This window comes from Balaenoptera physalus, assembly GCF_965194825.1.
Source record: "Balaenoptera physalus genome assembly, chromosome: 4".
NCBI lineage: Eukaryota > Metazoa > Chordata > Mammalia > Artiodactyla > Balaenopteridae > Balaenoptera > Balaenoptera physalus.
This window is the reverse complement of record NC_138891.1, coordinates 80,094,397-80,238,575: the sequence shown is the minus strand read 5'-3', so window position 1 is coordinate 80,238,575 and position 144,179 is coordinate 80,094,397. Positions and strand designations below refer to the sequence as shown.

The 144,179-nt window shown below is 41.1% G+C and overlaps 1 protein-coding gene across 6 annotated transcripts; it reads right to left on the bottom strand.

Annotated features, from left to right (window-relative positions):
* Nucleotides 1-39,241: 39,241 nt before the first annotated feature.
* GPR156 (G protein-coupled receptor 156) lies at nt 39,242-131,891 on the bottom strand. Of its 6 annotated transcripts, none has more exons than XM_082460033.1 (10): nt 131,648-131,891; nt 103,172-103,648; nt 102,819-102,955; nt 67,983-68,118; nt 67,653-67,763; nt 62,686-62,811; nt 61,588-61,683; nt 58,010-58,246; nt 50,981-51,139; nt 39,242-46,697 (listed from the first exon to the last, which is right to left on the bottom strand). In XM_082460033.1, exons 2-10 carry the CDS (start codon nt 103,265-103,267, stop codon nt 45,348-45,350), a joined length of 2,448 nt encoding a protein of 815 aa, XP_082316159.1. In that variant the 5' UTR covers nt 103,268-103,648; nt 131,648-131,891; the 3' UTR covers nt 39,242-45,347. The 6 variants fall into 6 exon arrangements, with proteins under 6 accessions (XP_082316159.1, XP_082316161.1, XP_082316160.1 ...); XM_082460035.1 differs by having other exon boundaries at nt 62,698-62,811; XM_082460034.1 differs by lacking the exon at nt 131,648-131,891 and adding an exon at nt 131,482-131,638.
* Between the last annotated feature and the right edge of the window lie 12,288 nt (nt 131,892-144,179).

Sequence of the window (144,179 nt, the reverse complement as noted above, 5' to 3'; positions counted from 1 at the left end):
TACAGAGTGATTGCAGCATGGTCTTTAGAGTTAGAACTGGAAATTAATCCTGGATTCATTATTACCTAATTGCATGGCATTAAACTAGTCTCCATCTCCTGAGCCTCGGTTTTCCCACTTAAAAATGGGGCTTGCGGCTTCCCTGGCAGTGCAGTGGTTAAGAATCTGCCTGCCAATGCAGGGGACACAGTTTCGATCCCTGGTCCGAGAAGATACCACATGCTGTGGAGCAACTAAGCCCATGTGCCACAACTACTGAGCCTGCGCTCCAGAGCCCACAAGCCACAACTACTGAGCCCGTGTGCTGCAACTACTGAAGCCTGCTTGCCTAAAGCCCGTGCTCTGCAACAACAGAAGCCACCACAATGAGAAGCCTGCACACTGCAACAAAGAGTAGCCCCCGCACGCAGCAACTAGAGAAAGCCCACGCACAGCAACGAAGACCCAATGCAGCCATAAATAAATACATAAGTAAATAAATAAATTTATTTATTTTAAAAAATGGGGCTAATGATCATCACACCTACCTCACATATTTGCTGTGTGTACTGAATGAATAACATGTGAAGCATCTTGTCAGTGCCTGGCACATGGCAGAAACTCAAAAAATGTGGATTCCCTCCTCTTTTACATCAGATTCCATAGGTAATGTGACAGAAACAAAACTCAAAATAAACCCGTCTTCTGACTTCCAGGCAAGAATCCTCTTCATACACAGGGGTCTTCAAACTGAGGTACCCCTGGAGGTATGTGGAGACCTTCCAAGGGGTTTTAAAGGAATTGACTTTCAGATCCTCAAGTTCCATGTGAACTTTTTCCTAAAATTGATCTGAGTATGCACCTGCATTTCAGAGGTCCTTTTCCTCATTATCACATGATTTTTCTACTTTGTAAAAGAAAGACATTTCAAATCTTACAGTTGTACATCACCCTGAAGTGTTAAACATCCAAAGCAACAAACAAAAGGACACTGTGACAATTTCTTTAATCAAGATACTATAAACTGCGTCTCAATCAATCTCATTAAGAGAGGGACTTCCAGCAAAGTTTTACTTTTTTTTCAATTCATCATCTCCTAACTTTTTATTTTGAAAATTTCCAAGCCTTCAGAAAAATTGGAAGACTGGTACATGAGCACCTAGATTCACCAGTGGTTAACATTTTGCCATATTTATGTTATCACTTTCTTTTTTTTTTTTTACTATTAATTAATTAACTATTTTTTGTGGCTGTGTTGGGTCTTTGTTGCTGTGCGCGGGCTTTCTCTAGCTGTGGCGAGTGGGAGCTACTCTTAGTTGCAGTACGCGAGCTTCTCATTGCGGTGGCTTCTCTTGTTGTGGAGCATGGGTTCTAGGCACGCGGGCTTCAGTAGTTGTGGCACGTGGGTTCTAGAGCACAGGCTCAGTAGTTGTGGCACACGGGCTTAGTTGCTCCGTGGCATGTGGGATCTTCCCAGACCAGGGCTTGAACCCGTGTCCCCTACATTGGCAGGCGGATTCTTAACCACTGTGCCAGCAGGGAAGTCCCTGTGTTATCACTTTCTATTTCTGTGTGCCTCTCTTCATCGTCATCTACTTCTTTTAAAAATATTTTTATTTTTATACAATTTTAAAGGTTACTTTCCATTAAAGTTTTACTTTTTAGGTTTAATAAGATTATTAAAATTTATAGGCTGTTCTGCTCAATTGTGCACTCCTAATAATTGTTTCAGTGTTCATTGCAAAAGAAACTTTTCAACACTTAGAGCTTTAGGATCACAGGACATGTTTTAATCTTGCAATTTATACATGTATATAGTTTTATTGAAGAATGATGGGGTGATCAATAAAAGACTTCCAAACACAGAAATATGTTACACAAAGTTAAAATCTGTGGAGGAAATGGAATGGAAATACAAGTTCAAGGAGGCCATGTAAAATGTGCAACTGTGAAAGAAGAGCTTGTTATAAACTTTCAAAATGGATGAGGTGGGTATCAAGATACCCTGGCATTTAGATATCATTGGTAAAACTTAAAAGCGATGAAATACATTTATAATATGCTGGAAACTATATCCTTTTGAGCACTTTCAACTTATTATGAAACATTTAAATGTCAACTTAAAAATATATTAGAAAGAACATAACTTTTCAAAAATGTTTAGAGGTTACTACCTACACTACCACTTCCTGAGGGAGACTGTTCTCTTTCTGGTTTTCAAAAAGTAGACACACACACACACACACACACACACACACACCCATATCCTCAGGGCTTTAGATCCTCTTCCTCTGACCTCACATCCTCTCCTTTGCCCTTTAGGATATATCTTTGGCTCTAAGCCCTGTAAGCTTGTACTTTACCTTTTTCAACCCCCTGTCCCCACCCCCCACACAGTTTCTTCTGAACTTTTCATTTTCTTTCAATATTCCTGAAGTGTTCCAGTCATTAGGATCAGTTGACATCTTCATCTTTTGCTCTTACATTAATTCTCAAACTTTAGCATGCATCAGAATTACCTGGAGGGCTTGTTAAAACACGGACTACTGGGTCCCACCTCAAGAACTTCTTATACAGTATGTCAGGAATAGGGCCTAAAAATTTGCATTTCTAATAAATTCCCACATGTTGTTGATGCTGCTGGGCTGAGGACCTCAGTTCGAGAACCACTACTCTAAGCTAATGTCTGGTCTCCTCACCAGAAGTCATGTGGCCTAAATGCAGGTATCATCATGTCTGAAGCTAAGAGTGGCATCAAAAGAGGTAGAAGCATATGAACTTTCTCAAATAGATTCCTCATAAAATCTAAAAATTATTCAGCATTAGATTGATTTAGAGCAGAAGTCAGACAAAAAGGACCACAAATAGGGAAATATTGGCAAAGTTTCACAGCATTCACCTCCCCCCACCCCAAAATAGAGGAAATCGCATTCATGGCGGATTTTCTACATGCCATGTATTCTGCTAGGCAGGTTCTCACATGCCAACTTATTTAATAATCACACAATTCTTATGATCTAAGTTTTATTATTTATTATTATTATTTGTTAATTATAATATATTATTATATATTATGTGTATTTATTATTTATTCTCTTTACCCATAAGAAAATTGAAGATAAGGAAGGTTAAATCAGAGGTGGAGTCAAGATGGCAGTGTGGGAAGACGTGGAGTTAGTGTCTCCCCACAACTAGTGTGCCTGCTGGGCGCTGGTGGGGGACTCTAACGCCCAAGGAGACAGGAGGAACCACAAAGTGAACCGGTAGGATGTAAGGGAACTGAGGGGGGAGGTGAAGTGGAGGCCAGACAGGATTGGTGCCCCTGAGTCGGGGGAGATCAGGAGAGGCATGCGGGAAGGCCTCTCTGGGAATAGGGGGAAGGGAGCAGAGGGTGATTGCCCTGCCCACTCAGGCCCGGGGAGGCTACTGAGCTCCCAGGTTGATCCCCTGCCCTCCAAAGCCCCCTCCAGGTCTCGTGGGTCCTTGGGGGCATAGGAAGGAGGCCAGGGAGATCAGAAGAGGCAGGCGGGAGGGGCCCTCCCAGACCAGAAGTGCAGTAGAGGAGAGGAGGGTGTTTCCCCCACCCATGAGCCCAGGAAGCCTGCTGGGCACCCAGGTGAGGTCCCCTGCCCTCTGAGACCAGGAGTGGGGGGCACACCTGGGCCCCTTCTGTTCCTTGAGCCTAAGTCCCACCCCCCACAGCCCCCAGGGCCTTTTCCAGCCCTGTGGGTCCTGAGCATTGGCCCTGCCCACCGCCCAAACCTCGCCCTTCCTTAGGCCCCACCCTCCACAGCCAAGGCCCCCCCCCTTTTTTCCCTCCTCCTCTTTTTTACTATTGTGGTACTGTTGTACCTTCCAGTTGTTGATTCATCTATATTTTTATTTTTATATTCTTCCTAATATATCTGTTAGTTTCCTAGTCTAATTTTATCTTTTACTTTGTTATTTTTTTATTTTTTTTGCCACCCCAGGCAGCTTGTGGGATCTTGGTTCATGAGCCCGGGGTCGGGCCAAAGCTCCTATGGTGGGAGCTTCAAGTCTGAACCACTGGACTAACAGAGAACCTCAGACCCTAGGGAATATTCATGAGAGTGAGATCTCACAGAGTTCCTCATCTCAGCACCAAGACTCAGCTCTACTCAATAGCCTACAAACCCCAGTGTTGGAAGCCTCAGGTCAAACAATCAGTAAGACAGGAGCACAATCCCACTTATTAAAAAAAAAAAAAAAAAAAAAAAAAGAGACAGCAAAAATTTATATCACACATGAAGGAGCAAGGTAAAAACCTACAAGACCAAATAAATGAAGAGGAAATAGGCAATCTACCTGAAAAGAATTCAGAGTAATGATAGTAAAGATGATCCAGAATCTCAGAAATAGAATGGAGGCACAGATTGAGAAAATACAAGAAATGTTGAACAAAGATCTAGAAGAACTAAAGAACAAACAAACAGAGTTGAACAACACAATAACTGAAATGAAAAATACACTAGAAGGAATCAGTAACAGAATAACTGAGGCAGAAGAACGAATAAGTGAGCTGGAAGACAAATTGGTGGAAATAGCTGCCGAAGAGCAGAATAAAGAAATAAGAATGAAAAGAATTGAACATAATCTCAGAGACCTCTGGGACAACACTAAATGCACAAACATTCAAATTATAGGGGTCCCAGAAGAAGAAGAGAAAAAGAAAGGGTCAGAAAATATTTGAAGACATTATACTTGAACACTCCCCTAACATGGGAAAGGAAATAGTCACCCAAGTCCAGGAAGCACAGAGAGTCCCATACAGGATAAACCCTACGAAAAACACACCAAGACACATATTAATCAAACTAACAACAATTAAATTCAAAGAAAAAATATTAAAAGCAGCAAGGGAAAAACAAAAAATAACATACAAAGAAATCCCCATAATGTTAACAGTTGATTTTTCAGCAGAAACTCTGCAGGCCAGAAGGGACTGGCAGGATATATTTAAAGTGAGGAAAAAGAAAAACCTACAACCAAGATTACTCTACCCAGCAAGGATCTCACTGAGATTCAGTGGAGAAGTCAAAAGCTTTTCAGACAAGCAAAAGCTAAGAGAATTCAGCACCACCTAACCAGCTCTACAACAAATGCTAAAGAAACTTCTCTAAGCAGGAAACACAAGAGAAGAAAAAGACTCACAAAAGAAAACCCAAAACAATTAAGAAAATGGGAGTAGGAACATACATATCAATAATACCCTTGAATGTAAATGCCCCAACCAAAAGACACAGACTGGCTGAATGGATACAAAAACAAGACCCATATATATGCTGTCTACAAGAGACCCACTTCACACCTAGGGACACATACAGACTGAAAGTGAAGGGATGGAAAAAGACATTCCATGCAAATGGAAATCAAAGAAAGCTGGAGTAGCAATACTCGTTTCAGATAAAATAGACTTTAAAATAAAGACTGTTACAAGAGATAAGGGGGGACACCACATAATGATCAAAGGATCAAGCCAAGAAGAAGATATAACAATTATGAATGTTTATGCACCCAACATAGGAGCACCTCAGTACATAAGGCAAATGCTAACAACCATGAAAGGAGAAATCAACAGTAACACAATAATAGTAGGGGACTTTAATACCCCACTTACACCCATGAACAGATCATCCAAACAGAAAATAAATAAGGAAACACAAGCTTTAAATGACACAATAGATCAGATAGATCTAATTGATATATATAGAACATTCCACCCAAAAGTGGCAGAATACACTTTCTTCTCAACTGCACATGGAACATTCTCCAGGATAGATCACATCTTGAGTCACAAATCAAGCCTCAGAAAATTTAAGAAAATTGAAATCGTATCAAGCATCTTTTCTGACCACAACGCTATGAGAATGGAAATCAACTGCAGGAAAAAAACTGTAAAAAACACAAATACATGGAGCTTAAACAGTGCACTACTAAATAACCAAGAGATCAGTGACAAAGTCAAAGAAGAAATAAAAAAATACATAGAAACAAATGACAATGAAAACACGATGACCCAAAACCTACAGGACACGGCAAAAGCAGTTCTAAGAGGGAAGTTTATAGCAATACAATCTCACCTCAAGGAACAAGAAAAAATTCAAATAAAAAATCTAACCCTACACTTAAAACAACTAGAGAAAGAAGAACAAAGAAAACCCAAAGTCAGTAGAAGGAAAGAAATCATAAAGATCAGAGCAGAAATAAATGAAATAGAAACGAAGAAAACAATAGCAAAGATCAATAAAACTAAAAGTTGGTTCTTTGAGAAGATAAACAAAATTGATAAACCCTTAGCCAGACTCATCAAGAAAAAAAGGGAAAGGACGCAAATCAATAAAATTAGAAATGAAAAAGGAGAAATCACACTGACACTGCAGAAATATAAAGGATTATAAGAGACTACTACAAACAACTATATGCCAATAAAATGGACAACCATGAAGAAATGGACGAATTCTTGGAAAGGAACAATTTTCCAAGACTGAACCAGGGAGAATTAGAAAATATAAACAGACCTATCACAAGTAATGAAATTGAAACTGTTATTAAAAATCTTCCAACAAACAAAAGTTCAGGACCAGATGACTTCACAGGTGAATTCTATCAAACATTTAGAGAAGAGCTAACACCTATCCTTCTCAAACTCTTCCAAAAAACTGCAGAGGGAGGAACACTCCCAAATTCATTCTACAAAGCCACCATCACCCTGATACCAAAACCAGAAAAATATATCACACAAAAAGAAAATTATAGACCAATATCACTGATGAACATAGATGCAAAAATCCTGAACAAAATACTAGCAAACAGAATCCAACAGCACATTAAAAGGATCATACACCATGATCAAGTGGGATTTATCCCAGGGATGCAAGGATTCTTCAATATACACAAATCAATCAACGTGATACACCACATTAACAAATTAAGGAGTAAAAACCATACAATCATCTCAATAGATGCAGAAAAAGCTTTTGACAAAATTCAACACCCATTTATGATAAAAACTCTCCAGAAAATGGGCATAGAGGGAAACTACCTCAACATAATAAAGGTCATATATGACAAACCCACAGCAAGCATCATACTCAATGATGAAAAAATGAAAGCATTTCCACTAAGATCAGGAGCAAGACAAGGATGTCCATGCTCTCCACTCTTGTTCAACATAGTTTTGGAAGTCCTAGCCATGGCAATCAGAGAAGAAAAAGAAATAAAAGCAATAGAAATTGGAAAAGAAGAAGTAAAACTGTCACTCTTTGCTGATGAAATATACTATACATAGAAAATCCTAAAGATGCCACCAGAAAACCAGTAGAACTAATCAGTGAATTTGGTAAGGTTGCAGGATACAAAATTAATGCACAGAAATCTCTGGCATTCCTATACACCAACAACGAAAAATCAGAAAGAGAAATTAAGGATACACTCCCATTTACCATTGCAACAAAAAGGATAAAATACCTAGGAATAAACCTTCCTAAGGAGGTGAAAGACTTGTACTCAGAAAACTATAAAACACTGATGAAAGAAATCAAAGATGACATAAGCAGATGGAGAAATATACCATGTTCTTGGATTGGAAGAATCAATATTGTGAAAATGACTGTACTACCCAAAGCAATCTACAGATTCAGTGCAATCCCTATCAAACTACCAATGGCATTCTTCACAGAATTAGAAGAAAAAATTTTACAATTCATATGGAAACACAAAAGATCCCGAATAGTCAAACAATCTTGAGAAAGAAAAACGGAGTTGGAGGAATCAGGCTCCCTGACTTCAAACTATACCACACAGCTACAGTAATCAAGAGAGTATGGTACTGGCACAAAAACAGAAATATAGCTCAATGGTACAAGATAGAATGCCCAGAGATAAACCCACGCACATATGGGTACCTAATTTATGACAAGGGAGGCAAAAACATACAATGGAGAAAAGACAGCCTCTTAATAAGTGTTGTTGGGAAAACTGGACAGCTACATGTAAAAGAATGAAATTAGAACACTCCCTAACACCACACACAAAAATAAACTCCAAATGGATTAAAGACTTAAATGTAAGACCAGACACTATAAAACTCTTAGAGGAAAACATAGGCAGAACACTCTATGACATAAATCACAGCAAGATCTCTTTTGACCCACCTCCTAGAGTAATGGAAATTAAAACAAAAATAAACAAATGGGACTTAATTAAACTTAAAAGCTTTTGCACATCAAAGGAAACCATAAACAAGACAAAAAGACAACTCTCAGAATGGGAGAAAATATTTGCAAATGAAACAACAGACAAAGGATTAATCTACAAATTATACAAACAGCTCATGGAGCTCAATATCTAAAAAACAAACAATTCAGTTAAAAAATGGGCAGAAGACCTAAACAGACATTTCACCAAGGAAGACATACAGATGGCCAAGAGGCACATGAAAAGATGCTCAACATCACTAATTATTAGAGAAATGCAAATCAAAACTACAATGAGGTATCACCTCATGCCGGTCAGAATGGCCATTATCAAAAAATCTAGAAACAATAAATGCTGGAAAGGGTTTGGTGAAAAGGGAACCCTCCTGCACTGTTACTGGGAATGTAAACTGATACAACCACTATGGAAAACAGTATGGAGGTTCCTTAAAAAACTAAAAATAGAACTACCATGTGACCCAGTGACCCAGCAATCTCACTAGTGGGCATATATCCTGAGAAAACCATAATTCAAAAAGAGACATGGGGGCTTCCCTGGTGGTGCAGTGGTTAAGAATCTGCCTGCCAATGCAGAGGACACAGGTTCAAGCCCTGATCCGGGAAGATCCCATATGCCGCGGAGCAACTAAGCCCGTGTGCCACAGCTACTGAGCCTGCGCTCTAGAGCCTGCGAGCCACTACTACTGAGCCCATGTGCCACAACTACTGAAGCCCACGTGCCTAGGGCCTGTGCTCTGCAACAAAAGAAGCCACTGCAATGAGAAGCCTGCGCACCACAATGAAGAGTGGCCCCCACTTGCTGCAACTAGAGAAAGCTGGTGCACAGCAACAAAGACCCAATGCAGCCAAAAATAAATAAATAAATTTATTTTTTTAAAAAAAGAGAGAGATGTACGACAATGTTCATTGCAGCACTATTTACAATAGCCAGGACATGGAACCAACCTAAATGTCCAACAACATATGAATGGATAAAGATGTGGCACATATGTACAATGGAATATTACTCAGCCACAAAAAGAAAAGAAATTGAGTTATTTATAGTGAGGTGGATGGACCTAGAGTCTGTCATACAGAGTGAAGTAAATCAGAAAGAGAAAAACAAATACCGTATGCTAACACATATATATGGAATGTTAAAAAAAAAAAAAACTGGTACTGATGAACCTAGTTGCAGGGCAAGAATAAAGAGATAGACATAGAAAATGGACTTGAGGACATGGGGTGGGAGGGCGAAGCTGGGGCAAAGTGAGAGTAGCATCGACATACATACACTACCGAATGTAAAATAGTTGGCTGGTGGGAAGCAGCAGCATAGCACAGGGAGATTGGCTCGGTGCTTTGCGATACCTAGAGGGGTGGGATAGGGAGGAGGGGAGGGAGGCTCAAGAGGGAGGGAATATGGGGACACGTGTATGCATATGGCTGATTTGCTTTGTTGTGCAACAGAAACTAACATGGTATTGTGAAGCAATTATACTCCAATACGGATCTATTAAATAAATAAATAAATAAACATATAAAATGGAAAAAAAAAAGAAAGGTTAAATCTATTGAAAATTGTTCTTTAAAGTATACTAATTCCAGGCGACCATACAGAAGGATGAAAAAAGTCATCAATTTGTCAACTTCCTACTACAGGCAAGTAAATACTTCAAGAAAATCCCAAGAAATCATTTAAAGAATCAATAAAATGAACCGGCAGTTTTCACTAATGGATAAACAGTTGATGCCATTCATCAACAGAAAAGAGAAGAGAATCTGGAATCTCATTCCACCCACTAATCTTTATTGATTTTTTAAAAAGGCACTTGATTCCATCAACCATAACTCAGTTCTTTCAGCATTACTGGAAAAAAGAACTGCTAATAGTAATGTATGACTTAGAAACTCAACATGTAAACCACAAAAGAACCCTAAATTACCGAATATTCTAGTATCCCAGAGAATGAGCTGATGAACAGTAATAATTAAGAAATATTTCCCATTGTATGCAGAAATTACATAGGTGTGTGTGTGTGTGTGTGTGTGTGTGTAGTGTGTTTTCACATCATTATTATTCTCAATGTCTGGAATCCAATAAAAATTACCAGGCATGAAAAAAAGCAGGCTATTTTCACCTATTGTGAAAAGATGTATCAATCAATCAAAACCAACCCAGGATTGACATATATTTTAGAATTATTGGATAAAGATATTAAAATGGTATTCAGTAGGTTCAAAACTTAAATTGAGACATGAAAGTTATTTTAAAAAGATTAAGTCAAACTTTTAAATATCAGAAGTACAATGTCTGAGATGAAAACTACCATGGATGTGACTAACAACTGATTAGACATTGCAAAAGAAAAGATAAGTAAACTTGAAGACAGCAATTGATGCTACCCAAAATAAAAAGCAAGAAGTGAATTGAAAAATAAATATGATGGAGCATCACTGAGCTGTAAGACAACTTAAGCAGTAATTGGACTTCCTGAAGGAGAGAAGGAGGGTGGACAGAAAAGTATTTGAAAAAACTATGGCCAATATTTTGATGAAAACCATAAACCACTGCTCCAAAAAGTGTGGCAAACCCTAAGCACAAGACACATGAAGAAAATGACATGAAGACACATAATAAGTTGTTCAAAACTAGTGGTAAAAAAAAAAAAAAAAAAACACTAGTGGTAAGGATAAAAGCTTAAAAGAAGTCAGACATGTTTTAAAGAGAGAAACAAAGATAAGAATGACAGGAAATTTCTGTTGGAAACAATATAAGTGAAAGGACAGTATAACAATATCTTTAAGATACTGAAAGGGAATAAATAACTGTCAACCTAGAATTCTATATCAGGGAAAACATCTTTCAAAAAACAAAGATGGAATAAAGAATTTTTCAAACATATAAAAGCTGAGAGTTGAAAGAATTCATCATCAGCACACATTCATTATAAGAAATAAGGAAATTTTTATTTCTACCTTTCCAATCCAAATGCTTTTATTTCTTTTTCTTGTCTTGTTGCACTGGCTAGAAGTGCTAATATAATGTTGAATACAGAATGGACATCCTTGTCTCATTCCTGATCCTAAAGGGAAAAAGCATCTTTGTAAATGGTCCTTTAATCAAACTCTCTTTAGTTATCGATTTTGAACATACCATCTATTTCCTATCAAGATCATATCAATTTTTTTTTTCTCTAGGTAGAAGGTAAGTAAGAATCACAGGGTAGAAATTACAGAAGACAGAAAGTGACTTGATGTTAAAAAAACAAAGCAAAACAAAAAACAAAACCCACTTTCTAATAGTGAGAACAATTAAGAAATGGAAATGGTTGCCTTGGGAGAGAAAGTATCTGTCTAGAAGTTCCAGAGGACCCCATGCTATGAATAGTGTGGCAGTGATTTTAATCCTTCACTGAAGAAGAAACTAGTTGACCTCTTCACTTTTCTTATGGCTGTGATGATTCTGTGATAATCTGAGGCTGTGAGATGTTTCTTCAAAAAAGGGAAATTATAAGCAAACTACATATTTAAATGCTTATGGATAGTGTTACATACAGGCAATCCAATATATCACTATTTTTCCAAGCTTTTTTATAGTTTATTAAACCCAAAATTTTCTGTAGTTCTGTTTCTTAACTTGTTAACTAGATTCTGTCTTTTTTTTTTTAAGAGTAGTTTTAGGTTCACGGCAAAATTGAGAGGAAGGTACAGAGATTTCCCATGTACTCCCTACTCCCCACAGGCATTGCCTCCACATTATCAACATCCCCTACAAGAGTAGTACATTTGTTACAATTGATGAACCTACACTGACACATCATAATAACCAAGGTCCATAGGTTACATTAGGGTTTACTCTTGACGTTTGCTGTACCTTCTATGAGCTTGGATATACCATTTTTCACAGATATATGTTATGTTCAAATTATGTTTTAAATGCCCTCTTGAAATCTTTTGCAGGGAATCTTTTGAAGTCAGTTCATTGTAAACCCCCAACACTTCATGGCTCAATAAAAAGTTCCATTGTTCCATTGCACAGAAGTATTTGTACCTGGTAGGATTCACGAAGCTTGCTAGAAGAAATTCTGGTTGTCAAAAGAAATTCCTGATTGGATGAGACCATAAGAAAAGATGGTGCTGAGTGTTCTGATGGTACTGGACTCTGGGGTGTGTTTGTTTGTTTGCTTTGATGGGTGTCTCTCTGACCTCATTAGGTCAGTGGAAAGAGAATAAAGGCCTCTTATCTTGCTGATTACACCACCAGGAAGCCCCAGGTAGTTGAAATGAGAATGCTTCAAAATACAGGAATAGATATATTCCCAGAGAGAAAATAGGACAAACAACTAATTAAGAGCTGAACACGGGAAGAAAGACCAACAGAACAGCCCTAGAAACCAAAGTGGTGACATGAAAGAGGCCTGCAAAAGATCTGTAGTTGAGTGCCAAACTTAGATCTGGGTTGACATCCCAGAAAATTTGGCAACAATTAACAATACATGAAGTTTAGGTAGATTGGGACTCCATTTGAACCTAATTAGTCCTATTTTATTATTTAAGAATTAATAAATGCAAGAGTGTATAAAGCAAAGTCAATCTACTCTTTTACCTAATCACTGTAACCTCAATCAACCAAGTCTGGTACCCAGAGGCAACTTCTGTTACCAGTTCGTGGTGTCTCCTTCCACAGATAATCTATGAACATATAAACTGGGGAAGTGGGGGAGGCATAACCCTAACACAATGGACACACTGTTCTGTATCTCACATTTATCTTTTAACAATATATCTTTGAAACATTTTCTATATGTACATAGAGTTCTGCTTCATATTTTTTAAACAGCAGCATAGTTTTCCATTGTGTGAAAGTACAATTATTTATTTGACCAGTCTGAAAATGATGAATATTTAGATTGTTTCTAGGCTTTTGCTAGCATTTTCTGCTGCTTTTTAAAAAGTATGCACCTTAATGGTGCCTTTTAATGAATATGCTCAGTAAACACATCAGCTAGGAAATAACACTTCATACTTAACAAATTAGCTAAAATAAAAGATTTTATTTTAGGGGTTATGGAAAACAGGCACACTGATTTTATATATATATATATATATATATATATATATATATATATATATATATATATATCAAGTATCATTGCAATTATTCTCAAACATAGCTGTTTATCAGAATTTTCTTAGAGTTTTTTCTCAAAATACAGATGAGGCTTGGGTCACTTTCATGGCGATTCTGATTTAGAAAGACTGAATTAAGTTTTCTACACCTAGGAGCAGGGTTGAAAGAGCCTCTCTACAATCCTAACCCCAAGCTTGGATGCGTAAATACATACTGGCAGGTACTCTAGAATTGGTTCTTAGGGGAAATGACCTTTATAGACCTTGCTTCATGAATTCAGCCCTTATTAAGGGATGATACACATCACTGTCCCTGTTACTACACATTTTAAAAAATTTTATGGAAATAAAGCACAAAGATTTTATTGTGCTAACAGAGCTAACTATTTATATAAATCTCTTGGTTCTTATTTGTCATCGCAAAAGTATAATATATAGTTTTAATGTCTGTGTACATATTAGTTTGGTTCTTTTTCCACTTAGGTTTATTTCATATGCACATTTAGATACACAAATATAGATCACCAAGTTATCATTTTAATAGTTATATGCTTACATTATTTTACTTTATATTTTGCAAAACCAGTCGTCAAATCAGGATATTTGCATTGTGCCATTTTTTCCTGTTGTTAATGGTGCAGGTATAAATAGCATTATTCAAACAACTTTTTTGTTTTAAATTATTTCCTCAAGCATTACTAAAAGAAGTTGTACATCAACAGACAAACAGTTTTAATACTTTTACCTGTATAGGCTGCTCTACAGAAAGATTCTAAGTCACTGTGTTCTGAGGAATGGACAGTGTGTCTGTTTCCCCGTTGCCTCTCCAGCAAAGGGTTTTATTGCTTTTATTTTAATCTGATAAATATTGTTTTATCTCATTCTTGATGAATTCCGTAAACATATTTATTAAAAGGCATTATAATGGTTTAAGTTGACTCTGGCAACAGACTGCCAGGGTTCAAATTCTTGCTCTGATATAGGACTTTCATTAAGTTACGTACTTTCTTTCTGCCTCGGTACCCTATGTTTAAAATGGCAACAATAATGGTACTTACCTCAAAAGTATATTGTGAGGATAAAATGAGTTAAGCCCTTAGAACTCTTCTTGGCATTTGGTAAACACCATGTAACAGAGGCCATTATGAGTGCCCATGAGTGCCAGGAACAGTGCTAGACTCCAGAGATAAAACTGTAAATACAACAAACACAGAAACAGTTTCTGCACTCACAAAGCTCACAGACTAGTTGAAGATACAGGCAATTCCAATCTGTATGGCAGGCATATGGCAAGGGAACGTGTTGGGAAGAATGTCTGATTCGAATATTTGATTTTTGTATTAGAGAAGCTACAGAAATGTTCTAAATGTTGGTTTGAGGTTCTATTTCTTCTCACATGAGTTCGTCATAGCCATTGTCTACTTGCCCATGGAGTCTAAGTATTTATTACATATGTGTATATCAATATTTTTTGATATATGAAAGCAATGCTTATTCTGTTACAGCCACACTGGCCTTTGCTGTTCCTTTAACAACCCATTCTCCTTCCTCAGAGCGATTGATTCGCTGTTCCCTCTGCCTGGAAAGCTCTTCTCCCAGTATTCACATGGCCTATTCCCTCTCCTCTTTCAGTCTCTCTCCTATTTAAAATTGCAAACTTCATTGCCCAAGACTCTCTACTCTCCTTCCCTGATTTATTTTTCTCCATTGTACATTTCACTTCTATACTAGGAAACATTTATTTTGCTTCAGTTTCTACCATTAGAGCTTAAGACCCATAGAATCAGGAGTTTTGTCAGTTTCATTCTTCGCTAGATCGCCAATAGTTAAAATAGTGTTCAGCACTTAGTAGCCGCTCAATAAATATTTGTTGAATAAATAAATTGTCACTCATACAAAATTGATATAACGTACATATTCTGGAATTTACTTTTTCATTGAAGGATACATCTTAGATATATTTTCATACTGGTACATATAGATCTCCCTCATTCTTTTTAACTATTATATAATTCTCCAAAGAGGTATGAACCCTAGTTTATTTAGTTTTTCGTTAACAGACATTTGAATCATTTCCAATTTGTTGCTGTCAGCAACAATAACATGTGACAGCATATCTATCTTCATGTAATTGTGGTTTTCTTATAGGACTTAAAATTTATTTTGAGTATTGAGATTTGTCCATTATATTTATTGCAAATATTTATTGCTTATACTTTCACTTTCTGAATGTTAAAACTTCAAACTGAAAATGAAAATACATCTCTCTCTCCATCTCCCACTGCCCCTTTACTTACATATCTCAGAGACAGTGCATATAAAGTTTATGTAACGGAAGCAAAAGTTTCATAAAACATCCCCTTTACTACATTCCATATACTTTGATACCTTCTGTTCTATTCTATCCTACGCATTTCATTTCATTAAAAAATGCTTGTAGAGACCCTCTAAATTGATATCAAATCACTAGTTCATTGAAACCCACAGTATGAAAAGCTCTGCCCTCTTCTCCACCACCGTGGGATGAACTAATCTATAGAAGCAGGCAAGCATTTGAGTTTCCCTGTCTGGCATGCTGGTAGCCTGTTAAAACTGGAGACCTACCATGTACCTCAGCCCAATTAAGTAAGGTCTAGCTCTTATCCATCTTTTTCCAAGAGTTGAGACCCAGCTACTATACCTGCCAAGAATGAACAGATGGTGTCAAACTAAACCACTGCTACAGATGGCAACCACCTGACTTGGAATGTCATTGTTTGCTGCCATACCTTACCTACCAGATTGGTATTAGCCCCACTCACACCCCATCTGCCTAGATAAACAGGGATATCATTTTAAGACTGTTTGCTCATTTCCATGTTGATACTTAAGGGAGGTCACTCTGTCAGATGGGAATTCTTTCCAGGCAATGCTAGCACTTAAAGTCAGGAAGGGACAGGATCATAACTTTCCAAGTTCAATTTATTCAAATCCCTGCCCAGCCTGAGTCTGGGAGTACAGGGGTGGGTATGGGAATGTGCTGCTGGGATCCAGGTAAAGAGTTGGGACTCTAGCCAAAGGGACCAGAATCCAGGGCAGAACTCTGGGCAAACAGGAGGAGGTCAAGTACAGACGACTAAGCATGGCATGTTGGGGTAGGCAGTAGCATAGTGACACTTGGGTTGCTAAGGCCTGCTTGAAACTCACAACAAATGACAAGATTGTGTCTAGGTCCCACCAGCTGATGGAGCTAGGCTCCTGCCTTGATCAAGATCAGCTCAGGAACAGGGTGACCCTCAGCATGTATATTAGGGCCATCCAGGCCTTGAACTGAGAGTGACAGGGCAGGCAGGGACTCATAGGAAATAATAAGAAAGATTCCTTGACTTCTACATTAAAGCTGGGAAAATAACTCCTCTCTTGGGCATTTGACTCAGGACCTGTGAGGTGATCATACTGGGTAAACAATTTAAATGCAAATTGATATGATCAGGATGGGAAGAGCAGATCAGATCAGCAGATTTTTCTCAATTAGGAAAAGAAGGAAAGAAACATGTTCTATTCTTGGAAAGAATTTTCTGACGGGTAAGTTTACTCATTCACTCACTCACCCACCCATTCATTCATTTATAATGTAGGACACACTTTGCTTTCATTCACTTTTGCACTGTCAGATGTGCACACTTTCATATTTTCTCAGTCTCTCTGGACTTTACGGGCAGATGGGCAGGTATAAGGTACTTGCCCAACTTAAATATGCAGATTTCTCAGGCAGCATTATTTGACTTTAGTGTCAGTGGGCCCCTGATGACAATTGAAAAGTGCTCAAAAGTCAGTTCTACATGAGAAGTAAATTTGTTTAATTGTGTTTTTCTCTGCTGGGTAGGTAAGTCCTTTTACGGCAGCAAGATACAGATAGCGATAAATGACAAGCTCCTGAAAGTAGATTGTAGGAGATGAAAATATTCAACACCTAAACCCAGATGTCAGCAGAGACGACTATGTCCTTCAATATTTAAGAAAGGGCCAGTCCCTTACTCCACTTCCTGCCTGCATTCTGAGGAGGCCGCACTGCACTCTGCCTTCCTCAGGTAGCAGGGGCAGGAAGCTCATATTGTCATGCTCATGGCTTCAGTTCTCGTTTTCAATGTGTTGTTTTCATCTCCCCTTTGGCAGCTCTTTCTTCCCTGTGTTGTTCTGTCCGACCCAATATGGAGCTCACTTCTCTTTCTCTCTCTCTCTCTCTCTCCTTCTCTTCCCCACCTCCCAAATCTCACAGGGGACATTTGAGTATGCAGTAGAGTCCACTGCAGACTTATCCTACATCCCTTCTTCCTCTACCTTTTGGCTCCCCAACTAAAACTCATGGACCTTCAGTCTGTGGGTGGGGGACATGTTGGTGTTTGCTTGGTCTCATTAAAGCTCCCTGAAAGCTAAAAGAGAGGGGCCCTTTCTGCAATTAACAGCACCCAATAACTGGTTCTTTCTTTCTATTCTTATATCAATTAGAACAATTCATGCCACCCCATAAAAGGGGAAAAAATGGTCAGTTGGGTTTAAAATATACTTTAAAAATCATTATGCTAATAATATGGACAAACCCTATTTAGCTGTCAATGGATTAGATGTGGTCATAGTTATAATACTGTTTAAAAATACATAAAATTTTAGTATAGACAACTGCAAAGAGGAAAACAAAAATTGGCGCATAAATTTCCCAGATTGCCTCTGTTGATATAATACCCAGATTTTGATGATTTTTCTGCTACTTTCCTGTTCCAAGCTTGCTGGAATTATAGGGTACTCATTGGTACAAGGGGAAATGATACTTTGACCAAGAACCCTGACCAGGATCTGTCAATGGGACCCAAAACACCAAATCACAAGTCAGGAGCTGGTTGAGGTAAGGCAACAGAATAATTGAAGGTAGAAAGTCTATGAGGAAAGAGTGAAATTAAAGGTGGTCCAGGGCCAGAATTCAAGACAACCATAGAAGATGCCAGGCCCAAGAAAGGACATGCATGGGAATCAAGATCCACTTGAAACTCTTAGATCTGAGCAGGAAGAGTTGCAAAGAGACTAGGGAGGAGAACCAGAGTGCGTGTTATAGATCCAGATGATGTGGCAGGAAGCAGTTGTCATGGCAGAGCTCTACTATAGGCCCTCAGGTTTCCCCTATGGGTGGGCCTCTGCTGGTCCACAAAGCCTGGGCCTTGGTAGGCAGCTTGCTGGTGCTATATTCAGTCAGGAGGCAGTCACTGTGGTTAGTGGAGTCCAGGATCTCCTGGCTCTATGAAATGATATTGGTAGATTTATAATAGGATCAGGCCAGCCTGGGTCATTAAGGGTGGCTAGGAGGTCAGTCTGTATTCTTCAGTCTGTGAGGCCTAGGTGAGGTTGAAGGTCAGGAAGCCAAGAATAGCAGCTGTTACAGGCAATTTGAGTTGAAGTTTCTGTTACTTGCATCTAAAAGCACCTTAAATAATCGTGTGTGTGTGCGCACACATGTGCATATGTGTATTTTAATGTATGTAGATGTATGAAACAAATTCTGAATGGCTTTAGAAGTAAAATGTTAAAGGATGTTATCATAAAGGAGATTATGAGTGATTTTATTTTTTGCCTTTTCTCTCTCTCTTCTCTTTTTCTTTTTAATCTTTTTAAACAATGAACTTATATATATCAGCCAGGGTTCCTACAAACAATAGAGGCTGACCGAGTCTGATGTAAGTGGAAAAGGAACTTATTTAAAGGATATTGAGAACTCACAGAACCACCTGGCAGTCTGTAAAACCAAGTTTAGGAGGAAGGCAATAACCAGGGACCCCAAACCGCACCTGGAACCACTCTGGTAAGGACACTGCTGTTGCTGCCACTAACTCCTGGCCACCAAAGCTCACAGTGCTGCCCAGCTTTAAATGCTGGATACCACTGCTGCTGACTAGAAGCTCTTCCGCCTTCACCTGTCACCAAAATGGACACATGCCTCTTTGTGACAATAACCCCTGCTTCAAAGTCCAGGAGTTCACATTTGTTTGACTGATCTTAGGGCACTCTCCCATGCTCAAGGACAAAGAAGCTGGAAAGTGAGAATATGCACTTCCACTTTCTATAGTGGAAGGCAAGATTTGCTCCATTCAAGACTCATAGGTAGGGAAAATATAGAAAGGCAAAAAGTAATAAAGCAAAACAAAGCAAAAAACCCAACCCATACCAAACCAAATCAAACCAAACCAAAATAAAAGTCCAACATCAATGTAAGCACTTTAAGAAATACCACTATTTTTGTAAATAGGAAAAATAGATGCACAACATATTTTACACATTTGAGGAAAAAAATGTATGAAGTCATCTGAATTTATGTACCTTTCATATATGAAACACATTTATCTCACATTTTCTGGTTTGCTAACCAAAAGTTCAATTCAGAATACCTGCCATTTTTACAATCTCTCTGATGAATTTATTGTTACTAGAAGCTATTTATTCTAATGTACCAATAGGTAAATTATATATAGTCTGATGTTTTAAGCAGCTGAGCTTCCTATAAGCATGGTTAAGGGAATCACAAAGAGTGCTTCTCTACTCAGTATTTTTTTTTTAACATCTTTATTGGAGTATAATTGCTTTACAATGGTGTGTTAGTTTCTGCCTTATAACAAAGTGAATCAGCTATGCATATACATATATCCCCATATCTCCTCCCTCTTGCGTCTCCCTCCCACCCTCCCTATCCCACCCCTCTAGGTGGTCACAAAGCACTGAGCTGATCTCCCTGTGCTATGTGGATGCTTCCCACTAGCTATCTATTTTACATTTGGTAGTGTATATATGTCCATGCCACTCTCTCACTTCGTCCAGGCTTACCCTACCCCCTCCGCTTGTCCTCAAGTCCCTTCTCTACGTCTGCGCCTTTATTCCTGTCCTGCCCCTAGGCTCTTCAGAATTTTTTTTTTTTTTTAGATTCCACATATATGTGTTAGCATATGGTATTTGTTTTTCTCTTTCTGACTTACTTCACTCTGTATGACAGAATCTAGGTCCATCACTCAGTATTTTTTTTTTTGCCATCAAAAATAGAAATTTTTAAATTGTCAAGAAAATATGTACTTGGTACATTCACTAGAATTAGCAATAACTATATTTAAACAAGCAGTTTAGAACAAGATTCAAATAAATCAAGTTGGATTTATTCCAGGGATGCAAGGGTGGTTCAACATTCGCAAATCAAGCAATGTGCAACACCACATTAACAAAAGGAAGGATAAAATTAACACGATCAATTCAATAGATGCAGAAAAAGCATTTGACAAAATTCAACATCCATTCATGATAAAAACTCTCATCAAAGTGTGTATAGAGGGAACATATCTCAACGTAATAAGGCCATTTATAACAAACCCACAGCCAACATCACACCCAATGGTGAAAAGCTGAAAGCCTTTCCTCTAAATTCAGGAACAAGACAAGGATGCCCACTCTTACCACTTCTATTTAACATAGTATTAGAAGTCCTAGCCACAGCAAGCAGACAAGAAAAAGAAATAAAAAGTGTACAAATTGGAAGCAAAGAACTAATTGTCACTATTTGCAGATGACCTGATACTTTATATAGAAAACCCTAAAGTCTCCACCCCAAAACTATTAGAACTAATAAACAAATTCAGTAAAGTTTCAGAATACAAGATTAATATAGAGAAATCTCTCACATTTCTATACACTAATAATGAATTATTAGAAAGAGAAAGTTAAGGGGAATTCCCTGGTGGTCCAGTGGTTAGGGCTCGGTGCTTTCACTGTCAGGGCCTGGGTTTAATCTCTGGTTGGGGAACTAAGATCCTGCAAGTCGCGTGGTGCAACCAAAAAAAAAGAAAAAGAAAAAGTTAAAAAAACCCGAAAAATTGAATTACCATATGATCCAGCAATTCCAATTCTGAGTAGATATCTAGAAAAAAATGAAAACACTATTTCAAAAAGATACATGCACCCCAATCTTCATAGCAGCACTATTTATAGTAGCCAAGATATGGAAGCAACCTAAATGCCCATTAACAGACTGAATGGATAAAGAAGATGTGTGTATACACACACACATACACACACTGGAATGTTAGCCATAAAAAAGAATGAAATAATGCCATTTGCAGCAACATGGATGGACCTAGAGAATATTATGCTTAGTGAAATAAGACAAAGAAAGACAAATATCATACAATGTCACTTATATGTGGAATCTAGAAAATAAAATAAACAAGCATAAATAACAAAACAGAAACAGCCTCACAGATATAGAAAACAAACCAGTGGTTACCAAAGGGGAGAGAGAAGGGGGAGGGGCAAATTAGGGGTGTGGGATCAAGAGATACAGACTACTCTGTGTAAAATAGATAAGTAACCAGGATATATTGTATAGCACAGGGAACTATAGCCATTATCTTATAATAACTTTTAATGGCATATAATCTGTAAAAATACTGAATCACTATGCTGTACACTTGAAACTAATATAATATTGTAAATCAGCTATACTTTAATAAATAGCATTTTAAAATTTATCAAGAACATTACAGGGGACTTCGCTGGTGGTCCTATGGTTAAGACTTAGCCTTCCAATGCAGGGGGTACAGGTTCAATCCCTGGTCGGGGAGCTAAGATCCCACACACCTCACCGCCAAAAAACCAAAACGTAAAACAGAAGCAATATTGTAGCAAATAAAATAAAGATTTAAAAAATGGTCCACATCAAAAAAAATCTTAAAAAATGTATTCAATATTCACTAAAATTAGCAATAACTATATTTAAACAAGCAATTTAAATCAAGATTCAAAGAAATCCAAAGACCTAGGTACAGTAAGTATATTTGTCTTTATCTCCTTCAGATTTTCTCTCCTATATTTTCTGAATACAAACACCAGAACAATTTTCTTTAAAATGCCAATTTCATCATGTCATTCATGTGCACAAAATCTTTCAATATCTTTCTGTGCCTTTAGGAAAAATCCAGACTCCTGAGTTGGCATTAAGACTTCTATTCAATGTGGCAGTCCCAATCTATCTTTCCAGCTGCATCTCCCACTCCCATAGTTAAAGCCAAACGAGACAATGAACAAGCCTTGGGCTTTCCTGCCTCCGGGCTCTGTTCATAGGGTCTTCTCCACACAATAAGCTTTCACCAGCTCTTCCTACCCATATCAATTTTACTTATCTCTAAAAACTGGGCTCATACCTCATGTTCTGTGCAGAGACTTCTCTGACTCTCAGCTTAGTTGAATCAATACTTTGAATTCCTATAGCAAAAACCATCCAACTTTCCAGTTTTTTAAAATAATTAATTAATTAATTTATGGCTGCATTGGGTCTTCGTTGCTGCACGCAGGCTTTCTCTAGTTGCAGCAAGTGGGGGCTACTCGTTGTTGAGGTGCACAGGCTTCTCATTGCAGTGGCTTCTCCTGTTGCGGAGCACAGGCTCTAGGTGTGCGGGCTTCAGTAGTTGTGGCTCATGGGCTCTAGAGCACAGGCTCAGTAGTTGTGGCGCACGGGCTTAGCTGCGCTGTGGCATGTGGGACCTTCCCAGACCAGGGCTCAAACCTGTGTCCTGTGCATTGGCAGGCAGATTCTTAACCACTGCGCCACCAGGGAAGTCCCAGCTTTCCAGTTCTTAATGGTGATGTCAGGTTGTGAGGTGTATCGCCATTTGTTACCACTAAGCATCAAAGCAGGAGATTTTAAATTTTAAAATAATTAATTAACTGAAGCAATTTTAAGATTATCTCCCACATTAACACCACCCTCCATCACTTGAGTCATGATAGGCTTTCTAGATGGGGAGCTACCTCTGCAGCACTGGTGATTACACATAACCATCTGCCCAGGAGTGTGTCTCACTGTATGATTCCAAGTGCAGCATCCCATCATTCACTAAGCCTGCCTTTTCACCTAGTACTCAGGGATCATGCTGGAGGCCCAGAGGCTTGTGAGACATTGAGAGCCCCATGCAGAGATAAAGGGATGGGGGGGGGGCCTTTGAGATGACTCTAAATCTATAATGGGCATAGTTACCTATGGGGTGGAGATATTGGGGAAGGAGTTACAGTTTGGATGTAGAGACATGCAGGAGGTAACACCAAAACTTTCAGAACAGAGAGGGGTAGAAGGATGGATGGGAAAGATCACTCTGTAACAGAAAAAACCTTGTTTGGGAAAACACAAGAGACCACCTCCACCCCCATCCTAGCTTAGGGACTCCCAGAAATATGTGGGTGGACTTTGAGAGTGGTCAGATTTCTCAAAATTGAAGGTGACAGGGCTTCCCTGGTGGCGCAGTGGTTAAGAATCCGCCTGCCAATGCAGGGGACACGGGTTCGAGCCCTGGTCTGGGAAGATCCCACATGCCGCGGAGCAACTAGGCCCGTGAGCCACAACTACTGAGCCTGCGCGTCTGGAGCCTGTGCTCCCAACAAGAGAGGCCACGATAGTGAGAGGCCCGCACACCGCAATGAAGAGTGGCCCCCCTTGCCGCAACTAGAGAAAGCCCTCGCACAGAAAGGAAGACCCAACACAGCCAAAAAAAAAAAAAAAAAAATTGAAGGTGACAGCAAAGCCTGAGAAATGCCACTTTTACCATTACTGTGACTCTATTTTATTTCAGACAGGTGTGGCCTGGGACAACATGGGTTATATTCAGATATGTTTATTTGCCATTTTAAGGCACACAGGAATGATAGATAAAAATACCTGTATTTAGGTGAAGGGGTTATGGGTAATTTTTGTGGTTTTACAACAAAGTTTAAATAAAGAATAAAAAGTTTAATAACAACTATATATAGTTATTATTAAGCTGTTACCACAAAATAAATATTAAAAATTAAAATGTTATTAAACTGTTACCATAAAATTTTACATATAAAATATATATATTCATATATATGTATGTATGTAAAATGTATACACATTGTTCACATTGGTCTGGGAACAGTTTCTGACAGGACACTTCATGGGTCAGTGACGGCTTCCACACGAGGGGCTGTTGGCAGATTCTGTCAGGAAAGCCAATGGGGTTGGAGACAGAGGAAGAAAGGGTTCTATTAGGATCTGAGTGGGAGAAAAGGGGCAAGGAGTCACTTCCTGCATACCAAGGGAAAGATAAAAAGGAGAAAGGAAACAATACAAGCTCTCTACACTCAAGGTCAGCTCAGGGTAAAATTGGGTTGAAAACAGAAAAGGTCTTCAGTTCCAATCCCATTCTATTTTTATCTCCTTGGATCTCATTTTCTTCCACTTCTACTTTGTATCTTTATGAAAACTTATGAAAGTATGCTTCCTTTCTTTGCCTCACTTAGTTCTGTTTCTTGGAACTTGCTTAGCACAACAGCTCATTCTCCGCCTGTCTCCTGAGGCCAGTTCTGGCTTTATTGTCAAGTCTGCACAATGCCTTGCAGGCCCTCAGGAGAGTCCTCACATTAAGCTGGCCATGAACACACTGGCTGCCTAACCCCCAGGCTGCCACCTGCTGTCTTGCCCTATAGATGTTCCTTTACCAGGGATGCACCCTGGCAATCTGTATACTTCCATGAATGGCATGGCCTCCTTTCCCAGGTGGACTCAATTCCTATCATCCCTGAGAACATGTTCTGCTCTGACCCCTTACTCATCTGACCTCCGGAAGGCCTGGGAACAGTGTGTTGCCCCAGTTACAGAAAGCAGAGTGTGGTTGAGGTCAGCCCCAGGCCATCCTTGCTGGGACTACTGCCCTGTGGAGGATTCCTGGGGTTGATCACAGTTTAGTTAGGGGCCTCTTCAGACTTCGTGAATATCACTCAAGTAAGCCCAGGCTGTAACTCTCCACAGGTCCCATGACTCCCTCACTCCCACCCCAAGTGGCCTGCTAATTCTCAGACTTGTCTGATGCAGTTACTAAGAAAACCTCACCTGGTCTGCAGTGGTTCTTCAATGCCTGTGAGAAAACCTTCATTTTGTCTTTACCTGGTCTATACGCTATGCCAGGTGATCACAGGTGTCATGGCCTGGTTAATGTTGAAGAATATTCTGAAAGCCTGACAGAGACCATGGTCTGGGGTACAGGTTGCCACCAATTGGGGCTTTATAGTTAACTCCTAATAAACTACAGAAGTGTCCCGGCTGTTTAATGTCCGAACATTGCCAAATAATGGGCTTTCTGTTAAACACCTACAGCGTACAGAATTTGACTAATCCCACTGTGACCTTGACTTTTTGCAATGAGACAGAGCACCCCAGAGTTTACAGAGACACCACGCCCACTATGAAATACTGTGGCCTCAAGGTATGCTGTAGATCAGTCTTCTTACACTTTATTGTGCACATAAATCACCTGGGGATTTTTGTAGACATGTAGATTCTGATCCAGCAGAACTGGGTGGGGCCTGAGAGTCTGCCTTTCTAGCAAGTTTCCAGGTGATATTAATACTGCTACTCTGAGGACCATACTTTGAGTAACAAGACTCTGAAGGAAGCAGAGCAGGTGGAAAATATTCTAGGACATAATTCCAAATTGTGTCCTTCTATGGACAATTTTCTTGCAGCTAGAAAGGAAGTCAGCTTTGAGACAGACGGAAATGGCCTTCATCCACTTGGCCACTTCTCCCAGACAGATGACATTTCCTTGTGAGCAAGCAGAGATAAGGGAACTGATTAGCGTCCAAAAGGAACCCAGCCATATGTCAGCATTTCCACACCACAGCGCATATACCTCCTCAAATCCTCACCTAAACGCACCCCATTCCTCACCCACCCACCTAGTGATTCAGCTCTTTAGGCCCTAGGACAGGGCAGGAGAGATGATGTGAAATTGCCCAGTGACTGGATAATGCTTAGTTCTGACAGCTGGGATTTTCAGAGAAGGTAACAGGGCTCTCTTCTCTGCAGTCTCCACTTGCTCTCCAGGTGGTGGTTGGCAGCTCGCTGGGCTGGGCACTATGAAAATCAGAAATGAATAAAACCTTGTCCCTGCTCTCTAGACACTTGCCATCGAATAAGGAAGACTCGTGGGCAAATAACGATGGAATGATGAGTGAACGCTTTATAAGTCTTATGACAAATAACTGTTTTGAACATATCTGGTGAGAGGGTGGGGCTAAGGTTTGGGAAAGGATGTAGAAAAGGCTTCACAGAAGAGGGGCATGGGAGCTAGGACTTTTCCAGGTGGAGAAGGAGGCACGGGAGGGTAGCCTAACCGGAGTATCCTAACAGGGCTCCTTGAGAGGAAGGCTGGGAAGAGAGGGCAGCTCCAAAGAGAAGTCCCTGGGACCAAGGTTTTCCAAAGCACACAACGTAAGGAAGGCTCTTGCTTACTTATCTCCTACTGAGGTATAAGGGTTTTCTCTTTTCATTTTTAATGTTTCTCTGATTTTAGAAGTATTTCTAGAAAAGTTAAAGGTAGATAAGAAAGAGTTGATTGCTGTAATGAAAGGGTGTTTATGAGCTTCTCAAAGACCTTTGTCCCAGAAAGACACACAAGTCAGACTGCAGTGCTCCAGGGACAGACAGGCCTGTTGTCCAGGGCTAGCTGCAACAGTGGAGAGGGGTGTAATTGCCATCTAGTGGCCCAAACCCACAAGTGTAAGCTCCATTCGAGGCATCTGTAGTCTCTTCAGGTGTGGAATCATTATGGCCTCTACAAGTCATTTAGCATAACTTCCTCTATCCTCTTCCAGGGCCTAGCCCCTTAGTTTGGTTACTGGAGAATATTGATTCAACTATGAAAATATCAAATGGGCAGTATACACAAGAAATTAATTCATACTAAAGCGTCAAGAATTACTGAAAAAATGTCAAGTGGCAGATGCTGCACCCATGCCTAATTTGATGGAGGAGAGGAATTGATGGCCAAACCGTGGAGGGTAGGAAAAGCGGGGGTGGGGGGGGGTGGGGGGCGGTGGGGGAATGGGTCCTCCCTGAGAGAAGAAACAAATACAGGAAGAGGCTGCTGGAGCAGCAGCTGCCTTTGATTTTACTTGTTTACCTTCTCCTGGGAAGGGGCAAACAGAAGCTACTCGGTATTATTTTTAGAGCTATTTTCAAACAGTGTGGCTAGAAAGGGCTGCTGTGCTGTTCGGCTATGAAGAATGTTTAGCACGCCTAATTTTCTTCCAGAAGGAAGAAAATTTGTCCCCAGGTGCACCAGCAATGTTAAACACTCTGAAGAAAGAATCCGTATCAGTGCCCCCGACTGATGTGGCGTGTCTCCTCTGGCACCACGAGGGGCCCTGGCATGGCCTTTTTCTGGCGCCAGCAGGGGGTGGTCTGATTTACTGTTTCCCCCAGACTCCACTTCTCCAGGGTCCCTTACTATCTGCCGAATCCTTACATTACTCAGAGAGAGCCCAAGGGCTCCTTTTAGCCTCCGAAGAAGGTCATTTCGGATGAGGAGGCTATAGCGAGGTAGAGCCATTACAGAGCAGGTGAAAGAGAGGCCAGGAAGGCTACGACAAGGAAGCAGAAGGGGCAGGGACCAGGGATTTGCCAGCCAGACATCCTGGCTTCTTAGGACCTGTGAGACCATTTAGGCAAGTTAGCTCATCTCTCCGGCCGACCTTAGTTTCCTCTTCTACAAAATGGAGGTTAAAAACAACTAGTGTTATTGTGAAGATTTAAAGGAGAAGAAGACAGTAAAGCACAGAGTCTGGCACCTAGTAGGTGCTCCATCATTTCCTTTCAATGCCTACCTTCAAATCTCCCTTCTAATCCCCGCATTTCCTCCGCCGCTTCTCTCTACTTCTTGTTGGAAGGGTACCTCAGTCTCCAGTGTTGAGCCAAGATCCCCGCCTTCTAGGAGTTCTCGTTTGGGGCGAAACGAAAGGATGCGCTACAGCTGAGACTTTGGCGCGCCGCCACGGGGCGGGGCCTTCTCCTTTCAGAATGTCCGGCTCCGCTTTGGAATCACTTCCTCCCTCCCAGGCTCCGGGGCTGTCAGGGGGTCCCTTACCAAAAGGGGTGGGTGGCTCAGTCTGAGCGAGAGATGCTCTTTCCTGGGGCACTGATTCTTTGGTGCCTTTTCCAAAGGGGCTCTTTTCACCTTCTGAGCGTTAAAACCTCGGAGGTCTAGGTTAAGCATCTAGGCTTGAGGGGAAGATCCCAGAGAGATACTCAGCTGCTTTTAGTTTGGGCTGGGATTTCTCATATTTAAGTAAGGTAGAGGCCTCTCTCTCTTTTTAATTTGGTAAAATAGAAATAACATAAAATCTACCATTTTAACCATTTTAAGTGTTAAATTCAGTGGCAGTAAGTGCATTCATATTGTTGGGTAACCATCATCACATCTCTCTCCAGAAATCTTTCATCATCCCAAACTGAAATTCCACACCCATTAAATAATAACTCCCCATTCCCCTTTCCCCACAACCCCTAGTAACACTATTCTACTTTCTGTCTCTATAAATTTGACTATTCTAGGTACCTCACATAAGTAGAATTATAAAATATTTGTCCTTTTGTATATGTACAGGCCTCTTTTAAAGGAAAAATTATACATTACAGATATACTCGGTCGCCTATTCTGATGTTGCACACACACACACACATACACATATGTATGTGTAAAAGTAGGTATAGAATCCTATGTGTACAGCTCTGTTTACAGGTTAGGCAATTAGAAAACCAAATCATCAAACTGAACCTAAAAATCCACAAAATTCTATATAATTAAATTTAATGTGAGAGATGATATTTTGTTTTAGCAAAACAAAAGTTTTAGACCCAAAGTTGTTTAAAAATAGAAAAAGTTTGGTCTGGGTCCATGTTTAATTTTTGTCTGCATTTTGACTTTATTTTAATGCAGAGAATAACTGTTTGCATAAGTATGTTATAGGGAATGTCATTAGTATCATCAAAGCTTGGTTTGATAGTTCAGAATAATCAGACTACACACTTAACCATAATGCCAGCAAGCAAGTCTTGAAGACCAATTTTAATGAAGTTTTACTGGATAATAATGTAAAATTATCTTTTCTTACAGATAAGATTAGCATTGTGATGTTATTGAAATCTGAATTAAAGGAGGCATCTAATCTAACTCTTATTATAGAGTTGGGAACGAAAAAAATCCTTTATTGTAATTACTTACTATACTTGCTGCTAATGAACTGTTGCAAGTTGGTACATACAAAGATAAACTCTGAGCAGTAGAATCTGAATATGAAATCATCTGCTATGGCAAGGACTTCTTGAATCCAGCATGCTTATAAAACTGTTTGAATCATCTATTGCTATGAAATAAGCCATCCCAAAATTAGTGGCTTAAGACAGCAACATTTATTTTGCTCAGAAATCTTTGATTTGGGTTGAGGCTTGGTGGCGATCGCTTGTGTCTGCACCCTAGGACTTACCTGGGATGGCTTGAAGACTGGGGGCTGAAATCATCTAATGCAGAGGTTGGTAAACTTTTTCTGTAAAAGATGAGATAGTAAATTATTTTTGCCTTTGCAGACCATATAGTTTCTGTTGTAACTACTAAACTCTGCATTATAGCACAAAAGAAGCCATAGACAAATAAATGGGTGTGGTTGTACTCCAATAAAACTTATAAAAACAGGCAATAAGTCAGATTTGGCCTACAGGTAAAAATCTGCTAACCCCTGATCTAAAGCCTTGTTCACTCACATGCCTGGCAGTTGATGCTGGCTTCTGACCCTTATCTGGGTCTTCCAGCCAGAATACCCACGTGTGGCCTCTCCATGGGGCCTGAGCTGTGTTCCAAGGGCAAGTGTTCAGAGAGAAAGAGCCAGGAGGAAGTTCTATCTTCTTCATGACCTAGCCTGAGAAGCTATGCAGCATCACTTCGACCACGTTCTATTTGTTGAAGCAGTCACAAAGGCCCACTGAGGTTAAAGGGGAGGAAATATAGACTCTACCTCTTAAGGGGATAGTGACAAGGTCCTGGAAGAGCGTTTAGACCAGGAATATCGCTGAGCCCATTTTTGGACAATACAATCATCCACATTTACCATCTGCCATGTGATGATTCAATTCTCCCACTAGTTTTTTTACATTCAAACCATTTCAAAATCCTCGCTTATACAGCAAGCCCTGACGTCATTTGAGCTTCATTTATTATGAAAACGTTCACAAGCACAACCTCTGGTACTGAAGTTTCATGGAACATTCTAAAAGTCATCCAGACGATTCAGAGAAAGCTAAAATTTGCTTTTATATTATCACTAAAATAAAAAGCCAAATTTCAAAAAAATCTCAAAGAGATCTTGAAAATATCTTCTCCATTTGAGAAACACTAATTCAAGCCTTAGGCCACAGGGGAAAACAAATTCCTTCCGGCCTTTACAGGATCCAGTCCAACTTCCCGGAGTGAAGGTCGAAAGTCCTGTAATTATAAGCTGTGTGCATTTGCTGCCAGAGTCCTCTCCCCAGAGCTCTCGGGGGAAGCTGTAGGCCAGGGATTTGGTCTCATTCACTCAGAGACACTACTAACAGCCCCTCATTGTTTTTAACCATTTGCACTTGCACTGTGGCTCTTCAGCAGCCTCTTCACAGCAGTGAAAATGTTCTCTCCTTTATTATTGGCTGGAATTTGGACTGATATGCCTTAGCTTTCTGGATCATCTTCCAAAAGTTTCTCTTAGGGTTTTGCTTGGTGTCCAACCTGGAGGACTGAACACCGGCTATAGGTGGAAGAGAAAGCATGGGAACTCTTTCCTGCATAACCATCTGAGTTCTCTTTTTTGATTATCTGAACAAATAGATCTTAAGAATGCCGCCCCACTCTGACAAAGCCTTGCTAAGATCTTCATTCAACATTTTTAGTGGTGAAAGAAGACACGGGAAGCATGTCTTCAGGTCTGGAATACCCCCATTCAGAGAATCTGAGGTGGTTGGACTGAGATGCCGTTATCTGAAGTCTGTAGGAAACAATGTAAGCGCATAATAGACCTCAGTGAGCGTCAGGCAGGACGGAGGTAAGGGCTCACACCTCTCACACCCATGTGTCTTGTTTCTGGGTTATTGGATGTTGAGCTTTTCACAGTTGGTCCAGGGACTGAGGGCGGGGGGCTCAGTTGGTGTGGAGCTTTGGAGACCTTTACAGAGCAGCTGGAAGGGAAGTAGCAGCTTATCCTGAAGGTGGGAAGACACTTGGTTAAAGCTAATTGCTGTTTCTATTGCCTTTGGTAACTGAGAGGCTGAGCTGTGGGCCCTCCTTTTCTCCTGTACATCTTGGTAAGGGGTCTCTATCTTAAGATGCTCTCCCTCTTTCCTGCTGTTCATTCCCCTACTGGGAGCCAGACCTTCTCTCTGTGACTCACGTAGTTGCTGTAGAGATAATTCTGATGTCAGAAGCAGAGGCCATTGATGTGAGAGGAAGAAAGTAACGACTATTCAGAAACAAGTCTCCTCTCATCATGCAAATACCCCTAATTAAGAAATCCAGACAGATTCTGTGTCATGGAAACATAATTTCCATTGACTCAGAGAATTCCAGGAATTGCTGTAGGCTATCAACCTTTCTTGATTTCCTGAGTTAAATGGCTTCGCCTTCACTCTGGGTTTTCTTGAATAAAAGTAAATTCAATCTGACATTTGTGAAATATCTTGCATGTGCCGGGAATGGTCCTAGTGACCTGAGAGATAGGTATGAACAACAGAGTTCCTGCCCTCAAGGAGCTTACAACTGAACAAAATAATCTTTAAGTGGTAAACTCTGTGGATCCTGATAGAAAGGTGAAAACTTTGTTTGGACACTGTAATGGGTTGAATTGTGTTCCTCCAAAATTTATATGTTGAAGTCCTAACCCCCATACCTCAAATGTGACCTTATCTGGAGATAGGGTCTTTACAGAGGGAATTAAGTTACAGGGAGGTCATTAGGGTACCCACGAGGGAGAGAGGCCTGGAACAGAACCCTCACAGCTCTCAGAAGGAATCAATCTTGCTGACATCTTGATTTAGACTTCTAGTCTCTAGAACTGAGACAATAAATTTCTGTTGTTTAAGTCACCCAGTATGTGGTACTTTGTTACCACAGCCCTAGCAAAATAAACACTCAGCAACATAGACACTCAGTGGCCCCCTTCTGCTTTTGTACAAGCTGGTGAGGAAAACCCTGGGTGGAAGTAAATTAAATGTTTGTGGAGTTTGCATTTACTAGACATTTGATAAATTCACTCATTGATTTATTTATTCATCCATTTCCTATCTCTTTACCCTGGTTTAATTATTTTTTATTACACTTACCACCATCTGGGAAATTTTATCTTTTGTTTACTTGTTCACTGTTTCTCCACCTGCTTTATGATAGAGGTGCAATAAATATTTGTTGAATAAGAATTTATCCTCTCTCATTCCCTTCCCTCCCTCTCTCTATTAATATTTAAGCACCTCTTATGTCTATTGTGTACACAGCATTCCATGCTCATCCCTGTCAGAACATAAAGACATTCAAAGAATGGCTCTTGGACTTCCCTGGTGGCGCAGTGGTTAAGAATCTGCCTGCCAATGCAGGGGACACAGTTTCGATCCCTGGTCCAGGAAGATCCCACATGCCACGAAGCAACTAAGCCCGGTGCCACAGCTACTGAGCCTGACTGCCACAACTACTGAAGCCCTCGCGCCCAAAGCCCACGCTCTGCAACAAGAGAAGCCACTGCAATGAGAAGCCCGTGCACTGCAATGAAGAGTAGCCCCCGCTCACCGCAACTAGAGAAAGCCCTCACACAGCAACGAAGACCCAACACAGCCAAAAATAAATAAATTAATTTAAAAAAAAATTGCCATCTCTCAAACCACTAAAAAAAAAAAAAGAATGGCTCTTGTCTCCGAGGAGTTTGTGATTTCGGGAGAGAGATGAATATCCACGCGAGGGGCTGCATGCCTCACATGGGTGAGTGCGTGCTGGGCAGCTGTTGGATCATGGCTGTTGCAGAGGGAGGGCGAAGTGGGCTGAGGTGTGCGGGAAAGGGTCACAGAGGAGGAGGGACCTACACTTGAGATGAAGGGAGAGAAGTGGAGAGAGTAAGGGGAGAATAGAATGTTTATAATCCATCTACCTTCCTAACCCCTGCAGTCTATGCTTAGGAAGGAGTAGGATTGCTCCAGGCCAGGAGTTGGGCAAAGCGTAGGGATGGAGATGGTGGCAGGACCCAGAAGCTTCATTCTGGTGTCCCAGGAGATCAGAGGAGCCAAATCCCAGGGGCTTTCAACTCTGGCTGCACATGAAAATCACTTTGGGAACTTAAAATACTAATGTCAAGACCCTACCTTGATCTGGGATGTCCTGGAAATTATAGGCAGGACTTCAGATGGAAGAAATTCTTTTAGCATGTGGCTTGAGAGCAGTGGCTTCTGTATGCAAGCCCCAGGCCACTCTGGGCCAGTCGTGAGACTCCTGTAGTTCCAGAGTGACAGGGATAACTGTTGGAAATAAGACATCTGGCTGCATTCCACTGGTACGGCCCGGCCCCCTTTTCCTGAGTGTAAAAGTGCCTGCTTGTGACATCAGAAGAATGTGTTGACAGATCTGTATCCTGTTTCCGACTCTCCATTATATTTTATGGTGGGAGCAGTAGCAACAACAGCAGAAACAACCTGGTGTCCCTTTTTTTAAGGATCCTTCAGCTTTCTGTAGGTGTTCATAGATAGGAACAATCCAGAGGAGTGGCTTTCACCACTGCTGATTTTTATTTGTTTTCAGGATGTTGGGGAAATTGGGTCCAGAGTTTTAGGGATCTTACTACTTGGGTCCTGTTAGCTTGATTTCTTCCGGCATTATCTGCAAGGCTCTATCTTAATGCTTGGCATGTAATGGACTCTCAACTAAGGAGACAGCAGAGATCCTCTGAAATGCTATACTTCAAGTACAGTCTGAGAGAAAAACACTGCAAACTCCTGTTTGTTTGCTCAAGACCCACTCGGTACAAACAGAAAGGTGGGAACAAAGAGAGAGTTGGTCAGTCTTCAAAATAAACCTAGAAATGTTGATTGAGATCTATGAGGCATCAGGCACTGCGCAAGATATTTTGGACGTGCAATGATAAATTGGACATGGCTTTTGACCTCCAGTCCCTAATAATCTAGTAGGAGAGGCAAGAAATGAACATGTGAAAAGTTAACAATGAAGGACTTATATAACATCTCAAGATAATAAATTCCGAGACCAGTTGGAACTGGTCAGAGGAACGCAAGGTCACTTTAGGCTGGGGTGGTTAGAAGGAGGGAGGGGCTGGTGTGAACAAAAGTGAGAGCCTGAGGTGGGTGCCGGCATGCTCTGCTTAACGTACTGTAAACCCATTTGGCAGGAGCCAGGAGGGGAGTTTTAGGCAAGTTGAGAACGGGGGAGGGTTGAGCTCCATAAGGGAGGGCCTCGAATCCCAAACCAAGGTGACAGCTCATCTTGCAGGAAGTGGGAACAATGAAAGTTTTTCAGCAGTGTAGAGACTTGGGTGGAAGAGATTCCATGGCCCTTCCCCAGTATCCGCAGAAGCCCTGTGGTCTGCACCACTTCTAGTCATCATGGAGTCTTCTGGGACCCTTGCCCAGCATCATCTTTTTCTCCCACTTAAAGGGCATGACACTTGACAAAACACTTTCAGCTTGGAGGACTGGGTTTGGTCTTTTTAAACAAGGGACTTGCTTGTTTTCAATATCCCGTGTGTTTGGCATTGAACTTCCTGAAGGGGGCGGGAGTGACTGGGTAGTTTTAGAAAGCTCCCTTCCAGTGAGTGGCAGGATGTATTTAAAGTGATGAAAGGGAAAAACCTACAACCAAGATTAATCTACCCAGCAAGGATCTCATTCAGATTCGACAGAGAAATTAAAACCTTTACAGACAAGCAAAAGCTAAGAGAATTCAGCACCACCAAACCAGCTTTACAACAAATGCTAAAGGAACTTCTCTAGGCAGGAAACACAAGAAAAGGAAAAGAACTACAGTAACAAACCCAAAACAATTAAGAAATGGTAATAGGAACATACATATCGATAACTAACTTAAATATAAATGGATTAAATGCTCCAACCAAAAGACATAGACTGGCTGAATGGATACAAAAACAGACACATATATATGCTGTCTACAAGAGACCCAAATCAGACCTAGGGACACATACAGACTGAAAGTGAAGGGATGGAAAAAGACATTCCATGCAAATGGAAATCAAAAGAAAGCTGGAGTAGCAATACTCGTTTCAGATAAAATAGACTTTAAAATAAAGACTGTTACAAGAGATAAGGAGGGACACTACATAATGGTCAAAGGATCAAGCCAAGAAGAAGCTATAACAATTATGAATGTTTATACACCTAACATAGGAGCACCTCAATACGTAAGGCAAATGCTAACAACCATGAAAGGAGAAATCGACAGCAACACAATAATAGTAGGGGACTTTAACACCCCACTTACACCCATGGACAGATCATCCAAACAGAAAATAAATAAGGAAACACAAGCTTTAAGTGACACAATAGATCAGATAGGTCTAATTGATATTTATAGAACATTCCACCCAAAAGTGGCAGAATACACTTTCTTCTCAACTGCGCATGGAACATTCTCCAGGATACATCACATCTTGGGTCAAAAATCAAGCCCTGGTAAGTTTAAGAAAATTGAAATCACATCAAGTATCTTTTCCGACCACAACGCTATGAGACTAGATATCAATTACAGGAAAAAAATCTGTAAAAAATACAAATACATGGAGGCTAAATAATACAGTACTAAATAACCAAGAGACCACTGAAGAAATCAAAGAGGAAATCAAAATTACCTAGAAACAAATGACAGTGAGAACACGACCACCCAAAACCTATGGGATGCAGCAAAAGCAGTTCTAAGAGGGAAGTTTATAGCAATACAATCCTACCTCAAGAAACAAGAAACATCTCAAATAAACAACCTAACCTTACACCTAAAGCAATGAGAGAAAGAAGAACAAAAAACCCGCAAAGTTAGCAGAAGGAAAGAAATCATAAAGATTAGATCAGAAATAAATGAAAAAGAAATGAAGGAAACAATAGCAAAGATCAATAAAACTAAAAGCTACTTCTTTGAGAAGATAAACAAATTGATAAACCACTAGCCAGACTCATCAAGAAAAAAAGGGAGAAGACTCAGATCAATAGAATTAGAAATGAAAAAGGAGAAGTAACAACTGACACTGAAGAAATACAAAGGATCATGAGAGATTACTACAAGCAACTCTATGCCAATAAAATGGACAACCTGGAAGAAATGGACAACTTCTTAAAAAAGCACAACCTTCCAAGACTGAACCAGGAAGAAATAGAAAATAGAAACAGACCAATCACAAGCACTGAAATTGAGACTGTGATTAAAAATAAATCTTCCAACAAACAAAGCCCAGGACCAGATGGCTTCACAGGAGAATTCTATCAAAATTTAGAGAAGAGCTAACACCTATCCTTCTCAAACTCTTCCAAAACAGAGCAGAGGGAGGAACACTCCCAAATTCATTCTACGAGGCCACCATCACCCCGATACCAAAACCAGATGAAGATGTCACAAAGAAAGAAAACTGCAGGCCAGTATCACTGATGAACATAGATACAAAAATCATCAACAAAATACTAGCAAACAGAATCCAACAGCACATTAAAAGGATCATACACCATGATCAAGTGGGATTTATCCCAGGGATGCAAGGATTCTTCAATATACACAAATCAATCAATGTGATACACCACATTAACAAATTAAGGAATAAAAACCATATGATCATCTCAATAGATGCAGAAAAAGCTTTCAACAAAATTCAACACCCATTTATGATTAAAACTCTCCAGAAAGTAGGCATAGAGGGAACTTACCTCAACATAATAAAGGCCATATATGACAAACCCACAGCCAGTATCGTTCTCAATGGTAAAAAACTGAAACCATTTCCTCTAAGATCAGGAACAAGACAAGGTTGTCCACTCTCACTACTATTATTCAACATAGTTTTAGCCACAGCAATCAGAGAAGAAAAGGAAATAAAAGGAATCCAAATTGGAAAAGAAGAAGTAAAGCTGTCACTGTTTGCAGATGACATTATACTATACATAGAGAATCCTAAAGATGCTACCAGAAAACTCCTAGAGCTAATCAATGAATTTGGTAAAGTAGCAGGATACAAAATTAATGCACAGAAATCTCTGGCATTCTTATACACTGATGATGAAAAATCTGAAAGAGAAATTAAGGAAACACTCCCATTTACCACTGCAACAAAAAGAATAAAATACCTAGGAATAAACCTACCTAAGGAGACAAAAGACCTATATGCAGAAAACTATAAGACACTGATGAAAGAAATTAAAGATGATACAAATAGATGGAGATATATATCATGTTCTTGGATTGGAAGAATCAACATTGTGAAAATAACTATACTACCCAAAGCAATCTACAGATTCAGTGCAATCCCTATCAAACTACTGATGGCATTTTTCACAGAATTAGAACAAAAAATTTCACAATTTGTATGGAAACACAAAAGACACCGAATAGCCAAGCAATCTTGAGAAAGAAAAACGGAGCTGGAGGAATCAGGCTCCTGGACTTCAGATTATACTACAAAGCTACAATAATCAAGACAGTATGTTACTGGCACAAAAACAGAAATATAGATCAGTGGAACAGGATAGAAAGCCCAGAGATAAACCCACGCACCTATGGTCACTTCATTTTTGATAAAGGAGGCAAGAATATACAGTGGAGAAAAGACAGTCTCTTCAATAGGTGGTGCTGGGAAAACTGGACAGCTACATGTAAAAGAATGAAATTAGAACACTCCCTAACACCATACACAAAAATAAACTCAAAATGGATTAAAGACCTAAATGTAAGGCCAGACACTATAAAACTCTCAGAGGAAAACATAAGCAGAACACTCTATGACATAAATCACAGCAAGATCCTTTTTGACCCACCTCCTAGAGAAATGGAAATAAAAACACAAATAAACAAATGGGACCTAATGAAATGTAAAATCTTTTGCACAGCAAAGGGGACCATAAACAAGACAAAAAGACAACCCTCAGAATGGGAGAAAATATTTGCAAATAAAGCAACTGACAAAGGATTAATTTCCAAAATTTACAAGCAGCTCATGCAGCTCAATATCAAAGAAACAAACAACCCAATCCAAAAATGGGCAGAAGACCTAAATAGACATTTCTCCAAAGAAGATATACAGATTGCCAACAAACACATGAAAGGATGCTCAACATCACTAATCATTAGAGAAATGCAAATCAAAACTACAATGAGGTATCACCTCACACCAGTCAGAATGGCCATCATCAAAAAACGTACAGACAAATGCTGGAGAGGGTGCAGAGAAAAGAGAGCTCTCTTGCACTGTTGGTGGGAATGTAAATTGATAGAGCCGCTATGGAGAACAGTATGGAGGTTCCTTAAAAAACTAAAAATAGAACTACCATACGAGCCAGCAATCCCACTACTGGGCATATACCCTGAGAAAACCATAATTCAAAAAGAGTCATGTACCACAACGGTCATTGCAGCACTATTTACAATAGCCAGGATATAGAAGCAACCTAAGCGTCCATCGACAGATGAATGGATAAAGAAGATGTGGCACATATATACAATGGAATATTACTCAGCCATAAAAAGAAACGAAATTGAGTTATTTGTAGTGAGGTGGATGGACCTAGAGTCTGTCATACACAGTGAAGTAAATCAGAAAGAGAAAAACAAATACCGTATGCTAACACATATATATGGAATCTAAAAAAAAAAAAGGTCATGAAGAACCTAGGGGCAGGATGGGAATAAAGACGCAGACCTACTAGAGAATGGACTTGAGGACATGGGGAGGGGGAAGGGTAAGCTGGGATGAAGTGAGAGAGTGTCATGGACATACATACACTACCAAATGTAAAATAGATAGCTAGTGGAAAGCAGCCGCATAGCACAGGGGATCAGCTCGGTGCTTTGTGTCCACCTAGAGGGGTGGGATAGGGAAGGTGGGAGGGAGATGCAAGAGGAAGGAGATATGGGGATATATGTATACGTATAGCTGATTCACTTTGTTATAAAGCAGAAACTAACACACCATTGTAAAGCAATTATACTCCAATAAGGATGTTAAAAAAAAAAAAAAAAGAAAGCTCCCTTCCAGCCGTGAATATGCTGTTCAATGACTCAGCAATGGAGGGTTTTGCAATAGGCTTACAGAACCAGACCAGCTTGCTTTTCCTAAGGAAACCTTGGTGTCCTGAGAAAACCTCAGTCTGGGTCCCTGCCCTGCCAGGTTGAAATTCCTTCTGTCTTCTGGTAGCACGCCTGTAGCACATGCTCTGGAACCAGCATTGGGGTGTCCTAAAAGGGCTTTGGAGTCAAGTCAGATTTCATTTAAACTTTGGCTCTGCCTCTAATGAGTTGTGTGACTTTGGGCAAGTTACCCAACCTCTCCCAGTTACAGTTTCCTCATCTGTAAAACAGAAATAACTACTTTGTGGGGTTGTTTTAAGTCTTGAATGAGACAAGTATTAAGTGGCACATAGTAGGTACCCTATATATCTTTGTCTATTATAAAGTGCATAATATTTCTGTAAAGGAAAATAGTCGTCTTTGGCTCCACCCTAAAAAATCTGATTTCCTGACTTTCAGCTGTACTTTTCCCTAGGCCTGACCTAATATTTGAGTCCTGTAGGTGGATGTTCACCCCACAGTAAGTGAACCTGACCTAGAAGGGGTTCAGGGAGAAATTTCTGCTGTCCTAGAAGTGGGCTGAAGCAAAGGGCCATCCTCACGTTACCAGATCTGTTTAGAAGACCCTTCCATCAGGAACAAATTGAACACAGGAATGGGAATTTTGATATAAAGCAAGAAAACATAAAGAGGCTTTTAAGATATAAAGCTGTATTTCCCAAACAACTTTCTAAGACAAACACTTAATATAATGTTTACTACGTGCCAGGCATAGTTCAAATCAATAATTAATATTAACTTATTTAGCCCTCATATCTGTATGAGGTAGGTGTTATTATCCCAGTTTACAGTTGGGGAAACTGAGCCACAAAGAGGTTATGCAACTTGCTGAAAGTCACACAGTCACATGGGTGACTCTAAGCCCTGGCAGTTCATGGGGAAAATTACTGTACAAAAATTAGTGGAGAAGAGAGCCCATCTAAAATGCCTTCTTTTTTTAAAAAAATTAATTAATTAATTTATTTTTCGCTGTGTTGGGTCTTCGTTTCTGTGCAAGGGCTTCCTCTAGTTGCGGCAAGTGGGGGCCACTCCTCATCGCGGTGCGCGGGCCTCTCACTATCGCGGCCTCTCTTGTTGGGAGCCCAGGCTCCAGACACGCAGGCTCAGTAGTTGTGGCGCACGGGCCCAGTTGCTCCGCGGCACGTGGGATCTTCCCAGACCAGGGCTCGAACCCACGTCCCCTGCATTGGCAGGCAGATTCTCAACCACTGCGCCACCAGGGAAGCCCTAAAATGCCTTCTTTTGAGTAAGGGTCCGGGCACTATCGCAAAGCATTTAAACTTAAGTGAATCAACAGCACTGTAGTTCAGTCCGCGATGAGACATCTAAGCCCTGCTTCCCAGGTGACCTCAGCTCTTATGAGTGGCCTCCCTGGGGTCCCCCTTGAGACAGTTCTGGTGAGGCCACTCTTTTCTTGATTTCTTTTGATAAACATCTGCTGAGCATCAACCCAATCACCAGGCACAGTGCTGGGTGCTGGGGACACCCAGATAATTATAACAAGTTGCAGGCTCAAGAAGCTCACAGTCTAGCGGCAAAGCAGAGAAATGAACCAGTGGTTACGTATACACTAAAGAAAGGGCTCTGCAAGGGTTTCCCTGCCCTTCTTCATAGAAGTGAGCCCCACTTTCTCTCAGCTCAGACCGGAGCCAGCACATTCATTTACGAGAGAGGTGATGTCCACAGACAAAGCTAAGCAGGGTGCCTTTGGTTCTCTGCCTTCCTCCTTCACCACATCTCTCTCATCTCTCTCTCTGTTTTCTGGACTTCTTGTCCTCCTTCCCTTCTTTTTCCCTGCCCCCTTGCTTTTCTCTTAGTCACCCACAGACCTTTCCAGGGCCCTTCCCAAGCACTTATTCTCTGAACCTACGTGTCTTGCTAGTATATTTAGACATCCAAAGGTAAGTTAAAGAATGAAAAGGTTTGGGAAGCATTGACCCAGATCTTGTCAAACTCGTAACAGGTTATTTTGCCTCGTGACACTGGCATTTCTTTTCTCTTTGTGACCTTGATAGTGAACTGAACATTCCAAGATGTTCCCTTATTCAAATGCAGCTTGGCTGGGGATGCTAACATCAGAAACAATTCACGGAGAAAGAGATCAGAGTGGGTACCAGAGGTGAGGAAGAGCGAAGTTTGAGGACAAGTAACCTCTCTCCTGCTTTCAGTCCCAAAGCTGCCATCTCTGCATTAGACCTCCCTTAACAAAGCCTAGAGGCTGTCACTGGGAGAAGTGCAGCAGCCAGAGGGAACAGAGACAACTGCTTTGTTTGGGGCTCTGAGAAAAGGGACTCAGGAAGATGATGGTGAGAAAGATGAACAGACTGTCCTCCTGCTAGTACTGCTTGCTACTTAGTTACAAGCCTGTGAGGAAAGCATCTTTAAGAGAACACCTTTAACACAGTAACTTTGTTTCGCTTCCATTAACTCTGTCACTCTACCTCACCTCCCTCTAAGAGACTTAAAGTACTGTCTTTTTCAGAATTCAGTTACTTCTGGGTCCTTCAGTGATGTGGTTTCTTGCTCTTACCTCATCGAGAGGCAGTGAAGCCAGATGGCTCTGCCTCCCTTTTTGCTGCATTACAGGTTCTCTGCCTTCCTCTGTTTTCCTCTGTTTCATCCACTTACCTGCCCAGAAATCCATCCATCAAACATTTACTGGGCTCATACTCTGTGCAAAGCTCTCTGACGGCTACTCTTGAGGATACAAAGATGCAGAAGACACACTCAGTGCTTTCAGGAACTTGCAATCTGTGAAGGAGACACATCTAAATATAATAAAATGAATATAGACACAGAAGAGATTTTTGTGGAACGTGCATTGACTTTTCTCTTTACCGTTTTCGAAGTGAAATGGTTCGTTAAAAACATGCCTCCTACATCTGATGCTCTTTTCTCCTCTCTGAGCTCTGGGGAGGCCAAGTTGATCCTTTAAGGAAAGAGAGTTTGACCCGGGCCAGAGACAGGGGCAGACTTTGGGATCAGGACGGACACCTCCAACCCTAAGATTTCAATCAGCAAAGCAACATATACTTGGGTAAGAAGCAGGCTGGGCTCCATGCCAGACCTTATGACCAACAGAGGCAGGCATAGCCCCGATGACAACAGCAGAGGCAATGTTTACTTCTCTAGGATTTCTTTGCACCATGTTTCTGCCCTTTCTTCAAGAGCATAACAGTCAAGAGCGGGCCAGAAGCCATGGCATACTCATCCTTTCAAGAATTTCATCACTGGATTAGCTGGTATTGAGTAAAAGATCTAGGGAAAAAGCTGGTGAGGAGTGGGTGTGGAGGTAGTACACAGTAAGCAATCGATTTGGAGACAGTATTCTGGGGCAGGAAGTGTGGTGCTTGGCATAGTTTTCAAACCAAATGATAAGTAAGGAAAATATAGGGTAGATTCTCCATCTTGTCAACGAAGTCTAGCAAGCGTTACAAAGTCATTCTAGGAAAAATGGATGCTAGAAGCTTCTTTACAACTAAGTGTGAAGCATGGTCCCCAAAACATCTTTCTTCATTTAACTAGGGGATGTCATTTTTTCCTGGGAATGCTCTACCTGAGCCTTGAGGGATGAGTCATTCACAAGATGCACAAAGAGAGGAAAGAAATTCTAGATGGAAGAGAGATGGAGATGTGCAAGGGCTGGGATGAGGGAACTGAGGGTGTAGGAGCAGAGACAGTGAGAGAAGCCCTGCCAGGTTTAGAGCCTGCGTATTCCACACTACTGAATAGCAGGCTGCTAGCGGTGACATACTGGGAGGAAAGGAGCTGAAGGAGGTGAAGCCCAACCACAGGATCCCCAGTGGGTGGGAAGAACTGAGGGTCTCCAGAGTGTCCTCTACCCACCGGGGCAGGTGTTTCTGGGATAGGAAGCTGCACGGGGAGACCACAGAAGAATCTGTTACAAATGGAAGCGTGGTAGAAGATACACCTGGAACCCAGGGTAAGCCAGCAGCAACTCTCATGGCTGCTGCATTTCCACTCCTTTGGGTGGTTCAGTCTTGTCTGTGCCCCTCCTCCCCAGCCCCAAACTACAATTTCTGAAGAGACTTGCCTTGAGAGCCATTTCTTTTATTAAGGTCTCACTTGGACAGCATACAAACAGCACAAGCAGAAACTACAAGCCCACACGCAGAATAAATTATGACATTTGTATTTAAAAGTAGACAACAGAAGAAGCTGTGTTACCAGGAGGGCCTCCTGGTCCAGTGTCTGGAGATTCACAAGGTGTCAGCAGCCACCGAGAGTCTGTGATACATCTTCTGTGAGACATTTAAAGCCACGTGCTCCCCTCCAGACATACCTAATGAGGCCCAAACTCCTGCACACAAGCATAAGTACACACACAGATGCACACACAAGTGGGGGCAGGGAACAGCCTGTAAACAACAACTAGCTCAGCAACAAGTGAAGTGGACCCAGCTGTGTTCTCCGTGTGGCTCTGGCAGCAGATGAGATCCTGGCACTTATCTTTCACCAACTCCCCGGCTGCCTTGGGAGGTGTGAGTGGGCCCCTGAGGCAGTGAGGCAGTCGAGCGCTGCTTCCCGAGGTGAGGAGCCCAGTTTTGTCATCCTGGACTGCAGGGTGAGTGCACTGCAGCTTCCTACACTACCCCTGCTTTGCCGTCTGGCCTGCCACGCTCTGCCCGCCACTCCCAGAAGAACAAGTAAAGAGATGTGCCCCAGGGAAGTCCACCCACTTGGAGTCCTGTGAGCCGTGGCCAAGTCTCACGTGGGCCCCTACATGGGCCCCTCTCCAGCAATGTGACGCTGGGGAAGCTACCTCAGTTCTCGAAGCCTCATAATCTCCATCTGTAAAAATGGGAACGAGAGTATCTACTTCATGGGGTTATCATAAGGAATTACTGATATTGGATATTTCCAAGTACCATGCTAGACTCAAGGTAAATGTTCAAAACCTGTTTTCTTTCCTACCTTCTCCCCCATTTCTTCCTTTCTATTTTCCCATTTTCTGCTTTTAGGTTTACGTAGCCATCGGTGGTCATGTAGCCCTAGTCGGCATCCTCTTGACCAACAGGGCCTCCCCAACCTCAACAGAGATTGCCAGTGTGTGCTTCCTGCTATTGCAAAACTGCACCACTGGCAAAGTCGATGCGGTGGGCCTCCAGTGCCATCTGAGCCCAGGAGAGAGATCTGGGTCACCTGTGGCCCCATAGACACCTGACTGTCTCAGGGATGATGCTGAGGTGCCACAATGGTATAAAGACATGGACACCAAATACAGGTGCACAGTTGGCTCTGAGCTGAGTCTGCCTGGAAGCTGGGACCTAGGGGTGGTGCTGTTGACAAAGTTGAGCAGAAGCAAAGCCACCCCCTGCCGAGCGTGGGCCACCCAAGGACGCAGGAGAGGTCTTCCTAGCAGGTCTGCCACCAAAAAGCCAGTTTGATGGACCACAGTTCACAATTCTGGTTCTGCAGAAATTTTCCTTCCATTTCTCCATCTGTCTGTCCACCCAGCCATCCATCTGGTGTATATGAAGAGTTCTGTACATTATAGGCTGACCAGGACAGAAGACCCTCTGTGCTCATTTAGCACCTTTTATCCAAGGGTATCCTTTATGGGCACTCGGCTGGAGTCTTTTACAGGAATGCTGTGAGGTAGGAACAAGACAGGCAATGCCCCTCTTTGTATAGATCGAGAAGTGCTCCAGGTACCACCGTGCTCAAGTGAGCATAGCTGAAACATGGTAAGGGCTGGTCCAACGCAGGGCACTGGTCTATTCCCCGAAGGCCACAACAGGCCATGGTATGGCTTGTCCCGGACAGAGCTCTATGTCCAGACTTGCTCTGCTGTTCACACCAGTGTGGGTTTCAAGTCATCTTTGAAGTTCACGATAGGCTTCGAGCGGGCCCACAGCTTTTCCCAGGAAGCCAGCCTCCCAGTAGGCTCAGGGTCGCTGTCTGATGAGCCACTGTCACTGGAATCAGAGGAGCTCTGGAAGCAGATTTCACAGTAGGGCCTGTGGCAGCGGCAGAAGAACTCGTCCGAGCTGCTGGATTCTGTGTCGAGGTAGCTGCGTGGAGGAGACAGGGAAGGGCAGCCTGAGGGCGCCGGGGACCGCTGCAGCCGCTGCTCAGGCAGGTCTGGCGAGGCTCTGGCTCGGCGTGGGGCAGCGGGGCACAGCGCCCGGCCAGGACCAGAAGGCTGGTGAGAAAGGGCTGCGCGGCTCCCTTCGGCTATCTGGGGCTCTGTCTGGCACTGTTTGCTGCCCTCCAGGGCATCTGGCTTGCCTTGAGGAGCTGGGAGTAGTAAAGGCTTCCCGGAAGAGGGTCTTGCTACCCTGGAATCCGCAGTTTGGGGGTCCAGGCAGGGGCTGTCCCTGTCCTGCACATTTCGCCCAGTGCGTGCCCCAGAATCAGCCCTGTTTACCCGACGCCCCACAGAGGAGGGCACAGAACCTGGCAAGTGCGAGCGAGCCCGCTGTGCCGCGCCCCTTCTCCTCACCATGTACGGGCTGAAGCCCAGCTCCTTGGAGAGGGGCATCTTCTGGGGGCTGCGGCAGGCACTGCTCTTCCAGGGCTGCTGGGGACAGGACGGGGGAGAGGGGACGGGAGCCTCAGGGCCCAGGCCCAGATCTTGGAGGACTTCCTGAAGCTTCTCCCTGATCACTGAATTCACCCTTGACAGTCGCGCCTGGGGCCCTTCTGAGTTCTCCAGCTGCCCCTGTCTCTGGGGAACAGAGCCTTCTCCACCTGGCATGAGACCCTGCTGGAGGGCCATGGGTACCTGGTCTCTTCTCTCCGCACCCGGGCTTTGCTCAGCCCGCGGCTTCTGGCTGCAGCCTAAATTTAAATGATCAGAAAAGTCTTGAGAGGCAGAAATTTTCTCCTTCTGCCCCGGGGAGGGGCTGGTGTCCTTCACAGGCCCCTTGAGGCCTTGTACACTTGAGGCGGGTGCTGAGGTGCTCTGGGAGTCCTGGGTGGCCGGGCTGGTATCATTCAGAGAGTCAGAGAGACATTTCAAAGACCCCTGAGCTGCTCGGCTATGGGGAGGGGCTGCAGCCAGGATGTCCTTGCTGTGGGAAGAGGCAGGCGGGACAGCCCCCTCGGGGGGGTCATAGGTGCACTCAGCTGACATCAGCCTCACCAGCTTCTCTTTGGCGTTGTTTACTTGTTCTTGCAGGCTTTCAATCACAGCATTTTTCTGTAAAACAAAAGCAAAACCATCAACAAAAGATGCTGCTGAGGGCTTTCACACTGTCTCCCATGGTGGAGAAAGGGTGGCATCAGAAGACATTGGTTTAAATCCCAGTTTCTCCACGTGTTAGCTGGTGATCTTAGGCTCTGAGGAGGTCCCTCCTTGAGGGGAAATGAGATGATGCATACACAGCACTTAGCACAATAACTGCCACGTGTGCTCAATAACGGTTTACTATGATTTACTGTTGTATGATCTTAGTCTCCCCATACATCCCCAGACTGTGGCACTGTCTGCGAGAAGGGCAGTCAGCGGGGGGCACAGTCTAGCTGCCTGCTGGCTGCTGCAGCACCCTCTCAACTTTGCTCAGAACACAGGGGGTCAGGTGACGCTGCAGGACACCAGTCAGAACAGTGTTTGGGATGGCCCAACTCTGGGTATATCATACTTCTGCAAAATACAGATGACCTTGAGGCATCTCTGGAGGGGATGAAGGAATAGGGAAACAAGAATTTTGCCACTTGCTAAACAGCCTAGAAAATGGGAAGAACAAGAAGGATGGAGATTCCTGGGCCAAAGTGACAAGACTGGAGCCAGGGGTGGGGGGGAGTTTAGGGGGGAATGAGAATCTCAGGTTGGTGTTATCACCTCCCTCGGCTGGAACGTGCGGGTAGGAGGCCAAAGCTACCATGTGGCACTATCAGCTGCCGGTATGTCCCAAAGGAGTGCAGGCATCAGAATTACTGGAGAAGCTCAAAAAAAAAAAAAAAAAAAAAGGATTATTGGGCCTAAGTCCCTGATAGCTTGATTCAGTAGAACTAGAAGGGAACCCAGAAGATAAATGAAGTTGGGCAGTTCTGCTAGTGAGCTGCCTACCTGCAGCACGGCTGTTAGTTGATAAACAGGCTGTGCCCGGGATGCTGGCAGGTGACAGCCGCAGAGATGTACCTGTTCTAACTGCAGGACCGTGGGGCATGAAGTGGGAGGAAGAGTAACAGCAGGGGGTGTGCCCTGAGCATCCTTCGGTGCTACAGCAGCTGATCGTCTGGTTCAGACCTGATGTCCACCTTCTGAAATTTCTGATGTTCAAAGGCGGTGGAGCAGGAAAGAGATCATCGTGGGGAACTGACGGGTCTTGGGGCAGATGACACGGGGTCGAGAGTTTGGAGAAGATAATAAGAAGTGCTTGTCCGAATACCAAAATGCTGCGTCTCTGCTGTCATCCTCTTTAGAAGCTGAGGATGAGCATTTGGACGCTCATTTATTATGCCCTAGAAGTAAAAGGATGTTTGCCTTCTTTAGGATTCCTGACACAACTCGCCTATGAATTGAATTTGTGGTTTCTTCTCGAGTAGATATGGAAGGGTTGCCCAGAAGTGAATCTTTGAGGGAACAGTAAATTAAGTAAACTAGTCCAGCAAGAGTCTTCTGCCAGCAACTCCAAGGCACATCTACTGCTCCCTACTTATAAGCAGGAAGGTGATTTTTCTGATTATTGGTACTCCCAGTTTCATCCTGGTTTAGACTTCTGTTATCCTCAGGAGAGAGTCCCGGACCAGTGAGCAACTGGTGAATAAGCGGAAGGGCTTGCAGCTGCGCACCTGCCTGATCATTCTCCCTTTTCCCCAGCCACAGAGCGGTAAGGGCTGGGCGTTGTCGCGGAAGTGTAGGTGACTCAAGGACTCGCCAGGCGTGGAGCGGGTGAGTAACAGGAAGACATTCACTCAGGCTCTCCGTGATATCTGGGTGGTGCCAGGTATCTGAGCATCTCACAGGGGTGACTGCGCTGGCTGCACTGCAGGGACCCCAGCTCTCTTCCTCCTCACCAGCCCTTCCTCGTGAAGCCCACCCGGCACATTCTCATGCTGGCTTCAGGAGGCCCTACCGCCTCACAGAGTTGGGAGGGAGCCATCAGCTGATGACAGCTACGCCAGCAAATGAACTCTGAGTGCTGCCTTTTTGTGCCTTATCCACAAATTCCTTAGAGTATGGGAAAACAGTATAAACCTTGAGCTGGGAAGAATACTCTTCTCTAGCAAACCAAACATCTGAAGCTGGCTGGTGACAGATTTAGAAACATCAGCCTAATCAGTAAATCTCCCTTCTTACAGAAAAGGAAGTGGGACTCTGTTTTCACCATGGCTGCATACTAATCAGAAGCGTGGTTTGCCACTGTGAGACCAAAATCTGACTGACCATGGCAGCTGCATTGAAACGAGCTTATTAACGATCACTTTTGGCACACCCAGGGAAGCAAAACATCCACAGGCATGTTTCATAAGGTGCAGGCCACAGGGAGAAATGGAATCTCCCCTTCTTTCTGTGTTTCAAGGAAGAAAAGTAATAGGTGCATTTCCTCTGCTGCAGAGCGTAGAAGAGAGGTTCTTCAAGCTCTGGGAAGGTTCTACCTGCTGGCCTCCACACAGCCTGGGATGTCAGGGACGGATGCTGCCCCAAACAGCCTTTGGGGACCACTGCCATGGGGAAAGGGAGGCAAGAATGAGAAGATGGACTGCCCAGATGGTGCGAACGTAGGAGGAGGACACCAGGGCGGCAGAGGGGCTGCAGAGGAGGGAAATGCAGCCGAGAAGCTGGGGTTACGGAGGCAGGAGAGATTCTTGTGTTCATCCACTGGGCAGTGGTGGAGCTGGGGATTCAGATACCGGAAACTCTCTAGGCCTGTCACAGGGCACTGGGATGGGCTGCTGGTTCTCAGGCCTGCTCTGGGAAAGGTGTTCCAGGTGTGGGGTGTCGGGGACAGGAGTCCAGCGTTTTACTACCTAAGCATCTGCTCCCTATTAGGGCCCTGCCTCTGCAGACTCAAGGCATCTTTTTGGTAGAGTGGATTCAGTCACTGCGTGGGAAACAGGGTAGCATGGCAGGAGTACAAAAAGAACGTCACAAATTACCATAAGGCTAAAGAGTCAGGCCACTTGGCTGTTCCAACATTAGCTGATTGTGAATGAAAACCATCCTGGGTGTTCTCGCCAAGTTTCTGGCCTTCTGTTTAGCTGAAAAAAAAATGTTTCTTTGAAGACTTCAGAGAGTATCAATGGCAGTGCTACTCCCTTGCCAGGTGGGAAGAAATCTGGCTCTGAAAAAAGGTCCTGAATGCTTGATAAATAGTAAAGAAATGGACAAGTATTACTCTGATGGATAAAAAAGGTCCAGAACCAAGGGAATGGTGCGAGGGACTGAGGGTGCCTGGGGAGCTGAATCCCTTCATTGGTTACGTTTCTTAGGTCCCCATCACACCATCCTTTCGCACAGGGACGATTGGTACCCAGTGTCAGTCCAATACGAAAGAGCATAATTTCCCATATAGCACCTACTCAGGTATGTTCTCTACTAAAAAAAAAATATGGAATATAATTTAGTTAGTGTGAAAAAACTGGCTAATTCCTCTGGGCCCCATGCCTCCTCTCTGAGGCAGTGCAGCCTCAAGCTTTCCCATGTGCTTTCTTCAAGCCCTCATCACTCTGCCCAGTTCTGGGAGAGGTGCCAAATCTGGCTGAAGAACAGAAGAAAGAGGACTGCGGGCTCCCTTGTCCCTGCCTTGGCGCTACTGTGATATTCAGAGGCTCTATTCATCCTTCCTCCCCATCTTTAGATACCTCTTAATTTTCTGGGTTGGTAGGATGATTGAGATTTCTAGTTAGCACCTGGAAAAGACAGTAAGGAGCCCCATAGGATCTTGGAAACAAGGGCACAACTCTATGTAAAGAAAGAATGTATCATACAGCAGAAGCTAGCATCCACTATTCCTCAGGGCCTTTACAATGCTGTTCCCCACACTTGGAATGCTTTTCCCTGCACTCTTTGCCTGGCTAATTTGTAGTTAACCTTCAGCGCTCAGCTCAGAGAGTCTTTTCCGACCACTCTAAATTAGGTTCCCTTGTCCTCACCACTCTTTCTTCCCACTCTGATTTTTCCCTTCATAATTCTTATCACCATTTATAACTATATGGCTACTTGATCAGTATCTATTTGCTCCACTACACTGTGAGCTCCATGAAGGTAGGGACTCTGTTTGTTTTGTTTGTCAGCACTTAGCACAATGCCTGGCACACATCTGTCCAATGAATGAATGAAGTGGGTGGGTGAGGGTCAGCAGTGGGAGGGGCACTGGGGAAACGTTGAGGTTTTGCTTGCTGCTAAGGGAGACCAAAATGGCTAGGAATTGGGGAAATGGGAGGAGGAGAAAGAATGTTAGCAATGAGGCATATGGGGCCCACCAATGCATGACTGGAGTTCTTTATAGAGAATCCAGCAGGCAGGGTCTCGCTTACTTCTGTGAGGAGTCTCTCCATGGAGTTTTTCTCTCCTCTAACGTGGCAACTCTGTTCCTCACCATACTGGGTGTGCAAGCTTTTGCTAGGAGTGCTGAAATATTTGGCCATGCGTCTGATTGTTTGGTTTTCCTCTTCAAATGCCTTCCATTGCTTCAGCTGTTGGATAAAAGAACACATGTTATTTATTTAATTACACACCCAGAAACACATTCTCTCACTCTTTCTCAAAAACACCAAGGAATGACAGTGTCATAGATAAATGCACAAACTATTCTCTCCTCAAAATGTACTTTACTCTGGAAAGTTCACAGACAGCAATGACAGAAGGTTTAGAGAATGTAAAGGTTATATCATTTAAAAAATGCCAAAGGAAGAAGATGACAGGTTGATGAAACAGAACAATCAGCTGGACCCGTCTACCAACCCACTGCTGGACTGGTCAAAGAAAACCAGAGCTGAGGTGGACTTCTAGAGCCACATTCTCAAGCCAGAGTTTAGGAGCTATAACAGGGTTAAGCAATATAATCACTGTATGTTTCAAATGAAGCTGGTTTTAGTTGTATGCAGCAGTTCTTAATTATTCTCATGTGTTGAGCGACGGTGTGCTTACTGCTATTGAAAACCCAGTTCCTTCTAGAGGACTTTTTAAAAAAAATTTAATTTATTTTTTTTATACAGCAGGGTCCTATTAGTTATCTATTTTATACAAATTAGTGTATACATGTCAATCCCAATCTCCCAATTCATCCCCCCACCACCACCCCCCACCCCAACCCCTGCCTTCCCCGCTTGGTGTCCATACGTTTGTTCCTTCTAGAGGACTTCTAACCCAAGTCAGTGATCAAGGCTCAGAGAAACAGAAAACCACAAATGTCAATAAAAATCAATAAAAATGATAGAACATCAGGTCTGCGATCTGTCCTTTTCCCTTGACAAATGAGGAAAGACTCAGAAGGAGGATGACTTGTCTAGGTCCACGTGGCTACTGGGCAGCAGAGTCACAGCTGTAACGAGGGCACTGCGCCATGCTGCACGTCCTCAACACAGCTGAGGAAGAGAGACTGTCAACGGTGAGGGTCCTAGGGAACGTTTTTCAGGAGATACTGGCTTTGAGAACCAGTCTATGGATGCACGGGCTGGTTTAGTTTAACAGGGATGGGACTGAACAGAGAACATTCACAAACAGGGGCACGCTCCTGGGCCTGGGGGACACTGTCTCCTCCTGGCGAATGCCAGGGACGTGATGCCAGGGGAGGCCACCGTGCTGGAGGCATCTCCTGTTCCCTTAGGGATTCTCATGATTAAGAGCCCTAGTGATGGACGCTGGGCACTCTGGGACCTTAGCTCTAGAAACGATGCTGAGATATCTGTGGGGAACCTCACAGGGATCCTGGGATGTCTGTGCTCGCTCATCAAACATTTACTGAGCTCTGACTATGGAAGGTAACCTGAATTTGGTAAATCTCAGATAGGATGCTAAATCCTGCCATCAATTTCAATACCACATTCTGCCCAAGTCCTCTTGGGTCCTCTGTTAACTCGGCATGAGTCCTTCATGGTACCAGGAGTCTGTGTGACCTGTGCTGGGTCGGGCCAGGAACCTGCCCTGTCAGATGCCTTTCTTGAAGGCCCCCTCCCCAGGGTGCTGTCCTCTCAACACCCTGCTCAGGAGCTACTGGAGCCCAGCACTACAGGGTCACTGTACGGCCATGGGTGGATGGCGCTGACCGCCAGCGCTGCTCTCCTAGCACTGGCCCTAGCAGTGTTGCACGATCTCTGTGCCTCCTCATTTCCCTAGCAGCACCGCTTTTCCTTTCTCTCCCCCCAGCACCTCCAGACCAAGCCCTCCCTGCAGAGCTGCTGGAGGAACTGCTCAACATTGGTGTAAGGGCACTTCCAAGGCTTTTGGTCTGTCTCACCCTAAGCTGGCTGGGTGGAGCCAGGGTGGCCCTTGACTAAAGCCCCCTGCCCCTCCAACCCCCTCCCCCTTAATTCCCCATTTGTGAAGGTCCTGGTCCTTAAGACTTGACTCTTCAGGATTTCTGGAATATGGTTAGAAATGACCCTTAGGTCATAATTTCAGGACCTTCCCACGGCCCTTCCTTCAGAAGGACAGGGAGTCTTGTTTTCTCAGTATCTGGGTATGGGCGTGTAGCAGGCAGAAAATGACGCTTCCCTCCCAATCCAAGAACTCGTAAATATGTTACCTTACATGGCAGAAGGAATTCTGCATATGTTATTGAGTTTAAAACTGTGAGATGGGGAGATGATTCTGGATCATCCAGGTGGGCCCAAAGTAATCACAAGAGTCCCTATAAGAGGGACGCAGGACGGGAGATGTGACAATGGAAAGAGAGGTCAGAAAGAGAGACTTGAAGATGCTGTGCTGCTGGCCCTGAACATGGAAGAAGGAGCCGTGGATCGAAGAAAATGCAGGAAAATGCACGGAAACAGATTCTGTCCCAAAGCCTCCGGAAGCAAGGCAGACCTACTAACAACTTGATTTCAGCCAAATAAGACCCACGTTAGATCTCTGACCTCCAGAACTATAAGACATTAAATGTGTATTGTTTTAAGGCACTCTGTTTGTGGGAATTTGTTACAGCAGCAATAGGAAACCAAACGGTGGGATTAAGTCTCGGGTCTTTAATGGGGTGCACCGGGGTCCTTCAGAAGTTCACCCCATGTGCCTCTCTCACCTCCTGCCACTCTCCCCTTGTTTCAATTTGTGCTTCGAAAAGAGCAAAGACTGGTGGTGTTCCAAACACCTTCTCTTCTCTCTCATACCTCTCTGCCTCTGTCAGAGGGCTTCCCCCATCAGAAATGCCACCCATGCCCTTCCCCAGTCTGTGCTGTGAACATTTCTTACTCCTCATTCAAGGTGAGCCCAAGCACCTCATTTTCTGAGACGGTGTCACCGAGTTCCCAGACAGGCTGGGGTACCCCTTCCTTGACATCGTGTAACATCGTCAAACACTTGACACAAGGGTTATAAATCCTTTCACGTCAGCTCCCAACTAGACCTCGAGTGAGGCCGTGTGTTTAACTGCCTGTTCCCAACAGTTGATATTTGCATGGACAGATACACGGACAAATGAAGGAAGCTTTCCTTTAAAAAGCTCATCTGTCTGGTAAGGGTGCTGAGACATTTACAGAGGACTATAAGGCAGAGTAGAAAGTCGTGAGTACCTTCCTGGAGGAGCAGATGAAACACTGCGGGTTTAGAGGATAAAATAACGAACGTCCTACCTCAGGACCCACCTGCCTCTCAGAGGTGGAGGGAGGGGAGGGGGTGTGTGGGAGGATGGGTCACATCTAAGTCACAAAAGCAGAGGCTGGCTCACTACTGGTGATGACCTCAGCGTCTGGCCTAAACACTTAGGCATTTCCTGAGGGCCTGTGGAGAATGCTACTTAGTCCACTTAGCTCTTCAGTCACATCGTCCATTTCACCCAGCTTTCTGGCACCGCCTACCTGCCCTTGAGGTGTCTGTGCCTTTGCTTTCATAAATCCTTCCCATCACCGTCCAGTCTGAAGGCTCAGTAGCAAGAAAGAAGCCTGCCTCCCTGCTCCCTTCCCTCTCCTTGTGGCTCTCCTCACACACTTCTCCAAATTTGCTCAGCTGTCCTACCAGTCTCTGGTCTCACAGGGAGAATCTTTCTTCAACCAGAGGCCACAGAGTCAGAGGGGAAAATCAATTCAGGGGCACACAAAAAACCTGAAAAACCTCAGTTACTTTTATATTTTGAAAAACAATTTACCTCCTACACCTAAAATACAGTTGACTATAAAATATATTTTTTTGTTTCAGATCATGGTCAGTTCAAGAGGAGGAAAAGCATGAGAGAGAAAATAGAAAAGATACAGTATGAGAAAGGAAGCTCAAGACAGCTAGGAAGACTGAGATAGAGAGAAGGAAAGAGAAAGGCCCAAAGAGTCCATCTGCCCAGTTCCGGTACCCCAGCCCCAATAATTCCATTTCCACTCCCACTTCAACAAACCAAGTGCCTGTTCCTAGTTCAAACCCGGAAGACAGATTCCAAGATGAACTTCATCTTGCATTTTTATGTCTGTGTATAAGATGGAAGTGCACCTAAATATCACTATGGTCCCAGGTCCTGAGGATTTAAACATGGAGGAAAGTGGAAATCTTGTGTCTGAGGCTTAGGATACAAGAGGGACAGAGGCGAGTGTGGAGAGAGGAAACCTAAGTAGGGCCGCATCAGGGAGTTTACTGATTCACTCTTTTCAGATGGAGGTCTTGTGTTAGATCAGGAAAGCTTTCTTCTAATAGTTCCTTGGCGATTACTTCTGCTCTAAATTATCTTGTTCTCTTTCAGAGACTCCTATTAGCTTTAAATCATATCCCTAGACCTGCTCTCCATATTTTCTAGTCTCTCATTTTTTTCCTGTGTCCTTGTTTTCTGTTTCCTTAAATTAACCCACTAATTCAGTATTTTGCCATGTCCAGCTGCCTATTCAATGCTTCTATTGGCGTTTTAAATTTAACACAATCTTTTTCATCCTTATTCAATACTTCATGATCTAAGGTTATGTCGTTTTCATAATGGTTTGCTTTAGTCAAAGAGGGGCAATAACCTTTGAATCCTATTGATAAGACTAATCAGATACCTTCTAAAAACCTTCTATTTTACTTCAGAGGAAGGTAGCTTCTCTAAATCTTCAGAAATTTGTGGTCCTTTTATTGTGAACTGCAGAATCTCTTCATAGATCCTTTCCCCCTGAATTCATAGTCTTACGTGGGGAGAGCTACAGTTTCCTGGTACAGTAAATACATTCTCTTGGCTTTTCCCTCATCATCACAAGATGGCTGCCATAACGTCAAGCATCAAAAACATTCAAGGTAGGAAGAAAGTAGAAGAGGCGATGCCAGCCACCCCCATAGCTTTTTTTAGGAAAGCAAAAGCTTTCTCAGAAGCCTCCCAGAAAACCCTTGGTGTTCAAAACTGTGTTACATGGGTACACCTAGCTATAAGGGAGGCTGGCAAAGCAAGTGTTTGGCTCTTTCAGACTATATAGTAGAAATGATCAAGGAACAAAGGGTTTGGCAGTGGGTGGATGGGTTACCAATCAACAGTGTTGGCCCCAGGGCCTAAGGAGTGGGCTTCCCAAAAGTCTCCTCTCCACTCTCTTTTACCCATCTCCCAGGGAGGAACAGCCCTGGCATTTCATAGCCCTTTTCTGCTACATCCCAGACAAATAAGACTCAGCTCTCAAAGGCTTCCTCCAATCCAGTTCTTATAACATTAAGATTCAGCAAAAATTCCTCTAGTTTTTGGCTCAGAGGCAATGCCCATCCTTGATTTTTAGTGCTGCTGCTACAGGTTTTTCCATATTTGTTCATCCTCTTGAGTATTTTAATGAGAATTTATGAAAGGGAAAAAGAGTAAAGGGCCTCTGCCTGTGTCATACTATCGTGCCCCAAAGTGCACTCTTCACTTTTATAAATACACTGCCACCCTCCATCAGGCAACACTTTAATTACCGGTTAGCTCCCTCATGGAGAAGTCATACATGGTCACCTGGTAACTGCACTGGGAATAAGGATAGGGTAGTGAGGGTGTCGTGGGATGAGGGAAGCCTCCGGAGGAAGAAAAAGAGAACTAGAAGGGACACAAAACTAGTGCTTAATGCCAAGCTCATTAACTTGGATGTATGTGGCTCAGTGGTACCCTGGGGCATAACGTGAATAATTTAACATCACTTTCCTTTCAGAGCTTATGGATTCCTTCACCTTTCTCTCTGACTCCCTTTCTTTCTGTTTGCTGTCTGGATATTTCTCCTTCTATCTTCCTCCCTTGTTTGATTTTTTCTTAATCCTCATAATAAGAAATACATTTTATTTTATTTTATTTTTTTAACATCTTTATTGGAGTATAATTGCTTTACATTGTTGTGTTAGTTTCTGCTTTATAACAAAGTGAATCAGCTATATGTATACATATATCCCCACATCCTCTCCTTCTTGAGTCTCCCTCCCACCCTCCCTATCCCACCCCTCTAGGTGGTCACAAAGCACTGAGCTGATCTCCCTGTGCTATGCAGCTGCTTCCCACTAGCTATCTATTTTACATTTGGTAGTGTATATATATCCATCCCACTCTCTCACTTTGTCCCAGCTTACCCTTCCCCCTCCCCGTGTCCTCAAGTCCATTCTCTACGTTGGCGTCTTTATTCTTGTCCTGCCCCTAGGTTCTTCAGAACCTTTTTTTTTTTTTAGATTCCATATATATGTGTTAGCATACGGTATTTGTTTTTCTCTTTCTGACTTACTTCACTCTGTATGACAGACTCTAGGTCCAGCCACCTCACTACAAATAACTCAATTTCGTTTCTTTTTATGGCTGAGTACTATCCCATTGTATATATGTGCCATATCTTCTTTATCCATTCATCTGTCGATGGACACTTAGGTTGCTTCCATGTCCCAGCTACTGTAGATAGTGCTGCAATGAACATTGTGGTACATGACTCTTTTTGAATGATGGTTAAGAAATACATTTTAAATTTAGTTTTAAATGTTCTACATTTTCCTCTTTTTATTCAAAAGAAAGAAAAGGCATGTTAAATTTCATAAAGACCCAAATGCACTTTTCTCTGAATGTGCAACTGCAAACAGGAAAGAAGGAAAGGTTCCTCGCTGCCAGGCTAGTACAAGAAATGACGTTATCAGGATGCAGGGGGAACCGGGGATGCATGGAGCGGACTGGAGGGTGGGTAGAAAAGCAGGTCTGTGAGGCAGCCACCTGGGCGGAAGCAGTGCCACTACTTGGCTACCCTGGTCAGCGCTCCTTGTCGACCGGGAGCAGAGTGGCTCCTTCAGGACAGCGAGGCGGGAAGAACAGAGGGAGCCAGCTCACTAGGAACCACCCCCCTTCCTTCTGACTCTCTAATCAATGGCACCCAAAAGTCTCACTAGGAAACAAAGTGAACAGTTTATCACGCCCAGCAAAGTCTCCGGAATGATGGGATGGATTGGTCCTCCAAGTTCTCCCTAGAGCATACCTGGGGAATGAAGATGAAGCAGTTGATTGTGGTTGTGCAAACAAAGATACCTCCAGACGTGAGTCCAAAGACCAGGTTGGGCCAGGAGTGCAAGTATCTGGTGACCACAAAAAGAAGCCCAGCAGCCAGTACCACGAGGTTGACCCCAACCATGATGGTTAAAGACTGATTCACAGGAGGAGAGCTGACATGGTCAGTCAAGCCAGCCAGGTAGGCCCCATAGAGCAGCAGCAGGCCCTGGAGACAAAGAAGAGAAGAACCGGAGCCTCAGAGAAGTGAAATAGCAGGCTTGGGGTCAAAGAGCAGTAGGGTTGGGACCAATTTCCTCACCTGTAAAATAGGGATAATACTACCTACCTTAAAGGGTTGCTATGAGGAGGATTTACTAAGATAGCACTTGGGACTACCCTTAGGGTGGTCCCCTTACACCTCATGTATGCGTAATAAATTTCATCTTCCTCTCCTCTGAGAATTAGTTTATCGGAGGTCAGCAAGTCAGCCATCAGAGAGGACTCTGCCAGGATGAGGCACAGGATGGGATGATACACGCAGGTAGGAGCCCGACAGAAAGCGCTGCCAGGCACTGGGAGGGCAAGGGGCGCACCACGCTGCTGGTGGTGAGGGCTTCCGCATCCACTGTGTGCTGCTGCAATGCGTGGAGCTGAGGGGCATGCAGAAGCTGAAATAGCCCTGTGGTCCCCTCGTCAAGCCATGTGCCACGGCAGGGGAAGCACCGGAGGAAGGGGCTCTTTTTTCTAATGTTCCCAAAGGCACCATCTGCTTGCCAAGCCCTGCACCTGCAAGACTGCATCTGCCCACAAGGGATGCCTTTTTCTAATTCACACAAAGGATCTCTATAGGCTAGCAGCAGCTCTGTGCCAGTGGGTGTGTATGGGAGACGAAGAGTGAAAAAAGAAGAGAACAAAGGCAGGCCGGGACCTGGACAGGACCGTGGGACAGGCACAGGCAGCAAAGGCCTCATCTATACCCTTCACCCTCTTTGTGACATTCCCTGCCCCGCCCCCCAGAACCCAGGGCCCTATTCTTTCCTCTTTGTCATGAATGTAAACCCGCTCTCAGATTTCTCATTTGTACTACACAGAAAATGGCTCACAGCCTCTCCTAGAAGGAGCTACATTTAAACAGAAATCAAAGCTTTAATCAATAATACATAATATATAGATTCAACATATGTTCGCTTGATTCGGGGCAAAGCTCTGTGCTGGGGTAGGTGTAGGGCAGGAAGCGGTGTTGCCAAGTGGAAGTCATGGTTCTGGCTTTTAAGAAGCTCAATCTGGTTGGGAGATTTAAGGCAAGCACATAAATATCAATGTTTTATGACACAGAATATGAAGCTGCCACGGGGGATGAGGTGGGGTGGGAACTACAGGGATTCAGAGGGAGAACTAATAATAAAAGTAAGGTCAGGTATCAGCAGGGTACCTGCCAGTGACCCTGAAATCACACAATCTGACCAACTCCATCTGCAGGGATGGCCCTTAAGACAACTGTTTGGAGGATTGGCTGTGCCTACAGTGAAGGAGTAAGCCCAGCAGAGATGTTGTCTGGGTGCCCCGAATGCTCAGTGTCCCAAAAGGGGGCCAAATGTGGCCGCCCTGAGATCTTCAATGACTAGAGGACATACAAGTCAGCAGGCCAGTGGGAGTGGGGCCTGACTTTTGGATAACTGACACCATCAGGTGGCATTTGGCAGAGTTAGATCATTAGTAATTTAATCAAAGGCGAATAAAATTAATTCTATGATTCTGAAATGTTCAAATCTGATTCTATTAAAATGCTTTAACTCCATTAAAATTCTTTCCAAAAGGGAACCAGGTATGAATAAAGCATCTATACGTGCATGATTCGTGTCTGAGTGAATCACATCTGATATTTGTGTGTCATTCGCCCTCACTGCTGAGAAGCGTGGGGTGGCGGTCCGGGGACTTAATGCGCAGATTTGGGGTCCTCCTCAGGAGCTGCCCGTCGAACAGGGAGCCCATGGGGGCCTGGCTCAGTCACCTTCCTGATGCTCAGCACTCTTTCCCCTTTTTCTTTCTTTGTCCTATAGAAAGATATTGCAGTGAAATAAAATGGAAATGGGATTATATAAAAGGCAATGGAGAAAATAAATCAAGTTGACTTGCAGAGGGAGTTGCTATGGGGGAAGTGCTGAGTTTCTGTGCCGGGAAGGACGTGCTCTTCTACAGGGGCTCGAAGAATGGGAAAGGCACTGTGCTTTCAGAACTGTCTGGGGGCAGGGGTGGGCAGTGGAAGATGAATAATAAAAGCATCTAACATGTATTTAGCTCTTACTATGGGTCAGGAGTGAATGAAAACTCAACATGCATTAATCCTTTCAAAACTCAGAACCCTTCTGAGAGGATGTTATCATCATCCCCATTTCACGTATGAGGGAATCGAAGCTCAGGGAGGTCAAATGAGGTTCAGGGTCAGCTAGGAAGCGGCTGAGTCATTATTCAAACCCTGTTCTGTCATATTTTGAAACTCATTTTCTTAACCACTAGTAAGAAACTAGAGATAAAAAGCTATTCACTTCCTACCATTTTCTCTTAAAAATATTTCTGTCAAAGTAATACATGCACATGGTTAAAAAGCAACATTTCCCTGTCCCAGCCCTGCCCATCCTCAGGCCTATTTCTCAGAAGCAACCACTTGAACACTTTCCTAGTGGTGAAGTGAGTAAAGTTTACCTTTAGAGGCCATCTATTTCTACAAGACCTCCTTTTCCTCTGCCAGCAATCAACCAACCAGGCCCCTCTCTCCTAATACTCAACAGGCAGCCTCCTGCCATGCAGGGCTCGCCTGTTCATTGAAACAGACCTGCCCTATGCCGCTCCCCTCCTCCCCTGCCCCAAGCCAGATTCTCTGTCCCTCCAAGCTGAAAACCAGCTAACAGGATAGTTGGTTCTCCTTTAGTGCCCTGTATAGTATCCTGTACCCTCTGGAAATAATATCCTCCTTTTGCCATCTAACAGAGATAAATGAGTCGAATGATGGGAGATTCAGGGCAGTATGGGAGACACTTTGAGGCAGCTGGAACCACTCAAAGGACACTACGGATGTTGCCATTTGTCTTAGGGCCAGCCAGGCTTCCAATCAGAGCAAGAAAGTTAGGCAAGTGGAAGGCAGCAGGTTACCTTGACACAAATCTTGAAGAAAGACCCAAGAGGAGTAATAAGGGCACTTAAGAGAATAGGTTAAGCTGGCTAGAATGTCTCCTTATAATTCCCCTTGAAGGTAGCTGGGGAGAAAACTGGTATTGCCAAATCAATGAAAAAACCAGACCAAGAAATGGGAGAAACAGTGGGTGAATTCCACATGATTTGGGGGAGGACTCAATGAGGGAGTCCAAAGATTTGGAAACGTGACCCTCAAAACAAATAAAGAGCACAGAAATGATAAGGGTCACGGCTTTGAGATGTATGCATCAATAGAGCTCTCTTCTGATCTCAGTACTCTTTGCAGAAATCACCTCATTAATTCCTATAATTCCTCTTTATATCCATTTTGTTGGTAACAGAGAGATAGTATCCCCAGGAGATGAAGTTACCAACCTTGCATCCCAAAACGAGAGCAATCCAGACATCAGAGTACCGGGAAGCACAGAAGTGTGTGCTAGTCAGAGAGCAGGACACGTCTCTCCCTGTCACCTAGAAGGGACACAGAGTCAGGACTGAGGGCACCCACAGTTACCAGGAACACACATACACAGCAGATCTTTGTAAACATTCTAGATTGTGGAATCCTCTATAGCATATAATTTCTCCCTTAATATGTAAAAACTGTAACATTTAGGTGACTCCATTAGAATCTAAATGAGAGTAACCATGAGTTGGAGGAAAAAACGACAAAGTTGGGCTGACATGTGGATTCTTGGTGCCAGCAGGGCTTACCCCTGTTATGCGCTTTGCTACCACAGTGATTCAAATTAGTGCATCAGCAAAATTACAAATTATTTCACATCCTCTTTCTGCTATTTGTTAACAGTTGAAACCTTCAATATTGAATCTGCACTGTCAAGATTCCGCTGTATTCCTCAGCTCCTTTGTCAGGCTGGAGATATAATGCTTCCTATTAATTGAACACTATATACTGGGCACAGTTGAGTCCTTTACCTGCACTGTTTCCCTTAATCTTCACCACAGCCCTATGAAATAGGTAGTATTATTATCTCCATTTTACCTATGAGGAAATAGAGACTTAGATAGGTTAAATAACTTTCCCAAGGCTGGTAAGTGGTAGAGCTGGGATTTGAATTGGGGTTGACTGACTCCAAAGAACACCTCAAAATACTACCTTTACCCTTCAACAATTAGGGTAAAGAAGCTCTCTGTAGCTGAAAACTCTCATTATTGATAAGGTGGAAGCAGAGATAACTGCCAGGCAGATCTCTGTTTGCTGACATCTCAGCGGTTGCTGCTGGAAAACACTTGGGGCGGGAGGAGCAGTGGGAGCGGAGCAGACCCTGCAGACAAGGGGCAGGTGTTCATGGTGCCCACAGCTCCTGACTCGCCATCCTCTTTGGGTCATTTATCTTCTCGTTGGGAGGATGTCCACACAGTGAATGCTACTGGGAGAATGATCCCCGTGTACCCACAGAAGCCAGTCCCTCCGGTTCAGGAACTAGATTCTCCAGGGATTGGGCCCCTCACCGTCATACTGACACTGAGAATCTGGAGGCACTGGATGGGATCAGTCAGCACCCACGTCACGAGCAGGATCACATCTGCTATCACCAGGGCTGCCACCAACCCCAGGAGCTGCAGGTCTTTGATTATCTGCAAAACAGTCAAGGTCATAACTTTCCTTTGCTCTCTGGCTATACAACACAGGGGCTAGAGTGTCCTATGTGCTCTGAGATAAAGGCTCCAGGGTTAACCTTCCAAAGGGGCTTCAAATCCAGCCATCAAAGATGAAACAGACACTAAACACAGGCAGTGATTTCTATGTCCATATCATCATGAGCACCATTCAACATTTTCATTTGTTTGTCCTTTCCATATCCTGCCTTTTCCCACAAAGGATTCAAGGGATATTATAAAATAAATACACTATTATTTCTATATGTTTATATAGCACATAGAGAGACGTGGAAATTTTTACATAAAACTATTAACAACCATTAACCTGGAGGGTCAGATTGAGAGATGATGGTGGTGGAGGAGAGATTACTAGCATTTTCTTTAAACATATGTGAAGCATTTGACTTAATACAAAGAGAATGTGTTATTTTTGTGGTTACAAAAATAAAATTTAAAAAATGTATGCAGCAACAGGATGAAAAATATTAAGGAAAGAGACAATAAGGAGAATTATGATGAATGCTCAGGTGAGGAGAGCACATACCATTCAAGAATTGGGGCAGAAACATGGGTCTGCATTTTTGACAACCAATGAAAAGAAGGAAGCACAACTAGTTACATGATTCATGGTGTTTGTAAGATAAAAACAAATCAGTTGCTGAACCAAAATGCTCCAAACCAGTGATAAGGAGAAAATCTTCAAATCAACCAGCAAAAAATGACACAGCATGTATAGAGGAACAAAGATAAGGAAGACATCAGATTTCTCATGAGATATAAGGACAAGTGAGAAAACAGTAGAGGGAAATCTTCAACTAAAGAAAATAAAATATCAACCTAGAATCTTATATCCAGAAAAAATATCTTTCAAAAATAAAGGTGAAATAAGGACTTTTTCAGATGAACAAAAGCCAAAAGAATTCAGCATTAGCACACTTGCATGAGAATGTTAGATATCCTTGAAGTAAAAGGAAAATAATACCAGATGAATATAGGGATCTATACGAGAAAATTAAGAGCTCTGGAAATGTTAACTTCATAGAAAAATACATGATTGACATTTACTATTTAAATATCTTTAAAACATAACTGATTGTTTAAACAAAAATTAATAACAATTGTGTGGGGCTTGTAACATATGTAAAAGTAAAAACAACACAAAGATTGGAGAGTGGGGAACTGGAAGCACACTATTGTAAATGAAATACTTATGCCATAAGTAAATGCCAATTATATAATTATACACAAACTCTTCCAGAAATTGAATTGGAGGGAATACTTCCCAATTCATTCTACAAGGCTGCCATTACCCTGTTAGAAAACCAGAAAAAGATTTTATAAGAAAAGAAAGCTGCAGAGCAACATACCTTAAGAACATGAACACAAACATTATAAACAAAATTTTATGAAAATGAATCCAACAATGTAAGAGGGTAATACATAATGACCAAGTGGAGTTTGTTTCAGGAATGCAAGGTTGGTTTGAGATCCTAAAATCATTTAATGTAATTCACCATATGAGCAAGCTAAAAATGAAAAATCATACGATTAACAGATACAGAAAACACATTTGACAAAACCCAACATTAATTCTTTATAGAAACTCAGTAAAATAGGAATAGAAGGGAACTTCCCCAATTAGATAAAGGGCATCTATGATAAAACTACAGCTAACATCATTCTTAGTTTTGACTAAGATAGGATGTTTTCCCCATATGATCAAGAACAACTCAAGGATGTCTGCTCTCAGCACTTCTATTGAACACTGTACTGGTGTTTCTAGCCAGTGCCATCATACAAGATTGAAAAGAAAATTTCTTTTACAGAAGATATGAATCTATATAGAAAATCTGATGGAATCTGCACAAAAGCTACTAGAACTAATAAGTAGTTTTGCAAGATTGCAGCATGTAAGATCAGCTAACAAAAATCAATTGTATTTCTATATATTAGCAACAAAAAATTGGAAAGTGAAATAAAAAACAGTAACATGTATAATAGCATAAAAAATAAAATACTTAGGAATAAATTTGATAAAAGATATGAAAGACCTCCACCGAAAACTACAAAAAAATTGCTGAGAGAAATTAGAAAAGACCTAAATATATGAAGAATTATACTGTGTTCATGGGTTAAAAGACACAACATTGTTAAGAAATCAGTTCTCCACAATTTGATCTACAGATTCAACACAACCTCAATCAAAATCTCAGCAAAAAATTCGCAGAAATTGGTAAACTGATTTAAAAATTCATATGGAAATTCAAAGGACCTAGATTAGCCAAAACAACACTGAAAGAGAAGAACTAATACTCTTTGACTCAAGATTTAACATAGGACTTCCCTGGTGGCACAGTGGTTAAGAATCCACCTGCCAATGCAGGGGACACGGGTTTGAGCCCTGGTCTAGGAAGATCCCACGTGCCACAGAGCAACTAAGCCCGTGCGCCACAACTACTGAGCCCACGTGCCACAACTACTGAAGCCCATGCACCTAGATCCTGTGCTCTGCAACAAGAGAACCCACTGCAATGAGAAGCCCACGCACCACAATGAAGAGATACCCCGCTTGCCACAACTACAGAAAGCCCGTGCGCAGCAATGAAGACCCAACACAGCCAAAAATAAATTAAAAAAAAAAAAAGATTTAACATAAAGCTACAGTAATATGGTATTGGTGTCAAAATAAACAATGACATCAATGAAACAGATTCAACAAAGGTGCAAAGGTAATTCAGTGAAGAAAGGACACTCTTTTCAACAAATGGTGCCAGAACAATTGGATATCCATATATAAAAAATGAACTTCAATCCACAGATCACATCATATTTCAAAATTAACTCAAAATAAATCATAGACCTAAATGTAAAAACAAAAACTCTTAAAACATCTAGAAGTAAACATAGGAGAAAAACTTTTGGGGTCTTGGGTTAGGCAAAAGTTTCTTAGATCTGATACCAAAAACATGATCCATTAAAGAACAAAGTAGTAAATTGGACTTCATCAGAATTAGAAACATCTTCTTTTTGAAAGACATTCTTAAGTGAATGAAAAGTCACAAACTGGAAGAAAATCTTTATTTGATAAAGGACTGTATCTGGAATATAAAAAGAACCCTCAAAATGCAATAATAAGAAAACAAACAACTAAATTAAAAAATAGGTGAGAGATTTGAGCAGATACTTCACCAAAGAAGGTATATGGATGGCAAATAAGCATATAAAAAGATGCTCAACACTGCATCAGGGAAATGCAAATTAAAACACAATGAGAATCTACCATACACACCTATTAGAATGACCAACGTGAAAACGACCAACCAAGTCTAATGTTGGGAAGGATGTGGAGGAAAGGGACTCAAACACTGTTGGTGGGAATGTAAAATGGTACAACCACTTTGGAAAACAGTCATGCAATTTCTTTAGAATTTAAACATATACCTACTATACGATCCAATCATTCTACGCTTAGGTTTTTAACCAAGAGAAATGAAAGCATATGTCTACACAAAGACTCGTACACAAACATTCACAGCAGTTTTATTTTTAATAGCCCCAAACTGGAAACAAACCCAAACATCCATTAATAGGTGAATGTATAAACCAACTGTAGTTACATCTACACATTGGAAAATTACTTAGCAATAATAAGAAAAGAACCACTGATGCAAGTAACAACATAGATGAATCTCAAAATAATTATGCCAAGTAAAAGAAAGATAAAAAATACATACTATATAATTCCATTTATATAAAATTCTGGAAAATGCAAACTAATCTATAGTAACAGAAAGCAGGTCAATGGTTGCCTGGGGACAGGGACAGGGGATGTAAGAATTGGACAGGAGAGGGAGATGACAAGGGTGCATGAGGAAACTTGTAGATTATACCCCACATTTCACAGTGTATACATATGTCAAAACATATCAAACAGTAAATATGTGCAGTTCATTGGATGTCAATTATACCTCAATAAAGCTATTTTTAAAAAAAGGAATTAGTGTTCTAGAGGGAAGAATGAACTTACTGTCCTTTAGGCAAACTTTTTCATATGTTTAGTTACTCACAGTGGAGCTTTTGATAAATATTCACCACAATTTAATAATGTTTGCTAAAAAAAAAAAGTCTTGTCAGTCCAGAGAAGTAAACTCCAACTGAGTAATATGTTGGGTCTGGGCAGGGCCTACACTGACAAAGGGTTTGATGATCAGGCTTTGAGGTGTGGGCAGCTCTATCAGGAAACCTGATAAAATGGGGGAATGTGGTTAGGATGACGCCTGATGTCAGGCACATGTAGGTGGTCTGGCTGCCACATAGCTTCTAGGGTTGATTCTGTCTGCTGAAATGGGTATGCTCTACCTTGCTCACTGCTCCAGGCTCATCCTTCTTAGTGCAGAGAATGGCCTTCTTAAATGGAAAAGAATCGGGCTCCAAAGAGGGAAATAACTGCTTATCTGCTATAGCTTCTCTGTAATCACTCTCCCTCTGTCCACTTTCAGCTCACACCTGTGCCAAGCAACAGCCTCTCTGGGCATCTTGCTCTCCCTCAAACTGGTGCCAGGTATGGGCCAGCTCACACATCCCCCAGAGCAGTACCAGGGCCTGGCGTGCGTAGGAAGCAAAACCTTTGTTTAAAGACCTATATCCCAATAGCACTGACACAGGCCATGTGACTCCAAGGTTTGAAGTAAGGAGCAGGAACTTCAGATCATCATAAAAGGGCCAGACCCAGTAATCTGGCACAAGTTTCTCTAGCTTTCAATCAATAGTAGAGCTGCTGTCTGTGATCAAGCACTGTGTACTTGTTGCCTACTCACCACTCTCTTGTCTGGAACCCTCTGGGTAAACACCTTGTAGAGTCGCCAGCTCTTTCCCAGAATGGGGCCAAACACAAGGGAGGTCCCAATGCACAACATGGACAGTCTTACCTACAGGTGGAAAGGGACAGAAGCAAGAGGCATGAGAGAAACCTTTGTGGTTCTCCACACATTCTGATCTGTAAAGCCTCAGTCCACAGAGGACCTGGGGCAGAAAGTGGACCTCACTGACTCAGCGTTCCAGGGATTGCCTCTGAAAGTGCCCACAGCAAGGATAAATGTAACCACCACCCGCATCATATTCAAAACAAAATTGAAGACTTCACCTACCTGAATGAGAGTTTCCATTGAGCTTCCTGCTAAAGCACCTTGATGGTGAATCCCAAAGAGGTAAGCGCTACTGTAAGTCATACAACTGCCCAATAAGGTCACAATGTTCAGATTGGGACTGGACATCTTCACAATCCTATAGGAAACCAGGAAGAAAGACACCTACAGTCATGACATTTGCCCTGGGAGTGGACCAGAATAATCTTCAATGCAGCCTCAGAGTAAAAGGCCATAGGGAAGAAACCACTTTACAAATCTGTGAAAAATTTAAATAAAATTTTTTAAAAATTAAATAAATATGACTTACTTAAATTTATTTTCACAAAGAACTAAATTCTGGTATTTCTTGCTTGTATAACTCCAAGTCTTTTAAAAGACGGTCACTTCCTAAAAACAGGTGGTATCAGAGAAGAGTTAGGATTTTTCCATGAAGTTTATGGTTGCTAAGAGACTGCTCTATGCAGCCTAGTGAATAAATAACTAGCAGGTAGATACCTAAAGAGATACAGTTTGGAGCCTTTAAAAATGAGCTGTAAGGTAAACTACGATTTGAAAAAACCAGACAAATATACCACAAAAAAAGAAAATTACAGGCCAATATCACTAATAAACATAGATGCAAAAATCCTCAACAAAACACTAGCAAATTGAATCCATCAATACTTTAAAAGGATCATACACCATGATCAAGTGGGATTTATCCCAGGGATGCAAGGATTTTTCAATATCCACAAATCCATCAGTGTGATACACCACACCAACAAACTGGAGAATCAAAACCATAATACGATCATCTTAATAGATGCAGAAAAAGCTTTTGATAAAATTCAACAGCCATTTATGATAAAAACTCTCCGGAAAGTGGGCATAGAGGGAACCTACTTCAACATAATAAAGGCCATATATGACAAACCCACAGCTAACATCATACTCAAGGGTGAAAAGCTGAAAGCATTTCCTCTAAGATCAGACAAGGATGGCCACTCTCACCACTTTTATTCAACATACTTTTGGAAGTCCTAGCCACAGCAATCAGAGAAGAAAAAGAAATAAAAGGAATCCAAGTTGGAAAAGAAGAAATAAAACTGTCACTGCTTGCAGATGACATGTTACTCTACCTAGAAAACCCTAAAGATACTATCAGAAAACTACTAGAGTTCATCAATGATTTTGGTAAAGTTGCAGGATACAGAATTAATACACAGAAATCTATTACATTTCTATACACTAACAATGAAAGATAAGACAGAAAAATTAAGGAAACAATCCCATTTACCATTGCATCAAAAAGAATAAAATATCTAGGAGTAAACCTACCTAAGGAGGCAAAAGACATGTACTCCAAAAACTATAAGACACTGATGAAAGAAATCAAAGATGACACAAACAGATAGAAAGATATACCATGTTCTTGGACTGGCAGAATCAATACTGTCAAAATGACTATACTACCCAAGGCAATCTACAGATTTAATGCAATCCCTATCAAATTACCCATGGCATTTTTCACAGAACTAGAAAAAATTTTTTTTAATTTGTATGGAAACACAAAAGACCCTGAATAGCCAAAGCAATCTCGAGAAAGAAAAATGGAGCTGCAGGAATCAGGCTCCCTGACTTTAGACCATACTACAAAGCTATGGTCCTCAAGACAGTATGATACTGGCACAAAAACAGAAATATAGATCAATGAGACAGGAGAGAAAGCCCAGAAATAAACCCACACACATATGGTCTATTAATGACATGACAGAGGAGGCAAGAATATACAATGGAGTAAAGACAGTCTCTTCAATGGGTGATGCTAGGAAAACTGGACAGCTACTTGTAAAAGAATGAAATTAGAACATTCTCTAACACCATACACAAAAATAAACTCAAAATGGATTAAAGACCTAAATGTGAAACTGAATACCATAAAACTCCTCAAGGAAAACATAGAACACTCTTTGACTTAAATCACAGCAATATCTTTTTGCATCCGTCTCCTAGAGTAATGGAAATAAAAAGAAAATAAACAAATGGGATCTAATTAAACTTAAATGGTTTTTCACAACAAAGGAAACCATAAACAAAACAAAAAAGACAACCTACAGAATGGGAGGAAATATTTGCAAATGATGCGACCAACAAGGGATTAATCCCCAAACTATACAAATACCTCATACAGCTCAATAACAACAACAACAACAAAAAAACAAACAACCCAATCAAAAAATGGGCAGAAGATCTAAATAGACATTTCTCCAGAGAAGACATACAGATGGCCAAAAGGCACATGAAAAGATGCTCAACATCGCTAATTATTAGAGAAAAAACTACAATGAGGTATCACCTCACACCAGTCAGAACGGCTATCATCAAAAAGTCTACAAATAATAAATGCTGGAGAGGGTATGGAGAAAAAGGAACCCTCCTACAGTTGGTGAGAATGTAAATTGATACAGCCACTATGGAGAACAGTGTGGAGGTTCCTTAAAAAACTAAAAATAGAGCTACCATATGATCCTGCAATCCCACTCCTGGGCATATATCTGGAGAAAACCATAATTTGAAAAGACACATGCACCCCAGTGCTCACTGCAGCACTATTTACAATAGCCAGGACATGGAAGCAACCTAAATTTCCATTGGCAGGTGAATGGATAAAGAAGATGTGGTATGTATATATGATGGAATGTTAGTCAGCCATAAAAAAAGAATGAAACAATGCCATTTGCAGCAACATGGCTGGACCTAGATTATCATACTAAGTGAAGTAAACCAGGCAGGGAAAGACAAATATCATATGATATCACTTATATGTGGAATCCAATTAAAAATGATGCAAACAAACTTATACACAAAACAGAAATAGACCCACAGACATAGAAAACCAACTTATGGTTACCAAAAGGGAAAGGTGGGGAGGGATGAATTAGGAGTTTGGGATTAGCATATACACGCTACTATATATAAAACAGATAACCAACAAGGACCTACTGTATAGCATAGAGATCTATACTCAATATTTTGTGATAACCTATAAGGGAAAAGAATCTGAAAAAGAATATACATAATACATATATTAATATATACATGTATGTATAACTGAATCACTTTGCTGTACACCTGAAACTAACACAACATTGTAAATCAACTATACTTCAATAAAAAAATAAAATTAAAAAATAAAATGAAATGAGCTGTAAGGTAAACTACTTTTTGACAAAAGTTTGGGGAATTTTTCATCCACTATTTACTTTATTTGACATGTAAATTGTTTTCCTCTCTCTGTTTGACCAAGAGAGGAAGAGAAAGCAGGGATTGAAAGCAGGAAATTTGGGAAGGGTTGTTTCTTGAGTGATTTTTAAATGAGGTTATAGAGCACTTTGAAGATTATAGGGAAATGTGGACAATCACGGTCTGACACAAATCCTGGGCACCAGTGGAGGCTTGGGACAAGGTAGAAATGTGTGAATTGGTTAACCTAAGGGGAAAATCAGGTTTACATTGGACTGTGATTGATAACAATTAAGAAATAAAAATAACTAGTAACAGTTAAGATGCAACTGTACTTAAGAGTTTTAGTCTAGTGTATTCTGCATAAATGCAATATTTATACAACTAGTCATTTGGTAATTATACTTATATGTTTATTTTTTTCTTAAACTCACGTACATTTTCTTTTATTAATTAATTAATTAATTAATTAATTATGGCTGCATTGGGTCTTTGTTGCTATGCGCGAGCTTTCTCTAGTTGCGGCGAGTGGGGGCTACTCTTCATTGCGGTGTGTGGGCTTCTCATCGCGGTGGCTTCTCTTGTTGCGGAGCACGGGCTCTAGGCGTGTGGGCTTCAGTAGTTGTGGCACACGAGCTCAGTAGTTGTGGCTCATGGGCTCTAGAGCGCAGGCTCAGTAGTTGTGGCGCACGAGCTTAGTTGTTCCTCGGGATCTAAGGGAAGATGTGGGATCTTCATGGACCAGGTCTCGAACCCGTGTCCCCTGCACTGGCAGGCTGAATCTTAACCACTGCGCCACCAGGGAAGTTCCCTATATGTTTATTTTTAAATAGTAACAAAGGGGGAAAGCATTCTTATCTATGTACCTGGATTACCTGGCTGACCACCTTAAAGGCCAGAGCGAAGGCAAAACCGGCTACTTAGTACAGCCTACTTTAAAGACAGGCAACGTACCTAGGAGGCATTAAACAAACAGTTTGGCAGTGCTGGACTTAGAACCATCACAACCACCATCGGCCCAGCTTGATTACTTCATAACCAGCAACATAATTACGTCCACACATACAAGAACACCAAACCTCTGCCTGCGACTTAGGCCCCAAGTACGGTCACCGTAGGCCAATGAGTCCAGTTGAGCCTTACCTAGTCTTGGAGCAAAAATCTTGATTTTCTTCTCTTCCTCTAAAAGTGAGAACAACTTTCATGTATTTGCCTTGTAAAATGGGGATAATAATAATACACGCTCCCCTCCTCCCCAAACCAAAGAGTTGTGAGGATTCAAAGAGGCAATGTAGCCAAGTGTGTGGTACAGGGCCCAGCATGCAGTAAGCATGTTGCCAGCATAGCTGATGATACTGTGAACCTCATCTTCCAGGCTTTAGAAACCTGGGAATCATCTTTTCCCTCTTCCTTTTCCTTCTCCACCTCTTTCTTTATCTCCTCTACCCAATCAGTTGCCAATTTCTTTCACTTGTTATTTCAAAATCTCTCTGAGCTATCCCTCACTCTCCATTCCTCTTACCACATTTATCCAGGATACAGTCATGTTAGGAGAAATGGAACTGGAGTCGGGTATGAGATGGGAATCCTGGCTCAGCCAATCACAGCTGTGTGACTTCCATCGCCTCATTTAACTAGTCTAGGTTCCTGCTTCCTCATTTGTGAAATGAAGATAATATCTTCTTTTGTATCCACCCACAGGGTACTGTGAAGATCAAATGAGGTGTGTGCTAAAACTCTTTGAATACTCTAAGGCGATGCAAAAATGTTAATCTTTAGATTTTTTGGTGTAAGCTTCAGCTCTCTGTAACACCAGTTTTTCCCTGTCCTAATACATCTTGCGCATTACTTTCACATTTATTTTCTTAAAATACCACCTTCATCACTTAGCAAGAGAGCTATATGTATAAAGAACAATTTTCTGTGGTTTACCTTAAGTCTCCTGTATCCCCATTTAAGATTTCGCCCTATCCTACCTATCCACTTCCTCCTCCAGGCTTGCTTCCTCAGTCATCATGTCTTCAAACTGTGGGCTTAGAGTAATCCTTCCTAGTTTCTTTGCCTCTTCCCATAAGAAGGGGGAATATGTGCTGAATATTGACTACCAAAATAACAATGATTATCAGCAGCTTCGCAAAGCATTTGTTAAGAAAAGTATACATTAGAGAGACCAGTGCTGACACTGATTTAGAAAAGAGGGCACCGCTGACCGGGACTGGCCACTCAGTGCAGCCAGAAGCTTGGGTAAAACCACTGGGTGGGATCCTGCAGGACCAAGCACTGAGGCTGTTCTTCCCCATGGCCTCTCACAAGCTCCTAGGCATCAGCCATGAATATCTGATCATGAGGTTCTCACCAAGCAAATGCCCAGGTTTCACAGCCACACGTCTGTGTTGCCTAGATCACTGATGGGTAGGTTTCTTTCTCAACTCCTCTCTGGACCATTTTATTTGAACACCACTGTACAATCAGGTCTCCTTTGTGTAATTCAGTACTGCATGAATCCTGATTTAGAATTCCTCCCCCTCCTGATTTAGTTAGGAGGAACTCAATTTAGTTTTTTAAAAAAACAAAATATACATTACATAGTCTTCACATCTCAGAAGTTGATGCAAGTTAATTTTCAAATGGACATGTTATGGACTTATATATGTATGTTTTGATATTTTTCCTAAACAATGATACTGAAAACTTGTCTCAGAAAAAAAATGAATAGAAGATGATTTACCTATTGTGTTTGGCCAAGTTAACACCTGTGAAGTCACTGAAAGGTGAATCATCTCCAATTCAGCGGGTGAATTATGTAAGTCTGGAGAATGTCTCTGCTACTTTGATAGGAATTCAACCACTTATATCATTTATATTTTTCTATTGAACTAAAAGATGAAGCCTGCATATGCTGAATATTTTAATAACCACAAACATAATTTCTACAAGGGAAGAAGATTTAAATATTATCTACTTATAAACAGCCAGGCCCATCTAGATTACTTGTGTTTCATTTATGAAGAGACAAAAAGCCCAGACTGGGTTACTGACAGTCAGAAACAAGGTGGCATTTTTTTAAAAAAAGGATTTTATAGCTACCTCTTTATCTTTTTTTCTTCATTTACTGATTGGCAACATAAGGCAAGAGTTTTCTTGATTTCTCTCTTCTCAAGTAAGGTTTCAGTACATAGAGATAAATATCCATCTATATCTGCAGAACCTGTATAAACCTGGATTATCATTTCAAAGTCTTTAATGAATTCAGATGCATAAATGACATCTACCAGTACGATGTTTTAAAAATCTTTATCAAATATCAGTTTCTGAACTTGGTCTTTCATTATACTTGGAGTTATAGAGACACTGGTATCCTGTTGTTTCTTCTTAATGATGCTAAGGACAGAGTTTGGAAACATAGCCTGTGAATGGGGCTGACGGTACTCCTTAGCTTGCTGTTACTATCAGAAAACTTTCCTAAAATGTCACAGGGCCATGCTTTCTAAAATGCTACATAAGTCGATATAAATGGTTATCACTGAGCTTTAAACATATCTAAAAACATATCCAAAAAGCTTTTTAATAAAACAATTAATATTAAATTGTGAAATTTATTGAATTTCTTTTTCAGTCCACTGTTTTTGATCCATGCTACAATGGTATTATAAATCTAACTCATCTGGATATGTTCCAAACAGCTTTATCATAATTTTGCCTGGTGTGTTTCAGCAAATGTGATCATTTTGCTTATTTCTAATGTATTAAGTTCAATTCAAATTCTGAACACCTCAAACTAATATTTGTGTGACCTGTAGCTATTTATATTCAAACTTTGTATTTTAAGGGTGAGAGCAGCCTGGCGCTGCTTCTTCCTCTCCTGCCTGGGGCACCATCCTAGGAGACCGTCCTAGGAGATTTCATTAACCTTTCGGCCTCCAGAGTTTAAATTCTTTAATCATAACAACTTCACTTTATTCCACTTTCAGACACCCTGGGTCACACCCTGGGTCTTATGATCATTCAGAATGGTTCCACTTCAGAAAATTTAAACACCAATATCTCTGATTTCAATGCACCCAAAATTTAACTCCTAGTCTTCCCCCTCAACCTGTTCTTACATTCTTCCTCAGTTCAGATAATGGCAACTTCATCTTTATATTTGCTTGGACCAAAAATCGTGGAGTCATACTTGACTCTAGCTCACCTCCCACATCCAATCTGTCATGAATCCTATTGGCTCTATCCTTAAAACACATCCAGAATCCAACTACTTCTCACCACCTCTGCTGCCATCACCCTGATCAAAGTCTGACTTTGAATTTCTCATTTGGATTATTACACTAGCCTCCTAACTGGTCTCCCTGCTTCTACTCTGGACCCTCCCGACTTCTATTTTCAACATAGCAGCCACAGTGATCATGTCACTTCTCTGCTCAGAACCCTGCAATGGCTTTCTATCTCACTCGAAGGAAAAGCCAAAGTCTTTACCAGGGTCTACAGTGCTTACACATTTGGTCCCCGTTATCTCTCTACCTCATTTCCTACTTCTTCCCCTTGCCCACTCCACTCCACACACCTCCTTGCTATTTCATGAAAACACCAGGTGCTCTCACACTTCAAGGCTTTCAAGTGGCTGTGCTCCCTGCCTGGAATATTTTAATTCACATATGTGCATGGTTCATTCCCTCTCTCCCTTCATATCTTTATTCAAATGTTACCCTCTCAACCAGGGCTATGATGACTGACAATCCCACTTAAAATTACACTCTTCCACTAGATACTAAATCCTTATTACCCCACACTATTCTCTCCATCCCCATCCCACCATAGTACTTATTACCTTCTAACATGTTACATAATTTACATATTTATTATTCTTGTTGTTTACTGTCTTCTCCTGCCAATTAGAATTGTTCATGATGTACTCCCAGCACTATAACACTACCTCACATATTAAAATCACTCAGTAAATTTTGCTGTACAGCAGAAACTAACACAACATTGTAAAGCAACTATACTCCAATAAAAATTAATTTTAAAAATCACCCAATAAATACTTGATGAATGAATGAATGCGTCTCCTATCCTCAGCCCTCTACTCTCATAGGCTTACATCTAATACACTTGCCCACTGACAACCTCCAGACCTCCAGTTCCTTGGTTCTTTAGCTTTCTCACGGTCTCTCTTCCTTCCTCTACTCAATTTCAAACCTCTGGGTTGGTTATCTGAACTGTTCTCTCAACAACACCCAATTCCCTTTCCAAACAGGCCCTTTTGCTGCACTTGCTCGACAAAACTCACATCAAAAGTTCAATCCATTGATGTTACTCAGCCATAAAAAGAATGAAATATTGCCATTTGCAGCAACGTGGGTGGACCTAGAGATTATCATACTAAGTGAAGTAACTCAGACAGAGAAAGACAAATATCATATGATATCACTTATATGTGGAATCTGAAAAATAATACAAATCAACATATTTACAAAACAGAAACAGACTCACAGACATAGAAAACTTATGGTTACTAAAGGGGAAGCGGGGGAGGGATAAATTAGGAGTATGGGATTAACAGATACACACCACTATATACAAAACAGATAAACAAGGATTTACTGTACAGCATAGGGAACTGTATTCAGTATCTTGTAATAACCTGTAATGCAGAAGAATCTGAAGCTGTACACCGGAAACTAACACAAACTGTAAATCAACTATAGTTAAATAAAAAAAAAAAATTACAGTTCACTGTCTGCTTTTACATCCAGGCCGCTGACTGCTGGGGGGGGGAACTGTAAAACCTTGTAGACCGTTGCCACCAAAATCAATCAGCCAAGCTTACTGTACTACCAGTCAATCTTTTTATTTGTTCTATGAGTTATTTCTTCATATTTCCTTTGTGAGTGACTCACTTCACTGGATTCAAAGAAATAAGAGCACGTGTCTGTCTGGATGATGCCCTCAGTCTAGGCTTGGTGCCCTCCTCCACGTCCTTATACTACCCCAGGGTATATGTGCATCAATACAATTGTTGTGTTATATTACACGACAATTGTATTGATTTTGCTGTCCCACTAGACAATTTCTACTCCTCAAAAGCCAGGCTGTTTCTTATTTGTCTGTATTTCAGCCCCCAGCACAGGCTTTGGAAAATGGCAAGTGTTCCATAACCATTTGTTAGATGGATGAATGAATGAATGAATTCACTAATGGACATGGAAGGCCCATTGTTTCTTCCTTTCTTTGTTGTCTTCCCTAATCTCATTTTTCCCCGGCAATGCTCTCCTCTGTTAGGTGGAGGAAGGAGGCTCTCATCCTTCCCAAAGTGTGCCAAATGGCCATAAAGTGGCAGAGATCCTTGACAGTCAGAGGGAGAGTCAAGAGCCGGTTCAATGTGTGCTAGGACAAGAGGGGTACATTCTGGGTAATGGTAGGAGCTTCAGGAGGGTCCCCTTGGTCCCTCCTAGAATGGCTGGAAAGTCCCTGGCATTACTGAACACAAAAGGGCCAAGATATTTTAGGTGCCGTGGACTTCCACAGACACAGGGTTTTAACCACGTGGCAAATCCCCAGCCCCCAAACCCTCACTGAAAAGCGGTGTCATCTGGGTGAGCCCCTCCTCTGCTTCCTCTCTCAGCATGGTGCCAAGGGAGTCTAAAAATAAATGAGAGAAAGGATCCTAATGGGATGCTTGCGAAGCTTTTTGCTCTCCCATTCTTTGTTTCTAGGAAAGTGCAGCATCTTGGGGATGTGTATACTCACACAGGCACACATGCATATGTGTTCACTTGTCTCCAGTGAAATCAGGCCACTTGAAAGATTCCTTTCCATTGGCTGAATTCATCTTGGAGAATCCCCCCAGGAAATGCCTTTGTCGAATATGTCTCTTACATCATGTGTCGAGGGCCATGTAGGCCCAGTGATATGATTGTTGTTGAGCAATTGATGGATGAAACCTCATCCTCATGACCACATAGGCTACAGGGTCTCAGGTGACATCTGCTCAGAGGTTAACACGCATCCCATTCTGACTTCAGAAAATCTGCTGATCTTGATTTGCTGCTTGCAGCTAGGCTGCAATGCATGCCTTCTCTTTACATCCTTGCAGGCAGTAAATGATGTTTTGTCATGAACTAAAACACTCAGCCCTGCTTCTTGTCCTGAGTGAGGCTGGCCTCTCTAAATTTGCCTGCTTTCCTGTAGCCGTAAGTGCTTGCAGAGCCTTGTTTTACACGGAGAGACCGAGGTCCCTACCAACTATTCTGTCAATTCAGGCCTATAGCACTGAAGCTGGGGAGGAACTAGATGAATAGGGACATTCTGCCTGCAGAAGAGCCAAATGGTTAGCAGTGGTTTGACTTGATGAAATCTAAGGCCCCTTCCAGCTCTTCCCTTCTCAACTTATTCTAGAAGCAAATTTCTTTTCCCTGCTCTGGCTTATTAATAAGCCAGTCACACTTCGCATTTCTTTTTTTTTTGTTTTTTCAAAAGATTTTATTTGGGGGGGGTATAGTTGTTTTACAATGTTGTGTTAGTTTCTACTGTGCAGTGGTGTTCCCTGTGCTATAGAGCAGGTTCTTATTAGCTGTCTATTTTATACATATTAGTGTATATATGTCAATCCCAGTCTCCCAATTCATCCCACCACCACCCCCCGCTTGCCCCCCTTGGACCCTTTGCATTTCTGCTTCTCTAACTTAAGCAGGAACAATAGGCTGACCTGGTTATCAGAGATGCATTAGAATTTACGTCTCAATCAATCAATCAAAATACTTAGCTATTAAGTACAAAAGAAAACTTGGAATACATCCTGCCCCTAAATTTCCCTTTAACAGATGATCTTCGTGTCTCCATGTTTTATTCATTATTATCTTTTTAATAAGCTTTCTGCATCAGATATTAATTCAACAATACTTAAATATCTACTTGTCAAGGTATTAAGAAGAACTGGAGACAGGAAAGCAAATGAGATATAATTTCTGTCCTCAGCTCATTAGGACTCCACCTCTCTGGTTTCTAATGTTTTCATGGCAAAGACAATTTTCTTATTCTGTCATCTTTTAAAATAGAATAAAAATTTAATTTAATATTACCAGTTATTTTCTCAGTATACACTGAGCAATTTAACAAAATCTATGTATATGAATGTATGTTTAATATGGATATTTTTATGTGACTATGAATATCAATTTCCAGTATACAAATTTCAGAATGCATAGCTCTCATGGACTATAAACAGGCCTAAGGATCAATTTAAAAATGCAGCCTTGCAAATATTTTTAAAGCTGAAATGTGAATATTTAGATATAAGACCCAATGCCCATTAATTACTTCATTATACCAGCTCAAGTTTAGGACAGTGGTGAAAAAGCATACTGATAGATTCAAGATAAGCTGGTGATGAGAAGGAAAAAAGGGTACCAAAGGGTACCCTTACTAGAAAGGAGCTTGTATGGTTTTTTTTTAATTTATTTATTTATTTTTATTTATGGCTGTGTTGGGTCTTCGTTTCTGTGCGAGGGCTTTCTCCAGTTGTGGCAAGCGGGGGCCACTCTTCATTGCGGTGCGCGGGCCTCTCACTATCGCGGCCTCTCTTGTTGCGGAGCACAGGCTCCAGACGCGCAGGCTCAGTAGTTGTGGCTCACGGGCCTAGTTGCTCCGCGGCATGTGGGATCTTCCCAGACCAGGGCTCGAACCCGTGTCCCCTGCATTAGCAGGCAGATTCTCAACCACTGCGCCACCAGGGAAGCCCTTGTATGGTTTTAATTAGGAGTATTACGGTCAAATTCCACATAGATTTTTTAAAAATTAGTTTCTATGTCTCACGCACTTGTAATATATTTTAAATGTGTTTTTAAATGCTGGTGAGGGGGAAACACTAGAAACACAAAAAGTCCTCTTCTGTCATATAACCTCAGACCCTAGGGGGTAGGCATGTGCTGTAATTTATGAAGCAGTGATTTCAACTTCCTTTCTCCCTTCAGCTGTGGGAAAGGCCTTGAGCAATTCCTAGCAGGAGACTTGTAGCACTTCCCAAAGGACAGAGCAGATGCCCTGATTTTAAGTAGAGCATAAAGCACGAGCACAACTGGCCACGTGAAACACCCAATCACAGGGCGTCTGCTGTGAACCAGAATATTACCATTTACCAGGTGACATGTAAATTGATCTCTCTGAGGCACGAAAGACTGGCCTGCCATCTTGGGGAGGTTTCCTTTCCCTCTTCCCCTTCTTTCTCATCCTCAGGTTGGTGGTATTAGAACTTTGGGCCTTAGGGAATCTGAGTGGAATCCCAAACAGCTACAACTGCTGGAATCATTCCCTACTGGGCCAGAATCTGGGAATTCATGATGTTGGGACTGGGTTTTACTCAGCTTTGTCTCTATCAGCATCATCTACAGGGCCCTGAACCTGGTGGAAACCTATTAAATGTCTCTTACCCTGGATAAATCATGAGTCTTGGAAGGGTACTCCAAAGAGAAAAAGGGAGACTTCTAGAAAGGCAGGACCTGCTTGCTCCCCACCACTCTGCCCCCCACAAATTGCCTAGGACAGGCTTTGAGTCTTAGGGTTCTAAGGAACATGGCTTTAACCACTGAGTGAACCTGATTCCCTTATTTTAAGATGAAGGGACCTGTATGCAGTTTTACAGCCAGATAGGGACCACGTGGGGACAGCTAATCTAGATGTCCTGACTCCTGGTTCCTTCTGGTGTTCTTTCACTTCCCCCCAGTCTACCCCAGCCACCTGGGACCTGTGTCCATCCTACTGATCAACGAACTTCTGCTAGGGCCTTCCTGACCCTGGTTTCTAACGTCCTGCAGTAGCTCTGGCAGGCCCAGGGTTTTCTTTTCTTTCTTTCTTTCTTTTTTTAAATATTTATTTGTTTATTTATTTGGCTGCGCTGGGTCTTAGTTGCGGCATGTGGGCTCTTCATTGCCGCATGCAGGATCTAGTTCCCTGACCAGGGATCGAACCCGGGCCCCCTGCATTGGGAGTGCAGAGTCTTAACCACTGGACCACCAGGGAAATCCCAGGCTCAGGGTTTTCACCTCTGCCTTCTCACCTTTAGCTGGAATTTACCATCGAGAGGAGACAGAGAGGAAGTCTGAGTCCCCTGGAGTGTCTTCTGCTGGGCACTGCCGGCCTCTCCCAATTCTGATTGCTGGCCTGGACCTCAGACCTTGGCAGGCTTCCCTACGACTCCTGGCTCAACCTACTGGCTGAAACCCTAGACTGAATTCTTGCTACAGCTGGCTTTGGGCTCTTGGTTTCCATCATTGTCTAGTGTCCAAGTCTTGGCCCCAGCAATGGCCTGGAAGTGTCTGCCCTAGGCTGTGACAGGAGTTGCATATTCTGACCTGTAATCTGATGTGAAAGGAACAACTGTTAGTCTGTGTGTATGTTTAAGCAGCTTTCATGGATTAACACCGAGGTTAATACTGAGGTAACAGAAATTTGTGGAAAAGGCGTGGCTTTGAAATCGGACGGACTAGATTGACTAACTGTGTATGATGGGTGATCTGTCTAACCACGCTGAGGTGGTTTCTTCATCTCAGTTGGGGAAAATAATGTTTATCCTCCTGAGTGCTATATGGGTTAGAGATAATGTACCTGAAGTAAAAAGCAGGTAAGAAGCCCGTGACAGAAAGGAACAACTAGTACCTTTAAGTTAAACTGTCTGTGTGTACACATACAGGGACTAAGTGCAGATTTCATGATGTTTGAAGTAGTGAAGGACCCTGAAGTACCTCTGGATCATCAAAAATTACATTATAGTCAGAATCATATGAATACATATTTTCTCTACTACTTAGAATATTGATAATTATACAGAATAATATTAAAAAGAGTAGGCAACATCAATTATATATTTAATATGTGCTAGGCTGTGCTCTACATATACTACGTAATGCAATCTTCACAGCATTCTGAGATACACAGTATCATTACTCCTATTCAAAAAAAATTTTTTTTACTTATTTTTATTTTTTGGCTGTGTCACCTGGCATGCGGGATCTTAGTTCCCCAACGAGGGATTGAACCCGTGTCCCCTGCAGTGGAAGTGCAAAGTCTTAACCACTGGACTGCCAGCGAAGTCCCATTACTCCCATTTTTAAATAGAGAAGTGGGATTTAGCAAAGTTCATTAAAGTGATCAAGTCACATGCCTAATAAGTGATGGAGCTGGGATCTGAGGTGGAGTTTGATTCCAGAGCCTGAGTTCTTATGCCATTTAATCTTTCACCGGGCACACCTTTAACCTTGTTAAGGGATGTTAACTTTTTTTTTTTTTGCCACACCGCGCGGCATGCAGAACTTCCCCAACCAGGGTTGGAACCCATGTCCCCTGCAGTGGAAGCAGAATGTCTTAACCACTGGACCACCAGGGAAGTCCAGGATGTCAACATTTCTTAATCCCTCTTTCCATTTTCCCACCTAGGCCTATTGAGGAAAGGTTTTCCTCCCACTCTCCCCATGTGGGAAACTGCTGAGGAGGAAGCTTTCACCTCCCTCTCCACCCCAGTACTCACTCTTCCCCGAGCGAGCAGGAGTCCACAGTCAGACTGAAGAGAGGTAACAGGCCTGGGCCACGTTCTACCAAACAGTCTCCAAGGCAGGAATTTCCACTCCACTTCCCTCCTTTCCCATCTCCACCGGGCAACGAACTCGTCTCCCTTCCTGGGGCCCATTTTAGTGTTGTGTCAAGCAGCGCTTTCTAATTTAGCTTTCACCAGAAATCCCTGTGCTTTCTTTTTCTCAAAAGACTTTTTCTTTTGAAATTATTTGACTCACAGGGAATTGCAAAACAGAACAGAGAGTTTCTGTGTACCCTTCGCCCAGCTTTCTCCAAAGATAACATATTACATAACTAGAGTACATTATCAAAACCAGGAAATCGACACTGGTGCCATACTATCAACTAAACTATAGACCCTACTGGAGTTTCACCAGTTTTTATGTGCACTCTTTGTGTGTGTGTGTGTAGATCTATGAAATTTACCACATGTATAGATTAATGCATTGATAACTACCACCATAATCAGGATACTAAACTCTTCCATTATGCAAACAAACAAAACCTCCCTCCAGCTACCCGCTCCAAGTCACACCCTTCCCTCCAACCATAAGCCCTGGCAACCTCTGATCTGTTCTTCATCACTATAAATTCATCTCTTGAGAATGCCATATAAATAGAATCATACAGTATGTAACCTCTTGAGACTGGCTCTTTTCCCTCGGCATAACGCCCTTGAGGTTCATTCACGTTGTTGCGTGTGTTAACAGCTTGTTCCCTTTTATTGCTGGGTAGTGTTCCACTATATGGAGGTACCACAGTTTGTTTATCCATTCACCTGTTGAAGGATGTTCGGGTTGTTTCTAGGTTTTGATTATTACAAAGAAAGCTTCTATAAACATCTGTGTACAGTTTTTTTTTTTTTTGGTGAAGATAAGTTTTGATTTCTCTAGGCTAAATACCCAGGAGTGTGATTGCTGAATTACACAGTAAGTGTATGTTTGACTTTGTACAAATCTGCCAAACTGTTTTCCAGAGTAGTGGTACCATTTTACCCACCAGCAATGTATGAGAGATCCAGTTTCTTTGCATCCTTGCTGACACTTGGTCTTGTCAGTATGTGTGCTTTTGGCTAGTGTGGCACATGTCAGCCTTTAAGAGTAGAAACCTTGGACACCTTCTGATTATCAGCGCTGTGTGTTTGTATGCCCTCTGACTGGACCGAATCCTGGAGGGGAGCAGAGTGTGCTTAAGGTTCCAAATTCTTATCAAGCGTCTCCTGTATGCCAGACACTGTGGCAGGTGCTAGGAAATAAACAAAAATATTGTATTTGAATTTGAGGACTCAATATGAGGCAGAGGAAATAGATAAGTGGATGGGTAAATATGATTATGAAACAATGTAGCAAGTACTATGGGTATATGCAAAGTGCTGTGGACATCGATAAAGGAATTGTGCCTTAGAACAGTGGTTCTTAAATTTTAGAATTGGTAAGAATCACCTGAAGAGCTTGTTAAAGTACAGATCTGGTCATCATCCTCCAAAGTGTCAGATTCAGTAGGGTCTACCATAGGGTGCCAAGAATTTGTATTTCTAACAAGTTCCCAGATGCTACTGATGCTGGTGGTCCAGGGCCCACATTTTGATGGACAAGAGTTTGTCTTAAAGGATGGATAGGAGTTTATCAGGTGAAAAATGAGAAGAGTCATGAAACAAGGAAGAGCATGAGGAAAGGCTGGGTGATGAAAGTGCATGGTATGCTCTAGGAATGGCCATTATCTTGTATGATGAAAGTACAACTTAAGGGCTTCCCTGGTGGCGCAGTGGTTGAGAATCTGCCTGCCAATGCAGAGGACACGGGTTCGAGCCCTGGTCTGGGAAGATCCCACATGCCGCGGAGCAACTGGGCCCGTGAGCCACAACTACTGAGCCTGCGCGTCTGGAGCCTGTGCTCCGCAACAAGAGGCTGCGATAGTGAGAGGCCCGTGCACTGCAATGAAGAGTGGCCCCCGCTCGCCGCAACTAGAGAAAGCCCTCGCACAGAAACGAAGACCCAACACAGCCATAAATAAATAAATAAATAATTCCCATTTAAAAAAAAAAAAAAAAGTCATGTTCCTTGCTTTAAAAAAAAAAAAAAAAAGAAAGTACAACTTAATTTAAAGGGAATAAACAGAAATTGTAGATTAAAGCCAGACTACAAAAGACCTTAAGTGCTTACCTTAGGAGTTGGGTAGGCAATAGAAGTCTATGTTTGAAGAAAAAAATGCTGGCAAGAGGGCAGAAGCTGAACTGGAAATGGACAAGAGCAGTTAGGGGGCTCCTGTAAGAATTCAGATGAAAAGTAGATCAGGACTACACTTGGGCAACAGAGGTGGATAATAGGAGAACAATTTTAGAGACATTTCAGCGATTAAATGTCTAAGACTTGGTGACTAACTGGATGTATAGTGAGACAAGGAAATCCAGAATGAGAAATGTGGATGGTAGTGCTATTAATGGAGACAGGAAATACACGGAGGTAGAGAGAGATTAGTGGTAAGGTATGAGTCTGGTTTTTGGTCACCAAATCTGAACTGACTGAGGAACATCCATCTGACAATATCAACTATGAAGTTAGAATGTGGGATTTGAAAAAGGCAGGGCTTGGGGATATGTCACAGCAGGGATTAAGACCAGGTGATGGGTACAGTCTAAGAAGTGAATTAAGACTGGAACCGAAGATGATATCAACATTAAATGGGTAGGTGGAATACAGGAGCCAGTGAAAGCAGCTGGTAAGAAGCAAACAGCTAAAACCAGGACAATCATGTATGGTAAAAAGTTAAGAACAGAGTAGTTTTCAGAAAGGAGGAACAGAGGAGATGGTTAAGTGTTAACATGGCTTGAGGCTAAACAGGATGGCATCTAAAAAGAGATGAGTTGATTTAACGACGTTGTCAAAGGCCGTTTCACTGGAATCAGGGCATGGGTTGAAGAATGAGCTGGAGGTGAGGAAGTGGAGGTGGCTGGTGAATACCACTCTTCTAAGAAGCTTGGTGGTAATAGGAAGGAGAGGGCTAGGGCAAGAGCTTCGGAGAAAGGCATGGCCAAGAGAAAAATTTCTTCTGGAGGCCTTCAAAAGTCTCAAGACGAATGTCAACAGTTTCCAGTGGCTAATCAATATTTATTTGTCTACTTGACTTGAAATATGCAAAACAGAGAAAACTATTTGATCAACGACTACTGATTCATTCATAGGAGGCAATTTGAATGTGGTAATCACTCTGGTATCTTTCTCAATAAATTCAGAGGCACATAATTAGTTTAGACTTATTGTCTTTTGGTCTCTGAGCACTCCCTGTGCCCCATTATTAACAGCAAAAGATCCCACTGTTATTCTAAGCTTCTTCTTTTTAACAGATTTAAATAATCCCTTTATGTGTTTTGGACTCTCTTCAAAGGTGCTTCTCAAAGTCTTTTACCCTATTTTGTACCTAATCTAACATACTCTGTGGGCTCCCTGATCTCTTCTGGGTAGCTTTTTACAGTCTTTGAGAGATGTCTTTTTCCCTCCACAATAACCATTGTGGCTATCACATTTTTAAGTGCTTGGATTTTTTTCTTTTTTTTAATTCTCAGTTACTCTTTCCCTACACTTCCAATAAAATCTCTTAAAACAGTCTCCAATCTTCTTATGACTTTCAAAGCCTACATTTCAATTTTCTCTTAGCTAATACTCATATTCTGTCATAGTTTCCCTTTGAACACTGAATGATTGAGATAAATTTTCTGGGCTTATGGATTGAATGTGTCATGATAACTCACCTTAATTGGCTCACCCATGGTTACCTCCTAAGACCAATACCTAGTCACAAGGCAAGAACCACAGCCAGGACATTTTTCTCACTGTAGGTGGTTTGAAACATCCTGTTATAGCAAAGTTGATTCTATCAAAAATCTCTGTTAAAAAGCTCGCTTCTACCTCTTGACCTGCTTAGACTTTTTACAATTCACATTTAGTTCAATTTTTAATACCTGGCATAATTTCTAAGTTTCTAAATCTTTAACATTTCTATATTGGTATCATCAGCTTGGTCATCTAGTCTAAGGCACTGGTTCTCAAACACTGGAATCATCTGGAAAGTTGGAAAAAACTGCTGCTACTGTCCCACTCCCAGACATTCTGATTTAACTGGTCTAGGGTGAAGCCTGGATAGCAGGATTTTTAAAAGCTCCCTAGGAGATTCTAATATAAACCAAGTTTGAGATATCACTGGTTTATATTCCTAACATAAATAATCTAATTTTAAAAATTGTGAAAGGATTTGAATAGACATTTCTGCAAAGAAGATGCACAAATGATCCATAAGTACGTGAAAAAATGCTCAACATTATTAGCCATCAGAGAAGTGCAAATCAAAACCACAAAACCACTTTATATACACTAGGACGGCTAGAATAAAGAAGACAGATAATAACAAGTGTCGGCAATGATGTGGAGGGAACTGGAACCCTCAAACATTGCTAGTGAGACTGTAAAATGCTAGAGCTACTTTGGAAAAGAGTTCAGCATTTATGTAAACACAGAGCCACCACATGACGCAGAAATTCCACTCCTAGACATACACCCAAGATAAAGGAAAACATAATGTCCACACAAGAACTTATACATGAATGTTCATAGCAGCATATTATTCATAACAGACAAAAAAGGGGAAATAACCAAATATCTATCAGCTGATAACTGGATAAACAAAATGTGGAATATTCATGCAACAGAACGTTATTCAGCCATAAAAAGGAATGAAGTGTTGCTTCATACTACAACATGGATGAACCTTGTAATCATTATGCTAAGATTACGCTAAGTGAAAGAAGCCAGATACAAAGGGCCACATGTTGTATGACTCCATTTATATGTATTGTCCAGATTAGGCAAATTTATAGAGATAGAAGGTAGATTAGTAGTTGCTAGAGGCTGGGGGAGGGAAGAAATAGGGAGGGACTGATAACAGGTATGAGGTTTCTTTTCAGAGTAATGAAATTATTCTGGAATTAGATAGTGATGATAATTGTCCAACCTTCTGAATTGTACACTTTAAAAAGATGAATTTCCGGCTTCCCTGGTGGCGCAGTGGTTAAGAATCCACCTGCCAATGCAGGGGACACGGGTTCAAGCCCTGCTCTGGGAAGATCCAACATGCCTCAGAGCAACTAAGCCCATGAGCCACAACTACTGAGCCTGCGCTCTAGAGTCCGTGAGCCACAACTACTGAGCCCGTGTGCCACAACTACTGAAGTCTGCAGGCCTAGAGCCCGTGCTCCACAGCAAAAGAAGCCACCACAACGAGAAGCCCGCGCACCGCAACGAATAGTCCCCGCTTGCCACAACTAGAGAAAGCCCGCATGCAGCAACGACGACCCAATGCAGCCAAAAATTAATTAATTAATTATTTTAAAAAAAGATGAATTTCATGGTGTGTGAATTATATCTCAAAAGAATAAGTATATTCTTATTGTTATCTTATGTGTCTGAGGAATTCTTACCCATGGAGATTTGAGAAAGACTCTCCTTACCAATAACATTTCTATTTTACTACTGTTTGCTGTATATCTCTCACAAAACTAGGCCACCTCCTTCCCTTTCTGGTAAGAATCTAAAGCCCAGGGTAAAGTCTCACAATGTGCCAGAATGAAACATCTGGCTTTCGTCACCTTTACTAAAGAAGGATATGAGGAAAATAAATAAATTCTGGAGAAGAAAAGCTGAGTGGCAGAGTCTCTAAAGAATGGGGACAGACCACTCTGCAGCCTGGAAAGGAGAAGACCAATGGGGATGTCATAGAAACCTATTAAATCACAAAGAGATCTTGTGTATACTAGAAGGAAATCCTGGAATACTTGAAAGAGATGATACCATTTAAAGGTTCAGAAATGCAAAGTTAGGACATGAAAAATAAAGTAACAACTTCACAAAACAGGTAATGATCTAAGGATGATCATTATCATTATTCCCCTGAAAGATAGTACAGGCAATAAAATACAGTTTTAAGGAAATGGCCCTATAGTAGATTATTTTATCAAAATAAGTTACTACTAAGAGGAGTTTTAATTTTTTTCTTTAAAATTTCAAAAGATTTTAATTGTGGTAAAATAAAAATAAAATTACATACAATAAAAGAACATAAAATTTACCATCTTAACCCTGTTTAAGTGTACAGTTCAGTAGTATTAATTATATTGATATTGTTGTGTAACCAATCTCCAGAACTTTTTCAACTTGCAAAACTGAAACTCTATACCCATTAAACAATAATTTCCCATTTCTCCCTCCCTCCCCTCAGCCCCTAGCAACAACCATTTTATTTTCTATTTCTATGAGTTTGACTACCCTTGATATCTCATATAAGTAGATGCATACAGTATTCGTCTTTTTGTGAGTGGCTTATTTCACTTAATGTCCTCAAGATACATCCGTGTTGTAACATATGTCAATTTCCTTCCCTTTTAAGGCTGAATAATATTCTATTGCATGTATATCTCACATTTTGTTTATCCATTCATCTGTCAGTGGACACTTGGATAGCTTGTTTTTTGGGGGCAGGGGGGTAGATGGGACCAAATACTAAAGTTGATATCCAGAGGATTAACCTGTCTTCTCCTAATAAGGTGCTTGGTATCACTATCAGAGACAGAAAGATGGTCAGAATTGGGGCTCAAATGGTGGCCAAAGAGGTTAGACCAGAATTCAGGCGTCTAGGCAGACTCATAGGATTAACACACACAAACCAGATACTGGGAGCATGAAAGGAAGAAGAAGCAGTGGTAATTTAGGGATTGAACATGCAAGGATATCTAAAACCAGGAGATCTTGGTACAACATTGTGAATCAACTATATTTCAATTAAAAAAATTTTTAAAAAAAGTAAAACCAGCACATCACTTTGAGGAAGAGAAATACAGAAGAAAGAGTCAACAAGGGACTTCCCTGGCAGTCCAGTGGTTAAGACTTCGCCTTCCAATGCAGGAGGTGTGGGTTCAATCCCTGGTCGGGGAGCTGAGATCCCACATGCCTCACGGACAAAAAACCAAAATATAAAACAGAAGCAATATTGTAACAAATTCAATAAAGACTTCAAAAAAAATTAAAAAAAAAAAAAGAAAGAGTCAACAAAATAGTGAACTATGAGTGACAATCAAAGTCTGCCAAGCAGGGTCAGGAAGTACAGAAAATTAGCAGAGGACCCAGTGAGTGAGGGGTTGTACCAGAAAGGGAGGTATACTACAGGCTAGTGTAGGTATCTAAGGGAGAGGTCTAGGATTCTAGCAGGCAGTATGCCACCAGGAAAGGAATGAACAGACTCTAAATAGACACTGGCTGCTCCCCTCTGGCCTCTGCCCTAGGGCATGTTGATTTGATAAGAGAGAGGGGGAAAATGAAAATAGATAGGCCATCCAGAGAAAACCGTAATTCAAAAAGATACATGCACCCCAGTGTTCATTGCAGTGCTATTCACAATAGCCAGGACATGGACGCAACCTAAATGTCCATCAACAGAGGAATGGATAAAGAAGATGTGGTACATATACACAGTGGAATATTACTCAGCCATAAAAAAGAACAAAATAATGCCATTTGCAGCAACATGGATGCACCCAGAGATTCTCATACTGAGTGAAGTAAGTCGACAGAGAAAGACAAATATATGATAGCGCTTATATGTGGAATCTAAAAAAAGACTACAAATGAACTTATCTACAAAACCAAAATAGATTTACAGATATAGAAAATAAACTTATGGGGGCTTCCCTGGTGGCACAGTGGTTAAGAATCCGCCTGCCAGTGCAGGGGACACGGGTTCAAGCCCTGGTCCGGGAAGATCCCACATGCTGTGGAGCAACTAAGCCCATGTGCCACAACTACTGAGCCATGTTCTAGAGCCTGTGAGCCACAACTACTGAGCCCGTGTGCCACAACTACTGAAGCCCGCGTGCCTAGAGCCCATGCTCTGCAACAAGAGAAGTCACTGCCATGAGAAGCCTGTGCACCGCAACAAAGAGTAGCCCCTGCTCGCTGCAACTAGAGAAAGCCCGCGAGCAACAATTAAGACCCAACGCAGCCAAAAATAAAATAAATAAATTTATAAAAAAAAAAAAAAAGAAAAGAAACTTAGGGTTACCAGGGAGTGGGAAGGGGAGGGATAAATTGGAAGACTGGGATTGACGCATACACACTACCATATATAAAATACATAACTAATAAGGACCTATTGTATAGCACAAGGAACTCTACTCAATACTCTGTAATGGCCTATATGGGAAAAGAATCTAAAAAGAGTGTATATATGTATTTGTATAACAGATTCACTTTGCTGTAACCTGAAACTAACACAACATTGTAAATCAATTATACCCCAATAAAATTTTTTTTAAAAAACAGTAAATAGATAGGCCAGATCTAGGAAATTTATACTGCATTCTGGAGCTGACTCCCAACATCCAAAACGGTGCGGCTACTTTGATTTCCATCCAGACTGGTGTCAATATTGGCATGGGTTGGATTTGGTAAGGCTGCAGGGATATCTACACAGCGGGGATGCCTGGGGTCCAGAGAGTGTTAGTTATAGTCTGAAAGTTGTTAGTGGGGCCTGCTGTAATATGAATTTAGTACTAATTTAGACCACTTATTTTCTTGTGCCTACAGCCAAACTATGCCCAGATTCCAGGGGTGGGACCAAACTGATAGTTGAAAGTTAATGGGTGGGGGGGCAGTTACAAAAAGAAGAAGGGTATAGAGGTTAGAAGACAATCAGTTCTTTGCAATCCTAGGCTATACAGTAATGTTACTGGTCCACTGTGAAATTTCTCAGGATGAGACATAACTGTTCAGATATTACATACACAATATTACCAGCTTGTTTTTCTTTTCTCTCTTTCTTCTTCTTTTAAAGAGTTTAGAGTATATAAGTACGATGTGCAGGAAAAACATGTTCCTAGAAAATTATATTCACAGATAAGCTTCTCTAATTTGCCAGTTCTTCTCTGCTGAGGCATGTTTTCCAGCAAACAAAATGCACTAATAAATCTATCAGGGACAGGAAGGCAGTGGGGGACAGCTGCAGCCGCAGCATCCAGGAGTGACAATGATTAATTCCTACATCTGCTCAGTCAGATAGAAACAAAGGTCACTGTGCATAGATTAGCATCCTGATCACCACCTCCTCCTAACACACACACACACACACACACACACACACACACACACACACACACACGCACACGGGAATAGCATCTTCCTCCACTGATCATGGCAAAGCTCAAAATGCCTGAAATATGTCTACTGTCTGAAAACTTCCCTCCCCCCAGAAACCAAGCTCTTTAGTGGGACAGAGATGGAAAAAGGAATAGAATAGGATCAGCAACTGATTAATGTCAGATTACTGTCTAACCTTGTTAACATCCAAATTAAGTGAAAATTTGATGCTCAGCTACATTTACGAAAGCAAAGGGAACAGGAAATTTAAGAACAAATCCTGATGCAGGAATTTGATCAAAGTAAGAAAGGCTATTATGGTGAAGCAGGTGAACACGTGGACATCTGGCATTATGTAAGGAAGGTATTTAGAAGCTGACTCTTTGTCCTCATGTTCAGCAGTCTCCTGAAGACATCGCCACTTCCTATTCATGACTTCTACACTTACAGATCCCTGACAGGTTGACTTTTTAAAAAAAATAATCTTGGACCAGGAAAGGTATTTTTTAAGTGCACAAATTATAAATGTTTAGCTCAGTGAATTATTACAAAGAAAACATCTATGTAACTATCATCCAAGTCAAGAAAAAGAACATTTCAATACCTCAAAACCTCCACTCATAATTATTACCCTTTCCTTCCTCCCTAAAGGTGCACCACTATCTTGACTTTTTTTTTTTCACTAGCTTGACTTATAACACTATACTTTAGTTATGCCTGCTTTTAAACTGTATTTAAGGGGAAGCATATAGTACATGTTCTTTTGTGGCTAGCTTTTAAAATTTGTTTGTGAGATTTGGCCATGTTTCTGGGTGTTAACTATAACTTGTTCATTTTCATTGCTGAACAGTATTTCATTGCAAGAATGTACCATAACTTACTTATTCCTTTTACTATTAAAGGAGAGTTGGGGTGACTACAAATAATGCTAGTGTGGGGGCTTCCCTGGTGGCGCAGTGGTTGAGAATCTGCCTGCCAATGCAAGGGACACGGGTTCGAGCCCTGGTCTGGGAAGATCCCACATGCCGCGGAGCAACTGGGCCCGTGAGCCACAACTACTGAGCCTGCGCGTCTGGAGCCTGTGCTCCGCAACGGGAGAGGCCGCGATGGTGAGAGGCCTGCGCACCGCGATGAAGAGTGGCCCCCGCTCGCCGCAACTAGAGAAAGCCCTCACACAGAAACGAAGACCCAACACAGCCAAAAATAATTAAATAAATAAATTAAAAAAAAAATAATGCTAGTGTGAATATTCTTTATACAACTTTTGGTATAAATGTGCATACATTTCTCATGGGAATAATTCAGAAGTGGATTTGCTGGATCACAAGGTACATGAATTGTTAATTTTAGAAAATATGCCATATAAGAAAAATAAGTACTAGGGATGTAATGTACAACATGGTAAATATAATTAACACTGCTGTATGTTACATATGAAAGTTGTTAATAGAGTGACTCCTAAGAGTTCTCATCACAAGGAAAAAGTTTTTTTCTATTTCTTTAATTTTGTATCTCTACAAGATGATGGATGGTCACTTAACTTACTGTGATAATCATTTCATGATGTACGTAACAAGTCATAATGCTGTACACCTTAAACTTATATAGTGTTATACATCAATTATATCTCAATAAACCTGGGAGAAAAAAAATTTTCACAGGAAAAAAAAAGAAGATATATCAAATCACTTTCCAAAGTGGTTGTACCAATTTGCACTCTCACCATGAGCAGATAAGAATTTCACATCTTTATCTTATCTTTAAAAATTTAAGTCATTTGGTGTATATCTCATAGTATTAATTTGCTTTTCCCCAGCCATAGGTAACCACTAATATACTTTGTCTATATAGATTTGTCTATTCTAAGCATTTTAATAAATGGAATCATAATATATATGCTCTTCTCAAAAAGGGAAAGAAATCCAAACATAACACTAAAGATAGTCTTCAAATCAAAAGGGAAGAGAACAAAAGAAAAAAGGAACAAAAAACAACTAAAAAAAAACCCAAAACAGTTAACAAAATGGCAATAAGTACATACCTATCAATACTTTAAAGGAAAATGGACTAAATGATCCAATCAAGCCGCACAGCACAGGGAGATCAGCTTGGTGCTTTGCGTCCACCTAGAGGGGTGGGATAGGGAGGGTGGGAGGGAGATGCAAGAGGGAGGAGATATGGGGATATATGTATATGTGTAGCTGATTCACTTTGTTATAAAGCAGAAACTAACACAATATTGTAAAGCAATTATACTCCAATAAAGATGTTAAAAAAAAATGATCCAATCAAAAGACACAGACTGGCTGAACAGATACAAAAACACCACCCATATATATGCTGCCTACAAGAGACTCACTTCAGATCTAAAGACACACAAAACTAAAAGCAAGGGGATGGAAAAAAGAATATTCCATGCAAATGGAAATCAAACAAAAGCTGGGGCAGCAATACTCATGAGACAAAATAGACTTTAAAACAAAAACTGTAGCAAGAACAAAGGAGGTCATTACATAATAATTAAGGGATTGATCCAAGAAGATATAGCAATTATAAATACGTATGTGCTCAACATAGGAGCACATATAAAAAACTTTATATTTATATATATAATAAAACATTCCATCCCAAAGCAGCAGAATACATATTCTTTTCAAGTGCACATGGAATATTTTCCAGGATAGATCATTTGCTAGGCCACAAAACAAGTCTCAGGAAATTTAAGAAAACTGAAATCATATCAAGCATCTTTTCTGACCACAATACTATGAGACTAGAAATCAACTACAAGAAAATAACTGCAAAAAACATAAACATGTGGAGTCTAAACAATATGCTACTAAACAACCAAAGGATCACTGAAGAAATCAAAGAAGGAATTTTTTAAAAACCTGAAGACAAAAGAAAATAAAAGCACAACAATCCAAAAACTACGGGATGCAGAAAAAGCAGTTCTAAGAGGGAAGTTTATAGTGATGCAAGCTACTTTAGGAAACAACAAAAAATCTCCAATAAACAACCTAACCTCATACTTAAAGAAGAACAAACAAAACCCAAAGTTAGTAGAAGGAAAAATAATCATAAAGATCATAGCAGAAATAAATGAAATACGGACTGAAAAACAATAGAAAAGATCAATGAAAGTAACAGCTCGTTCTTTGAAAAGACAAACAAAATTGATAAACCTTCAGTCAGACTCATCAAGAAAAAAGGAGAGAGGGCCCAAAATCAATAAAATCAGAAATGAAAAATGAGAAGTTACAACTGGCACCACAGAAATACATTCTTGCTGGGTATGGCCACAGGCAAGGCCCTGACTGCTCCTTAACTAGACCATTTCTCAGGGCTATGTTTGCAGTGAGCAACCTTGAGGGATGAGGTAACATACCCCACCCCTCAGACAAAGAATAGGCTTGTTACGACTCACTATAAAAGTGATGAATTCCCCAGGCTTAGGTTCCTTTCCTTTAATGGTAACCCCCTGTGTGTGCAAGTATCATCCGTCATGGGCCCTGCATCATCCCCATGGGACTGATGGCATGGGAACCAGCACAAACCCAACATGAAGCTCTGACTACTGCTTTCTACCATGAGTAATGAAGTACTTTGTTTTTGACCCAAGAGTCTTGTGTCTTTTGCCAGCATAAAACAGTAACAGGCTAAGTTGTTAACTTATAAGTAGGGCAAAATCTCATACCCTACACAATTCTTTTTTTTTTTAATTAATTAAGTTATTTATTTATTTATTTTTGGCTGCATTGGGTCTTCGTTGCTGCATGCAGGCTTTCTCTGTGGTGGTGAGTGGGGGCTACTCTTCGTTGAGGTGCGTGGGCTTCTCATTGTGGTGGCTTCTCTTGCTGTGAAGCACAGGCTCTAGGCGTGCAGGCTTCAGTAGCTGCGGCATGCGGGCTTGGTAGTTGTGGTTCACAGGCTCTACAGCACAGGCTCAGTAGTTGTGGCACACGGGCTTAGTTGCTCCGCGGCATGTGGGATCTTCCTGGACCAGGGCTCGAACCCGTGTCCCCTGCATTGGCAGGCAGATTCTTAACCACTGCGCCACCAGGGAAGCCCCCCTACACAATTCTTATTACTCAAACTTTTTGATTTCCCAGGTAGTAAAACCCCAGATACTGGGGATTATTGTGGGAATGCTACTTTCAATTCTGAGAAGTAACAACATGTAAATAACTACCATCTAAATCATTATCACAAATGACAGTGAGATAAGGTCTTAGAATAAAAGATAGTCCTTTAATTGAACAAGTTTAGCTTCATGCAAAACTTATGACATTGCCCTTGTTTTGTGCATTTCAGAGGAGGCACCAGGAGAGCCTCCCTTTTGACATGAAAGGTCTACTTTGCTCCAAGAGTTAATTTGGTTCTTATTAAATTGCATGAGGAATCTAGGAAAAAAGAGTGCATTCCCCCGTATCAGTCAATAATACCTAGCACACTTAATAGATGGGTTTTAGGTCACCTAGCAGGGCCCTTTGGAAAAGGACACCAAATATGGTATACTTTTTCACTCATGAGAACCTTCTCAGAAAAATAAGAACGTTTATGGACTACATTTTCAATAGCTTTATTGAGTGTAACTGACATACAGTAAACTCTATGATTTTTGAAGATTATATGATTTATTAAGTTTTGATATATGTATATACCTGTGAAATATTCGCCACAATCAAGGTAATGAACCATCACCCCCAAAAGTTTCCACATGCCCCTTGGTCATCCCTCCTTCCTGCTCTTCTGTGTTACCCCCCACCTGCAGGCAACCATTCATCTGATCTCTATCACTACAGATTAGTTAACAATAGATTAATTTTCTAGAATTTGTAAAATTGGTATTATATAGTATACAATTTTTTTGCCTGTCTTCCTTCACTCAGCATAATTATTTTGATATCCATCCATGTTGTTCCAAATATTAATAATTATTTTAATGTTGAGTAGTATTTCATTGTATGGATATACCAAAATTCGTTCATCCATTCACTTGTTGATGGATATTTGTTATTTCCAGTTTTTGGCTATTACAAATAAAGTTGTTACGAACATGGTATACAAGTATGGTATACATATAGTTTAATTTCTCTGGGTAAAAACCTAAGAGCAGAATGACTGGATCATATTGTAGCCATATGTTGAACTTTTAAAGAAATGTTCAGACTGTTTTCCAAAGTGGTTGTACCATATTACATTCCCACCAGCAGTATATGCCAATTTAGCCAGTCTTTTAAAATTTCAACCATTCTAATAGGTGTGTAGTGGTATTTCATTGTGGTTTTAATATGCATTTCCCTATGATGAATGGTGTTGACTATCTTTTCACATGTTTATTTGCCATCCATATATCTTCTCTGGTGAAGTGTCTGTTCAAACCTTTCACTCATTTTGTTGTTGTTGGATTGCTTCTTTCATTATCAATTTTTAGTATTATTTATATATTCTGGATACAAGTTGTTTATCAGATACATGACTTGCAGATATTTTCTTCCAGTATGTGGCTTTCTTTTCATTTTCTTAAGTTTCTCTTTAGAAGAGAAGATGCTTCTAATTTTGATGAAGTTCAACTCATCAATGCTTTGTTTTATGGATTTTACTTTTATTGTTGCACCTAATAAATCTTTGCTTATTATAAGGTCAAAAAATTGTTATCCTATGTTTTCTTTGAGAAATTTTACAGTTTCAGATTTTTTTAGATTTAATAGATAGGTCTATGATCCATTTTCAGTTAATTTCTAAATATGGTGCAAGATGTAGATCAAAGTTCATTTCTGCATATGGGTATCCAATTGATCCAGCACCATTTGTTGAAAAGACTGACTGTCCCTTCTCCACTGAATTGCCTTTGCACCTTTGTTGAAAAGCAGTTTCCCATACATGCATAGGTTTATTTCTGGATTCTATCTGTTCTGTTGATGTATATGTCTATCTTTACCCAATACCAAACTGTCTTCATTACTGTAGCATTGTAACATCTTGAAATCAGGTGGTCCTAGTCCTCCAACTTTATTCTTCTTTAAAGTTGTTTTGGCTCTTCTAGGTGCTTCATATTTCCATGTGAATTGTAGAACCAGCTTGTCAATTTATACAAAAAAAGGCCAGCTGAATTGTGATTGTGATTGGGTTTAGTCTATAGATCAGTAAGGGGAGAATTAACAATATTGAGTCTTCTAACCCATGAACACAATATGTCTCCATTTATTTAGAATTTCTTTAGTATCTCTCAGCAATGTTTTGTAGTTTTCAGTGCACAAGTATTTCACACTGTTAGATTTATCCCTAAATATTTCATATTTTTTATGCTACTGTAAATGGCATTACTTTTAATTTCACTTTTCAGTTGTTTTTACTATATAGAAATACAGTTGAGTTTTGTCCATTGATCTTGTACCCTGCAATCTTGTTAAACTAATTTATTAGTTCTAATTGTTTTTAAAAAAAATAGATTCCATTGAATTTTCTATATAGATGATCAGGTAACCTGAAGGTAAGCCATTTTAGTTCTTCCTTTCTAAGTTAGGTGACTTTTATTTCTCTTTGCATTGGCTAAAACCTTCACTGTTGAATAGAACTGGTGAGAGCAGACATCTTGCTTCTGGTCACAATGGGAAAGCATTTAGTCTTCTACCATTAAAAATGGTAGGGAGTTAAGTTGAGGGAGTTCTTTTCTATTTTACTTTGTTGAGATTTTATCAGAAATGGATGTTGAACCTTGATGTTGTCAATGCTCTTTCTATGCCTATTAAGATGATCATATGGTTTTCTTTTTTAGTTGGTAAACATGGTGTATTATATTGATTGATATATGGATGTTAAAACAACTTTGCATTCCTGGAATAAACTTCACTTTGTCATGATGAATTATCCTTTTGATATTGGTTGTACTCAATTTGTTAAAATTTTGTTTAGAATTTTGGATCTATGTTCATGAGCCTATAGTTTTTTTCTCTTCTAAATTCTTTGTTTCCTAACTCATTAGAATAAGTTAGGAAATGCTTCCTTATTTTCAGTTTCTTAGAAGAGTTTGTGTAGAACTAGTAATACTTCTACAATACAGGCACAGTTTAGCAGGGTGCCTCTGGCTCAGGGTCTCTCACAAGTATACCCCTTGGTGAGCCATGGCTGCAGTCCTCCAAGGCTCGACTGGGGGAAAATCTGCTTCCAAGTGTATTCACACTGCTCTTAGCAGGACTCAAGATCTACTTTGAAGCTCACTGACATGGCTGTTAATAAGCCTCAGGTCCTTGATGGCCACAGACTGGAAACATCAGCTCCTGGCCATGTGGGCCTCTCCGCAGGGCAGCTCACAAAATGGAAGGTGGCATCCCTCACAATGAGTGAGTGAAAGAGTGAGAGGAATCCAAGTTGGAAGCCATAGTCTTTTTGTAACCTTATCCCAAGTGACTAATAAGCAAATCAGTCAGTCCAGCCCATACTCAAGGGGAAGAGATTTCACAATATTGTGACTACCAGGAGGTAGGACTTATTGGAGAACATTTTAGGACTGCCTACCAAAGTTGTTCATGATATTAACTTATTTTCCTTCTAATATTTATAGAATCTTTAGTGATGACAGCTCTCTCTTCCTTACTTGGGTAGTTATATATTCTCTTTTTTTTTCCTGGTCACTTGGTCTAGAAGTTGGTCAGTCTTATTGATCTTCATAAAGTTTTTGGTTTTGCTGTTTTTTTCTGTTGCTTTTCTGTTTTTCATTTTATCAGTTTCCACTCTGATTTTTATTATTCCTTTCTTCTGCTTATTTGGGGACTCAGCTGCTCTTGTTTTCTGTTTTGTAAGGTGGACCTTTCTTCTTTATAATATGGAGTGTAGTGCTCTAATTTCCCCTGAAGTACTGCTTTAATGGCATCCAAAAATTTTTGATATATTGTGTTTTCACCCTCATTCAGTTGAAAATACTTTCTAGTTTCCCTTCTGATTTCTTCTTTGACCATGGGTTATTTTAAAATGTTCTATTTAGTTTCCAAATATTTCAGAATTTTCCAGAGATCTCTCTGTTACAGATTTCTAATTTAATTCCATTCTGGTCAGAGAACATACTTTGTATAATTTGAATCCTTTTAAATTTAATAAGATCTTCTCTATGGCCCAGAAGATGATCTATCTTGGTAAATGTTCTGTGTGTACTTGAAAAGAATGTGTATTCTGCTGTTGTTGGGTGTAGGATTATACAAATGTCAATTAGGTCAAGTTGGTTGATGGAGTTGTTCAAGTCTTCTGTATCTTTACTGATTTTCTCTTGTAGACTACATTTTAAAATGTTATCAAAAATGCAGTATTGGTGACTGAACTTGAACATTGCTACATTATTTTTATTTTATTAAAATGTTTTTCTTACTCTGGCACACACATGCATGTGTGTGCACACACAGAGTCACAGTCACAAATTTAGAGACCACAAAACTGGAGTGAAATGAGGGATCTAACTCTGATGCTGCACCTTTGAACAAATTTTACTATTTAAGAAAGCACTTTTGAAACTGGGTTATTTTATGTTTCCTTGTCTGACCTTGTAAGCTACTTAACTGCAAAATGTGTTTTTATTCACAGTGCCTCTTAATATGTTATTTTTTATGCCAAGTCATGCTCCCGCTGAAAGCAAGACAGGCAACAAAGTCTTTAGTAGAATGAAACAAATATAGGTGCTTCTACTGTAACACTGTTTACAAGTGTTCAGACATATAAATGCTTTTAAAAAAACCTCGCATTCTACAAAATTGTGGATAAAAATAATGGGTTATGATAAAAATAATGGGTTATGGGAAAAATAGTGTGGGGCCATAACATATGAAACACATTTAACTTTGTAACCAGAATACTAATAAAAAATAATAATTATCTCAATTAAAATACTAGTACTCAGTAAATATCCACTACCACTTGTACCCAGGATCACAGCTGATTTTTACAGCCTTAAATCTGCAAGACATAGGTCCTTAAGGGCATTCACCTCCAATAGATAACATTGTCATCAAAATCTAATTTGGATCTGTGTTTTCTTCAGCAATCGTTTTTAAATACGAGGGAAATGTCTTCTTCATGTCTTCATCTACTCCTGCAACTTCATCAGATAGTGTCACATTGTAGGTAGAATACCAGTTCTTGAAGCCATTAAACCAGCTACTGCTTGCGCTGCTATCATATTATTCTTAGCTTAAGGCTTCCTTCTTTAACTGTAAGAAAGCTTGCCCCTGGATGCTTTAAACTATTGACTAGTTGGGGAAAAAATTACATATGAACCAATGATGTTATTTTCTTATTTGCCAATTGGGTACTAACTTGCATTACAGAAATGTGTTGTAACTGAAAACAGTATACTCCATAGTTTTCTAACCTTGAAATATGTGATTTTCCTAGTCATTTTCTTGGCAGCAGCTACTGTTGGGATTTAAATCTCCTTACTCCCAGAATCACTGAAAACATATTTACTGAGCACTTATTATGTTCCAGTCTGTTCTAAATGCTGGAGACAGTGGTGAGCATGAGAGACAAGGTCCTTGTGTTCACAGACTTTACATTCTGGTGGGGGATGCAGACAATAAACAGGTAAATCAATAAGTATGGTACTATCAGAGAGTGATATTTGCTATGAAGAAAATAAAACAGGGTGATGGGATATGGCATGAGACGTAGGGGGTTGGGTGGCCATTCTGTAGAGAGGCTACCTTAGATAGGATGATCAGGGAAATCCTCCCTGAAGAGATGACATTTGAGCCAAGACCTATCAAATGAGAAGGAACTAGTCATGGGATGATCTGGAGAAGACTGTCAGGCAGTAGGAACAGTAAAGTGACAGTAAATCAAAGGCCTTAAGATGGGAGTGTGCTTAGTGTATTTGAGGAACAGAATGAAAAGTGGCTGGGGAAGCTTCAGGGGTGCACCCAAGGCCAAGTGCCACGCCTCAATGCCATGCTGAGGTTGACCCAGCAGATCAAGCCACTGCTGCCTAACAGTTCCATGTCCTCCAAGCCTCAGATGGCCAGTGGCACCCCAAAATGCCTTCAGACAAATCCAACTGACTGACCCTCATCTGAGTACCAAACCCAGGCAACGGAGCATAATACACTTGATCACCACAAAGTGTCAGGCTGCTGTGGGGACAGGCGAGTTTGGCATCTCTGAGGGGGTTGTTGAAATCTGACATGGGCTCCATCCAAAAATCACCTGTAGACCAGGGAGAGAAGGCTGGAGCAGGGTTTCTCAGGAGGGAGCCTGGGATAGCTGGGGCAGGAGGATGGCACAGAGTAGGAGAGATGGGGTGGGCCTTGAGGGAAGGACTGGATACCAGTGAAGGAAAGATTCTGCAAGTCCCTTCAGAAAAAAGCCATCACTTTGTTTCTTTTGTCAGTCCTCAGTGCCATACGCCCTTACCTGGATGAGCCAGTGACTTTCCAACCAGTCACAACTGTCTAGCAGAATAGCCAGGTAGTGGGGCTTCACTATTTTTACAGAAACCTTAGCTTACCCAGACTGGTTCCAATCGTGCTGCCATAAACTTTAATGTTGCTTTGGAATATTTCTCTACGTGCTCTCTATTTTTAATACAAATACCTCATCTTCTCGGAAAGATCTCACCATCCTTTATGAGGAGAGACTCTTCATTCTCTTCTTTGGATATCCTTATAGTAGTTAGCGCAAGAGTGGGCCAGACCTTTCTCCTTCTCAAGAAGGAATTGTACTGCAAGGCCAGGCCTCCTTCAGGGACAGCTTCTCACATAGTTTAATGCCACAGTAGGACACAAGCTTTGCTGATACCAGCCAGCAGCTCGTGGTGCCAAAATGACACTAACACTCTGGGTTTCATGTTTCAGGCAACGAGATACGAGAAACTAGGCATGGGGCTGCTTACCTGTTCTTCCTGCAGCGAATTGTGAAGCCAAGAAAGAAGGCTATCAGCAGAAGTCCACAGCTGAGGAAAGTCCAAACAACACCCAAGAGGGCAGGAGATAATGAAGAAATGGTCTTACTGCTGTGGCGGGAAGAGGTCTGAGAACAGAATGAAGAGAAGCTGTTAGGAACGAAGGCTCTTCTATAGATCAAACATGAACTGCCCCCATCACCTCCAGAGCTGGGACATACATGTCCTGCATAAGCATTTCCTCCTCGTACTTCTCCCCCCTCCACCACCACTACCATCATCAACAATAATAACAACAACGTGTACATCTAAGCAGCCCTGACACCCCATGGCTGCTGACTTACAATTGTTGTCCTGCAGAGATCATGAAGGGGTCTCCGCTCCAGCTCCTGGCCAGGAAAACCATCACACAATTCAGAGCAGTTTATTTCAGGCTCCATGTCATCATATGCCTCTCTTGGTATGTGCTTATTCACAGTCTTGGTCACCCACCAGTAGATAACCAGAAGATCTTTGAGTAAAACAGAAGAGCAACTCCAATCTTTTCTTCAGAGGTGCCATTTTAAAGCTGGCTCCTGGGGCAGAATGGGACGAACAGTCCATTCAGGTGGAAGCGGAGAGTTATTTCACTAAAGCTCCTTCATCAGACGCCCTCCAGGCTCTCCGGGTCCCCTGCTGCCAGTGAAGACCATGTAAGTCAAGAGTGGGCATCTTAGTAACCATTAAGTCACACACTGCGATGATTCTGGCTTGCCACCAGATGGCAGTCGCTGCTCCAAGTACTCCCACACAGGTCTCAAAGGAGAAGAAAGCAATTAAACCTGTTAACAAACAAATGTTATTTATATATAACACACACAAATAAACACAAACACACACATATATGTAAATGGCTTATTACAGAAGTTTTAAAATATTTTACACATTTTAACCATATATTTTTATTGTATGTAGTTATATACATTATTATATATAACCAAGGTTTAAAATATAGTATATATTTAAATAAATATATTTCAAAACCTCTTTAATAAACAATACTTTAAAAACAAAGACACAGCACACTTAACAATTTATAGATATACAGCTCTACAGTCCCTCTTCTGATCCCCTTTATGGTCCAGCACTACAAAAATTTTAGTTTTGGGCTTCCCCGGTGGCACAGTGGTTGAGAGTCTGCCTGCCAATGCAGGGGACACGGGTTTGAGCCCTGGTCTGGGAAGATCCCACATGCCACGGAGCAACTAGGCCCGTGAGCCACAACTACTGAGCCTGTGCGTCTGGAGCCTGTGCTCTGCAACAAGAGAGGCCGCGACAGTGAAAGGCCCGCGCACCGCGATGAAGAGTGGCTCCCGCTTGCCGCAACTAGAGAAAGCCCTCGCACAGAAACGAAGACCCAACACAGCCAAAAATAAATAAATAAATAAATTTATTTAAAAAAAAATTTTAGTTTCAATATGTGAACACTCCTCCTTTTTTCCCTAGTGGAAACCCCCCTGCCCTTCCAAGATCTTTCTATGCAACTTAGGGAGTAAGCTCTGTCTGATCCTGGGTGGTGGTAGGCTCAGGTGCCCCATGCTGTCTGCATACATTGTCTGTTGGTTGGTCCTGTTCACTCCTGTTAGCTCAGTGAGGGGAGGAACATTCTATGCCCAGTCAGCTGGGATCTCAAAAGGATATGCAAGCCCTTTGCCAAGAGTTTTCTGTTTGTTTATTTTTAAACTGTTAGACTACTAGAAGTGGGATAGGCTACTCAGGTAATAGGGAGAGAAACTGAGGGTTCTAAGAATTCCCACAGAGTGACCGAGTGGCCAGAGCATGGTGTTATTTCTCTCAGAAGATGATTGCAATATGAATACTGTGATCTAAAAAAAAGCTCTACCTTGCAGAACAAAAGTACAAATGCTCAAAAGTAGAGAGGCTTAAATTAACTCCAGCAGAAAAGGCAGACATGTCCCCAATACTTTAAAGCAATCTATCCTGTAACAGAGAAACAGATTTGAAATTTTACCAGTGGGAATTTAAAAAAGGATGCCACTTCTGCTTTGTGTTTCTGAAACAGCTTAGCACAGTTTTCTTTTATTGTGGAGGAAATTTGGAAGAGGAAAAAAATCAATTATTATTATTCCAATAGCCACTGAATACAGGACTTGTGTTTAAGCCAGAACAATAGTGACTGGTGTAGATGCCATCTTTGGATTCTGCATGCTTAGACATGAACAATATAGCACCAGGTGCTGCCCATATATTGGCCTCTCATATCTTCCTGAATTATTTACCAGGCTCATTACAATGAAATCCCAAGAGAACTAAAAGCCACTACCTCCTGTCAAGACATTTAAATTCTTGTGAAGTCTGATCAGATTACTGAATGCAAAATTAAGAAGTAAATATAAAAATCTGACTATTTGCATCTTAATTTAGTTGAAAATTTAATTGCTAAAAAGATAATTTTTTTTCTTTTTCTTAAAAGTTAGACATCCCCTATTGTGCTTTCTAGCATAGAGCAATATTGGAAGCCACAGGAAGGACTATACTCTATGATGGATTGAAAAATATATTTTTCCTATATTGCCCTTTTAATAATACTCGCAAATAAGTACAGTTACATTTAAACCATTATTAAATCCCTGTTTGTGTATCCTTACATCATATAGATGTGTGTGTGTATATACATAAAACCTCATTTTGTTCTCACAACTGTGTCATGTGAGGTAAACAAGACATCTCGTTTTCACATAAGAAAACTGAAGAGCAGAAAAGTGGAGAATCTTGCTCCAAATCTGCAGAGGAGGAACTCAAATCCAGGGGTTTAACTGCAAGGTCAATGTCCTCCCAGTTAATACCCTGCATGGGGCAGACACCCTGGACTGACCTCACCCCAAGAAGACACCAATGGCCTGTTAGGTTTCTTCATGTTTAGTTCTCAGAGCTTCACATCTATGGGTTCTCTGGAGTGTGGCCCACAACAGTATGTCTATATCAGTAACTCTCAACTGGGGCAATTTTGCAACTCCAGAGGACATTTGGCAGTGTCTGGAGACACTGTGGTTGTCAAAACTGAGAGGAAGGTGCTACTGACATGTGGTAGGTAGAGGCCAGGGATGCTGTTAAACATCCTACAATTCACAGAATGGTCCAAATAACAAAGACTTATCCAGCCCCAAGTGTCTGTAATGCTAAGGTAGAGAAACCCTGGCCAACACTGTGGATCTCAGAAGGGCTAACAACCTTAAGCCCAAATCATCTTCGGGAGATTCTGTGAACATGATAGAACTGTCCAGCTGAACATAAATTTCTGAGTACATTCTAAAGGTCATCTTGGACAGACTGAACTCACTGGCATGGAACTTTGAATGCTAGGCACCCCTCCAGTCCATGGATATTCAGTATAGGAACTTTATAAACCATGATACTAGGCTCCTCCACGGGGCAGGCATTCAATTCCAACATTAGCACACACTTACAGAGATTCACACATGAAGAAGTGGTGAAACAATGAATGGCTTAGTTATTGAGAGGACAGAGTTGAATGATTTCAAAAAGTATTGAGTGATTGGGAAAGTGGATGGGAAGTAGTGTGTCAGAGGGGATAATAGTGAGGCATTTGACCATAAGATACATACAGAATCCAAGGCACAAAGAGAAAGGTCTGCCAGGCTCCTCCAAGAGCAATTCCCGCCCCCACCAAAGTCTATAGAGGTAAACTGTCTAGTCCACAGACAGCAGCAGGCCCAAGAAGATGAAATGGTAGGGCTTACAATTTATTTGACAGAATCCTGCCCGGTGATTAGGATCAGCAAAACAGACACTGCATCAACTACACTGTTCCAAAGAGCAAGATGGTCATTTACAGGTTCACAACTCTCAACAGCCCCCATATCTTTCCACAAAAATCTACCCTATTCTTCTACACATTATTTCTGGCTATTGGAAAACTAGTCCTACAATTACTGTCTTTTAAAAGTTTGTTTTGTAGTTGGTACAACTTCTGCTTCTGTTCATGAAGAATTAACTGCTATTGGAATTGCCCTCCTGCTGTAAACACCTCGAAAACCAGACAAAATATACAAAACAACTCTTACCAGATATTGGATAACAGATTTCACAGGACTTTGGAAAACAAATGAGGTGAACCTACAATTGACTGACAGATATAAAGTGAAATATAAATAAATAAATATATCCTTTCAGTGACAATAATTGATCCCAAGTTACTGCTTGAAGGCAGTTCCCAGGCCACAGCACAAGGAGGGAAATCCAAAGAGAGCCTAGAAGTCTTGTTAAGGTAAGGAGAATAGATTGGAGTTTAGGGACATCAGGCAAACAAATTTGTGAGGCAGAGTAATGAAGAAGACGGAGATACCAAGAAAGAGTGTGCTTTGGAAATCTGCAGGGGATCCTCTCAGTCTTTTTCTGAGTATTGATCTAGGCATGTGAGAGGAAACTATTTGAAGTGAAAGAAATAACCACTGGTAGGCAGTAGCTGAACATTTCCTGGAGTTCACACAGGGTTGGGAATACTTTGTGTTCCCACCAGCCAGAGTGGAGAGACCTCATAATATACAGGACATTGGATACAATTCTCATTAAAAAATGGGACTAAATAAACCCTAGACTAGAAACTACTCTGGACTTTCCCTAATAATGCTTAAAAGTAAGCCTTAAAAGGATCAGATTGATCCACAAAAAACTTAACTGCATTCCAGAACAAAACACAATGTTCGTTAAAGGAATACAACAAGAGTCAGCATTCAACAACATAAAATTCAAAATGTCCATCATCAATAAAAAATTACCAGGCATACAAAGAAACAAGAAATAAGATCTATAACAATATACTTTAAAAATTCAATAAAAACATACAGCAGGACTTCCCTGGCGGTCCAGAGGTTAGGACACCACATATCCACTGCAGGGGGCACAGGTTTGATCCCTGGTCAGGGAATTGGGATCCTGCATCCTGTGCAGCGCAGCCAAAAAATAGAAAAAAAAATACAGAAATAACAGAAATAATATAATTAGCACATGAGGACTTTAAAACAACTATTATAAATATGCTCAAAGATATAAAACAGAACATAAACAAAATGAAAGGAGAAATGGAGAATATATTTTAAAAACCCAAATAGAATTCTAGAGATTAAAATGCAATTATAAAATTAAAAATATAGTAGATTAGACACTCCAAAAAAAAATATATTGGTGATCCACCAGAGGGCAGACAGCAGAAGCAAGAAGAACTACAATCCTGCAGCCTGTGGAACAAAAACCACATTCACAGAAAGACAGACAAGATGAAAAGGCAGAGGGCTATATGCCAGATGAAGGAACAAGATAAAACCCCAGAAAAGTACCTAAATGAAGTGGAGATAGGCAACCTTCCAGAAAAAGAATTCAGAATAATGATAGTGAAGATGATCCAGGACCTCGGAAAAAGAATGGAGGCAAAGATCAAGAAGATGCAAGAAATGTTTAACAAAGACCTAGAAGAATTAAAAAACAAACAAACAAACACCTAGAAGAGTTAAAGAACAAATAGAGATGAACAATACAATAACTGAAATCAAAAATACACTTGAAGGAATCAATAGCAGAATAACTGAGGCAGAAGAACAGATAAAAAAAAAATTAAAAAAAAAAAGAAGATCAGATAAGTGACCTGGAAGACAGAATGGTGGAATTCACAGCTGCGGAACAGAATAAAGAAAAAAAAGAATGAAAAGAAATGAAGACAGCCTAAGAGACCTCTGGGACAACATTAAACGCACCAACATTCACATTATAGGGGTCCCAGAAAGAGAAGAGAGAGAGAAAGGACCCGAGAAAATATCTGAAGAGATTATAGTCAAAAACTTCCCTAACATGGGAAAGGAAATAGCCAGCCAAATCCAGGAAGTGTAGAGAGTCCCAGGCAGGATAAACCCAAGGAGAAACACACCAAGACGCATGGTAACCAAATTGGCAAAAATTAAAGACAAAGAAAAATTACTGAAAGCAGCAAGGGAAAATCGACAAATAACATATAAGGGAACTCCCATAAGGTTAACAACTGATTTCTCAGCAGAAACTCTACAAGCCAGAAGGGAGTGGCATGATATATTTAAAGTGAAGAAAGGGAAGAATCTACAACCAAGATTACTCTACCCAGCAAGGACCTCATTCAGATTCGACGGAGAAATCAAAAGCTTTACAGACAAGCAAAAGCTAAGAGAATTCAGTACCACCAAACCAGCTCTACAACAAATGCTAAAGGAACTTCTCTAGGCAGGAAACACAGAGAAGAAAAGGACCTACAAAAACAAACCCATAACAATTAAGAAAATGGTAATAGGAACATACATACTGATAATTACCTTAAACGTGAATGGATTTAATGCTCCAACCAAAAGACACAGGCTTGCTGAATGGATACAAAAACAAGACCCGTATATATGCTGTCTACAAGAGACCCACTTCAGACCTAGGGACACATACAGAAAGTGAGGGGATGGAAAAAGATATTCTATGCAAATGGAAATCAAAAGAAAGCTGCAGTAGCAATACTCATATCAGATAAAATAGACTTTAAAATAAAGAATGTTACAAGAGACAGGGAAGGACACTACATAATGATCAAGGGATCAATCCAAGAAGAAGATATAACAAACATAAATATATATGCATCCAATATAGGAGCACCTCAATACATAAGGCAACTGCTAACAGCTATAAAAGAGGAAATAGTAACACAAAAATAGTGGGGGACTTTAACACCTCACTTACACCAATGGACAGATCATCCAAACAGAAAATTAATAAGGAAACACAAGCTTTAAATGACACAGTAGACCACACAGATTTAATTGATATTCATAGGACATTCCATCCAAAAACAGATTACACTTTCTTCTCAAGTGCACACAGAACATTCTCCAGGATAGATCACATCTTGGGTCACAAATCAAGCCTCAGTAAATTTAAGAAAATTGAAATCATATCAAGCATCTTTCTAACCACAATGCTATGAGATTAGAAATCAATTACAGGGGGAAAAACGTAAAGAACACAAATACATGGAGGCTAAACAATACATTAGTAAATAACCAAGAGATCACTGAGGAAATCAAAGAGGAAATCAAAAAATACCTAGAGACAAATTACCACGAAAACACGACAATCCAAAACCTATGGGATGCAGCAAAAGCAGTTCTAAGAGGGAAGTTTATAGCAATACAAACCTCAACAAACATGAAAAATCTCAAATAAACTATCTAACTTTACAACTAAAGGAACTAGAGAAAGAACAAACAAAACCCAAAGTTAGTATAAGGAAAGAAATCATAAAGATCAGAGCAGAAATAAATGAAATAGAAACAAAGAAAATAGCAAAGATCAATAAAACCAAAAGGTGGTTCTTTGAGAAGATAAACAAAATTGATAAACCATTAGCCAGACTGATCAAGAAAAAGAGGAGAGGACTCAAATCAATAAAATTAGAAATGAAAAACGAGAAGTTACAACAGACACCGCAGAAATACAAAGCATCCTAAGAGACTACTACAAGCAAACCTATGCCAATAAAATGGACAACCTGGAAGAAGCGGACAAATTCTCAGAAAGGTATAATCTTCCAAGACTGAACCAGGAAGAAATAGAAAATATGAACAGACAAATCACAAGTAATGAAATTGAAAGTGTGATTAAAAATCTTCCAACAAACAAAAGTCCAGGACCAGATAGCTTCACAGGTGAATTCTATCAAACATATAGAGAAGAGCTAACACCCATCCTTCTCAAACTCTTCCAAAAATTGCAGAGGAAGGAACCCCCAAACTCATTCTATGAGGCCACCATCACCCTGACACCAAAACCAGACAAAGATACTACAAAAAAGAAAATTACAGACCAATATCACTGATGGATATAGATGCAAAAATCCTCAACAAAATACTAGCAAACAGGGCTTCCCTGGTGGCGCAGTGGTTAAGAATCTGCCTGCTAATGCAGGGGACACGGGTTCGAGCCCTGGTCCCGGAAGATCCCACATGCCACGGAGCAGCTGGGCCCGTGAGCCACAATTACTGAGCCTGCGCGTATGGAGCCTGTGCTCCGCAACAAGAGAGGCTGCGATAGTGAGAGGCCCACGCACTGCGATGAAGAGTGGCCCCCAGTTGCCACAACTGGAGAAAGCCCTCACACAGAAACGAAGACCGAACACAGCCATAAATAAATAAATAAATAAAATTTAAAAGAGATAAGCAAAACATTCTCTCTATAAATTTGATCCTTTAAAAAAAATGTTAAAAAAAATACTAGCAAACAGAATCCCACAACACATTAAAAAGATCATACACCATTATCAAGTGGGATTTATCCCAGCGATACAAGGATTACTTAACATATGCAAATCAATCAATGTGATATACCAAACTAACAAACTGAAGAATAAAAACCATATGATCATATCAATAAATGCAGAAAAAGCTTTTGACAAAATTCAACACCCATTTATGATAAAAACTCTCCAGAAAGTGGGCATAGAAGGAACCTACCTCAACATAATAAAGGCCATATATGACAAATCCACAGCAAACATCATTCTCAATGGTGAAAAGCTGAAAGCATTTCCTCTAAGATCAGGAACAAGACAAGGATGTCCACTCTCGCCACTATTATTCAACATAGTTCTGGAAGTCCTAGCCATGGCAATCAGAGAAGAAAAGGAAATAAAAGGAATACACATTGGAAAAGAAGAAGTAAAACTGTCACTGTTTGCAGATGACATGATACTATACATAGAGAATCCTAAAGATGTCACCAGAAAACTACTAGAGCTAATCAATGAATTTGGTAAAGCTGCAGGATACAAAATTGATACACAGAAATCTCTTGCATTCCTATACATTAATGATGAAAAATCTGAAAGAGAAATTAAGGAAACACTCCCATTTACCACTGCAACAAAAAGAATAAAATACCTAGGAATAAACCTACCTAGGGAGACAAAAGACCTGTATGCAGAAAACTATAAGACACTGATGAAAGAAATTAAAGATGATACCAACAGATGGAGAGATATACCATGTTCTTGGATTGGCAGAATCAATATTGTGAAAATGACTATACTACCCAAAGCAATCTACAGATTCAATGCAATCCCTATCAAATTACCAATGGCATTTTTTACAGAACTAGAATAAAAATCTTAAAATTTGTATGGAGACACAAAAGACCCCATATAGCCAAACCAGTCTTGAGGGAAAAAAATGGAGCTGGAGGAATCAGGCTCCCAGACTTCAGACTATACTACAAAGCTACAGTAATCAAGACAGTATGCTACTGGCACAGAAACAGAAATATAGATCAATGGAACAGGATAGAAAGCCCAGAGATAAACCCACGCACCTATGGTCAACTAATCTATGACAAAGGATGCAAGGATATACAATGGAGAAAAGACAGTCTCTTCAATAAGTGATGCTGGGAAAACTGGACAGCTACATGTAAAAGAATGAAATTAGAACACTCCCTAACACCATACACAAAAATAAACTCAAAATGGATTAAAGACCTAAATGTAAGACCGGACACAGTAAAACTCTTAGAGGAAAACATAGGAAGAACACTCTCTGACATAAATCACAGCAAGATCTTTTTTGATCCACCTCCTAGAGTAATGGAAATAAAAACAAAAATAAACAAATGGGACCTAATGAAACTTAAAAGCTTTTGCAAAGCAAAGGAAACTACAAACAAGACGAAAAGACAATCCTCAGAATGGGAGAAAATATTTGCAAACGAATCAATGGACAAAGGATTAATCTCCAAAATATATAAACAGCTCATGCAGCTCAATATTAAAAAAACAAACAACCCAATCAAAAAATGGGCAGAAGACCTAAATAGACATTTCTCCAAAGAAGACATACAGATGGCCAAGAGGCACATGAAAAGCTGCTCAACATCACTAATTATTAGAGAAATGCAAATCAAAACTACAATGAGATATCACCTCACACCAGTAAGAATGGGCATCATCAGAAAGTCTACAATCAACAAATGCTGGAGAGGGTGTGGAGAAAAGGGGACCCTCTTACACTGTTGGTGGGAATGTAAATTGATACAGCCACTATGGAGAACAGTATGGAAGTTCCTTAAAAAACTTAAAATAGAATTACCATATGACCCAGCAATCCCACTACTGGGCATATAACCAGAGAAAACCGTAATTCAAAAAGACACATGCACCCCAATGTTCATTGCAGCACTATTTACAATAGCCAGGTCATGGAGGTAACCTAAATGTCCATTGACAGACAAATGGATAAAGAATATGTGGTACATATATACAATGGAATGTTACTCAGCCATAAGAAGGAATGAAATTGGGTCATTTGTAGAGACGTGGATGGATCTAGAGACTGTCATACAGAGTGAAGTAAGTCAGAAAGAGAAAAACAAATATCGTATATTAACGCCCCTAGAAAAATGGTACAGATGAACCGGTTTGCAGGGCAGAAATAGAGACACAGATGTAGAGAACAAAGTATGGACACCAAGGGGGGAAATGGCAGGGTGTTGGTGGTGGTGTGATGAATTGGGAGATTGGGATTGACATGTATACACTAATATGTATAAAATGGATAACTAATAAGAACCTGCTGTATAAAAAATAAATAAAATAAAATTCAAAAATTCAAAAAAATAAAAATAAAAACAAAATTAAATCAAAAAGAAAATAAGTATCTAAAAATTAGAAAGCAAGCTGAAACAAATTACTATCATCAAGTTGATGATATAACCACATAGAGAAGAATTATTTTAAGTAAAAGTAATTTGATTATACACCTGAAAGACAAAAAATAACCACAAAGAAATCTTAAATGGCATTAAGTGGGTATTGTTCCTATTTTATATAGATGGATATACATACATATACACATACATTCAACTACTTATTAGATAAAGCAAATAAGTAATTATGTTCATGTCAATGGGAACTAAGAATTTCAAAGTAAGAGAAAAATATATGCATATAAAATAAAATAAGTTAAAAATCTCTCAATCATTCATTTAAATGGGAAATATCAGTATGGAGTCAAAATTTTTCTTTTTCTAAAATATTCATATTTCCTAGTCTGTTAACTGAAGTTTGGAAGTAAGTACAACATAGCAACAATAAGCACTCCAAGTGCCCAGATTGTAGTCTCTAAAACCATTTTTCACTAAAAGGAATCAGATTTCCTTAGTGAAATAGTCAATTTAAGTTATGGAGCTGGAAATATATGAGATGAAACTGGGACATTTTGTCATACTAGAGCATGAAAAATTATCAGACTACAGAGAGAACAGAATCATGTCAAAGGGATGCAGGAGTCAACAGGCTTCCACTGGTCAATGACAGGATAATTTGAGCATCAAAAAGAACAACAACTGTAATGCACTGAAACATATATGGCACATAGTAGGCATGCAATAAATGATTATTGAATAAATGGACAAAATTAGCATTGTAGGTATTAGTAAAATACTGTCGAAGGTGTGGTCTACAACACTGACTTAGTGGCTCCTCCATGAGGACAGATGGTGGAAATTTCTCTTCCTTTCAAATACCAGGAAAAGTTGTCTTTTTCTCGAACATTTTCATGTCATGAGTAGTACGTTTCTTTCTCTTTTGGCTGCTGGGAAGCTTGGAATCAAATATGTGGTGCACTTATAGCAACTGTGCAGTGTTAGGTATTTCTGGCTCGTTTTATTATCCTATGACTGTTTTCCTTTTGTCTGGATTTCCTTATTCCTTCATTTTTTCAACCCAATACATGCTTTATATTAAAAGCAGAAGGGACAACTGAAGTAATACGGATGTTTCTACCCAATGTGAGCAAATAGATACATTGTTTGAAGTATCTCAGCCTCAGGTTATCCACGAAGAGGTAAGTCAGACCCACATGCAAATTAATAAAAAATGTTTCTATTCAAACCACCACCAATAGCACTGACTAGATACTTACTAACGTTCCTTCTGGCACTAATATTGCCTCAAGTATTACCTCCACATTAACTATGTTAATATAGGCAGCAGATACATGTATTACCTCCACATTAACTATGTTAATATAGGCAGCAGATACATGGATAATTATAAACAGCAGGGAATGTAAAATGCATTTTAATTGTTTTTGAATGCACTGTGTTATGTCCTAGTAGCAGATTTACAAACATGCTGCATATGGGTCACTTATACTAACAGTAAAATTCACATCTATTGCCTAAGCATACACTGCTCTTTGTGGAGGCAGCAGACAAGTACACACAGGGCGGAGGGGATTAAACCTCCCCTAACCACCACCCACCACAGAGATTCTCAACACAGAAGATGGCTTACAGTTGTAAATTCTTTCTAAGAGAGGATGAGCATGAGATTAGGGTGGAAAAGTACTGCGTGTCTATGAACAAGACAGTTCAGTCAGGGAAAGTAAGTGAAGTCACAGAATATTGGAGATGGAAGCAACCTCAGATATAATCAAGTCCAGTCTCCATTTTATGGGTCAAAAAACTGTCCCACAGAGGTTGGGAGGTTCAGGGATCACATGGTGAGCATAGGAAGAGAATCTTGGTGTCCCAAGTTCAGTGCTCTTTCTATACTACTTTAAAGGTCCTATAAAGGAAGTTATGATTGGCCTTTCACGCACTTGAAACATCTGGGGCAAAGGCCTGGGCTTGCGTAAGGGAAGATGGAGACCGTGTGTGTGTACAGGGGACTGCCGGATGGGAATGGTGACCAGCAGGAAGGCAAGTTTGATGTGAATACACAGAATGTGTGCAGGGCCAGTGGAGGCAACTGGAGAGAGCAGGGCCATAGGGGTAACAGCTCTAAGGCTGTAGTAAGAAGTTTGTGGAGGAGGTCCGAGAGAAAAAAGGAACACTGTGGAAGGGGGAAAGAGTATTCTCTTGGGAGAGTATAAGTTTTGGAACTTGTACATTTTCTCCACAACAATGTAAAGTGTACTGAATTAATCTGCTTCTCAGAACCTCAGATTTGCCTTATAAAAGAGGGAGAAATGATAAAAGTTCTCTTTTAAAGCCTCTGAAGTGCCTCCAGTTAAGTTTTCCACATACTTTCATGGTTTCTGAATAATCATCCCCAGGACCCTGGAGCAGGGCTCGTGCAGGGAATCTTGATTCACTGGAGGGAAGATCAAGGGGAGGAGAGACAGCTGCTCCAAATACATCCCTCTTAGGGGAGTTTAGAAGCAGAAGGGAATCACTGGGTGTCCCTTGGCAGGGGTGGGAAGAGGACAGGGTGGTGTGAAGGAGAGTGGCCTTGATTCACCACTTTAATGTGAGTTTTAGAGAAAATGAACCTTTTGGATCCTTGGGCTCTGTATGAATTCTTGGATTATCCCACCATTCTCTCCTAATCCCTGTGTTCTAAAGCCTCTCCTCTCCAGAGCTTCCCAGCGCACAGTCAGTGATTTTTTCTGCAATCTGTAGGACATTTTTGTTCAACATTACAGAAGGCCATACTCAACCTTTTAATCTGATATTACTTGTAACTTTTCTTCTACGAAACCTGACTTCTCCCTTTGCTTACAGTGTTTAAATATTTCTGGCTGCTTGGTAGAATTAAAGTGAATCAGACTGTCTATTGGAGTGGGTCCCCCACAGGATCTGAAAAACAGTGCTGTAAGCAGTAGGTTTACTGTAAACAGTAGATCAACTGAATGCAGGGCACACTTCAGGGTCCCTGGGTCAATTCAGCCTCCATCCCAGCACATGGAGTTTGGCTTCATTTCACACATCCTAGGACCATTGGGTATAATGAGTCATACTGCAATGGACAAAGCCCAGGCTGAATTTAACTCTCAGCTCCACCATTTTATATCTGTGGTGTCTTAGGTTAGTCACTTAACTTCTCCAATTCTTAGCTGCCTCCTCAGTGAAATGAGGATAATACTATCTCCACCTCATAGGTTTTGTTGATGATTAAATCATATGATGTCCAGGATGCATGCACATGGAACTGATATACCAGATCGTCAATAAATATTGGCTTCTTTTATTTCCACAATAGAGAAGGGTCATCTGTACAAAAGACTTGGATCATATAGCCAAGGTTATCTATCTTGTTTCTCTAAAGTTTCTAACAGAATCCCAAGTTCTAAATCATTGTTTCTTCTAACATGAAGAGTAACGGTCTTTATATTGTATTTAAAATCAGATTTTGTAAGGATAATGAATTATAGATCCCTGATGGTAGAGACCATGATCATTAATTCAATAAATGTTGACTGACCAACTATTATGGGCTGGTCACTAAGACCTAGGGATGCAGCACAGAACAAGACAACGTGGTCTTGCTCTACCACCTAGCACACGGCCTGGTGATCAGTACGTATTTGTTGAAGTGAACCCAGACATGTTTAGACAACATTATATAGGATAGGAGTCCTATACTCCTGGGAACAATCCTCAGGACAGTGAGATACTCCTATAACTCAGCAGAAACAGGAGATTTGATTTATAAAGGAGGGCTGGAAAATCCCCCTGACTACTGTGGGAGCATCTCCTACTTTCAGAGACCTGCCCTGATGTGTTTTGCGACCCTCTGTACTCTCAGGTATAAACTGGCACAACCACACGAACTGGGCTGTGAGCCACTACTGCCTTATAGACGGATCCTAGAGACATGTGAATATTCCACACTACTGCCAGGGACTGGAGTTGGGAATTAAACACAAAAAAAACAAAAAACCACAGCAACATACAAAAACCCTCACCAACTTCCCAGAGTTGCACTTAGGTACTATCATGCAAATTATATACGCATGATTTCCATAAAAACCAGTCACAAATGTCAATTAGTGTTCATTAATATGCAGTAAAATTCTCACTTGAAAATTATTAAGAGCCAAGAATGAATTCCACTTGGCTGCCCTCCTTTAATGAGAACTGCTGTGAAGTGCTCTGTGCTATTTCTCATCAGCGAAACAGTAAGGTGTCACGACAAAGCAAGCTTCACGCAACAGAAGGACCAGAGAGAATGATCATTTGAAGGTTTCAGAGGCTGGTTTTGGACAGCTCAAGTTTTATGCTGCTATAGCTGAGACCTCAGTCCTGTTGGATACCCAGAACATACGCTGAGTGAATTCATTAATCTACCTTGCCAACGGAGCCATGGTGGTACTGAGTACTTCTTTAAAGGATGTTTGTGAGGGTGCCGTACAGCTAGAAAAAGGTAAATAGCACTTCGTTCCTGAGGTTCAGTCTGTTCAGGAAACAATGTTCTACTCCTCAAAAGCAGCAGAGATCCAAGGCCCTTGGAATTAATGGGACTCATTCCTGAAAAGCCTTCTGGTTAGAATTTTTATGAGTGAACTCACATGCTGTGTCTGTAAATTCCAGTTTCATCTGGACATTGGATTTCTCTGAACGGTTGTTCAGTGTTGTTGTGCAACCCAAGACACTGTGTGACAGTGATTCAGGCTCTTTGAGGATAAAGAGATGGAAAATATAAGCTACTGACACTGGACTGTTCATTCTGCAGCCACTTCCTTATCAAAGTGTCCTAAACTTGGCCTGAAAGGAGGGGGTACGGAATAGACTTGTCTAAGAATAGTTTAACCCAGTGGTTACCAAACTTTAGTGCACATCAAAATCACCTGGAGAGTGTCTTAAAAAATACTGATTGCAGGCCCTTTACTGCCAGAGTTTCTGAGTCAGTAGGGCCTGAGAATGTGCATTTCTAGTAAGTTCCCAGCTGATGCTGCACCTGTTGATCTGAGAATCATTCCATGAGAACCTGAGTCTAGCTTAAGGAAACGTAAGGCTTTCATCAGATTGTGTGGAACCACACAGTCCTTGGAATAACTTTTAACTTGTTACTCCAAGCTCCTGTGATGAGGCTCATGCACACACATATAGATCAAATCACTTGAATCGTTCACTAGAAATTAATTTCAGAGAAGTACTAAGAAATCAGACACCTAGAATATACAATGGAGGAAAGACATTCTCTTCAATATGTGGTGCTGGGAAAACTGGACAGCTATATGTAAAAGAATGAAATTAGAACACTCCTTAACACCATACACAAAAATAAACTCAAAATGGATTAAAGACCTAAATGTAAGACCAGACACAATAAAATTCTTAGAGGAAAACATGGGAAGAACACTCTTTGACATAAATCACAGCAAGATCTTTTTTGACCCACCCACCTCCTAGAGTAATGGAAATAAAAACAAAAATAAACAAATGGGACCAAATGAAACTTAAAAGCTTTTGCACAACGAAAGAAACTATAAACAACACATTAAGACAACCCTCACAATGGGAGAAAATATTTGCAAACGAATCAATGGACAAAGGATTAATCTCCAAAATATATAAACAGCTCATGCAGTTCAATATCAGAAAAACAAACAACCCAATTAAAAAATGGGCAGAAGACCTAAATAAACATTTCTCCAAAGAAGACATACAGATGGCCAAGAGGTACATGAAAAGCTGCTCAACATCACTAATTATTAGAGAAATGTAAATCAAAACTACAATGAGGTATCACCTCACACTGGTTAGAATGGGCATCATCAGAAAATCTACAAACCACAAATGCTGGAGAGGGTGTGGAGAAAAGGGAATCCTCTTGCACTGTTGGTGGGAATGTGAATTGATACAACCACTATGGAGAACAGTATGGAGGGTATTCTGGAAAATATTTTGGTATGCCTCCTTTTGTTTTGTTTTGTTTTATTTCACTGAATATCAGAGACCATATGTTAAGAATACAGAAGTTCTGGATCATTTTCTCTTTTCCAAAGGATATGTTTTTTAGCTTCTGTTAGAGTGTTAGAATAAAACTGATTATCTTTTTTTTTTTTTTTAGTTGGAAGAAAATGTTTATTTCATAAAAAGGTATGAAGGTAGAAAACCAGTAAGAATAGGGAAAGGAGAACTTAACAAGTGGGAGATTTTGAGGCAACTAGGAAGTGATCTGGACAAAACTTTCACAGGCAAGAGAGTTTCATATACCATAACCACTACACTGAAAGGCATCTAATAACCAGCCAATTTTATTTGTATCAGTAGTACTACGAATAATTCTCTACACTTCCACCTTTACTAAGGAAAATGTAATCAGTGAAGACCTAGCTGGCTTTAATGTTTTCAGTGTGTCTCGAGTTATCAAAGATTAACTGTAAGAGAGTAGGATGAAGTAGAGACCTGCATTTTTGTGTTGAGAAAATATTAACCTTTAATTGCGCAACTTAATTATTGGGTATGCCTTTGCTGTTTGATTTTTGTTTATTCTTCCCTACAACATTAGCATGATGGAAGTATAATTACTTGGTCACCACTTAACAGTTCAGTTCTGTTTTTCAACATGTAACCAAGGGTACAATTAATTTAAACACTTTTAACAGTAAACAATTGTGTATATGGTAAAATAAGTTGGCTTTTTTCAAATTTAAAAGGTATAGTATCAACTGAAGCTAACTCCACTCAAGAAATAATTGAGTGTCTTCTATTAAGCAGGCACAGTGCTGGTATTACATGAATATTACCTCCTACTAATCATTCTAAGAACTTCAGAAAAGACTAGTGAAACCAGAGCACTACCAGAGGACTAACTGTAACCCTTCATACCCTGTGGTCTATTTTTCTTGCTGTTACAACAAGTAACATGAAGTATGGCCACTTTGTAGAACCAGAGAGATAAAATCACTGTCCTATGGCTAGAAAGTAGCAGATGCTATAACACGAACCCAAGGCCTTGATTCCAAGATCAACTCTTTTATACTGCCATTATGATGCCTTTATACAATTCATTAGCAGACAGTTTTCTCCACCTGGCAGTCATTTTCTTACTTTAATTTTTTATAAGGAAAACACTGTGAAGAAGCAAAGTAAAAAACTGATTTAATCCTTGGCAGTACAGTGGCAATTAAATAGCTGTTAAAAAAAAAAGTGTTTTGAGAACATGCCCAGGATTTTTGAGAACATTTCTACTGGACACCTTTGCTCCAAGCTTATCTTCCATTCAGAGAGGGAAGGGACCGTATTTAAAAACAAGAATAGGGTGGTCCAGCGGTTAAGACTCCATGCTCCCAATTCAGGGGGCCCGGGTTCAATCCCTGGCCCAGGAACTAGATCCTGCATGCTGCAACAAAGGGCAAGGTCATTAAATGAGTGCAGTGCAAGGACACACGGTTTGATAGGGTTAGCCTTCCACAATGTGGGTGGGCCACATCTAATCAGTTGAAGGCTTTCAGAGCAAAAAACAGAGGTTTCCTGGTGGGTTCTGGCCGAGGGGCCGGGCGAGGGGGTCGGGAGTTGTGCGAGAAGGCCACCGGGCCGCCCACCGCGGCCGCCACCCTCCCGCGTCCGCTCCCGCTCCCTCTCCCTCTCCCCTCCCGCCTGAGCCAAAACTGATCATCTTAATCCAGTCAGTGGCTAATCTGATTGGGGACTGGATTTCAACTGTTTATAAGATCAGGTCTATTTCTGGGCTAACTCCTCAGGCATAGTCCCTCGGGAGTCCCAACCAAAAGCCTAGGGTATTCGTACTAGTCAGGGTACTCCAGAGAAACAGAAGTAATATTTTAGATATAAATTAAAAAGAGTTATTACAAGGTTCTGGCCCACACAATTAATTATGAAGGCTGAGAAGTCGCATGATCTGTCATCCACAAGCTGGAGACACAGGAAAGCCAGTGGTGTAGTTCAAAGGCCTGACAGCCAGAGAGCTGATAGTGTAGGTGCCAGTCTGTGTCCGAAAGCCTGAAAACTAGGAGTGCCAAGGGCAAGAGAAGATCAATGTCCCAGCTCAGTAGTCAGGCAGAGGAATTTCAACCTTCCTCTGCCTTTTTTGTTCTATGCAGGCCTTCAACAGACTGGGTGATGTCCACCCACATTGAGGAAGGCCAACTGCTTTACTTAGTTCCCTAACTCAAATGCTAATCTCTTCTAGAAACACCCCACAGATACACCCCAAAATAATGTTTAACCAGATATCTGGGCATCCTGTGGCCGACACAAATAGACACATAAAATTAACCGCTGCAGTGTTTTTCAGGCCTTTCCACTTTGGTGGGCCTAACACCCCCATTTTAATCTCCCCAGCACAGTGAGATTGTAATAGCTCTGGTTACCTTAGCTTTTTAGCACCTGCTTTCTGTTTGGCTTTCTTACCTCTTGGTCTGTGCTACCTATACATTGGTGAATGACTTATAAGGAAAATGGTTCAAACTTATTGGGCTGATTCCTCTGTGCCTCTTTTCTTTCCATGAGCATGGCCTCTTTTGTCCCGGCTCACTTAGTATCCTTGAATTCGCCCTTTTTTCCCTCCCTAGCCCTATCAGGCTGCAGAATGTTCTGCTCAGCTTCTCTGAGTCTTAGCAGCTGCTTTTTGCTTGGGTTCTTAGCTTCTCCTCACATGCTACTTAATAAATGGTAAATGTCTCAAGGAAAAATGCAACCTAGGATGTAGGGCACTCAATGAATTTCTCTTCTTTCTAAGGTCTTAGCTCTCAAGCACTGGCTGCCTTGGTAGGTCTTTTACACCTTCAAATAGATTTTTGAAATCCAGCTTTTCTAGATGTCCCCTCTGGGAGCAATGGTCTACTACCAGGTAGACCATTACGGCCAGAAGCAGATGCTTAATGTCTTGTAATATGTTTAAGCTTAAATTATTTTTACTGTCAAGACCAAACTGTTTAAAGATAATCTTTACAGATGCAAATCACAGTGCAAACAGTATAAGACATAACTATCCTTACTATTAACTGTGAGACCAATTAAGATACATTATAGAATCCCTAAATTGTAAGAGACAAACCTATTATAGGGATTGGTTTAACTATCATTATTACTCCATCAGTGCATTCTTGAAAATAAATGTTGATGTAAAAGTATTAACACAAAGGATGATGCTTATGCTTCAGGTTTATATACGTCCAAACTAAAGTTAAAATTTCTCCTTAGAAATTAATCACAATAACTTCTATTCTGGTTTTCATTTCTTTCTTTAGTTTTCAATCTAGGACACAAAAATCCATTTCAAAGCTACTGAGCAAAAATTGCAGCATGTGTTATAGAAGCCAACAGCAAAATGTCTGCCATAGGACTTCATGATTTTGTTCCCTCCACTTAGCTTATGTTTGCATTCTGAACACAGAATCACAACTGGGTTTGTAATATAGATTAGAGATCACAGATTTCCATAGCGTGTCCATGAACTCACAGGCCCACACAGCAGCCTTCAGCTGAGGATTTAAAAATCTCATATACTTCTTGCTACTTTGTCAGTTCACCATTTATATTTCACTTGTTCATACTCACCAGCTTCCCTTAATGCTTCTCTGATATTTTCTCTAGCCCTAGCGTGGTGAGGAATCCCACTCCTCTCCAGCCTTATGGGCTAGACTGAATTTTTACATGCAAACAAGAGCAAAACTAAAAATGAAAGCCAAGTAGTCTTGGGAAGCTCACTACCAATACCAGGTTGAGTAAAATCATTTGTTTAAAAATGTTCGCATCTGTTGCTTGGCACCGATCCTTAAGCTCCAAGACCCCTACCTTCTCAACTAATTATCCTCATGTCAAGTAATCAATTGTAGTTGATTGACTATATACTCATAAAAACCCCCAAATCCCAAATCCCTCAAAATAGAGGGAGAAGACCGGGATGGAATCAAAGAACTTTTCTCAATCCAACTATTAAGGAAAGGACATTAACAAAAACATTAGCAGATATGGCGTTGTGAGAAAGCATTGTAACAGCCTATTCTCTCTGAAAGCGGCCCCCTCCCCACTGATCATGCTGCCCCTGCCACAGATGAAGACCACGTATAATTCCTCAGCATGGAATAAATGAGCAAGGGGAATTGTAAACAGTCTGGCCAACCAGAAGCAATAGAGACACAATGCAACCAAGACACTGCAGACCCTGCTCCCCACTGAGCTGATATAATCCACACTTGGCAAGGATGAGTTCTCACTGCAGGGCTCTCCTGCCTAAATACACAGGCTCCCCTGGAGAAAGGCGGTGGGAGAGGGGAGAGCAAGACAAAAGGAGGGAGGGAAACAACTGCTGTAGGGGAAACCCACAGTGAGCAGTAAAATTGTGTGTGTTCCCTTTGACCCAGAAATGCCAATTTGGGGGATTTTCCTATGGAAATAAAAACCAAAGTGTAAGGATAAATGTAGAACGTTTACTGTGGCATAGTTTGTCGTGTAAAAAAAAAACAAAACAAAAAAACACTGGAGGAAAACGCAGAATATCTATCAATACAAAAATAATGGGAAAAATTACGGAAATTTTCTGCAAAGGAATATTATAAATAAATAAATAAATAAATAAAGGAATATAATAAATAAAATGAAACAGAATAACTTGTATTATATGATCCCATTTACATATGAAATAGAAAATAGCTCTACCTATGTTTGTTTGAAAGTAGAAAAGGGGTGAAGAAGTGGTTTTGTCAGGAACGTGGAAAGGAAAGTAGGTGGAGATTAGTAACATTTTCTTTCTATACTGCTATTTACTAGACTTGTTATAATGAGTGTGTATTACTTTCATAATTTAAAAAAGTAATAAATTAAAACTATAAAAAGGATTTATAAAAAAAAAAAAAAGGATTTATTGAGACTGTATTATTACAAGTAATGCCAGACCCCAGAGTTCAGTGGGGTGTATAGTTCTCTGGCATTTGCTTTAAATTGATCCTGGTGGGTAAAGGTAGACAGCAACTTCTGCTCCCGGAGACAGGCCTCACCACGTGTCCCTCAGTAGAAGCCAATTAAAGCACAGACTCGACAGTGCCTCTGGAAAAGGCCAGTGGTTGTGAAATGAAAACTACATCTACCTCTCCAAAGGCTCAGCCGCAAAAATGAAAACTACATCTACCTCTCCAAAGGCTCAGCCGCAGAGCTTCCCAAGGGGTTGCCTGAGCCAGTGAGCAGCAGGCAGAGGCGTGGATGAGAATAGAACAGGCTTTTGTCTGGGAAAATCCCACTACTCCAACTACACACAGCTTTTGTTGGTCCCTGTTCCATATTCCAGAGATGAGATGCACAAGGCTGGCCTGGCCGCTGCAGGAATAAATATTAAACTCTGTGGGAAAGATGCTGCCGCCCAGGTTTGAAGTGTTCTGTGTTAGCACCTTGGTGGACATCTGTAAGCCAGTTGTGGGACTTCCAATTGTCACCCACAGGATTGCATTAAGGCCTTGGAGGTGTGACACTTGGCTTAGTGTTTGCAATTTGGTTTCATGCTAATAGAAGCTTCCAGATCCTTGGGGCGGGGGGCAGGAGATATATGATATTCAATAATGAACAAAAAAATATGCAGAAGCTAGCAGCCTGAAAAGAATTAACTTTTTTGTTCATTCATCTTCCAACATTTTTTTTCTATTCTTGTACAATTCTGCTATCTTCCATCTATGCCTCTTCTTCTTTCTCCCTACTAAGCCCCTTAAAAGATTTTTTTACTTAATGTTTTGCTGATTATCATAGAAATCCATACTTATAATAGCAATCACGGAAAATATGGATAAGTTTAAAAAAAAGAAAAGTAATCATTTATAATCCCACTGCTGGTAATATTTTAGAATAGTTTCTTCTTATCTTTATACTTACTTTATAAAGTCAGTCTGCATGTGTGTATCTTTGCAAGTACAGCTGAAATGTCTCACATACATAACTAATATTATGCATGAATATGAGAGAATGTGATGGAAGTGCGAAGGGGGTTTGGACAGTGTATTACTGCTGGGATCTGCAGGGTGGTGGTGTGGCTATGTGTTCTGGTGTGTCAAGCCTGTATTAATATTCCTCAAACTGACTGACAGCAGCCTCATGTCTCCGCCCTTCTTTTCTCCTCACAGCTGCCTTGGAAGTCAGCAATATTTGCACATAAAGATTCCCATGGGTGGTTATTTGATGTTCTTTCATCCAGTCTTTCATTTTCAGATAACTGGGTACCTAGGACCCCAGCAGGTCACTACTCTCTTCCCTTTCCTGTCTCCTGCCGTCATCTTTCCTGCTTCCTCTTCACTCCAATCTCCTGGGTTTATCTAAACAGCATCCAAAAGCAGGCAGCCATCACCAGGCAGGGCACAACACAGAATCACTGAAATGTCCATTTGGAAAAGGCACTCAATTAAGGATGCACCCTGTTCACCTGTTCAGAGGAAATACTACAGCTAATGTGGCCCTCAGAAGATTCCACTTCATGCAAAAATCAGGAATTTCTTAAATTAGAACCAAGAAGGACATTGTTGGTCCGGAGTCTTGCCATTTCCCTAGTTAAGACTTTCGCTTCTGCCTCCTCTCCCAAGGTCTCCCCAATTACCCTTGGAAAATCAGGATGGTGAGGTGACAGTGCTGATTGATAGTCTGACATTGCAGCATAGGCAGACAGCAATGGGAAGGCCCAGAGAATTCTTTCTTGGGTGTTCCCAATGTCACTCTAGAACAGGTACCCACAGCAGCAAGAGAGCAGTTCCAAATAGCAAGGCCCTGGGCAGAATCATGAAGTTTCTCTAAGAGGTCCTCCCATGCCATTTTCTGTCCTCACACCAAGAAATCGCTTCTCCCCATCAGAACTCCAGAGCTCTCCGGCTAATCTACACATATGCAAAGTTCCTCACCACAGCACTGAAGACTGACTATCCCCAGACCATCACGTCTACAATTATCTCTTCCTTATCACAAACACCATAAAGTGGAGATGACTGAGAGGTTTCACACCCCTCCTGACCTCCTTATTTTTATTGTGGATTAAAAATAAACATCCTGAGGCACTTTTGAATAGGAATCTGTGATCTGACGGGAGAACACATGTGGAAGGTGGCTGAGCAGTCCTGTCTATAGCTTGTCAATCTGCATGGCCTCAACCCTCTATTGCCAGTTGCCTCTCTAGTCACAGCCCAGGAACCGGGTTGAAGCAGGCCTGAATCTTGCAGAGATGGTCTGCCGGCCTAATCGCTTGGTCCTCTGTTGCTTGGCAACCCAGCCTGAAGTATACTGACCCAGATTTAGGTTCAGGTGATAAAGGGGTACTTAGACCCTCTCAATTCCCTCCCACTGAGGCAAAGTGGCCATGAAAGAGATCAGAGGATGCAGCATACAGCCTATGAATTCAGTTTGACTTGGAGCATTCTGAGTATTTGTGTGATGGGTGAGATCTGTTTCTGGTTAATCCCAGGAGTATATTGAATGAATCTGACCTCCTCTTGTTTACATCCCTTAGAGTAGATTGTACAAAGTCTCTAGACTGGATTGGACACAGAATAATATTCTGGAAGTGCCTTGGACATAAACAGACCTCAAGGCCTTGCTTGGGCTGGAGACACTGCCCAAGAATTGCTCAAAATTTGACCCAATCAAAAGTTACATGGCTCCCTACAACAAACAGACTAAAGTCCAGGCTCCTGTGTCCTTTACAATTGGCCTTTAGCTCTCCTGCTTCACCTCTTACTGCAAACCTGCCCTGACCCTCCCTGACCCCCGTCTTCACCTCACTCAAAGCCACACCAGCACTTTGGCCCTGACTCAAATGTCTGCTTAAGTTACTCTGTCTGTCTGGAAATGCCCTTCCACACCACAGCTGCCAGTCAGAGAGCCACACCTCCTTCAAAACTTGACTCAAAAGGCACTTCTTCCTTGGATGAAAATAACAATTCCTCCTGAAATAGCTAGTTCTCTCCCCCGGCCCCCCCACCCCTGGAAACGCTGGCTAGCCTCCACTCCTTCTCCCATATTTTCATAGCAGGTGTGATAATTATAGCACTCAGCACAGCTGTCTTATACAGGCCTTGTCTACACTGCTGTCAAAGGAACTGTGTCCTTTAAAGGCTGATTTCTTTATTCTTCTATTTGGAACGAATGCATTCCATCTTAATTAATCCCTCCTCACGCTGACAAGCTCTTTTCCACCATCCCCTCTGGACTCACACCCTCAGGGGCACTCCATTAACAGGCCCTGCTTTTCCCAAGTCATTGTTGTCAGTCTTTCTCCCGATCCAGATACTATTAATGCTCATTCTCCTGAAGGCTCATTCTCCCCCATCCCGAGAAAGCAAGGTGGGTTCAGTATTACCAATGTTCTCTGGCCATATCATCTATCTCTGTCGGAGTAGCTCATGATTATGACAAGTGTCTCCAAAAGAACACCTTGAGAAGTCTAGATGGAAACCAATGCCCCATGGAAACACATAAATATTTTATCAGGCTCTGAACAAGACTCTTACTCATAAATATTTAAACCCCTTGAGAACAGAATGCTCGATGGCTAATTAGAGTCAACTTGTACTGGGATGGGGAGCTGAGAGGAGGAGGTGAATACAACAGCAATGGCGGCAGGCATTCTACAGTCTCTTTTAAGGATCTAGAAACGCTGAAAGTGCACCTGAGGGCTCCCCAGTTTGCCTGCGCACTCCTTTTCCAAGTGCTTTCCCTCTGCAGTGGAAGTCAGCGCCCAGTGGGGCTGTCTAGGAAGGGCACGGTTGGGCTGCAGGCCGGCTGCCACATCGGTCATAGCCACCATAACCTTGCCATACTTCTCTCAGCACTGGTGGCACAAAGGTTTTCAAAGAAGTACACAGAAGCCAAAATGAGGCAGACTCTATAAGAATGTTCATGGCAGCTTTATTCAAAATAGCTCCAAACTGGAAACAACCCAAGTGTCCATCAATAAGAGAATGGATAAATAGAAGGTAGATATTCATATTGTGGAATACTATCTTGAAATAAAAAGAAATAAACAACTTTTATACTCAACCACATGGCTGAATCTCACGGACATTGTGCCAAGCAAAAAGAAGCCAGACACAAAAGTACATACTGTGTGAATGCATTTATATGTTCAGGAACCAGCAAGACTAATCTATGGTAACACAAATCATAACAAAAGTTGCTTCTGGGGGGTGGGAGTAACTAGAAAGGGGCAAGGGGGAAATTTCTAGGATTGAAATTTTTTATATCTTGTTTGGGATAAGGGTTTGTCAAAACTAGCCCAGCTTCTAACACAGGATTCAGCTTCAAAGCACTGTGGAGATAAGAGTGGCCACTGATCTCCAGGATCACCATTTACCTATAAAATATTGATTAACCTGAATTACTTACAAGGACTTCTAGTATTTTACCAAGGGTTTTGTAACCCTTATGGGAGGCAATGTCTTGCCTGTGTCATTTAATTATCTAATTAATTCAACAATTATTTATTAATTGCCTACAATATGCCAAACAGGAACATAGCCATGAATAAAACAAAAAATTTCTTGTCCTTACTGAAGCTTACATTTGAGTGGAGGATATATGGATGATTAATAAAGAAACAGATATATTATTTAATGCTGGGTAATGGTAAGTACAGTGAAGAAAGCTAAAGCAGGGTCAGAGGACAGGGAGTGACAAAGTGCGGTTTTGGATCAGGTGGTCAAGGAAGACCTGATGGAGGAGGTCACATTTGAAAAGAGCCCTGAATGAACTGAGGAAAGAAGCACTGCAAGTATTTGAGGGAAGAGAGTTCAGGCAAAGAAAAGCAAGGAAGACAGTAAAGTGAGGGGAGTGTGACAGAATATAAGGGCAAAGAGGCCAGATCACATAGGGCTTTGCTAAGTCCTGGTAGAGAGTTGGATTTTATTCCAAGTGTGAGGGATTTTATTCCATTGGAGGGTGTTAAGCAGGGGAGTGAGATCATCCAACTGATGTTTTAAGAATGGGAAAAAGGAAGCAATGAAGAGATGTGCCTAGGATTCTTAGGGAAGAGTCAGAAGAATAAGATCCTCCCCCCACCCCGAAATGTCAATATCTTTCACTCATCTATTTCTTAACCACCTTCTGATTCGAGTTCTGTACGTCTGAAATTTTTCACAATAAAATGCTGGAGAAAAAAAAGAGAGGTAGGAACTTGGATCCTTTATCAGGCAAAACTCATCAGTAACTAAAGGTAAGTGTTATGGTTCTCAATGCCCTTCTGCAAAATAAAGGCTCTGATTTTTAACTAAATGTGGAACATTCTTTTCAACTTTCAAATCCACCTTCTGGGCCCAAGTCAGTCCACGTTCCATTGTCTCTGTGGAAAGGCAGAGCCTCAGTGCTTCTTTCTTCTCTCTCCCCCTGCCCTCACTTACTCTCTGAAAACCTACAAGGGAGTTGAAAGAAATACAAATTTGGGAAAAGGAGGGACTTTTCAGAGAAGTTCTATACTCCCCCAACTCCATCTGGAAATGCCCTTATGGTCAAACAACAAAAAAGGAAATAGTAAAACCCTCAGCAGGAAACAAACTGTTAAGCACCTATTGTCCTCCCCAGAGAATCTCTTTCCCTCCATCATTACCCTCCCACTCTTTTGAGAGCCTTCTAGGCTGGAAGTCTAGGCTGGAAGTTGCTTCACCCCACCCACCCTGAGTCTCCCCTAGGCCACAACTCTGCTTTCACTAGACTTGGAAGTTCTCTATCCCCAGGGCACCATAACTCTGCCTCTGCCAAGCTCAATGCTAGCCTTTACTGGGGAACAGGGAAAAGCTAAAAGCTGGAGGCGGAAGAGAAAGGGAAATACAGGGAGCACTCCAGAGACAGTGGTGGCCCTGAAGTGGAATTAGGTTGGCAAAATGGGGACCAGAGAGCCACCAGTCCCCTCCCAAGAGATCCCTAACTCAAGCGAAGCCTGCCAAGGCATTTTCTTCTGCAGACTCAAACTGCCTTACACTATGTACAACCACTTTCTCAGCCATTTATCTCCATTTATTTAGCCATTTACGCATTTGCTCCAACTGCAGCAGGGGAAGAAGCTACTGTTTTGCAAGCCTGGCTGCTACTCAGCCTGCAGGGAGGCCTTCTATGCTGCATGTAGCCATTGGTGGAGAAAAAGTAGTTTTCCTTTGCAGGCTTTGCTGCCTCATACAATTATATCAACAAATTTTCCAGCTTTTAATCCCCACCTGAAAATCTTTCACTTAGGGGTGCAATAATTTAATGTTGCCCTCCATATCCTGGTTAAAGGACTACACCAGCAAAGACATTTCATTATAGGCTAGGACATAATTTGCCTATTATTCATGCACGCATGTACCTAGGAAACCAACAAAGGGAAGAGTAAGAGAGCAAGCAATGACGTCTCTCCCCCACAGATTCCTATTCGAAAATGTTAACAACTCAATTCTAAAGAAAAACCTCACGGTTCATATTCCGCAGCGTAGCACGTATAACTAGACATACACCACTCAAGTTCTAACAAGTGGCCTCTAGTTTCGGAGAGAGCTACAAGGATGCTGCAGCTCCCGGGCGATTCTCCTCTGCCCAGAACAAGGCAGTTCGACAAACCGCAGTGCAATAAAACTTTCTCTGTTCAGGACCTCACAGTGTCCGTGAGGGAGTCCAACCTATCCGCCACCCGGCACCCTGGGGTGCACGTGCCCCCCCCACCCCCTCCGCCACCAGGCAGGTTTGGGGACAAGCTCGGTGAGGAGGCTCTGGGAGGTCTACACGCTGTTCCCGGATCCCTCCGTTTCAGCAGACCGTCGCTCGTTTAACAAAACGGAACAGCCGCAGCCCCTCTTCCCGACAAATACCAGCAACCCTCCTCTTCTCAGGAAGCTGCCACGGGCATCCCTGGTCAGTGACCCCGGCTGGCCTCCAATTTCTAAGATAGTTTCATTACCGTTTCCAAAGAAGCTGCCCAGATTCTGGAGAGGAGAGAACGCCCTTCCTCCCCATTCCCCTTTTTACTTTAGAATTTAAGTGTTTGATGTTTTGTGGATATATCGTGTCCACAGAGATGTCCTGCAAACTCCCGAATTTGGGATCCTCCAGGGCGCGCTGCTCACCTCACCAGGTCCCGGACCGCCGAGGAGCGCCAAGCCCGCGGCCGGCTGCGGGACGCCCGCGGTGCCCGGGTATCTCGCGGGTTCGCGGGGCCGGAAGGGACGGGGAGGGGCGGGGGCAGCACCGCAGGGCGCCGCGCCCATCTCCGAGCCGGGAGCCGGGAGGCGGGCGCGGAGGCGGCGGGACGGCGGCGCGACGGCGGCGCGAGGCTCTGAGATCTGCACAGGGCGCGACGTGCCTTCGGGGCAGCCCCTGGCCGGCTGGGGCGGGGCCGGGCCTCCTGCCCCTCCCCTGGCACCGCCCCGCGCGCCGCGCCGGACCCGGCGCTCTGCCCGGGAGGGCGGGTCGGCCCCGTAGGGCCCGTAGGGCCCCGTTCGACTCGGGGCCACGCGGACCCGTGCGCCGCGCCCCGCTCCGCGTGAGCTGGGCTTCCCCCGGGGACTCCGCGGCGGACCGGGGAGGAGGACGCTCAGGCTCTGTTTCCCAGGAGCAGGAATTATGTCCGAGATTTTATCCAGGACTCTTCCCAGATCTCTCATTCGATACAGCCAGGCCCTTTCATTTGGAACATGCGGACAGTGAGCGGAACCAATTTGATCCTCCTCCTTGGGGGCTGCTTTAGTTAAGAAGGCACGTGGGTTTATCTTCTCCTTAGGACAGCTGACTTAAGAGACCAGAACCAGGGCTTCACTTCTGTGGTTCAGATTGAGGATTTGTCCTTCCCATCTCTGTGGGGCTTTTATTTTTCCTCAGAATTTCTCCTTGCTTTTAGCCCATTATTCTCACCATATTCTGCAAGATACTGGAATTTTTCTCCCAACGTGGTTCCCACCTTCAATCCCAGTGTTCTTTTTCTCAAATTGAAGTATCCCCAAGCCCTCAGTTGGCCAGACGCAGAAGGTTTTCCATCTTCCACCAAAGCCTGCCCTATTTACCTCAGAAAAGTTTCTGGAACATTTCCCCTCCTCTGCATTCCCATATTGCTGCTCTTGTTAGATTTTGATTACCTTGGCCCGAATCATTTTAAGTTTCCTTGCCTCCTGCCTCTCCCCACTCCCAAAACAGAACTAAGAATGTTGCTCTCCTGACAAAATAAGCAAAACATACCTCCCCTCCCCTGCCACAGACCTGCAGTAAACCCCCTCTGCAACTGGAATACAGTCCAAACTACTTTCACAATTGGAAACCAGCTTACCTTTCCAACCTTCGGTCCACTCAACACCTGTGTTCCAGTTATACTGAGTTGCACCAATTGCCATTCTTTGAATATACCCTGGTTGTTTAATGCCCTTGTGTGCTTTGGTCACTCTGTTCCCTTATCCTGGATTTCTCTGTATCCCCTTCTTTACCTGTTGAATTGCTCCCAAGCCTTCAAGATCCAACTGCCTTCTCCTTTAACGAAGTTCTTCCAGATCGTCCCAGTCAGATCTGGGAGATCAAATAATGTCCCTTTCCCAGCACTCTGTGCTTCTGTTACAGCACTCACTAAGTTGGTCTGTATGTTACAGCTGGCTGTGTCTTCTTGTCTCCCCACTGTCAGAGCTTGCAAGGCAGAAGGTGTTTCTGACTCAACTTCATCCCCCATGGCGACTGGCCACACACGTTTTAAAATAAATAACCATTCTTTGGTTGTATATAAACTGTGCTTATTGTAAAAATTCAAATACTTAAATGTATAAGGAAGGAAATTAACCCCCAACACACTGAAGTAACCACTGTTAATGTTTTGATGATCCTATTTTCATGAATATCTTTATGCACATGTCCCTCCACCACATATGCACAAATGGAATGATTTCATGTATGCTATGTTTAGGACACCCTCTGCTTTAGTTTTCTCCTTTCTTACCTGACTCTCCCCTCACTACTCTCCCTCATTCTCAACTATCTAAAATGTTAAGCATTCTGGGCTTCCCTGGTGGCGCAGTGGTTGAGAATCTGCCTGCTGATGCAGGGGACACGGGTTCGAGGCCTGGTCTGGGAAGATCCCACATGCCGCGGAGCAACTAGGCCCTTGAGCCATTACTGAGTCTGCGCGTCTGGAGCCTGTGCTCCGCAACAAGAGAGGCCACGATAGTGAGAGGCCCGCGCACCGCGATGAAGAGTGGCCCCCGCTTGCCGCAACTAGAGAAAGCCCTCACAGAAACGAAGACCCGACACAGCCAAAAATAAATAAATTAATTAATTAATTTAAAAAAAAAGTTAAGCATGCTAATATAACCATATATATTGATATCTATCTATATATATATTTTACAAAGTGAGTATAGTGTAAACATTTCTCTGCTTCTTGCTTTTCTCATTGAACAATGTTATAAAAATCCTTCCAGTTCAACTGGTATAGCTTTGATTCGTTCTTTTATTTTAGAGTTTGCATAATGTTCCACAGTATGGATGTACCAAAATTTATTCAAGTTTCCCTATTCATGACATTCAAATTCTTTTAAAAAAAATTGTCACTGCCACCAACATTTCAATAAACATCCTTATGCGTATATCCAAATGCCCTGGTACTTTAATTTCTGAGGGACTGATTCCCAGGTATGAGATTGGTCTATTTAAAATGTTAATAGATTGCCTTCTTAAAGACTGTAACAATGTACTTTGCATAATTTAGCCATTCTGGTAAGTGAATAGTGATAATTTGTTGTTCCTTTAATTTTTATTTCACTGACTACTAGTGAAGCTGTTCATGTTTTCTCTTTCTTTCCCCTTTTGGATTTTCTGTTCTGTAAATTGCTTAATCATATACTTAGTTCATTCTTCTTTTTGAGTTACTGGTCTTTTTCTTTTCAGAGTGTAAGAATTTCTTGTATATTATAGATAGTAATCCTATATATGTTGTATGTTAATATGTTGTATGTTTTGCAAGTATTGTACTTTCCCCAGTCTCTCATTTATCTTTTAACTTTGTTTGGAATTTAAAAACCGACTACAACTAATTCCAGTTGGTGTCAACTTAATATCACATGCCTTATAATGAGTCAACATAGCACTTAGGAAACTAAAATAGATTTTGCAGTTTCAAACTTCCTTGGGAAACCAATCTTCTATTTCAGTATTTTAAAAATTTGACATACCATCCTACTCTGTAATCCCATACTCAGTCACTATTAATCACATTGCCCCATTCACAAATATACTTCTGTTTATAGTATAATATAAATTTGCTATATATTATTATCTGGCAGAGTCACATTAAATAGACCATTTTGATTCATTAAAATTCTGGTCAACAAAATGTTAACTCATTTAGTGGTCATCACTTATTTATTTATTTTTGTCCAAACCTACTTATTTGGGAAAATGCCTCCCATGTAATTCTAGAGGTCTGCCAATCTTGCAACCCCACTCTTTTGAACATAATAGTGGGCATGACCCACACTAGAACAGATAGACTCTATGTCCCAGGAATTTGAATCTTGAATTTTAGATTGACACTCTCTTAAAATGACTGTCCTTAATCCCAGCCACTAAAATCCTCAGATCTGCCTTGTTTCTTTCGATTGTATGTATTCAGTTATTTTCTTAGTGGGTGCCCTGGCATTGTAGTTAACATCTGTACTTAAAATAATCTAATTTGGAGTAAGACCAACTTAATTTCAATAGCATACAAAGTTTTGCTCCAGTATAGCTCCATTCCCACTTTTGTGATATTATTTTCACACAAATATTTGTATCCTTTTTGTACTATAAGCTCATCAACACAGTTTTAAAATTAATTACTTTTTCATGCAGTTTATTTAAAACTCAAATAGGAAAAGAGAGTTACAAACAAAAATATATTTATACCATCTTTTGTATTTATTTGTGTAGTATGTTTACCAGTGCTCTTTATTTCTCCATGTGGATTTGAGCTACTGTCTAGTGTCCTTTTATTATAGCTTGAAGGACTTCCTTTAGCATTTGTTGAGGGCAGGTCTGCTAACCACAAACTCTTTCAATTTTTGTTTTCTTGGAATGATTGAATTTCTCCTTCACTTTTAAGGACAGTTTTGCTGGATATGGAATTTTTGGTTGACAGTTTTTTCCTTTTATTACTTTGAATATATTATCCCACTTCCTTCTGGTCTCCATAGTTTCTGATGAAAAGTCAGCTGTTAATTTTATTGAGGATCCCTTGGATGTGAAGAGCCATTTTTCTCTTTCTGCTTTAAAGATTCTATCTTTGGTTTTCTAAAGTTTGACTATGATGTGTCCAGATATGGATCTCTTTGTGTTTATCGTACTTACAGTGTGTTGATCCTCTTGGATGTGTAGGTTAATTCTTTTCATCAAATTTTGGAAGTTTTAAGCCATCATTTCTTCAAATATTGTTTTTGCCCTTTTTCTCCCCCTCCTCTCCTTCTGGGACTCCCACTATGCTTATGTTGGTACACTTGATGGTGTCGCACAAGTCTCTGAGGCTTTCTTCATTTTTCTCTTTTCTTCTTTCTGTTCTTCAGATTGCATTATCTCAAGTGACTTATCTTCAAGTGTGCTGACTCTTTCTTCTACCTATTAAATCTGCTGTTAAGCCCCTCTAATTTGTTATTTCAGTGGTAATTTTCAACTTCAGAATTTCAACTTGGTTCTTCTATTTTAATAACTTCTGTCTCCTTATTGATATTCTAGATTTTGTGAGACATCATCCTCATTCTTTTTTTTAAATCTTTATGTGTGATTTCTTTTAATTCTTTGAACATATTTATAATAGCTGACTTAAAAACTTTGTCTAGTAAATCCAAAATGGATTAAAGTTAGCACTGGAACTCTGACCAAGTTAAGCCCCTAAAGGTCCCCCTTCCTGTCATTCATGCTAATCCTTCTTAAGAAAAAGATACCCTCCATACTTCACCCTCTTGGCTCCTCATCTTGACTCCCTTTTAATTTTGTTCCACAAGGAATTTAAAATAAGGTCCCAGAATTTTTACCTTGAAATTGATTTGAAAGCCACCAGAATTTCCAGGCTTCCCACACTTTAACCAGCTAGTAGCATCAAGAATTAAGACTCAACATCCAGCTCAGTTCCCTAAGATGCTCCCTGCCTGACCTCAAATTGACCTCCAAGGGTTGGCTCCAATTTGCACTACCATGTAGAGGGCTGTGGCTGGTTTGTGAATGGTACATTCTAAAAATGGACTATTATCAGAATGGCATGCATACTTTTGTTATTATTTTTTCAACAACTACCTATCAAGTGTAGGAGATAACAGCCTCTCCCTTTCCATAATTTCTTGCCTTGGTCCAAAACATAGTTCTGCTTTCTCAGAAGTGTTAAGGAGAAAGTGTCAATCCTTTGTTCTTTCACCTCCCACTTGTTTCTTACGGGACATACAATGATTTGTGTGATTGTTATTTTAGAAAAAGGATCATTGCATTTACATAGCCAAGTCCTTCCTTGACTTTCTGTGGAATGATCCTGCTCACAGGAGGTATACGTTCTTCTTCATATGGTAGACTAGCTAGAACAGACCCTGTTTCTTTAGATGGCCTGTGTTTGTACAAGTTCTGCCTGTGCTTGGGTGGTTCAGTTCAGTTTGGGAGGAAGGAGTGTGAAACACATTTTGACATCTAATCCAGGCTGTGTTCTCCAATCTAACATTACCATAAAAAGCTGATATTTGGGGAATTTCCTGGCGGTCCAGTGGTTAGGGCTCCACACGTTCACTGCCAAGGGCCTGGGTTTGATCTCTGGGAAACTAAGATCCCACAAGCTGCACAGCACAGCCAAAAAAAAAAAAAGAAAAAGCTGATATTTGGATTATAGTCTGATTCCTGGATTTATATTTCTATTTTTCAGAACTCAGAGGCAAAAGGGATATGATTATCCTTCTAGCACTCCAATTATTGGTGTTCATTTTGTACAATATATTGCTAGGAGCTATGAGGAATCCAAAGGATTATGTACATGGTCCCTGCCCTTTAAGAAATTTGTAGTTTTGTAGTACTGTAGATCTAAGACATAAACAAATAATAACAATTCAAATGAGAATATCATCATAAAATATTTTGGAATCATTTTCTGGTTTAAGGTTTTGTGATAGGTACTAAGGATACAGATATGTTATGGTTTCTGCTTTCAAAGACCAAACAGAGCAATCTTCACAGAGAAAAGGGAACTTGACCTCATTTAAGAAGGATAAGATTTCAAAGGGCAGAGATGGGAGAAGATATTCCAGGTAGAGGAAATAACATGAGCACGAACTCAGAGGCAGGAATCAAGGCAAGCAGTCCATTTTTGTTAGAACTGGAGGGATCTTTGAGGAAAGCAATGGAAGATAACTAGACAGGTAATTGGAACTAGATTGTGTGGTTTCTTGATTTCTGGCCTAATCAGAGGCATTAGAGCCTAATGGTTAAGTGTCAGTGGCTCCAGGTAGAAAAAAAGGCTCCCAATAGAGGCTAAATGTCTCAAGAGGAGGAAGATGTCCCCCAAATAAATACTTTCCTCTGCGATTTACTCGGTACACAGTTATAGAATATCAAAACTGGTAATGCCTTTAGAAATATGCTAGTTCAACATTCTCATTTTTAAAATGAATAGAGAAACTCAGAGAGATGAAGTAAATATTCATACCTAAAAAACTTAAAGATGATGCTGTGAGAAATCTATCCCAAGAAATAAAAGCAGCAACAGCATCATTATTGAAAAAGAAGGGCAGATGCTCTCCAGAATTCCAATAACACAACAGGTAAGAACTGTTTCAGGAACACAACTTGAATAATTTCCTATAAAACAAGTGGAAAGATTTCTGGTCCTTTCATTTGTGGATACTGGTCTTGTGTGAACCAGAGGGACTGAGTCACAGTAATTAGTAGATTATTTTTAGTTGTTTTTTTTTTTCATGTTATAGTCATGCCCCTAAATGACTCTTAGGTTAACTTTTCAATCTCCAGTAAGCCTTTAAAAGGTAATAGACATCTTTTGTTGGTGCTTGCTGGGATGATGGGAGGCCATTGGAAAGGGTTGCCATTATGAGTCTTAGCAGGGAACCTGTCTCCTAGGCCTTACTTGTCAGACAGTCAGTTCTGTGGAACAGGCAGGAACAAGATACAGAGAGGAACACCTGTGGGAAACAGAAGTAAACACTATATTAAGAATAATTAAATTAATAAAATGGACATTCTGCAAACTACTTTTGTCACCAAATGTTTACTGCACTGTGGCCCCACATAGCCAGAGGGAGAGTTTTAATGAGCATGAGACTCCTTGAAACTAGATGTCCAGAAACCAACACAGTTGATGCAAGCTGCCAGTCCTTTGAGGTTGAGGAGCTTTCTGGTTGTCCAGCATTTCTTGGGGATAGAAGTTGAGACGGGCTCATCTTTAGTGCTCTTAGGCAAATGTCTTTTTTGCTTTTTTAAAAAACAAATTTATTAATTCACATAACATACAATTTACCCATTTAAACTTTACAGTTCAGTAGTTTTTAGTATATCCACAAATACGTACAACCATCATCATAGTCAATTTTAGAATGATTTTATTACCTCAGAAAGAAACCCTAGATGATGAGAATGAAATGTAGAATTACTATATGATCCAGCAATTGCAATTCTGTGTATTTGCCCAAATGAATTGAAAGCAGGAACTCGAACAGATATTTGTATATTCATGTTCATAGTAGCATTATTCACATGAGGCAAAAGGTGGAAGCAACCTAAATGTCCATCAGCAGATGAATGGATAAACAAAATATTGTATATACATACAACAGAATATTATTCAGCCTTATAAAAGAATAAAAGTCTGATACATGCTACAACATGGATGAAAATATTATGCTAAGTGAAATAAGCCAGTTACAAAATGACAAATATTGTATGATTTTACTTATATGCAGGATCTAGAATAGTCAAATTCATAGAGACGGAAGTAGAATGATGATAGATGCTTGTGGTAAGGTTACTGAAACAGGATGGAAATATAAAATTTAGAATGTATTTCATAATTCCTCCATACAGATATATCTTCACTTAAGAATATATCATGACATTTTTCATGTTAGCTCCCAAGAATTTATTTCATTGTTTTTAACAGTTGCTTAGTACTGTAGTCCATTATATGAATGTGCCATTATTTGTTTTAGCATTCTCCATTGATAAAATTTGTGTAGCTTCTACTTTTTCACTGAAATGACACAATCAAGATATTTACACTGTTTCTTTGTGCTAGTGTTTCCTGGAAGTGGGATTTCTGAGTCAAAGGTTATGGAAATACAGTGTTGTGTAACCTGCTTTTAAAAAAAAAAACCTATTAATATATTATGATCCCCTTTTCAGGTCATTAAATATTTAATTTAGCTGCCTAATATAATTTACGGATACATTAAATTTTATTTTTCCAATCTCCTAACATTAGAAATTGAGTTATTTCTAGATCTTCACTAGATTGTTTGATTAAAAAAACTTTGCTTTAGCTACATCTTGGCATGCAGCTTAAAATTATACTCTTAAGATGAATTCCTAGATATAGAATTGCTCATTCCAGGAGTATGTACATTACAGAAATAATACATAGTCATTCTAGATTAGAAAAATATAGATAGGCAAGAAAATCAAACATGCATAACCTCATCACCCAGAGGTAACCATTGGTAACGATGTGGAGGTAACCATTGGTAACTATTTTGTCTGCATACGTTTTCTTTACACAAATGCAAATAGAGAGTATATGCTGCTTTGAACTACCTATGATAAGCATGCTTTCATTTATCTCCATTATCACTTTTACCATCTGCACAGTGTTCTAGCTTATAAATGTGCCAAAATGTATTTGAACAGTCCTTATTGCTGGGCATTTAGGTTCTTAATGTGCATATTTTGAAAACTTTTCAGGTGAATGCAGTACATACAGGGGCAGTCATCTCACTGTCAAGAAGCCCCGAACAAAAGGTTCCTGCCTTTTTGTGGATCTGTGGGCCAGGGGGAAGGAGAGAGAGAGAAGGGCTAGTAGTGCAAAGGTACTGACTCGAAGTAGAGAAAAGTGCTTCAGCCAAGGCCCTCAACAAGGAGGACTCTGAATGGAGACATCTGGGTTAGGAATGTAGATATGTGTATGAGCATGGCTGGTTGGATTAGGGCGAAGGAAGGCTGAGTCCTTGACTGCAACCCCTCCAGAAAATTGCAATGGATTGGCAGTGCATCAAGTCTGGTGTGGGGAGGGCAGCTTCTCCCCATGAGGCCTGCCAGGCAAAGCCCTGTAATTTTCAATGATCAGTTCTAAAATATCACACATACGATTTTGGCCTGGAGCTGGACTCTTCAATAAATAATGACAAACTGCCGAAACTTGTCCAGTATCCCTTCCCACCAGAGTATGCGAGAGTGCCAGTAGAAATGGTAGTTTGTCAGGGACCCAGTAGAGAAGACTGAAATGATTTCTTTTGGGGTGTATAAACTGACATCTGAGGGCAGGACAAAGAGTTCCAGCACGACTGGGCAATGGAATGAGCCCAAGAATCCTAAGCAGGCTGAACCAGGATCTGATGTAATGGGTCCCCTCCTTTTGGGAGATGAGACTGAGTCATCTCCATTGTCCACTCAGCCGAGGGCTCTACTTTTGGGGTAAATTCTAAGCACATGTTGTGTGAATGCTTGGCTCTGCTCCGTGACCTCAGAAAGTTATGATAAATCTCCTAAATTTTTATTTTTTCTTAAGAAGAACGTAGGGACAGGAATAAAGACGCAGATGTAGAGAATGGACTTCAGGACATGGGGAGGGGGTAGGGTAAGCTGGGATGAAGTGAGAGAGCGGCACGGACATATATACACTACCAAATGTAAAACAGATAGCTAGTGGGAAGCAGCCGCATAGCACAGGGAGATCAGCTCAATGCTTTGTGACCACCTAGAGGGATGGGATAGGGAGGGTTGGAGGGAGATGCAAGAGGGAGGAGATATGGGGATATATGTATATGTATAGCTGATTCACTTTGTTATAAAGCAGAAACTAACACACCATAGTAAAACAATTATACTCCAATAAAGATGTTTTAAAAAAAATTTAAAAAATAAAATAGATAATGAACAAGGATCTACTGTATAGCATAGGGAGGAACTCTACTCAGTATTCTGTAATAACCTATATGGGAAAAGAATCTGAAAAAGGATGGATATATGTATATGTATAACTGAATCACTTTGCTGTACACCTGAAACTAACACAGCATTGTAAATCAACTATACCCCAATATAAAATAAAAATTAAGTTAAAAAATAAAAAATAAAAGAAATAATCTATTTTGGTTTTTCCCTCTTGAGTTTCCTCTAAACCTTATAGATATTTTTAGCTTGCACTATTTCACTGAGTAATGGATTCTCTCATTCCATTTCCCACTGTGTATACTGCATGTTTTCAATTTTTCTGCTTCAAGATTTAAATACTTTGAAATGTAATGGAGAGTAAGCATTGTCTGGTTATCTCATCCACACCATTCATGATTTCATAAACATTTTATCACATCTCCTTTCAGTCTTCATTGTTTTGGACTGGTCTATTCCTTTTTTTTTTTTTTGATTTATTTTTTATATTTTGGCCAAGCTGTGTGGCATGTGGGATCTTAGTTCCTCGACCAGGGATCGAACCCGTGCCACCTGCAGTACAAGTGTGGAGTCTAGCCAGTGGACCACCAGGGAAGTCCCTGGTCTATTTCTTTTTAACCCATTAGATGGATGATTCTCAAGCCTTTTGGCTACCAGAGGTGGACCTTCCTGTTTCACTAAATTATTATCGTAATTACTACCAACACTATTATTATTTTAAGCATCTATCATAGGGAAGCACCATTGTAGGTTCTCAGACAGGGACACATAGTTGAATAACTTATGATCCCTGATGAACCTACTATTCTCTTTGCTTGGCCTGTAGAAGTAGCCCCCTGGGCCAAGTGTTTAGAGTAGAGATAAAAGAAGACATTCTAGGTGGATAATCTCTTTGCTAGGCCACAGGGCTGTTTGACTCTTTAGTAATGAACATAAATAGAAATTAATTTTCTTAACTCTTTTTGTCATGGAAGTAGATTCTCCACAAGGGTGACTGTTATTAGATCTCACAGTTCTAGTTTTGCCTAGAAATTCTCCCTTGGTGTAAGGAGTTCTGACACCAACTACCTAGAGTTAGCGCAAACTTCACAGGTTAAGGGCACAGTCCTCCATAAGACTGTCTTTACTACAAACACCAGCTGCAAGTTGGTGTTCATTAGCATAAACTATCAGGTATGATCTGGGGGGCCAACCACAAATAACAAAGACACTTTTATCACTCTGAAAATTTCAAGGATTTGGAGGTGGATTCCCAAGACCTGGGGAAAAAGGCCAGTTAAGTTTTTTATAATACAACCCCCTTGGGGTCTCTCCCTAGGCACCTAAACATTAGCCTCAAAGGGTGCTAGCTTCTCCTCTACCCTCCAGGCTCAGTATTCACAACAGATCCACTGCCTTCTGGTAGTACCTGTTCTCAGGGCTGACAGAGGCAAGACATTACTCTGTAGCTAATTATTAGAGGTCAAGTATATCCACATAAAATAGTTCAACATCTACACAGCAAATACTCATACGATAGCAGGGGAATTGGGGATCTGTATTCCCACTCTGATTTCTTTTTCTTCCTGCTCCTGTAGAAGACAAAGTAAACTGAGAAGTTTGGTTCTACTAGGAGCATTGGTCTTCAAAGATGTTGAAAGGAGTATTAGGGAGGGTTTGGTAAACAGGCATTCCCATTTGCTGTTGATGGTAGTGTACATCAATATAACCTTTTTGGAGAGTAATTTGTAAGTAGCTAAATGCATGTAACAAGAAATTGAGAGGGACTTTTTCTCTTCCTAAATTGCATTTAAAACCGAAAGCTTACACTATTAGACACTAGGTAAGAAAAACTAGATATATATACATTTTCAAGACAGCCATCAACTGATCACCTTAAGATGGGGTCAAATACCTCCCTAGGTCTTCTGGAAGGAAGCAAAATTGGAAATACTATCATCAACACACCTCAACAACCATGCTGAATCAAGAAGACTGGAAAAGAGTGGGATGAATGATGAGTGGTGGTCTTGTGATAAAAGACTACCATAATCACCTTGAGAGTCTTTTCCCTTCTTTGCGAGAGGAAAGGAGGGATGTTCTCCCCTCCCTCAATCGAAATGAATGTGGACCCCAAGGGTGGCAAGGGGACTTTATTGTTCTATGGATTGAGAGGAGAGGACACTACAGAAGGTTTTTGGGTTTGAATTATCTTACCAGTACTCCATCCAAGAAGGTTACCCATTCAGGGAGCAACAGCTGTGAAGTGGACCCTAGTGGTCCAGTGGTGGGAGCTCAGGAAGAAGCTGAGCTAGAGCCATGTCGCCCACACTGGGGACTGTGCAACAGAGAAGGAGGTCTCACAAGACACCTCCAAAGATCAAAAATCTTGATGCCTGCCATACAAATAACATCAACTATCTGCCTGGTGAGCCAGAGAAACAGCACAGCCAACAAGATACAATTAAAGTCAAGAAGTGTTTGCTTTTTTCCCACCACCATTCCTCCTCTGATCCTATCATTGAAGGA

Coding starts and splice junctions, on each gene's coding strand:
- GPR156 (XM_082460033.1), bottom strand. CDS start 103,267: ATGGAGCCTGAAATAAACTGCTCTGAATTGTGTGATGGTTTTCCTGGC. Junction 58,247..61,587: donor CTCTCGTTTTGGGATGCAAG/GTTGGTAACTTC, acceptor CTTTGTCTCCAG/GGCCTGCTGCTGCTCTATGG. Junction 51,140..58,009: donor GCTTCATCTTCATTCCCCAG/GTATGCTCTAGG, acceptor TTTATCCAACAG/CTGAAGCAATGGAAGGCATT.